The sequence below is a fragment of the Aulonocara sp. 'chitande type north' Nkhata Bay genome, linkage group LG11 (genome assembly GCF_057382095.1).
Source record: "Aulonocara sp. 'chitande type north' Nkhata Bay isolate Kocher_YH1m ecotype deep benthic linkage group LG11, A_spYH_male_GT1.1, whole genome shotgun sequence".
NCBI classification, from domain to species: domain Eukaryota; kingdom Metazoa; phylum Chordata; class Actinopteri; order Cichliformes; family Cichlidae; genus Aulonocara; species Aulonocara sp. 'chitande type north' Nkhata Bay.
The window spans coordinates 34198584-34342762 of NC_141354.1; the positions used below are offsets into that span (position 1 = coordinate 34198584).

The 144179-nt window shown below is 40.7% G+C and overlaps 8 protein-coding genes, 1 long non-coding RNA gene and 1 pseudogene across 10 annotated transcripts; 6 read left to right on the forward strand and 4 right to left on the reverse strand.

The window, feature by feature from the left end:
- Positions 1-19535: 19535 nt before the first annotated feature.
- arl4aa (ADP-ribosylation factor-like 4aa) lies at positions 19536-23327 on the reverse strand. 2 transcript variants are annotated; one of them, XM_086312286.1, is made up of 2 exons: positions 23240-23327; positions 19536-20958 (listed from the first exon to the last, which is right to left on the reverse strand). In XM_086312286.1, the coding sequence occupies exon 2, from the start codon at positions 20854-20856 to the stop codon at positions 20254-20256; it is 603 nt and encodes a 200-aa protein (XP_086168412.1). In that variant the 5' UTR covers positions 20857-20958; positions 23240-23327; the 3' UTR covers positions 19536-20253. The 2 variants fall into 2 exon arrangements, with proteins under 2 accessions (XP_086168412.1, XP_086168411.1); XM_086312285.1 differs by lacking the exon at positions 23240-23327 and adding an exon at positions 22538-22758.
- An 18806-nt stretch (positions 23328-42133) lies between these two features.
- LOC147319582 (uncharacterized) lies at positions 42134-44523 on the forward strand. The gene is made up of 4 exons (XM_086310068.1): positions 42134-42866; positions 43320-43517; positions 43692-43902; positions 44262-44523. The coding sequence occupies exons 1-4, from the start codon at positions 42134-42136 to the stop codon at positions 44521-44523; spliced, it is 1404 nt and encodes a 467-aa protein (XP_086166194.1).
- A 20343-nt stretch (positions 44524-64866) lies between these two features.
- On the forward strand, positions 64867-67943 carry LOC147319583 (uncharacterized). The gene is made up of 4 exons (XM_086310069.1): positions 64867-65599; positions 66106-66303; positions 66477-66687; positions 67682-67943. The coding sequence occupies exons 1-4, from the start codon at positions 64867-64869 to the stop codon at positions 67941-67943; spliced, it is 1404 nt and encodes a 467-aa protein (XP_086166195.1).
- Positions 67944-69982: 2039 nt separating this feature from the next.
- LOC147319584 (uncharacterized) lies at positions 69983-72105 on the reverse strand. Its single transcript, XM_086310070.1, has 7 exons — positions 71933-72105; positions 71744-71814; positions 71395-71571; positions 70783-70844; positions 70644-70706; positions 70500-70559; positions 69983-70417 (listed from the first exon to the last, which is right to left on the reverse strand). Exons 1-7 carry the CDS (start codon positions 72103-72105, stop codon positions 70190-70192), a joined length of 834 nt encoding a protein of 277 aa, XP_086166196.1. The 3' UTR covers positions 69983-70189.
- A 107-nt stretch (positions 72106-72212) lies between these two features.
- LOC147319585 (uncharacterized) lies at positions 72213-74766 on the forward strand. The gene is made up of 3 exons (XM_086312288.1): positions 72213-72531; positions 72641-72922; positions 73415-74766. Exons 1-3 carry the CDS (start codon positions 72315-72317, stop codon positions 74443-74445), a joined length of 1530 nt encoding a protein of 509 aa, XP_086168414.1. The 5' UTR covers positions 72213-72314; the 3' UTR covers positions 74446-74766.
- A 54-nt stretch (positions 74767-74820) lies between these two features.
- LOC147319586 (uncharacterized) lies at positions 74821-79200 on the reverse strand. The gene is made up of 4 exons (XM_086312287.1): positions 78804-79200; positions 78580-78680; positions 75543-75726; positions 74821-75278 (listed from the first exon to the last, which is right to left on the reverse strand). Exons 1-4 carry the CDS (start codon positions 79179-79181, stop codon positions 74964-74966), a joined length of 978 nt encoding a protein of 325 aa, XP_086168413.1. The 5' UTR covers positions 79182-79200; the 3' UTR covers positions 74821-74963.
- Positions 79201-88011: 8811 nt separating this feature from the next.
- Positions 88012-98920, forward strand: LOC147319587 (uncharacterized; annotated as a pseudogene).
- A 1133-nt stretch (positions 98921-100053) lies between these two features.
- Positions 100054-102697, forward strand: LOC147319588 (uncharacterized). The gene is made up of 7 exons (XM_086310071.1): positions 100054-100138; positions 100249-100374; positions 100463-100567; positions 100679-100792; positions 100922-101035; positions 102092-102233; positions 102562-102697. Exons 2-7 carry the CDS (start codon positions 100249-100251, stop codon positions 102573-102575), a joined length of 615 nt encoding a protein of 204 aa, XP_086166197.1. The 5' UTR covers positions 100054-100138; the 3' UTR covers positions 102576-102697.
- Positions 102698-122389: 19692 nt separating this feature from the next.
- LOC147319589 (uncharacterized) lies at positions 122390-125229 on the forward strand. The gene is made up of 4 exons (XM_086310072.1): positions 122390-123205; positions 123689-123886; positions 124062-124272; positions 124540-125229. Exons 1-4 carry the CDS (start codon positions 122473-122475, stop codon positions 124799-124801), a joined length of 1404 nt encoding a protein of 467 aa, XP_086166198.1. The 5' UTR covers positions 122390-122472; the 3' UTR covers positions 124802-125229.
- A 5869-nt stretch (positions 125230-131098) lies between these two features.
- Positions 131099-131618, reverse strand: LOC147319590 (uncharacterized). Its single transcript, XR_015131431.1, has 3 exons — positions 131490-131618; positions 131319-131420; positions 131099-131231 (listed from the first exon to the last, which is right to left on the reverse strand). It is a non-coding gene; the product is annotated as an uncharacterized LOC147319590 (long non-coding RNA).
- Positions 131619-144179: the final 12561 nt, after the last annotated feature.

A 144179-nucleotide genomic window follows, 5' to 3' on the forward strand; every position in this document is an offset into this window, starting at 1 on the left:
GAATAGGATTATTAATATAAAAAACTGCATTTGATTACTTTAAAAATCCTTGGACTTAATACTGTAACTCAATGCTGTTAAATTTGTATCTTTTTTTTCCTTCTATCTTTAACAGGAAGTGAGACTTTTCTCATTTCTTGCAAGACAAATTTATAGTAAATAGTAAACATTAACCCCGTGTTTTAAAAACCCTTTCTGCTCTTTCTCTGTGTTACTAAAGTATAGTAGCTTGGTTAAAACCTACAATACTACACTACCAGATGGGCCGATGGCACGATATGGCAGCCTCGCTTCTGTCAGTCTGCCCCAGGGCAGCTGTGGCTACAACCGTAGCTTGCCTCCACCAGTGTGTGAATGCGAGAGTGAATGAATAGTGGCATTGTAAAGCGCTTTGGGTGCCTTGAAAAAGCGCTATATAAATCCAATCCATTATTATTATTATTATTATTATTATTATTATTATTATTATTATTATTATTACAGTTACCTATTGCTCACATGTTTGCTGACATGTTACCTAGACTGATTTTACAAAGCCTACACTGATAGTCACATCGTCCATATTTTCTTGTAGCCAGCAGGAAGTTAACACTTTCACCTGACGCATGAAAAACTGTACTGAGACTTATGTAGTAACCGGAAGAATTCCATGTCAAGTTTTTGTGGTATGAGTTAACCATACGTGTAGTTTCTCAGGAGGTGCACGTCAGGTTACGTAGAAGGTTGTGGCATAGGGTTAAAATGGGGTTCCATTTATGACGCAAGTTATGATGCAGATGCAGAAGTATAATTCGCAGTAAGATCCTTAGTTTGATGGTGCATTCCTAAGATGAATTTGTGGGTTCACGGGCAGAATTCGAATGTGGAACTATCCCTCAGTTTCCCATTTGGAAAGTCAGAGCAGCCCCAAGAACCCTGAGCTAACAATACAAGATGGTATTGGATGTCAACATCAGTAAAACTGTAAAACCTTTGAACTGTACTGCCACTGTTGTTTATTTGTGGACTACATAAGTCATACACAAACCACCGACAAGGCTCTGTTCATGAATGTGCTGCAGCTGTGTTTTTAAGCCAAAAATATAAGTATTATACTGCATTGCTAATACACCTGAATGGCTCTACCGTGCTAAGAATCAAAAGAAATCCTGTTTTTCTTTTCATTAGATTTCCAAGGTATGTGGAACGCAGCATAAGACTGGGATAAGACAGAAAGCTAGCCTCAAAGGAAAACAAGCTTGTGTACCCATTGTGGTAGGATACTAGGAAGCTAATTGGAGAGTTGTGTCAGGAAGCCCATCCAAGTAACATTCATGCTAAATCAATTATGTGGATCCATCCTCTGTGGGAAACAAAGGGGCAGTTTTTATTTTTATTATGTTTTTATGCTTTTCTGCCCCCTAGTGGCCCAATTTTGTAAAATGCAGCTTTAAGTAGAAATATTAATATTACAATTTTAAAACATAGACCTGGTTTAAAAAAAGCGAAAACATTTAAAGCAAAACTTTAGTAGTTGTATTAGTGCTTAAGATTAAAAATTGAAAAGCTATTCACATACCAGTTGTTATCGGACTTCAATAAAAACATCCTAAATTTTAAATTATAGTCATCTGAAAACTGAATTGACTTTAGAATACACAAAACATCAAAATAAACATGTGTATAAAAGTACTAAAATCGAGGCCTTTGTTATAGAAGTACAACACTGATTAAGGTGGAGACGTAACTAATCATTTACTTGTATGTCTGCCTAAAACATAACCCCCCCCCTCAAACATAGCTATAACTCTACCAAAGGCTATTTATCACACAGATTATGGAGATGTTTATGCGAGAATGGTGACTTCACTTGCTTCGAATGTGACATGTAAACACTTTTCAGACATCAAATAACTGCATGATATTTCACTTGTGATGAATAATAAGTGTAGGGCTTCTCGAAATAGAAATAGAACCTTTACTGTTGAGTAAATTAGCCTACTTGCGTCACTTTCCAAGACTGGAAGGACTTGCAAATATCTAAAGCTAAAAACATACAAGGGATCTAATCTGCAGTGCCTGTTAATTTCCATTGCAGTGCCCTCATTTCCTTGTAGCCATCAGGAAGTGATTTGTTTACATCCTAGAAACGCTTACAGCTCTTATCACCTTTTAACTGTGTTATACTACCTTTTTCTCGCTTCTGCTCTTTTAGTAATGACTGAATTTAGTCCTAAGGTTCCATAAAGTTCATCATATCTCAGGGTGTTTTAGAAAAAGATATGCTCAGCTCTTACATGTGAATGTCTTAATATGCTTCATGCCAAATTTAAAGTAGCCTTATCAGCAGCAGCACCCATCAAAACGAGACAGAAGGAATCAAACAGGAATAGATATTTTGTCACCATTCCCAGACTGGGATTTAAAGCAGCAGATCAGAATGGGAATACAGACCCAACCCTTAAAATGTCACATGCCACAATATGTCACGTGTAATTCTCCAGGCAGTATTGCTAAGGTTAGGGGAAAAAACAGCTATGCAAGTGGTAATAATAGGTGTTGATGGAACGTGCACTTTTAGGTTTTGCTTCCCAGAACTGCTTCTGCTCGTGTGCTTGAGTGTGAGAGAGTGTGCAGGGCCAGTAGTTAAACACTTCCTGAAGAACTAGGATGCACCTGCTCTGCCTGAACAGTTCTTTTCCAACACGTCACAACTGTTCCCTGTAGTCCGAGTCCATTGTATAAAATGCTGCTGAACTTGCAGAACACTACACAGAGGTCACATGCTCTTATGATTTGTTGCAATGTTTACTTTCTGATCTTGCGCAAATCTAAGTTCTTCAGTATAGAGTCCAACTAATGTGGCTGAATTTATATTTATATATGAGTCAGGGTTTATCTAATAAATCATACATTGTATAAACGATGGCTGTGTCCCAATTCAAGGGCTGCATCCTTCGGAGGACCCAGCCTTCGTGGTCTACGTGGGCCGGGTCCACTAAAGACCAAGAAGGCTGGAAGTGTGAATATGTGATATCTTGATAAAACCGAGCAGATATTTGAAATTGACACACCTACATTCTCGCCTCAAAATATGTTGAAAGTTTATTTTGTGACCCAGAAAGAGTAATATTTCAAACTCTTTAGCTGCACTAATTTGCTATTGCTGTGTTTAAAAGTATTTTTATATTATTATACAAATATTATGAATAATAATTTAATTAATAAAGTATTGAAAAGAGTAGTAAGAGTCAAAGTAGAACTAAGTAGCTGCTGCCATTGTTGGAAACTGGAATTGGCTGGGCCACGCTATGAATTCTGGGATAGGTTGGGCCATGAAGAATACACCGAACCTACAAATTCGGGGAAAAGAAGGACGCATTTGTCAGCCACATTTGGAGCAGCCTTTGAATTGAGACAGCCTTCGTCATCTGGCTGTGATGTAATCGGCCTTTAAATGTGGCCTTCGAAGGATGCAGCAACTGAATTGGGACATAGTGAATTTGGAGCCTTTAACCTGCATTTTTGCCAAAGGCCATTAGAGGGCAACTCATGTGGTTGTAAGTGATCTTGATATATGGTCTCAACAAACATGATTATAGTCAGGGTTACAAGTTCCTAATTTTCTCAGTCAGATTCCACTCACGCTCATCATGTTTGGATTCAAAACAGCAAGATGGCTTAGGCCAAAAATGCTCTGTTCAAGGCTTCATAATAGCAGTTTTCTAACCAATGAGTGACATCATGGCGGTGACATCTATACATTATATGCATCATATGGACTGATTCAATGCATTTTGCTCACTGTTGGAACACCAAGTACCTAAAGATAATTCCATTCATTCATCCATCCACCCACCAAGTCCTGCTGCTGGTTCTCCCAGACTATGGTGTTCGCAGGTCATCTGTGACATGTAATCTGTCCAGTGTGTCTTGGCTTTAGAGTGTCCTACAGTTGTACATGCCTAAAATACCTTGCATATTCATGTGCTTGCTATTTTTTGTGAAAGTGAGGCAAAATGACAAGTCATTGCTCCCACTGCAACAGATAGAAGATGTCGCCTTTCTTGCAACCTGCTTTCCTCTGAATATTTTTCCAACAGGTGGAAAAAATGTTGGCTATTACAGCAGACCAAGTGAAACAAAGAAAAGCTGTGTTAACTCCAGGTTTTCCCAAACACGTATAATTGTGATAGACATGCACAGTTTCTACATGGTTTCATACGGCAAATGTCCATATATCGATGGTGCAAAACATAAATACTGCAGCGATAATAGTGCTGTAAAACATATATGTAATCAATGATTTTTTTTTCGTTGAGCATGTTGCTCTCTTTCCTCCTGATTTAACTTCCTCTTTTTTGCGTCATCCACTTTTCCTTCCATTCAAATTTTCCCAAAGTCAACATGCATAACAGACACTGAAACCAACAGCTGGTAGAAAGACAAACTTCCCCTGAAACCCCCACGCTGAAGTCCCCTACTTATTTGACAAACAAATAAAAAGCTTTTAAAATCTAGATGGCCTCCAATCGTCACACATAAAAATATTATTATCTCAATAAACAACTTTGTAGATGTAGATGCTTGAGTTAATCAGGATAGCAGTTTAGGGGAATCACTAAAATGCTCTGATTGGTCCTTATGCTGAACAAGGAGTCATCTGTCTTTTCTAAAGGTGAACACTGGCTACTTTTGAAGTCTCTGCTTTCAGTCCTTGCTGTCTCTCTGAGCTCAGGGGCCCCGCTTCAGCATATCAACCCCTGCCCAAAAACAAAGCCACTTTGTGTGTGTGCGTGTGTGTGGTTTTCCTCAATGCCGCAAAGATAGATTGCTAATGAGGCTCTAGTCTTTAGACTCAGATCTGGCTTTGGGACTCTTGTATCAGATTTCAGCTCCCATTTATAAAAAGGGGGGTACCATTAGTTTACTTTTGTTTCTGAAGATCAAGCAGAGCACAAAGGAATTTTTAAACTTTTGTGTGTGTGTCTTTTTGTGCTTCTTTGGAATAGATTGAAGAAGACAGAATGCATTAGTGTTGACTTAGGTATTGTTTAAATCAGTTGCTTGTTGCACATCACATCAGAAACTTCAGTGAAACAGAAGGGATGTGCAACTACTGTGATAAAGAAACTAAAATAAAACCCTTGCTGGAGTGACCTGTTCTTTAGGTTTGTGACAAAGAACAAAGCACGAGAATTTAATCTGGGATTAAATGTGTCTATGAATGCAGTCAGGTTTGTATGAATGTGATCTGTCTTGTTGGCTTTTTTGACAGAAAAGTAAAACAGTAAATAATAAAGAAGCTAAACTCAATACGGTGAATACATGAAATCAAAACAATACCACTTGTTTTACCCCTAGCAACTATTTTGATTGTGTAGTATATTGATTTAAAGATTTTTACCCACCTGTCACTGGGGTCAGACAGGTGTTTTGCAACGTTTTTTTCAACATCTGTAACTCTCTTAATCCTGAACAATTTGCTCATTTCCAACAGTTCCTGAAAGCAGTGACTCTGTGCTTTTCTGTGATGTTAGGGCCATTATGATACGGTGTCCCAGCAGCCTGCGAATGAGTGAGTGTGATGAAAATTTACAGAAAACAGACATTTGGGCTCTTTTGTTTGGGCTCTCAGCCATACACCATATGGTCGTCTGCTGATCCAGTGAGCTACAGCGGCACCTACATTTGGGCTCTTTTTGCCATGTTTTTTAGTTTTTGCTATGTGCTGTGTTGTTTTCTATGTAATTTACGTATCTCCCCTTCCTGGGATTAGCATAATGACCCTAACATCACTGGAAAAAAAAGCACAAAGTTGACGCTTTTGGAAACCGCTGGAATTTTGCGATTGCGCCAACGGTTTATGAGTTACGGTAATTTGACCTAAAACCAATGCGTCGGTTTTAATGGGCTAATCTAAAGTCTCAGTAAATACTTCCTTACTTACTTTATCACCTAAATCACATCTTAATGTCCAAAATGAACATAATTCAAAGTGTACTTTATACAGCAAGCGTATCTTGCAAATTACAAGTTTATATGAGTGTGCAGTTTTCTTCAGTTTCAGTCAGATCCAGCACTCAATCACAAGCTTTTTGTTAATTGAAACATGACTTGAGATGCCTTGTATAAAAAAGAAAAGAAATGTAAGAAAATTTTTAAATAATTAGTATATGAATATGTGCGGTTTACTCTGCCCATAAAACAAAAACACGTCAATGTTTAACAATGGCAGATATTCAGCTCCAGGTCATATTCTTGAACATTGCTTCCAGTATCCTTCTACATTGGACCACTCCCTAGAACCGCATCTGTTTTGTCATTGACCTCAAGCTTGCATGGAAGTAATCACCATTTTTCTGTGTCAAGGGCAATTCTCGTCATGTCATGGAAAAAATCTCTAACTAACTCGCCCAGCAGGTAGGACATGGTGCTATCATGGTGTGATATCTGTGGAAATGTTTAAATCTAGTAACAATTATTCAGTAACATGAGAACAGGTGACTAGGCGGGAATCTTTAACCAACCAATCATCATCACAAAAGGTTTCATTAGATGGATCCACAGAGCCATTGCTTTTGAATGTAAATCAACTCATTACAGCAGCTTGTGTCAAATGGAGGTGATGACGGATTCTTTGTTGTCACTTAACTCGTAGCTCTGTGCATACTGCTAAGGATTAAGCTGCATGTTGACTGTCACATTTCTAAGAAGATTGCGTTCATTTACAAGAAAGATTGTTCAGCTAAGTCACAGACTAACTTCATGTCATCCCACAGCAAAAAGCTCCAATCTGGCAGGTTATTTAAAATCAAACATCTGAACACATGAAAAAAATGCGACAATATTTGTAGTGTATTCTTGCACAGGTATTCCAAAAATGTACCTTTTTTTTCTGGTGGAAACACAAATTAAACAGAGATGTTACTAACAATTATCTGCAAAAAAATCAGACATGAATAAATGGGAGTTAGGAGTGCTCAGACAAAAGACCACTGTGGGAGTGAAAGTAGTAAGAGGCTTAACATTGACAGTACACGCTATGTACAGTGAATTTACTGCCACTGGAGATGGCGCAGAAAAAGAAAAGGGAGGTGAAGATTGTAGGGGTTGCAAACAGTCCTATATTTTATCCTGATAAGAAATAGGTGATGATAAAAAATGTTTGCAGAGGAATCTCTCACTTGTACAGCTACCAAAGGTATTTGTTTTTACAGGACAAGGCTACTTTTTATTTAAGAATGATATGTATATGTAAAATTTTGAAGTTATGGCATTTCTTTCCATACAAGAATAACAAAAACAGTTTATCTGTAACTGTAAAAATATTTCGATTGATAGCTTTGTAAGCATTGTCTAAGGTTAGATTTGTTGAAGATTTTTGCACGAGAGAAATAAGTCCTCCACAATGACAGATTCAAGTGATAGAATTATTAAGTATTTGTTTGTATATGTAAAATGATTATAAATTATGAAGATCCATATGAAACAGTTTGGTTTTTAAACATATTTGAAAAAGTCTACATTTAAGTCCAACTTTGTTTGTGCTGGTGTTCGTATAAATCTGTGGGTACAGTTTCACAGAGTGAAATGTTTGTCTAAATATGTAAAAAAAAAAAAAAAAAAAGCAAGAAAAAACAAAAAGAGAAAATTTAGTTATGCCGACACATACAGATGTGATCTGATGCAGTTTGCTAACGTTAGTTTATATCTTTGCACCAGCACTAGCACTCCATTCCACATTACAAAAAATGCATGTCACTTTCACACAGTGTCTGCTTTTCAGGCTTGGAAACTTTGACTTTATATACAGTTCATTATTGATGGTCTCATATTTTTGTGATCCACATTTCTTGATTGCTTTGTGTTTCCTGACCATCTGCCTTCCCAGGTCACTATCATCTGTGAGTTTCAGTCCCAGTTTCACTTCGCTCCCTGCTTTATTTTGAAGGTTAGTTTCTCATGTGGGTTTGCTTTTACTTCCCTCCTTTCTGTTAGATTTACATATTGAAAGAAGTGGATACAATTTACACCTACTGACTTCTTTCTATTGCATCAGTTGCATGCTTAAACTTTGCATAAATATGTACAGGATTTTATACCCATACTCATCAGAAACATACTTCTTTCTATTGCCGGATTTTTGATCTGAAAACTCGACAGATGTTTTCAACTAATTTGTTTTTTACTCTTTTTAAATTTACATTATGCTGCTAGGTTCAATATGTCATTGGTTTAAAATGATCTAGTAATAGATTTACAAATACAATTAAGCACAGTCTTGGTTTGGAAAAGTCTTGTTACTGTGGCTACCATATGTGCTGTGGGAGTCTGACTTTAATTTATTTTGATTTATGGCTTTGGGGGCAAGAAGGGTAACCCGCTACACTCCTGCACCCTCTCCCTCCTCCCTACACCGTAGGAGTTGGAAATCTGGTTCTCATAGAAAACCGGCAACCTGGCTTTTTCATTCCACATGACGCCTCTGCCACAACAGCAGGGGACATCCAAATGCTGACTTTTTTTCTTTCTTTTTTTTTTTAGCTATTTTTTTAAGATAAAGACCTAATCTAGGTCTACAGGTGTTGACACCTTTCAGTTGCCAAGACAAAGAGCAGTCTTTCCACCCTCAGAGGTAAGACTGGTGTCCCCAGGCATCCCTGAGACTGGTGTAGATAACAGGGCCTCTCTGTGCATTAACAACCATGAAACTCAGACTCTGCAGAAACCTCAGCAATCCCGTCTTATCTGTTTCTTTGCCACGGCTGTGGGGCAGATGGTTCACATGTGCACCACCCTTCAAAATATCTCTGATCAATGTAACCAGGCATAAAACTTTAGATTCATAAAGCCAGAGGCTCCTGTGGTGAAGGGCCAGCTCTAATTGCCATGGAAATCGGGGCAGATTGAAAAACTCTGGCCAGCGAGTTGGAAGCGTTAATCATTGAGGAACATCAATATAACCGCTCCTCCCTTCCTTGTCCCTACTAAAAAAGGGTCCAGTTCATTATTCAGCTTCTCCTTTCTTTGCAGTTAATGAACTCCTTGCAGAGACTCCTCATGTTGTGGCTGTTTAAATACCTCCATCGGTGCTAATGCCAATATCAGGGGAGTCGTGCTGTTTATACAAACTGGAGGTCGGCAGCAGCCAGCTTCATTACAGGGGAGTGAAGAAAAACAACAAACCAGCTGAGACATCAGTGCCTCTTATTTACTGGTGGAATGAAATGATGTCTGTTAGGTTTCACTGCAGATTTCATTAAAGTCCAATGTGATTCCAATAAGAACAATTAGATTTTGAGAAATTGTGAGTGGCTCATTGAGACCTTCTATATTTAGTCTCAAAAGACATTAAAGAAAAGGTCAAGAAACATATGAATCAATGGCACAGGCTAAAATCCTTCAACTGGTTTGTGAAGTCCTTAATTTTAAACTGACATTTTATGAAGTGACTAAATTAAATCAGAATGTGCTAAATAAGTACAGGTTGGAGAAAGGACCCATGCAGAACATGCAGATTCCACACATACAGGCCCAAGTCAAACCCAGTACCATCTTTCTTGTGTGAGGCAACGTTGCTGATCACTGCACCACTCTCCTGTTGGACAATCAGAAGAAAGTGAATGGATGGATTGTTAAATCTTCTGGGTTTTGGGACTATTGGATTTCTGCCCAAGTCCTAATAAGAAGTTTCCAATTTGCAATCCTCTGTTTTGGTTTGTGATTTCATTGTTGTGTTATTTTGAAGAGTTTCACTGAGTTCATGAAATTGTGGTTACCTGTTTATGTGACAAGCAGTGTTTGGGAATTCATGGTGTTTATGCATCTTCATTTTCTGTATTTAAGTTTGTTATTCGCTTGATTTTAGTTTGTTCTGTGTTTCTTTTCCTAATCACTCATTGCACTGTCTCAAACTAGTTTTCTTTCTTTTTCTTATTGTTTTTACGTCTTTGGCTTCCAGTATTCTTTTGTCTTGGTATTTGTTGATGTCAGTTTATTGTCTCTGTGTTTAGTGTTTCTCTTGTTTATTCTGTATTTTACTTTGAGGTCTTCTTCAACACATTTCCATTTTCCTAATCAGCACTGTGTGAAAACAGCCCTCTATCATTACTCTTTATCCCAGTGTATGTTATCATCTCTGTATCTATTCCCTGTGTGCACCCCTCAGTCTCATGTTTTGGATTTTTATTTGTTCACCTTTTGGGCTTTGATATTTTGGCCTTTCTGTTAATAGCCAGTAATAAAGTCTCACCTTTTGTATTTCAGTTGGCCTCTTTAGACCCAAAGTAAATTCAGACATGGGAGTCTTACACTGAACATATCACAACACATTCCTTTCTTAAGGTAATTTTGTATGTCCTCTCAACATAGTTTCAACATTCTGTACAACACTGTTTTCTCCACATTGTGAAGCTATAATCTTAACCTTACCAACACTGACAAGATGAGGAAAAATTGCAGAGCACTGGCTCAGGCGGTATATCTTGAATATACCAGATCTCATCCAGGCTGGAGAAACTGATCAGGAAGGCTAGCTCTGTGGTCGGCATGAAGCTGGACACTCTGGTGACAGTGGCAGAGAAAAGGACACTAAAGAAACTGATGGACATTATGGACAATGCCAGGCATCCTCTGCACACGGCCATTAACAACCAGAAGAGTCTGTTCAGTGACAGGTTGCTTCTCCCAAAGACAAGAACTAACAGACTTAAAAACTCCTTTGTCCCACACGCCATCAGACTGTTTAACTCCTCTCTGGAGGGGAGAGGGAGGGGAAACAGGAGGACAAAGGAGGGGGGAACAACTAAGCTGTAGTGCCTCTTCACCTCACTGTGCAATACCTTTTGTGCAATACTTTTGTAAATAGTCAACAGTGCAATAGACCTCAATACTTGAAATGTGCAATTCACTTGTATTTTTATTTTTTATTCCTATTTATTCTATTTATCCCCTTCGTATATTTTATTTATATTGTCTCTGTATTTATATATGTGTGTGTGTGTGTGTGTGTGTGTGTGTGTGTGTGTGTGTGTGTGTGTGTGTGTGTGTGTGTGTGTGTGTGTGTGTATATATATATAATATTCTGTAACTCTGTAACTTCTGTCGGTGCTGTGCTTTTTTGGAAATCGAATTTCCCAGAGGAACCCACCCGAGGGATTAATAAAGTTCTATCTTATCTTATCTTATCTACATATGGTCAGAAAGTACAACAAAATGTAGCCTTCCAGTTTATTTACAGTTAGTTAGCTAGCAAATCAAGCAGTAAAGTTACGAAAATTTCTGCATTATCTACCTTGTACATGCAGCATTTTGATGGAGACATATAGAAAAAAGCCTTTCACAAGTTTCTAGAATATGGTAAATAGACTGGTTATTATATGGCACTTTTCTACTCTAAGCACTCAAAGCACTTTACAGAACTTCTCTCATTCACCAATTCACACAAGCACTTTTTTATGCTTTTCCTGTTTAAGTGCTTTCTTTCTAACATTCACACGCATTCATACTCCAACGGATGCATCAAAGAGCAACTTGGGGTTAGGGAATTGGAGATTGGAGCACCACCAGCCTTCTGATTAGTAGGTGACCTGCTCTACCTCCTGAGCTACAGCTACCCCAGTATTTACTCCAGTAGACATAAAAAACATTTACAGAAATACCTTTGTGGTACAATAGACATGCTTAGAATTACATTTACACACTAAAGTCTTGACGGATTTATGCATAGCTGATACAACTCAGTACCCAAATGATGCACTGTATTCCTCTCCCATGCTCAATGTGTGCACTCACCTGATAAAGCAGAGATGCAATTAAAATATCTGCAGAGAGAAGTTATACATATGACCTCTGTGTGAACCAAAAGTCCGCTTGCTTTGGTTTAGGAGTTCCTTTTCATGGCAGACATCATTGGGAAGCGTTAAGATGAATCACTCACAGTAACTGATTTGAATTTCAATTAGGATAAAGAGGGCAGACTGTCTAGACATAACAACAGTTGTCTGTCTATATTCAAAGGTAAAAGGTTTCTAATAAATGAATTAACCTGCAGCAGATGCATTAAAAATATTAGGAGGCAGAAAAAGTAAGTGAGCATTTTAACTAAATCTAAATCTTGCACTTTAGTTTATTAAGCTTTGTTTGTTATTTTAATATAGTGTTGATTTCCCAGATTTGCTTTCAGATTATAACCTTGTTGTAAGATATAGGTTTATGTTACCCCTAACCACCTGGGTTTAATTTAGGTGATACAAATGTTTCCTAAATTGTACTGTTTTATTCTTTTTCCTAAAGTTATCCAATTTGTAGGGACAGCAGTTATGCATTTCGTTATTTTTTGTCATATACAAAGTGTAATATATGATATTCACAAGAATCATGGCAAAAGTTGAAAATTCTTAGATCAGTGTAGGTGCAAGCAGTTAACCTTTGATTTGGAAAGGGCAACAAATCAGAACCACTGTCTTAAAGTAAGGGGAATTAGGTAATCAAGGATTGTTTTGAACTGTGAATCATGCAAAGCTACTAGTAGAGAGCATAACAGGTTCCTGTCAAATGCTGCAAAACTCATAAATAGTAATAGATATTATATTGCAAACTCTGGGGCCTTTCATCTGCGGAACGATGAAATGCTACCAAACAAATCCGAACACAGTGTTCTCCACAGATTTCCCTATCAGTCAGTGTGCAAACATAAAGCACTGGGGACCACAGCCTAAACCCACCCTAATCCCTTATGCCCAAACAAGACCAAAGACAGATTTCACAGGCTTGTGCCTCACAATAGCCAGACTGGAGGGGACACAGCTCTTTGTGGACCAGATTTGTGTGTGGACATGGGTGTTGAGTGAGTGCAACTGGGTATCACAGAGTTCAAGGTCAAAATGAAAGAGAGAATGAAAAAGTAATTTGCCCCTCATCTAACGCACTCACCCACGCACATACAGATTTCCCCAGTTCCCATTCCAGCTGTCGACAGCCATCCTCTTTCAGATGAAGACTGAGAAGTGAAAGAGCAATCATCACCTTGACAAAGAGGCTTTCACACAAACTGAACCGAGGAATGTCATCACATGAAGACTGTCAACAACCCACGGCAGAAAAACACTCCTGAAACACACCAGTAATGCCTACAACAATTAGTTATGCATGTAGTTCTACTATAGTGTGTTTTATTTGCATCACAAATGTCCGGCAACAGATTTTGTTTATACCAGGTTGTGTTTAATTACATATATGTACCCTGAATATAAATCCCAGTAATCCATATTTGTAGGTTTAAGAAAAAGACAAAAAAAAATAAAAGTTTGATTTTATACCTGATGATGGTGCTTGAAAGGTTGCATTTACTGAGTGTAGATTACACTACTCTGTAAGCAGGAATCTGTTTTTTTTCCACAGTACAAATGTCTAACAGGTGTGCGCACTGCATAACACTTAGTTTGATAGAGCAGTACTTAGCTTTTATAAGTTGGGCACTATCAGTAAAAGTCTTCAGAACGGAGGCTAAATTTTCCAGTTTAAAAACCTTAAAGAAAGTGAATGATTCTCTTACACACTCAGCTAAAGCAAGGTTTAAAGATGGGATTCAAGTCCAATGGCCTGTTAACATCCTGTTTGGAAAGATTTGACACAACTGTTTCTGTTCACCAGTTTTAAAGCACACATTATTTTTATATATTCCTAAAAAAAAATAAAATCCTACAATTTGTCCTTTTCTCTGGACTGAATGTGAAATCCATGACGCAAAGACTGTTTTTGGTTTTTTTTGCTGTAATCCCAGCATTTATATAGGTTGTAAAGTAGTGAATTCAGCACAACATTTCTGTCAGTTTGACCTCTGTTCACTTTGGCACAGCTTACCCTCTATGTATCGTAAGAATTAATGAAACCAGTTTTTCGTCTCTGCACCAAAGAAAACAGGAGTACACTTCTGTAGCTCCTCAAACCGTGTCTTCCTCCTCCTCCTCCTCCCCACTTTCCCCTTGCAGGTGGCCCCGTTCGCTACTTTGAGCGAGGCTGCAGGGCTGCAGGAGGAATTCACATGTAAATAGGCCACTAGCTCTCAATAGACTGGGGGGAAGAAAAATGAAACCCGTCATGATAACCTTGCATAATAAGCAGGCTACAAGTACGCATGTACTGCAATCTCCTTTTTAAGTACACAACAGGGTAAATCTCAAAACTCAGCAGAATGAGAGAACCCTCTGGAGGCTGATTTATGGGAAAGTGCAGTGGTGCAGTTTGACACAAACATTACTGTCACAGGCATGCAGCACAAGTATGTGTATTAACTTGTTCCTGCTTTATCTGCAAGCGGTTTCTTTCAGTGCACCAAATGTGTCCACATCCTTATCTCCAAAAAAGCTTTCTTTGTGAAACAGTCTATATTTAAACGCTTGCATTGGAAGGTAAGGAGTATTAACTGTGCAGTCCCAAGTTCAAGGTCAAAAAAGATATTTGCGAAATGTGAGCACATGTGCTCACATTTAAGTTCACTTTCAGTTCATACCTAATTTGACCTTATTTCTCTGTGAATCATTTACGTTTAATATGAAGTTCATACGAGTGCAAGTCCTATCCATACCAGCCTCCAGCTTTTCCTGTCACTGCAATTTCATGTCTCAACATTTTGCAGCAAGGCCAATTTAAAACAGCATATTGTAAGCATAAATAACCACTTGCATACAACATCTGAAAAGCCAAGTATATGTTTATAGTGTTTCTCTGGATAAGACTCGTGGGGATGCAGTAGGTGGTGTGCATGGAAAATCATTCTTGAAACCATTAGGTTTCCCCTCTGCTGTTGGACACATGAACAATAACCACATGATTGTCCCCGCCACTAACATATGACCCTACGCTGTGTAACTGCATCATTTCATGTTTGGCACTGATCACCACCTGCACTCATGTATATATCTTTCTACGTAGCACTCATAATTCTTATTCTCATGTATATATCTCATGTATATCTCATGCACATATCTTTCTTTCTACATAGCACTTTAATTCTTATTGTCTGCACTGAAGCACCGCAGCAATTTCCTAATGTTGTAAACCTCAACATCTGGCAATAAACCCATTCTGATTCTGATTCTGATTCTGATTTAACTTTAGTCATGCTCTCACCCACCCACCCAGCAAACATTTGCGAAAAAACACACTGAAAATTTATTTTGAAAAGACAGTGACTTTGGAGAACATCTAAATGTTGTACATAGTTTTTGTTGCAAACTGAAATATAGAAAAAAAATCATCTTTTAAAGCTTTCAAACATTGCCTAAAAAGATCACCCTTTCTGTTAGTTGAACCGTTAAAGAATTGTTTTCCATTCATCTACAGTACTTATCTACCTAGGGTCTGAGTGCTTATGGGAAATATGTGGGAAATCCACACATTTTGGACACGTACATAAATCATAGTCAAATCAGGCATAGCTGCCCCCCCTCTTTCTGTCATTGTTTGGTTAGAGTTAGGCACCAAAACTAGATGGTTAGGTTTGGATTAAATATAGCCTTTTGCATGGTTAACCACACAATGTAGGAGTTACAACTGGTTGTAAATCACGTACAGAGATATTTTGGTCATTCAGCATTTATGAATTGTCCCACCCAGTTAAAACTTGTTGAAAGTATGACTACTAGATACATACACAACTTTGGGATTAGGTTAAAAAGTGAAATGTTTAAAGCTTTTTTTTCATGTCACTGAAAAGACCCTTTATGTCTAAAATGGTTTGAAAGTAAAGGCCGTCTCTTAATCCTTAACATCTCTTAAAATTCTACAGACTGCCAGCAGATTTAAAGACAGACCCTTTGGACTGTCAAGTAACATTGCTAACCACTTCACCACCCAAACACTCTAGCATATATACTGGTGGTCATTCATTTATGTGACTTTCTGGCCAACTGTAACTCTGAAAGAAGCATTTTAATCAAAACAATCTAGTGAAAGATCAAAATCCTTGACCTATGGTGTGATTTTTTTTACTGTCACCTTTAACAAACAATAATTTACTTCATCTTAGGCATATCTTCTTCTCCATACTATAGCCTCATCCTTCAACAGACCTTATGGCTATTGGTTGTTGCAGTATTTACAATCACCTATGTAAAAATGATGAGGGAGGGAAATATCACAGGAACAAAGCTGACAGTATTAGAAAGGAGGTACAAACCTCTTACAGTTAAAGAGTCTGAGTTTCCACGACAACTTGCATTCCTACGTTGAGGGTGTTTCAAGGGCGTGACTGTGTTTAGCAACACTGAGCATATCATTAAAAGCAAACTTTGACAAGAGAATTTACAGTGTGGAGAAATCCTCCTGAAACCAGCACCTCCTCCCACTTTGCTTCTGTCACTGGTTGTAGAAAAATCTGTTCTCACGTGGAAGAACATTTTGTACCATGTTCAGCTTCATGCCGCCCAAGCTGGAAAACAACTGCCAATCTCAATCATGCCTCAGGCAGTTGATATGGTTCCAGTATAAAAGCAAAAATTAGTGAGAGGTGTTGTATGGATGAGGTATTGCAGTTTGTGTGCTTTTTTTAAATACATTGTGAGTGTTTTTGTGTCAAACACACCATATGAGGTTAAATGCTTAATGGATCATACATGAAGAGAACATCTATTCACCGTAATTCACTTTTCATTGAGGACACAGCACTCTTACAAATAGAGGGTCCATTTCTGACCCTATAGGTATATCCTATCCAGTGAGCGGCAGTTCTGTGGGAAAATGCCTTGTTGATGCTAGAGGTCAGAGGAGAATGACCAAACTGCTTTGAATTTACAGGAAGGCAACAGTAACTCAAATAACCATTAATTACAACCAAGATATGCAGAAGAGCATCTCTGAATGCAGAAGACAATGTACCTTGAAGCATGTAAGTGCTGTTTCAATATAAATTAAGGGTACAAAGGGGTCAATTTGAAATTCTATTTATCTTTCAAAGTTGTTTTAACCCTTTCACGTATAGTTGTCACTACAGTGGACAGCCATTCAAAGGCTGTTTTCTTGTATTTGTTAGTGTTGATGGTATACTTGCACATAAACCACTACATTGGACACTGATGTGTCACTCCATACAGTTGTCCACCTAAATGGACATGTAAAAAAACTCTTTGAAAAGTACATGTGTGAAAAAATGAAGTTCAATTTTTTTTTTTCATGCCTAAAGATGAATACAAATACTTAAGAAAAATAATCCAGATTGAGGTTGTCATAATTCATGCGTGAAAGGGTTAATATCAAACAAGTGTGCAAAACTGATTAAAATAAACATCAGTGTTCAGCCTTGATTCAGTTAAATTTAGGTTGACAGTCCAATGTTGATTTAACATAGTTTCAATGACTGTTTGTTATCTGGGAGATAGGCTACAACAGCAGAAGACCACACAAGAACAGGAAACTGAGGCCACAGTTTGCACAGGCTAAATAACATTGGACAATAGAGGGCTGAAAAATATTTGCCTGGTCAGACGACATTCAAATGACAGGGTCAGAAAATAGTGTAAACAGCATAAAAGCATTGATCCATCCAGTCTTGTATCAACCCTTTTGACTGCTGGGGGTGGTATAATAATTTGGGCCATGTTTTTGTGGCACATTTTGAGCCTCTAAGGCAGGCCGTATTGTTTAAACAATACTTAACAGACACTGAGTGTTGCTGACCATTTCTATCGCTTTATGACCGCAATGTACCAATCTTCTGATGGCTGCTATCAGCAGGATAACAAGTCATATCACAAAGTTCAAATGATCTCAAACTGTTTTCACTTAATAAGTACTGCCTGTGTAGAATGCCATTCACAAGACTTTATACTGATAAAGATACAGTCAGATACTTTTTTGCTGAGTGTACAGGAATAAGAATGGATAAAGAACAGGACAGAGTGAGCCCATTGGAAATACACTAAAAGTATGTATAATTAACTATTGTTTCATCCAAAAAGTATTTAAAAAAATTATGCTTCTATAACCAGCATATTTATCCTTACCAGAATCAACATGTGCTTATGGACATTTAAACTGTGTCCCAAAAACTAATACGCAACTTGGTGTAGAACCAGTAATTATTAGAATTCTCTGGTGAGTGCTTCAGTAGAAATGACCTGAGGAACATAACAAGACAAAACAAGATAGGACACATAAAATTGACTTGCGCACACACAGAAAGCTGACGTGGCTTGCTTGCAGAGAGAGGGAAGTGGAATCAGGAAAAGTGTGAAAATGTCTGTGCCCCTTTGAGTTTCCTTCCTTGGCAAACAAGAGGCACCTGGGCTTCTAAATACAAAAACATGCTTCATCATTTGACAAAAATGAGTCATTCTGGCAACCTGACAACAATGTAACCAAAACACTGTGTACCATTGTAGCATTTATTCCTCCTTGCTGTCTTCCCATTAGTTCCTGTTTCCCTCTGCCTTTAAATACTGAAAGCTACTGAAAGTATTCCTTCATTTACTTCCTGCTGTTGCCTTTCAGTCATACAAATGTGTAAAATCCCACACTAAGGACATAAGCTTATCCTTCTATATGTGACAGGCCCCCTGGGAAACAGCACCAAAATCCCACATTGAGGTTATAATTATGACATTTAATTGGAACAGATATTTATGTGGTGAGGAAACTTGGTGATTTAGTCAGAGCGGAGTGCAAACTACCAATCTGCATCACACAGCTATTTTAGAAAGCCAGCTGCTTCTACACTGGCCTGCTGGGCTTACAGTCATTAATTGTTTCAAAGGAATGAGAGAACAAATGGCATTAATGCAGTGGACAAAATATCCTCGCCAACTCAGTCCAAAAATACTCAGTAATGCCCCTGGCTTCACAGTCTCCTTCCCCAGCCTGTTGTACTGGGTCAGGCCTCCAGACTGCCCTGACAACATTTTCAAGCTCTGAGGACAACATGTCTGAGCAGTAACGCATCAGTGCACTCTTTATCCCACTGCACTGAAGTACGCAAAAGCAAAAACACATTCAAACTTCTTTTTTTTCCACTAAAGAGATTTGGCTTGTGTTTTTGATGACAATTTGGGGCCAAGATGTTAATGCTATTTTACTGTCAGTTTTACAGAAGGTTTGACTTCTGTGTGTTCTTAGCTCATTAGAAAACACTGAAACTGACAATCTGTAGGGAAATACAGGCTATGATAAGACATGTCTGAGTTTCCCGGGACACAATCTTATAAATGGAACTTCAACCTTTGGGTGTGTTCCTGTTCCACACAATTAGTGTGCAGGCTGCGTAAAATGAAACCCAAAAAGAACGTGACAATTAGAGGTCAGGTTGGCTGAGCATGCATTTTGGAAACACTCCTTATCACATGCAAACACTAGACTTGTAACATCAGCTAGTCAGCAGCTCTTGAATGCTTTAATGCCTTGTTGGGAAATTTGTTTAACAAACTGCTAATAATCTTTTTCTGGAGACTCAAACCAGCTCCTTAAAGCTTAGTGTTGCTATTATTTGAATAAATGAGCCTTTATGTGGCTGCTGTTTAAATATTAACTGTTAAATAATAGCCACAATATCGCAGTCAATATTGCTCTACATGTTTTATTCAATAAAACATATTGCATAACCAGTCTAAAGACAATGAGGCCAATGTGGACCAACTACTGTTCAGTAGCATTTGCTGTACATGTTTCTGTAAAATCTGACATAACTTTTATCTTTTTAAAAACTCCATAGGAAGTGATAACCTAAAGTGCTTTGAAAAAAAGAGCGATATAAGACAGCAAGCACACGCATAATAATAATACAATAAAAACATAATACTTTTCTTTCACAAAGTCCAGTGTAAAAAAACCAAAACAAAATCAAAACAACAAAACAAGTCAGAACAACACATGAAATAGTAAAATAAATCATTGTTCAGCCATTCACCAAATAACCCTTCATCTAGGCCAAGTCTTTTCTTAAATTATTTTTGGTTATATTGTTTGGAACAGACATCCTTAAAACAACTTCTATCGCCCTTCCAGACCCCAAACCCTCAATACTTTGCAATCCATATAAATTCTTTATAACATATCCACACATATCTGAAACTTTCTCATCTTCATACTGCATTCCTTTATGTGCATTTCTTGATCAACAGCATAAACATATGACCATAAACATAGACCGGGAATCCTAAAGCTCAGTTTTGACTGATAAAACTCAGCATACTGAATTTAAACCTGAAGCCTAACAGGACAAATTCCTTTTTTTAGGTTTCCTTCATACGAAACAATAGGAACGTCTATCTCATGAAAAGTTTATCTCTTTTTTCTTTGCTGCCGAAGCATTTTTCTCCTTTTCAGTATCATCTCATGGAGTTTGTCCAGGCCATCCCTGAGTCCTTCTCCTATGATGGCACAGGCTGGCTGCAGATGCCAGGGTGTAGCAGGGCCCAGTTCTTTCAAAGCCAGCAGTTTCTCAATTTCAGCCAATCCTAGAGAGTGCCTCAAGTCCTGTTTGTTGGCGACCACGAGCAGGGGAACTCCCTGGTTCTCAGAGCTCTTGGCGATTTTATGGAGCTCTGTTTTGGCCTCTTCCATGCGCTCTGCATCCACAGAGTCCACCACGAATATGATGCCATCTGTGCATCTCGTGTATGACTTCCACAGGGGGCGCAGCTTCTCCTGACCACCCACATCCCAGAAGTGGAAAGTCACAGTCTTGTGGCCTCCCAGTGGCACTCTGACTTTCTCTGCATTGAAACCTTTGGTGGGAACAGTGTTTACAAACTCATTGAACTGCAGTCTATACAAGACAGTGGTCTTTCCAGCAGAGTCTAGTCCAAGGATGGCAATGTGGAAAGACTGGAAGAACGGGATGTTTGAGAGACAGCTAGGTTGTTCCGAAAATCCATTCCCCATCTTTTCTCATGGGGAAAGGCAGGTGAATTTGGAAGGATTGAGCCAACTGTCCAACAGATGTCCAAAGAACTGTTTAGATTCCAAAATGATGGCACCAAGTACCTGAAAGAACATGGATGGGACAAAGATTACATCTAATTTCCAAGGATTCTCAGGTTCAAAGACATTACTGCTCAGTCAGTAATATAACAATCTAGTCACTTAGTAATAAACAAGAGTCAAAAAGTCAACAAACTGAATGGTGTAAGTTACATAACAAATTCTATTTATTGGTTAATTTAAGTCACCTATTACTGATCATATCAAACCAAGTCAGCCTGTTTCAGCAGAACTCCTACACGTACTGAACTAGGCGGGGCGGGGGACAAAGATAGGATTTTATTATAGTAAATTCACTTGGGGTCAACATATGGTGAACTTTGGTTCACGAGTTTGGAGGTACAAAAAATAAATACATTTAAAGCTAAAAAATTAAAATCAAGCAAAAAATCCAACACATCTTTAAACTGGAAAGCACCAAAGTCAGAAGAAGAATACTTTTCCCAAGTTAGACCACTAAGTGAAAAAGAAAAGAAAAAACAAACAAATAAACAAACAAACAAAAACAAACACAATGGCTCAAATGTCCTTAATGGGATAGTTTTCCTGTTCAGGAGGCAAATACTACATAAAAAACCCCACACAAACTGTCTAACCTTAGCTGAGCTTAACTTAAAGCTTATAATTACTTTTTTAGCCAGCAGGTTAAGCACTGGTATACCCGTTTCCAGTTTCAGAATACTGGACAATGCTGAACATAGTGACTTCTAGCAAACAAAACTGGAAAATATTTTGTCAAGGCTAAAACAAAGATAAAAGCTAACGCACTACACTTGTGTATTTGTCAGTTGGACTGACTCCAGCTGATGTCAATGCTGCTCAATGCTTACTGAATGTGCAAAGGTCAGCTAGTGCTTTCAGTTCAGCTGCCCCCAAGTGGCCAAAAAAAACCCCCCAACAAATGACAAATGGAAACAAAAAAAAAACAACAAGCAAAATGCAAACTTTGAATATGAGAATATAAAAGACTATATCATTTGCTTTACATAGTGAGAATGCTACCAAACCTATTAGTATTCAAGCTATCAATAAAAACATTCACAATCAGCATTAAAAAGACTATACTTCATTATTTCTTTTTATTATGGTGACACTGAAACTGTGACCATGCTTAGTCATGGTCTACCAATTTATTTTAACATTAAATACTTTCTTACATAATAAATATGCAAATCCACTTTTTATTTCACCCTCAATATCCATAAGTGCCTACTCACTGAATGACAATGTGGCTTTTAAGATGTATAGATATATGTTTATAATTATTATTACGTTCACTTGCGGTGTATCAGAGTCAAAGCATTATTATGTAAAGTGAATTAAAGATGATAACTTTCAATTACTACATTGCATGCTGGCTGAAGTCCCTCATAATGGAGCTCAAAGGGGTACTTAAGTTCAAATTACTGCAACTCATGTTTCATTACACGGTATTTATGTATTATACTCGATCCCTAATTGCATTTTAATACTTCCATTTATCACGATATGATTCTCCACTAATTTTGCAGTGGTAAGGTCTTTAAATCGAAGGAAAAGAAAATACGTTTTTATTTCTAGTAAAAAAAAATGTGTTACATACCCTTCATATGACGATAAGATAATACAGCTAATCTCTCTGGACAGAAACGCGGTCGTCTTCTGCATCTACAGCGTCTGAAATTCAGCTCACGGTATATTTTCCTCTCTTATTTCCGCAAAGACAGCAGCAAAGCCTTCGCCAGAAACTGACACACCATGTCCGTCTGTCCTCAGTGTCCCGTATGGATCTACCACTGATGACACTGCCGCTGTGTGTGCGCACAGCCTGGAACAACGCCCATACTGACACTGCGGGACCGCGCAATTGGCCCGTGCCCTCATTCCTCTGTCAGCCGATTGGCTAAAACAGCTGTCAATCACATTTCTGCCCGGGAACGCAGATCACCTGTTGCTCTGACTGCCCGTCGCACCATTTTACTCAGGACGTCAGTATTCTTTGATTCTTGATCCGCAGTAAGACGTATTAATTATGCGTCAAGTCAAATTTTCTATTAAAAAAACCGCCGGGGAGGTTATATTTAAAAATAATATACAGAACATGCATACGGCTGGTTATTACATTTAGAAATCTATTCTGTCAAGCAAATGCAGTTCACAAAGAGCTCAAAATACGTTTCTAAGCTCTGTCAAGTCTACAACCCTAAACATTTATCATAATAATTATTGTTAGCGGTATTTTAGCCTTTATAAACAATTAACATGGTTAATTGTTAGTAACCATTGTAAATAAAATTTGAGTTACCTTTGATTCAGCTAATGCAGGCAGTGTACTTTCCCTTTTTGACCGCGCCAGATCTCTGTGTGTGTGCGTGTGTGTGCGCGTGTGTGTGTGCGCGCGCAGAAACTGCACCGCCCCCTTCGGCCGCGTGTTTTTGTTTGAAATGATTGGTCAGAGGGCAGGAAAAGCGCCTCTCTCAGTGCAGGCCATCGCAGAAAGGATAACAAACAGTATTTGGCCCTTAGCCACTGCCTTGCATAAGCAGTCTGTGCTGGACTATTTTAGCGCCTTTGATTTGTTTATTTTCACACAAACCCACAAAGACAGAATAATAGAATACACAGCCTAACACCGGACACAGAATCCGGTAGCACCATATGGTATGTATCCATATAAATAGCTACAATATGCAGCACACCTTCCCAAAAATGGCACAAAATTCAAGCACAACTGCTGGAAGAGGGAAGTATTGATGGAGGATTTTCTTTCAATGAATTGTATTTATAAAAGGCAGCAAATGTGCTGTCATAGTATATTATATAGTATATTATTATATTATTATATAGTACTTTAGTCCTGTTACTGAACACTCAAAGCACTTTCACACCACAAGCCACATTTGCTCATTCATGCAGAGAATCATGCAGTCATTTATTATATTCCTTTCACCAACATTGGGTGCAAGAATCTTGCCAAAGGACACTTTTGCATGTGGACTGCAGGATTTAGGGATCAAACTACTGACCTTGGATTTACTAGGCAATTTACCCAGCCAGTTTAGAGCCATTTTTCTGAGTTGATCTTAATCACGTGCATGCTGAATAGCAAAAATTAATTCAGGGACTAACCTTTTTTCTTCAATTCAAAATTAGATAGTTTGGACATGTGTAAGGGAGGGATAGTGGATGTATCAGACAAAGAAATGGGAAACACAGAGCTTCCAGGCAGGATAAAAAGAAGAGGATCTCAGATGATGTTTAGGGATGCTGTGTAGGAAGACATGCAGGGCCTTAGTGTGACAGAAGAAGATGCTAGGGACTGAGTGAGATGGAGGCAGATTATTTACCTCTATGAAGTTTTTTTTTTCCAAAATGAAATGAGCAATATTTACAATTTTAAGTGTCAAAATAATCTCTTTCATAAGCAGGCATAAATACTTAGGAATAGTATTATTATTTAGTGTTCACAAAAATATGTCAAGAAAGGAGCTGAATTTTTAATGTTTTTAGATTTTATTGCAAGCATTTTTTTTTCATTTTTTATTGTAACTTCTCAATGCAAGGTGGTGAAAGCTTACAGTGCAAAGAAACCTTACTAGAAACAAAAAAGCTACATGCAAGAAATACAACATAAAAGTTAAACTAGGTTAAAGCAACTAGCAAGAAAGAAGGAAAAAGAGGGTGCTTTCTAAAATTATGTTAAAGTAATTTTGAATAATTCCCCTAAACATTCTATAATGTAGGCCCTAAAAACATTACCAAAAATATTGAAATGCTTATTGATGGATTTTATACATGGTAAATTTTTGTTCCACTTTTATTATTCCATTGTTTGCTTTTTAACCACAGTGCTCAGAAACATAATGCCAAATTTAATGCAACAGAAGAACAATGTTCAGGATGCACGCTGTACACGGCAAGTTTAGAGTAAACTTCACTTGTTGTGAAATTTTATGTTATTGGTAACTTTAACTGGCTATATTTGAATTTAAGTATATTTGCTAGCCAGCTTACACTACCTGGCTAACATGAGTTGATTTTTCAGAAAAGTAAACACAAGAGAGAATTTCTTTCTATTTTCATTCTATAATCTACACCAGAAACCAATCATCATACATCTTACTTTATCAGCTTAAATCTACCAAATTGTTAATGTAGAGCACAATTTGCAGTGATTTTATTTAACTGGAGAAAATATTTAACATGGAAAGCATCAATAGATAAAATGTCTTCATGGCTGCACATCTATGAACCATAAAACAATACATGTAAGACCATCTATCTGGTCAACCAACTGTAACTATATCTATCTTTAGTTAATAAACTATAGAGAGCTTTCTGAACTTTTCAAGTGGTTATTCTAATTAAATGTTAACATCCACTATTTGTAATACAGAGTTTGCAAATTTAAAGTTACAGAATGTTCTTTCTTTGCCTCTTACAAAAATAATTTTACTTTTATTGGGGTTTACACACAGTCTCCAGTCAACACTATCTTTCTACTAAATAAGCCTTCTGAAATTCTTTTTGTTATTTTTTTCATTCTGACAATTCTACAGTATCATCTGTGTACAGAAGCACAAAGTCTTACACCTCAACATTGTCATCACTCATTTCTCAGCCAGAAATGATAGCCCGTTATCTCTACTACTAGTATAAGCAAAATCATTTAGAAATTTTTACAGAGCAGAGTTGATAAATTTTCACCCTGTCAAACCCCGATCTTGCAGTCACAACAACACTGATTTCAGGCCATCACACACAACTTGGTATTTTGGTTTAAATTATACACAACTGTAAAAATTCCCCAATTTATGTCTGCAATGTTTAACTTTCTCTATAACAGACACTTTCAACTCATTCCGCAGCTTTTTCATAATCAAATAATCAAAAAATTGTATAATTGTTTCCTATAGTTCAAATATAATTCACATTATGAGAAACAACTATATGATCAGTTGAGGAACCTGCACTAAAACCAGCTTGCTCGTCTTCCAGAAAACCCTCTGCAGTTAAATAAGTAGTCATTAATTACTGAAGTAACACCTTTACCCTTTATTACCCTATAGTCCAATTTATTGGTGTTGAAGACAGGAATTATATCAACTTAATAATTTGGTAACCAATGAAATAAACTCTTCAGGACAAGCAATATTCCTTATTCCCCATTATTTTTGAATTTTTCTTTCTCCTTACTAATTTATCCAAAATACATTGATATAATTCCATATTCATTAGTACCGCTATCATTACGTTTTCTTTCCAGTACCCAGATCTTTCCCAAATTTGCCATTAACTATATGTAAATCAAGTTTTTGGCAAAATTCAATAAGCATTTTACCATTGTTATCGTAATAAAGTTACCTAATGATTTCAACTTGCATTTGGAATTATTTGAACTCCATTCAAATAAGGAAAATCCTAACCTAATAATTATAGTAGTATCCAACTCCAACATCATCTATGAAGCCTGCCCTTGCATTTAAGTCCCAAGTAAAATACAGTTATCACAGTAGAGTGACCGTTCAAGGGGAATGTCCACAGCACCTACTATAAACTCCAAACCTATTACTTGAACATCAATCAACATCCATAGAACATTACATGAACTTTTAACAGCTTTGCACTATTTTGATATCGCGACTTTGAACATCATTGCTAATTCATGTTCCCCTCAAAGAGTACATTCTTCATTACAATAAATACAGGGAGTGCAGAATTACTAGGCAAGTTGTATTTTTGAGGAATAATTTTATTATTGAACAAAGACCATGTTCTCAATGAACCCAAAAAACACATTAATATCAAAGCTGAATGTTTTTGGAAGTAGTTTGTTTTTAGTTTTAGCTATTTTAGGGGGATATCTGTGTGTGCAGGTGACTATTACTGTGCATAATTATTAGGCAACTTAAAAAACAAATATATACCCATTTCAATTATTTATTTTTACCAGTGAAACCAATATAACATCTCCACATTCACAAATATACATTTCTGACATTCAAAAACAAAACAAAAACAAATCAGCGACCAACATAGCCACCTTTCTTTGCAAGGACACTAAAAAGCCTGCCATCCATGGATTCTGTCAGTGTTTTGATCTGTTCACCATCAACATTGCGTGCAGCAGCAACCACAGCCTCCCAGACACTGTTCAGAGAGGTGTACTGTTTTCCCTCCTTGTAAATCTCACATTGGATGATGGACCACAGGTTCTCAATGGGGTTCAGATCAGGTGAACAAGGAGGCCATGTCATTAGTTTTTCTTCTTTTATACCCTTTCTTGCCAGCCACGCTGTGGAGTACTTGGACGCGTGTGATGGAGCATTGTCCTGCATGAAAATCATGTTTTTCTTGAAGGATGCAGACTTCTTCCTGTACCACTGCTTGAAGAAGGTGTCTTCCAGAAACTGGCAGTAGGACTGGGAGTTGAGCTTGACTCCATCCTCAACCCGAAAAGGCCCCACAAGCTCATCTTTGATGGTACCAGCCCAAACCAGTACTCCACCTCCACCTTGCTGGCGTCTGAGTCAGACTGGAGCTCTCTGCCCTTTACCAATCCAGCCACGGGCCCATCCATCTGGCCCATCAAGACTCACTCTCATTTCATCAGTCCATAAAACCTTAGAAAAATCAGTCTTGAGATGTTTCTTGGCCCAGTCTTGACGTTTCAGCTTGTGTGTCTTGTTCAGTGGTGGTCGTCTTTCAGCCTTTCTCACCTTGGCCATGTCTCTGAGTATTGCACACCTTGTGCTTTTGGGCACTCCAGTGATGGTGCAGCTCTGAAATATGGCCAAACTGGTGGCAAGTGGCATCTTGGCAGCTGCACGCTTGACTTTTCTCAGTTCATGGGCAGTTATTTTGCGCCTTGGTTTTTCCACACGCTTCTTGCGACCCTGTTGACTATTTTGAATGAAACGCTTGATTGTTCGATGATCACGCTTCAGACGCTTTGCAATTTTGAGACTGCTGCATCCCTCTGCAAGATATCTCACTATTTTTGACTTTTCTGAGCCTGTCAAGTCCTTCTTTTGACCCATTTTGCCAAAGGAAAGGACGTTGCCGAATAATTATGCACACCTGATATAGGGTGTTGAGGTCATTAGACCACACCCCTTCTCATTACAGAGATGCACATCACCTAATATGCTTAATTGGTAGTAGGCTTTCGAGCCTATACAGCTTGGAGTAAGACAACATGCATGAAGAGGATGATGTGGACAAAATACTCATTTGCCTGTATTAGTTTTAATTTTACTTAAACAAAATCAAACTTTTCAGTATATTCTTGCAAAATGCTACAACTCAGCTTCTTAGAAACTTCAGATATTTAAACCTAAGAATTTAAATGATCTTATTTGGTAAGACTGAACATCATGACTACTGATGTACTGTAGCCTCTTCAGTCCACAGTCTTGCTCTTGATACTCCATCATGCTTGCGGTCTACTTGTGGCCTGCAAGTCATATTTTAGACAGTCCAACCCCCTCTCACCACTGTGAGTCACTTGTTGAATATACTGTCTCTGACTGTTTGTCAATCACTATATCAAGTATGATTAAAGTAATATGGAGTAAAGTTAGATTCTCACGCTTTCTTTTCCTCAGTGCTCTCTTGGATGTTAAGTCCACTTTTGGATGGAGATGAGCCGGGGCATCTCAATCTTTAACAATTTGGATAACAAAAAAGATCCTGGGCATGTTGAGTGAGCTTCATAGTTGTTGTATAGGGCCTTGGCCATTTTACCCTGACCTGACATTTTCTGAACACACTCTAGTTGTGTGGGAAATTCAAAGTAGATCAGCATTTTCTGAAATGCCTAGACCAGCCTGCAGTTGCTGCCACGTGAGTAGCTTTTCTTTTTTTTTCTTTTTTTGCGAAGAGAAGCTAAATAGATGTACCTAATAAAGTGGCTAAGTATTTATTTATCATTCCTTGTTTTCTGAGTGTTATTTATCATATGCACTTGTGAATTACAATTGACATTGTGCAGATCCATTTTTCCCTCCTTGCACTGCATAATGGGACAAATGAGAGAACATTTTAGGGATTTATCATTACACTCAAAGTCCTGTAACTAGGTAGAGACAGTGCGGTCAGGAACCCCGGGACCATGACATGTAACTGAAGTTGCAGTGTGTTTACTTTCTTTAAAAATATATCTGTATAAATACTTTCAGTACAGCAATGCCTTTTTTTTCCAGATGTTTGGTTCTGTAACATTGTTTGGTACTTGAAAGAATATCAAAAGCTTAAACACCTTTGCTCTTGTGGTTTATTGAATGATATCCTTTTCATTTTATATTTAGTCTGAGTTATGCAAAGTCACAGATGACGCATTAGATGCACATGTGCAGCTATTTCAGATATGCTTGGCGTCACATGTTTATAATTCCTCATATAGCGAATGAACAGCTGCCTCTGTACCAGTGGGCATCATGAGATCACAGTACATGCATGCCTTCTGTTAAAAACTAGAAGATGTGTGGATCTTTTTAGACTGTTTACTTGAAGTTATGTTTAGTTTGAGGGTGGGGTTTTACTTGGATGGGTCTTAAAATCTGGAAATGGGTTATATTGTAAAGGGCAAGGAAGTCACTCTGACACAGACTTTAAAAAGTTGGCTTTGCAGGACATGGAAGGATGGAAGGACCACTGGTGGTGGTCAGAGGGCCCAGTGGCGCCAGTGTCCGGCAGCCTCGCCTCAGTCAGTGCGCCCCAGGGTGGCTGTGGCTACAATGTAGCTTGCCATCACCAGTGTGTGAATGGGTGGATGACTGGATATGTAAAGCGCTTTGGGGTCCTTAGGGACTAGTAAAAGCGCTATATAAATACAGGCCATTTACCATTTACCATGTATCCAGCCTGACTAGTATCATCAGATCAAGTGATGGTATAATGGTGTGGGAGATATTTTCTTCAGTTGGACAAGTAATGCTTTACCCAGTCAAAGATCAAACTTGACTGTTTGCTTATGATTAGAGTTAAAGGAAATGATGATTTAGAAATGTACATTACGCAATTAAATTGGCTTAAAATATGAAAAATGTTTACAAAGTTTAAATAAGTGCTTGTTTTGTGTGGCACACAAGTCTGGATTACAAATTATTTACAAATATTTTTCCTCACAAATAAGAGTGTTTTTTTAAGTCCCTGTATTAATTTAAATATTAAATATAAAATTATATATTTTGTATGCCAGTTCAGTTCAGGAAAGATGAATGCAGCACTTAAACAGTGTCGTCAAGAATTATGGGATTTAACTGTTTAAATTGACATGTTTAAACACGCTGATTTTTAAAAAGAAATGCAGCCCAACTACAAACTCCTTAACATGTTGGCATAAATGCAAACTGGAAGGCGCATTTCAAAGATGTGGTTGTGGTAGTGCCAAAAAACAAATGAATGAATCAGTTATTCTGAATAGTTGGGTATGGGAAATTTGGATGTTGGCCCCAGTGCCTTTTGTGTATCCCATGTAGTACTTTAAGTTTCGACTAACTCAAAAGGATAGTCTGAGATGTTTATGATCTAGTGCTGCCATCTGCTGGTACTTGGTGGAATCAGGATGATGCTTTGTAGTGCAGCGTATTTATCAAGGTCTGGTCTGGGGGAGGAAAAAAGAGCTGTCCTCAAGAAACTAACCGGGCGCACATCAATATCTACTCTGTAAGTTGGTAATGATATGCTTAAATACCCATATGACTGAGTTGGTATTATATAGGAATGTCAGTGAGCCAAATGCCCCATGCCACTTGCACTGACTTCATGGAGTATTATAGGTTGCCTTGTAATGCTTTGGCTTCCATGATGCAGTAATTTCCCCAGTTCATTTATATATATTTAACTTTATAAGCAGCTAGTTCAGGGGTTATGAATTTGTAGCTCTTTTGAGTCTCTGGATATATGCAAAAGTTATATTACCGGTAAGTATCATTCCTGCAAGTGACTCTTTAAATTCTTCAGTTGTCTCCTGTTTTTACTGAATTGCAAACCGTTCAAAATCAACTTTTTGTTTCATTGGTCCACAGCAAGATTAAAGTGCATAAACAAAGAGGCATTTAGTTATTACTAGCTATAAATAAAATGTTTAACAGTGTATTATATATTGAAAAAAATCTTTTGGGTTGTCCCTGAATATGCTAGTAGAGCCCGTTGCATTAGAATTATTTCTAAATGGAGTGTACAAATTGTGGCAAAAGTAAAGAAAGGTGTGTGTAGGTTCTCAGTTATCCAGGTCATAGTGGTCTAAGGAGGTTGGAAAAAAGACAGCAACTGGAGTTCTGTAAGTTAAAGAAGTTCTAACCTAATCCTAAACAGTTGATGCAAAACTTTGCATTAAAACACATAAAACTAAAGCTGAAAGTCATCACTCACACTGATTGATTACACCATGGTTCTATTCAGAGGCTAACAGAAAAACTATTTCCAAGAAATTTATAGACCTTACTGTGTCTTAACAGTTTTTGTAATGTAAATTATTTAAATTGTAATCTCCTCAGCATCAGGACTAAAGCTATGTTGTAATGGAGTTATTTGATATTACAATCTTGAATAGTTGACGTTGAGTTCAAGACTTCCCTGGGAAGTTTTGGTCAAAACTAAACAGGTTCTGTATTACAGAGAGCTTAAGTACAGTACTTCGTTGTTTTGTTTCTTTTAGGCTGGATGTGTTACGCTACTGCATCACTGCAGCTGCAGCACCAATCCGATTGTGGATCTCCCACTCCCTTCTCCCATCACTCATGAACAAGACCCCCCAAGGTACTTGAACTCTTCCACTTGGGAGAGAAACTTGTCCTTGACCCGGAGTGGGCACTCCACCCTTTTCAGGCTGAGGACCATGGCCTCAGATTTGGAGGTGCTAATTCTCTTTCCCACTGCTTCACACTCGGCTGCAAACCGTTCCAGTGCAAGCTGGAGGCCATCACCTGATGAAGTCAACAGAAGCCAACAGACTAACCTAGCCCGATAGGACTCCTTCTTCAGCCTGGTGGCTCCCTTCACCTCTGGTGTCTGCCATTTGGTTCGGGGGATGCCACCACGACAGGCACCAACCACCTTGCGGCCACAGCTCAGTGCAGCGGCTTCTCAGTGGAGGTGCAGAACATGGTCCATTCAGACTCAATGTCCCCAGTCTCCCTCGGAATGCTGTTGAAGCTCTGCTGGAGGTATGTATTGAAGATCTTGCAGACTGGGGCCTCTGCCAGGCATTCCCAGCACACCCTCACTATACGTTTTGCTTCAGCCACTACCAAAAAGTGAAAAAAAAAAACCCCACAATATTGGCATTAAAGTTGATTAGTGACCAAACTGTTGAACTGTATGTGGTGCAATATCCTGGTGTTAATTCAAAATATGTTCCACATTATAATGAAACTTTTTAAGCTTGTGAGTTGCAATGTGAGCTGCATTTATTGTCATGTACATGGATTTAACCCCTTTTTGGTTTGGTGTTTTTTTAGGTTTTGTTTTTCTTTCATTGACTTAATCAATCTGACTTTGAACATGAATTTATTTTTGGTCTTTGTAGTTATTGCCCTACTGGGTGAAAACCTTCTTCTTCTTTAAAAAAATTTTTTTTAAGATTTTATCTATACACTATGATCATGACATCCTGGTAAAAGTTGTGGAAAAACAAACTGAGGGTTTAAACCAAAGTAATTTTCTAATATGCATTTGAAGAAACGTTGAGAGAGGAGAGAGGATAAAAAGCCGATGCAGTGTTTAAAAAAAAAAAAAGTTATTACAAGTTTTTGGACTTGTAAAAGCTGAAGTTGTAAAAAATAAATAAATAAATGTAACAAAGAAAATTCTGATAACTCGAGTTCCTGTTTAATTTTTACTGTGGCCTGTTTTTTTTTTAATGATAATAAAAGTAATTTTCAAAATTCCTAAGCACATTGTGTGAGGAACTTTTATTCAATTGTTTAATTATTTTGTAGTACAAATAACCATGGGTGAGATCTAGGATGCTCATGATTATCTGGGCAAAGTGTATATAGAATTGTAAGTACAATCATGCAATACTGTTTTACTTCCTGCTGTGACAAAACAAATTTCCCACGTGTGGGACTAATAAAGGTTATCTTATCTTATCTTATCTTTACTGTTTGACACTTGGACAGCAGGTAAGTAAACATTGTTTATTTTAATTTGTTTTACACTTTAAGTCGCTTCAGTTGTCTGACATATGGTTAAGAATCCCAAGCATCAAATCTCCTCACTTAAGAATGAATAGTTGATTTACTTTTTTTTTTTTTAATGTTTTTAAAGACTCAAATCATGGAAGAATTATTCCATTGAGCATGTGATTTCACAATCCACTCTCTTACTCATCACATCTGGTTAGAAAAAACACCAACATGACAAAAATGCTAATTTCTATGATTCATAATGGAACGTCACAAAACCCTGGAGCATGTCATAATGGTTATAATCCATCTTTTATAGTGTCTACATTCCAAATACAGGGTGCCAGCAAAAATGGGGCTAAAGAATTTTTCTGTGACTTCTCTGAGCAGTTTTCTGATTTACCGTTAGTTATTTAACAGAAGCACTATATTGCTTCTTTATTCCTTTTTTCTTTTTTTTTTCTTTTTTTTAACTGTACAGGAGCCAGGGTACGGAGGAGATTTATTGACAATGGTCTACAGCTGATACAATGTGCTATAAAAAGAAAGAAAGAAAGAAAGAAAGAAAGAAAGAAAGAAAGAAAGAAAGAAAGAAAGAAAGAAAGAAAAGCATGCAAAATTGCACAAACAAAAATTCACGAAACAGCAAGGCTGCGAAAGATGAACCGTGTTATAGCGAGGGACCACTGTACTTCCTTTTTTTTTTTTTTTTTCTGTTTTTGATTACTTTATTATTCTTTAGAAATGTCAAAACACAGTTGGATTAGCATATAAGTAAAGACTGTGACAAATATTGCTACAGAATGGATAAATTATGCAAACCTTAAGCAACCACTGTCTAACAAAATGAATCTGTGATGACTTTTTGTGGTCTGGACTTCTTCTTTGACTGGGTGCGTGGAGTTTAAATTAAGTGGATGAGAAAAACACAGACACTTCATAATCTAGGAAAAGTTGTTTCAAATACCATCATAGCTCAGGAACCTGCCTGACTCTCACTCCTTTAGCTCCTCCCCTTGATGAAACTGCATCCATCAGTTTTTGGGTCCAATGGTCAAGTTTAGCCATGAAGGTAGATTCAAAGCTTACAGTGGTTATTCTCTTGAACTCTTCTTTTATCTGTAGACAACACTGAGCAGGATCAATGTCCACAAGGCTGCAGGCCCTGATGGCATCCCCGGGCGTGTTCTCAGAGCGTGTTCTGGGGAGCTTGCAGGAGTGCTCACAGACATATTCAATCTGTCCTTGGCCCACGCTGTGGTACCGGCCTGCTTCAAATCCACCTCCATCGTCCCGATACCCAAAAACTCCAACCCATCTTGCCTCAATGATTACCGCCCAGTAGCACTCACCCCCATCATCACTAAGTGCTTAGAGCGACTGGTCCTAGCACACTTCAAATCCTGTCTCCCCCCCACCCTGGACCCCCACCAATTCGCATACCGCCGGAACAGGAGCACAGAGGATGCAGTCTCCATCGCAATGCACTCTGTCCTCTCACACCTGGACAACAACAACACCTACGCCAGAATGCTGTTTATAGACTTCAGTTCAGCATTCAATACAATCCACCCCTCACAACTCATCAGGAAACTGACAGACCTGGGTATCAGTTCCCTCATCTGCAAATGGTTACTGGACTTCCTGACCAACCGCCCCCAACATGTCCGGCTGGATAACCGCTGCTCATCTACCATCACAATGAACACCGGTGTACCACAAGGCTGTGTGATGAGCCCTTTCCTCTACTCCCTCTTCACCCACGACTGCAGACCTGCTGATGGTTCCAACACCATCATTAAGTTTGCAGATGACACCACGGTGATTGGCCTCATCAGTGACAACGATGAGGCCGCCTACAGGGAGGAGGTGGATCGTCTGGCTGAGTGGTGCGACAGAAACAACCTGCTGCTTAACACCGAGAAGACCAAGGAGCTCATCGTGGACTACAGGAGGAATGCTGACCCACATCCACCCATCCACATTAAGGGGACGGCTGTGGAGCGTGTGAGCAGCTTCAAGTTCCTGGGAGTCCACATCTCCGAGGATCTCACCTGGACGACCAACTGCTCCAAGCTGGTCAAGAAGGCTCACCAGCGCCTCTTCTTCTTGAGGACTCTGAGGAAGAACCACCTGTCCTCAGACATCCTGGTGAACTTCTATCGCTGCACCATCGAGAGCATCCTGACCAACTGTATAACAGTCTGGTACGGGAACTGCTCTGCCTCGGACCGGAAGGCGTTGCAGAGGGTCGTGAAAACTGCCCAGCGCATCGCCGGAGCACCACTTCCTGCCATAAAAGACATCTACAGGAAGCGGTGTCTGAAAAGGGCTGGGAAAATCATCAAAGACCCCAGTCACCCATCACATGGACTCTTCACCCTCCTGCCCTCTGGGAGGCGCCACAGGAGCCTCCGGACTAAGACCACCAGGTACCGGAACAGCTTCTTCCCCACAGCTGTCAGACTCCTGAACTCTGCCTCCTGACATCTGACCCACGTTAAACTCATGGACTGAACATACACACACCCACAATGGACAACTGTACCCTCAAACACAATAATAACATGGACTGAACCACCACTCACAACCACTAGCACTTTATATAGCCTCTGTAGAAACTATCTACACCCTCACTTATCTTAACTGCACTACTGTATAGCTCTGTGTAAATAATCATTCTGTACATTCGATAATCTTTAATCCTACAACTGTTTACAACTTGCATAGTTCCCATTTCTGTATAGCTGTATATCCCAGATTCTGTAAAGTTATTTATTTCATATTCTGTATAGTTTTTCATATTTATATCCTGTTCATATCCTGTACATAGCTTGTACTCACTACAGCCTGTACATACTTATAGTTATAGAATATTCACAACATACTTCATACCGTGTACATTATAACATACCATAATAGACCCATTTCTGTAATATACTCACATATCTATATTATTGCTAATATATATTGTAATATATCTATATCACTAAAGCACTTCTGGATGGATGCAAACTGCATTTCGTTGCCCTGTACCTGTGCATGTGCAATGACAATAAAGTTGAATTCTATTCTATTCTATTCTATTCTATTCACATACAGAAAAATTGCTGTAAGAAACGTTAACCCTTATTACAAACAAATGTCAGGCTTCACAATTTAAACTTGCTTAAAACTGCAGACAGATAATCCACCACAGTTATAATTTAATATATTTTTAAAAATATTAAATAATGTTTATCTATGCGCAAATTGCTTACGTAAAGTCTTAATGTCCTGGCATTCACATAGTGTATGCCAGGATGCTACTGCCAAAATCATATCAACAATATTTCACAAAACTTGATGTGTTAAAAAAGTAATAATGATACATACAGCTCTTAAGATCAAGAACAATACGTAGCTGTTTCGCAACAGTAACCAAAATCATTTACAATGTAATATCATGTAGCAGGTATCCTTCTCACAGAAATATTCACAGTTTGAAGGCTTCTAACTTTTAAACACACAAACAACAAAAAAGAGTCTGTGACTGAAATTAGATATAATTAAAAAGCAACGTTTTAATCGTGCTTTGCTCTCATAAGTATTATCCACTTCTATGCTAAAGTTCAGAATGACTATATACAATGTTAAATATTAGCATTACTTACATGTGGTATGGTACATTTGTAACATGAGCGTAACATCATAAACAAATCCACTACTGCTCATAACATTGCTTTAGTAGAACTGTTATTTGTAAAACAAATGTTTTTTTGTTTTTCTTCTTTATTCCTGCTAATCTGCATATTTTACATTTTATTGTGCTCACTTCTTGAATACAACCAAACTGTTTTCTGTCCCCTTCCCATTGATTTTACCGTAGTGAACCAGTAAGAGACCACTTCAGCATCACTGAGCTACAACAACTAAAGCAGCTGGAGCTGGGGTGCTTTCACAGAGACTGTCAAGGCCAAGCATGACCAAGTCAATCTTTGCAGAGGCCAATCAGGGAGCTGTCTTAGAACAGCTTCAGGATCAACAATATGATGCAGCAAAGTTACGTTTTTTGAGTATGTGACTGTGTTTGGGGGGAGTAAGGACACAGGACTAAAACAATACTGGGATGTAAACATTTCAATATTTAGAAATATTGTGAGGGGGTAAAATGATTTTTATAACAGGTCAGTTATTTTAAGAATGCCTTTGTTCACAAAAAGGGAATGAGAACAAAGGAAACAAGAAGCTGCTTCCTTGTTTTTGAAGTAAAACATTAGACGTGATTATAATGATGTAATAGAATATCATGGTGTGAATTCGGTGTGCTTATTTTTTAAACATTTGCTCCAGTCGTGTTATGACAATTTTGGGGGGTTGTGCATTTTCATCAAGAGTTGTAAATTTAACAAAATAACAATTGTTTTTAATATTTGGATGAAAAGCCTTGAAACCTCATTGAAAGCATGAGCTACCCTTTATCATTTTGTCTGTGAAGGTCCAGTTTTGCAGCATTTGGCTGAATCTGAGCAGAGAGTACAACCCTGTGGACAATTCGTCCTGTTTCTTATATGAGCAGTCACATCATCACTAAACTAGTAACCTGGTTTCACTTTCAACCATGCATGCTCATGCTATAACATGTCACATAACTCATATCGTATTTGATCATCTGTTTTATTTTCCATTTCAGAAAATAAAGAGCAATTCTCGTGCATCCAGGGAAACACTTTGACTTTTCCAGAAGCTTAAATGAATGCAAATTACTGTCATCTGTTAAACAGCAGGAGTGTGGTCAAAACAGTGACCACAAAATGACAACCTCACCTTTGGAAAATATTTTTCTTATTTCTGCAACGAAAGCTGTAGCACCTGTCCGTTTCTTTTAAACAGTTACAGAAACTAAAAAGGACAGTCCTATATCAGATGTCTTTGTCCAACACAAATGCTCTGTGTAAAAATAATATCATAAATACTAACTAAAAATGAGTTTGGTTGAGCAAATTACACTGGGGAGAAAAGTGCAACTGTAGTTAAAAAACTAATAATACATCGATATTAATAAAGATGTAGCTTGTAGAACTTCAGGTTGTATTGAAAAGAGTTCAGATTATTAACAACTTGTTATTTCTGCAAAACCCAATCAAATCCTCCCCAGACCTAATAAATAAATCATTTAAATTTGCTGGATGCACTCTTTGAGTCCACAGAGAGCTGGAGATTTTCCTCAGTTTCAGCTGTTTCAGTTGGGTTACACTACTGTCAAAAAAATTCAAGGAAATATGTATACACAGATACAGTGTTTTATAATTAGATTTTTTTTTGTCTTATTCACCACTTTTTTTGCTGTTCTCTCACCTCTTTATTCACTTTCTAGCTTGGTCGACCACCACTGCTCACTTTGTACATTTTCTGTGAGCATTAGTGATAAACTGCATGTAAACAAAACAGGCATTTATAGAGGGTTTTTAAGGTAATCAATAGCCATTTTTGGAGTTTTATTTCTCAAAATTAGGCCTCATTATTATTCAAACAAGCCCTTGAGTAACTTTCACCATATGGGTTGCTTCAACCAGGTGAGCTATAGCAGCTACTTTGTACTAAGTGTTATTTTTTGATTATTTGTTCACGTACTTCTACACTTGCTTGATAATGCAAAATTCCTTTCAATATGTTTTTCATGTTTTACATGAAAAAACTTTTTTTTTTTAAACTAAACATGACATTTTGTGCTTTTCCCTCAGTGAAAAACTTTTTTTTTATCTCTTCTTCACAAAAACATTCTAAACTCAAATGTTTCTGTAATTTAGAATGTGTTTAACCAAAACAGTTAAAGGCTTTTTGGGGGGGACTTTAGAAAGTGGGTGCCGCTCTGGCAACAAAGCAACAAACACGTGTTTGCCCATCATCTCTAAACTGGTGCAAAGAAGAGAAACCTCATCAGCTAGTTGCATGTAGAGAGGAATTGCCTCTGCAATCTGCACCTATAACTTCAGATTTCTCATCCATTCATTTATTTCATGCAGCTGTTGTGCACTCTGCATTACCCCGGGGCCTCCAAACATTTGCCTACGCCTGCAGCCTCTGCTGCCAACAACTATTACTTTCCAACCTTCAGCCTTATGTGAATGTGGGTTTGAAGCAGGAAATTGCTGAAATCAAGCATCCATGCCCTGGAGAGCAATTTGAACAGTTTTGAGCTTCTCTGATATGAATTATAAAATGCTAAAAATCTGCAGCCACTAAAATATTTATGATTGGACACTGGAAAAATAACCTATTAGAAAACAGCAAAATCTCGCGGGATGTTCAGCTTAAGGCAGACTTGCGTGAAAAATATTGATTTTAGCCACATCACAAATAACTCAGAGCCTCTTATTGAATTACATTCTATAAGGTTCAGAAATAAAGTCTTTGAAAATAAATCTAAATAGATTGTTGTTGTTCAGATCAATATATTAGCCAGATAATTGTGATCATGATCATTCACATTATTTTACTTAGTTTAGGTTATTCTGTTAGTGTGACACTCTGTTGTTTATGTAAGAAGTCTCTTTGTGTGTCTGTTTCCACTTGTTTTCTTGTGACACTAATGAGAGTGGAGCTGTTGAAGGTGTTAAAGGTTGTTAACGATTGTTTTCAACTTTCACAGTTGTTTTCATCTGTGTCCATTCACTGGTGCATATGGTCTCCACCTTATTGCTTATCTCTGTCTGTTCTCCTTGTGTATGTTTACCCATGTTTTTATTTTTGTTTGTTTTTATTTTTGTTGTTATCAACTCTTTTGTTGATTTTTTTTTCAAGTTACTTTTGTCATTAATCACTTTATTTGCATTGCCTAGGAATTCTTACAACACACAAGAGTCTTTAGAAATACTAATTGAAAAGCAAATCCAAGGGTTGAATTTTCTGGTATTTATGGCCTGTGTTACAGTGGGGTGGGGGGTCGTTCCTGGAACTGTTGGGATGAATAGGTCATGTCAGCTGTTGCTGGTTATCCTTGGACAGACTTTATTGTCTGTACAAAGATTGGCAGATTAAAGTTGGTTTTCTCACATGCACTTCTGTCCTTTAATTTGTAGAACAGTGTGTAGCTTTTTGCAGTCCTCGAGAGCTACACACCTGAATCAAATGCTACCTCGTTATCAAGCCTTTGCCAAACTTGATGGCACGCTGAAGATGTATTCCCATCATCTGATTCAGCTGTGTTGGAGTAGGGATGCGTCTAAAAGCTGCAGGACAGTAGCTCTCGGGGAATCTAGTTGGACACCCCCGCTCTAGCTGCTACAAAAGGATTTGGAAGAAATTTATCATCTAAAGATTAGATCAGTTCTTACTATAATTGGAGTGTTTTTGTAAGGGATCATGGATACAGTTAAAGTGCATAAACAAATAACCTACTGCAGAATAGTCACATGTTTATGTGGCTCCATGCAGATTTTAGACTGCTGAAAAAATAAATTGTGCTAAAAACATATTTTTATTTTTTTTTAATGTTAAAGTTTGCTGGTATCTGAGTTAGCAGATATACAGTGATGGACTGCAGATAAGATCTGTGTAACTATTACAAAACCTTTGGTGCTGTAGAACATTCAGTTAATACAAGCTTGAAATAAACTCTTTTAATTGAAACATTGAAAATATTCTTTACTTTGATTTCTACCCATATGGAAAAGATACATATAAATCTTATACAGCTTGTATCTGTCTATAAGAGTGAAAATATAAGATCCCTTGAAAATTATATAATGAAACTTGTATGTTTTGGATACTTGCTAAAACAATATATGAAAGTAATGAGAAAGTGGCCACTTTCATGAGTAATCACATATAAGTTTTTACTATTTCTTTTCCATATGGGTATTTAGCTAAGAAAAAGGGACAAAATGTGTGGCTCAGTGTGACTGGTGTTGTTTGCTAAGTGTGCTAGTTTAGACGTTTTACACAGGAATTCTGTACGAACATATACAACAGCAATATGTCATGGTGGGTTTTCAGTTACATATGAGAAAGAAAAAGAACATGAAACAGTGAGTGGGGTGTGGAGACATGTAAGTGATGTGATCAAGCAGTCTGGAACACAACAATGGAGTGATGAGCTTCAGCCTCAAGCACGTTTGATTGACCTATCGAGAGTTGTTGAGGTGTAAAAGGAGTCGTTGACACACCCCACTTGACTGATGATGTCAACAGCAGACAAATAGGAGGATATACAGGGATTATTTTATTGACAAAGTCATATGTTAATTAAGTACCAGCAAGCTTTTAAAGGGTCACAGACCAGGGATGGTCACTCTGCTTTGGCCCAGTGTGTGTGCAGGCTGGAAGAGCTTCTTCATCTGCTTCTTACTTTTCAGAAACTCCTGCAAGGTAAGGATTATTCTCTGCCACAAACTATAATTTGCTGTGTAGTTCAAGTTTACCTGTTGTAGCATCTCTGCTGGTTAGATGTACTGCAATGCTGTTTTCGTCAAGTTAAGCATTTAAAGTATGGATAGATCTTTACTGACCTGTTTTAAGTAATTTTGGGAGTGAAAGTGGTTTTTCTGTTAAAACACATCTCAGATTATCCTTCATTTGTTTCTTTTTGGCTGGCTGTAGGGGATTAACGTGTGCATGAAATGCTTTGTGAAAATAATCTAGGATTGTAATAATGACTTTTTATATCTACGTTTCATGAAGCCAGACTGAGTCAGAGATTAATTTATTTGTTTGGAGATGAATACAAGGAGGCCTTGTTTTCAGTGACTCACAGGCACAAGCAAATTTCACCTCAACAAGCTTCTTTAAATTCACATGGCAACCCACAAGGACGTTGGGATAGTTATTTCATATTACAGTCTTGATGGAGGTGTGAGGCTTGCCTGAATAGTTTGGGGCAAAAATAAACACCTTTTACATAAAAAAAGAGCTTAAGTGAGGTCTTGGTCATTTTTTGTTTAGCCTGAGTTGTAAACTGTTGTTGTTCCCTTTCCAGGTGCTCCTACATTTCAGCGAATCAGTGTGATTACTCAGGGACAAAGGACTATTAATTGTAGGTCTGCGGCCTCTGCATTGGTTGAATTTGTGTAAGGAATTGAGGTGCAATGGCTCAAACAGTCAACATGAAGGTCCAGGAGCTACCATATCTGCCACCTGAAGTTTGGGTTTTGGTGTTCGGCTACTTGAACACTGAGGAAAAGCACACAGCCCGCCTCTGCTGCAGACACTTCAGAGATCTCATCGACCACCCGTCCCTGTGGAAGGATTATACAGCAGGACTCTCCAACTTTCCCCGCTACACATCTGGATTCTGGGACACCGTGCAGTGCCGTGGGGTCAGCCGTGCCACAGTGCGACATTTACGACCCAAAGATTGGAAAATCCTCAGCAAGTCCCTCCCATCACTCAACACCATTGTCTGTGTGAGGGAACGGCGATATTACAAGATGAAATACTTAGACAACCTGTGTGAATTCCCCAACCTGACGAGTCTTGGGGTACGAAACGCCACCTGGGTTGGGCCGTTACTGGTGCAGTGTCAGAGTCAGCAACTAGCCGAGCGGTTGACTCACCTCAGCGTCTGCGACATTCAGATGTCCTGCGACGACACTGTGGCGTTCATTAACAGCGTGTCACGCTTGGTTAACCTGGAGTACTTGCTGTTCCACCAGCAGGAAAGTGAAAGGCTTGAGAGGATGAGGCCAGTGCCCTCTTGCATCTTCCACAACCTGCTGCTAAGACTGAAGAAACTCAAACACTTATCCTGGGGAATGAAAGGGGAGCCACCAGTGCCACTGCCCAACAACTACTTCTACCCATTGGACCCAGAAAACCCAGGTAAGCCAGTCTCCTGATTATATTTTACACTTGCAAGCATCAGAACCAATACAGTCACTTTTTACACCTTTGACAAGAGCTTTTCATCAAGAAAATACAATATTTTCTTGACATTATGCCTTAATATTGGAACAAAACCCATCATATTGAAGTCAGTTGAGCTGCACACATGCTGCATTATTATATATATTTCACCTCTGTAATATTCTTGATGTTTATAATTGAGCGATTTGTATATATTAGTGCTATTTCTTGTAATATATTGTATTATTTAATTGGTTTAGTCTATTACTGTTACTATCTTAGACCAACTGTAACCCACATAATTTCCTTAGGAATTATTATTCTGATTAGTATTGTGATCACACAGCCTGTTGTGCAGTATTGTGTGACTATGCTAAACTTAACTGACAGAGACTAAATGTTTAGCTAACCACCTCTTTTATCCTGTAGGAGAGTACGGCGGCCCAGAACTGATCTCTTTGGAGTTGGTCAGTTACACAGAAATCATCCTGTCGGAGGACGCGCTGAGGGGTCTGACTTCACTCAAGTCGCTTGCTGTCCACTACAGGTACCCCTGGGATGGTCTGCAGTGCAACCTCTATTCCTGGCTCAGTCATCTGCAACAGCTGGAATCACTCTCAATCATTGGTGAGTCAAAACATGCATTTAATCTTTGTAATGTGTGTAAGTGTGTGTAGTAAGCAAAAATCTGTTGTCTTGCATGCATCCTTTTTTTTTGTTTGTTTTTTAAGTGAAGCTGTGTGAAGCTCCAGGCCAAAACTGTTTTCTGTAACTTCTGTCCTGTCGTTTCTTTCCTTATAGGAGGGACTTTTCTTCCCTCTTATACGGAAGACCTTCCATCCCAGGTGACCAGTCTGACACTGCGAACATCTATATGCATGTGCCAGATGAGCTCCATTGCATCTCAACTCCAGCGAGTTGAACATCTGGACATAGATCAGAACCGCTATGCTGATAGTCTCTGCAAACAGCTTCCTACACTGTTTCCTCAACTCAAGACTCTCAGGATACGGTATGCCCAGCAGATTTTTATTTATATTACTATTACAAAGTAAAAGTTCCATTTGATGGTTTATGTGTGACCTGCAGCATCAAATCATCTCACTTGAAAAAAGTGTCGTCATTTACATTTTGCTGCAAATGAAGCTTTTCTCTGTCTTGATTTCTTAATGAATGGGTGAATGACTGAATGTAGTGTAAAGCGCTTTGGGGTCCTATGGACTAGAAAAGCGCTATACAAATGCAGGCCATTTACCATTTAAGTACAACTGAAACACTACAGAAAATCGTGTCAACAAGTTCCCATTATGGGTCTATCGTTGCCAACATGCAACTAGAGCTGACGTTTTTTTCCTGTCTTGTCTTCTGTAGCTTCCACCGTGAGGAACCAACAAGAGACCTGCTGTTCCTCAACAAGCTGCGACACCTGGAGCGACTGGAGCTGATCAAGAGACAGACATACATTCTTATAAGTGACGAAAACAAAACTTGGCCGAGTCCATCTGTGGAGGGACTGATCAAGGAGCTGCAGGAGATCTCCAGGAACAGGTTCAGCATCGTGACCACAATGCCCGAAAGGGACGTTTTGCAAGAATGCGACTGCATTTGGGAAAGAGTGGAAACACGATTCTAATCCTGAGGAGTGCAAAGTGAACTATACAAACAAAAATTATATTATACAGTTTTCCTCCAGTGCCTCATGCGACTAACTGACTGGACTTTCATGTAGATGCAGCAGGTCCTCAGTTCTGTAACTGTCAGTAACCCAAGAACTCGCAATGCGTGCAACACTACCTTTAAAATAAATGAAGGTCAGAGCAAGAAGCTGCTGCTTTGTTGCTGCAGAGAACTTTACACATAGTTAAAATGATGTGATGAAATATTCTACTGGTTTTTTTAAAAGGTTTGGTTCAACCATGTTACGATGAGAAATTCTCTGGTTCTGTGAGTGTTTATGTTTTTTTTTCGATCAAGTAAAAACTACTTTTCATGAAGAACTGCATTATTGTTTTTCTGTGAATTTAGTTATTATTTCATTCAACAGCTTTCAAATCAAAATACAGACCTCCAAGTGATTGTATAGAAAGCCTCCCTCCTCAGAAGGACATTATCAGTGTCACGCTCATGTCTAGCTGTGGAAATTTAGTTCACTTCACTTTTTTCAGCAAAAAAGACAGTAATAAAAAGAAACCCAATCACAACGACCCTGTCATGTTCCGGGTGAGTGCTGTTTTTTTCCATTGTACCAGTGTTTCCACCTTGTCTACTTGGATTGGCAACACCTGTGTCTATGGGGATTTAAGACCAGGGGCCTGTTCTTCGTACCTCGCTAAGTAAGTTAGCTGGATTAGATTGTTGACGATTTCGCGTGATCCCGGATCGTTCGGTTCCCCGAAGCTCATACGGGACTTGCTGTCATAGCAACAGAGCCGTAAGCGTAAACCTGCTCGGGAGCAGGTTCACTTTATGTAAACAGGATTAGATCGCGGCCACGCAGGTATGTCCGCTTCATTTATACGAAAGCAACAGCGATATTCCACCACTGTTTCACCATAAATAAATAACATCAATGTAACTAAAGATAATGCAGCACTTGATCCTTTTATTGATGTCACACAGATACATACAGGTCATTTCCTAAAAAAGGGAAATGAACTATTAACATTCTATTACATGTATGTGATTATTACAGATGTAATTCATATTTCAGAGTAGTAATTGTAAATTACTTCGTGTACTCAAGATGAGAGACCACGGCTATAAAAGCGAAGGTGGATTTGGGAAGCCTGTCGCAGCCATGTCCTGTCCGTATACGCGAGCCACCCATTGCGGAAGGTGCAAGATTGATAAGGAGAGTCCTCAGAATTCAGCGTATATTGCGGGATAGACAGGATCCTTTAGCTCAGCGCGACAGTGTGCTCATTGAGAGATATCGATATTCCCGTGAGGGTATTATTTACTTAACCAACTTGTTGACGAGGGGGTGCAGGACCACCACCTGTCTTTTTTTCCTCTGCCCTTTTCTTGGTTGCTGTTATGAACAAACTAACAGAGTATTACAGGCCAGTATTACCTTGCCAAGAGACGAAAAGCAATCTAAGAGATAAATATTACCATTCTGTAGAATACTCCTGTATTCCACTTTTACTTGTTCCCATGTTCTTGTGGGTCCTGTTGTGGCTCTAATGTGAAAGGGGATATAATATAACATATTATAATATAATATAATGCCATATGATATTGGACAATATAGTGTCATATGATAGATCTACCCTACCGCCTACTGGTGTTGGCCAGAGGGGCCGATGGCGCGATATGGCAGCCTGGCTACAACCGTAGCTGCCTCCACCAGTGTGTGAATGTGGGAGTGAATGAATAGTGGTATCGTAAAGCGCTTTGGGTGCCTTGGAAAGCGCTATATGAACCCAATCCATTATTATTAGTATTATTATTAAATTACCTACGAGTTTGATTTGTCAGCAACTTTCTGCCAGCCCTCTCTCCTTGCTTCTGCAGCCTTTGCAGTGTTCTCTTGCGTTTTAATTAAACTCTGAAACTCCTGAAATCCCTCACTCATGAGTTCTTGCTCTGCTGCCGGAAAATACCGAGCACGCCCCTTCGACATTTTCGCCGACCAATCAGCGGGTTGCCGATCAATGTTTCTACTATCGATGCGTAGCCCCTTTTACGACACCCAGTGATGTCACATTACTGCGTCCAGCTGTACTAATCGTCAACAGCAGGCGTGTTCGGGGAACCGGATTAGCGAGCTCACGGTTAGCGCGATGGTTTGGTCTTGGATGTGTCATTTGATCTTGGATGTAGTAAGCGACGTACGAAGAACAGGCCCCAGAGCTCACAGTCTTCAAAAGCTGCAAAGCTGGAAGGAGGCAGTGGTAGTAAACCAGGGAAGGATGATACAAACTCAGGAAATTACAGGCCTATAACTTTAACATCAAATATCTGTAAAGTAATGGAGCAAATGATTAATGAAAGATTAATGTAAAAATAAATCAAAATGAGGTTGTTGTTTTTTTTCTTTTTAAAGGGAAGACAAATACAAGTGAGGACTGGAAAGGCTTACTCTGAGAGGTTTCCAGTCGAAAACGATACACCTCAAGGGAGCGTAGTGTTATGTTCTTAGTTATTTTAATGATAAATGATGTTTTTAATGATATAGAGGGTGGGATAGGGCTTTTGCTTTTTGCTGATGATGGAGCAATATGGAAGAGAGGGAAAATGTAGAGTATATTGTAAAGAAACTGCAGGGAGCAATTGGAAAAGTTGAAGAGTTGTGATATAAGTCTGGTTTTAAATTCTCAGTTGATAAGGACAAGACAATGTTTTTTTTGTTTTTTGTTTTTTGTTTTTTACAAGGAAAAGAGTTGGTGAGGATGTCAAGCTTAAGTTATATGGTCAAGAATTAGAGTGAGTAAATGTAAGTTTGAAGCTGTGGTTTGATGAAAGGGTAACATGGGGTGTACACATTCAGAAAGTGTTGGATAAATGTAAAAAAAGATTTAAAAATAATAAGGTGTTTAGTTGGGAGGGACTGGGGAGCAGATAGGAAGTCTTTGAGGGCCATATACACTGGGTTGGTTAATTTGAACTGGATCAGTTAGACATCGGTCAAAGAGTGCCATTACCAGCAATACCTCTATGTATAATTCCTAAATTCACATTATTGGACAAGAAGAATAAGGATAGGGCATTTATTTTAAACTCTCATACAGTACAGGCTTACATTGATATGTTCAAATATATACAGATGCATCAAAGAATGCAGCCAGTCAAACTGGTGTAGCAGTTGTGATCCCGGAGTTTGTGGTTGAAATGGGGAAAAGGATCAATGATGGACTTTCAGTATACAGGGAGTGCAGAATTATTAATTAATTATTAGGCAACGTCCTTTCCTTTGGCAAAATGGGTCAAAAGAAGGAATTGACAGGCTCAGAAAAGTCAAAAATAGTGAGATATCTTGCAGAGGGATGCAGCAGTCTCAAAATTGCAAAGCTTCTGAAGCGTGATCATCGAACAATCAAGCGTTTCATTCAAAATAGTCAACAGAGTCGCAAGAAGCGTGTGGAAAAACCAAGGCGCAAAATAACTGCCCATGAACTGAGAAAAGTCAAGCGTGCAGCTGCCAAGATGCCACTTGCCACCAGTTTGGCCATATTTCAGAGCTGCACCATCACTGGAGTGCCCAAAAGCACAAGGTGTGCAATACTCAGAGACATGGCCAAGGTAAGAAAGGCTGAAAGACGACCACCACTGAACAAGACACACAAGCTGAAACGTCAAGACTGGGCCAAGAAACATCTCAAGACTGATTTTTCTAAGGTTTTATGGACTGATGAAATGAGAGTGAGTCTTGATGGGCCAGATGGATGGGCCCGTGGCTGGATTGGTAAAGGGCAGAGAGCTCCAGTCCGACTCAGACGCCAGCAAGGTGGAGGTGGAGTACTGGTTTGGGCTGGTATCATCAAAGATGAGCTTGTGGGGCCTTTTCGGGTTGAGGATGGAGTCGAGCTCAACTCCCAGTCCTACTGCCAGTTTCTGGAAGACACCTTCTTCAAGCAGTGGTACAGGAAGAAGTCTGCATCCTTCAAGAAAAACATGATTTTCATGCAGGACAATGCTCCATCACACGCGTCCAAGTACTCCACAGCGTGGCTGGCAAGAAAGGGTATAAAAGAAGAAAAACTAATGACATGGCCACCTTGTTCACCTGATCTGAACCCCATTGAGAACCTGTGGTCCATCATCAAATGTGAGATTTACAAGGAGGGAAAACAGTACACCTCTCTGAACAGTGTCTGGGAGGCTGTGGTTGCTGCTGCACGCAATGTTGATGGTGAACAGATCAAAACACTGACAGGATCCATGGATGGCAGGCTTTTGAGTGTCCTTGCAAAGAAAGGTGGCTATATTGGTCGCTGATTTGTTTTTGTTTTGTTTTTGAATGTCAGAAATGTATATTTGTGAATGTGGAGATGTTATATTGGTTTCACTGGTAAAAATAAATAATTGAAATGGGTATATATTTGTTTTTTGTTAAGTTGCCTAATAATTATGCACAGTAATAGTCACCTGCACACACAGATATCCCCCTAAAATAGCTAAAACTAAAAACTACTTCCAAAAACATTCAGCTTTGATATTAATGTGTTTTTTGGGTTCATTGAGAACATGGTTGTTGTTCAATAATAAAATTATTCCTCAAAAATACAACTTACCTAATAATTCTGCACTCCCTATACACTGCAGAAATGCACACAATACTATTAGCTGTTCAGTGGGTAGAAGACATGAGGCCATTAAAAGCAGTCATTTGTTCAGACTCAAGATCGTCATTGGTCAGTCCTCATCATGGACAGCTCTAAGACTCCCTCATAGGACCCCCCACTTCCCTTTTGTGACTTTGAGCTCGAGCCCTAGCTCATGTGGTGACTCTTGGTGCTTAACCTTTTTCGTTAGTATTGCTAGTAGAAACTCATAGTATTGTTTCTTAATTTATTGTGTCTCCTTAGAAATGTTCACAGCATTTTCGTCAGCACTGCTAATAATAGCTCATAGTATAGTTTTATAGTGTCCTTCCTACAGTCATGTTCATAGTGTTTTCCTTTAGTGCTACTGATAGCATCTCACAGCACAGCCTCATAGATTATAGAGGACTTCTAGTGATTTGGTGGTTCATGAAAAGTTATGTGCTACCTTGAAAATTTGTATTGTCCTCTGAGCCGGTTATTAGGTCAGGGTCAAATTTATTTATATAGCACATTTCCAGACAGACGGAAGTCGGAAAAGCCATTTAATCCTTTAAAGGATTAAATAGAGTCAGAGGCACGAATGGTAGCAGGAAGACTAGGGATGGGTACCGGTATCCGGTGCCATGATGGCACATAAACGGTAGTAACCAGACCGAAAAGCAGCGCACATTTCGGTGCTTTATTTCCGTGCTTTTTTTTTCCTGAGCTGTGATACACTTTAGATTCTAGCCAATCATTTTACGTTTCCGAGGATAGTAGGCGGGTCCAGGTACGTACGTTCTTTTAGAGCAGAGCTACAGATTAAAAATGCCCAAGGCGAAGCGGTCAAAAGTATGGCTGTACTTCACAGCAAAATATACAAACTCAGCAGCCTGCAACAAGTGCTTTAAGCTGATACTGTGATACTGTCAAAGGAGGTAACACCTCAAATCCGATGAAACACCTGCCGACGCATAGCGTTTTTTTTAAAAGCCGAGAAATGCGCCGTATTTGATAGCTTGCTGCGAGACCTCACACCGTGCACATCTACTATGGGTGTGGTGCCTGTTATCGGACCCGGAGTTAGCAACATCCCCCAAAAACCCGAAGAGTAGAATCCTGGCCCCTAGCCCTGCCAGTGTAGCAGAAATGATGACAGATGATGATGGCAGCAGCAGCAGCAGCCGTTCTTCTCTGAGTGAGTAGCTAAATGTTGTTTGTGTGTAATTTACGTTGAGTAGGCTAACCACGTTATTGCATTAATGCATGTAAGGTGAACTAGCAAACATCATCATAGTTACATGCGGCTGTCTTCTTGTTTGATGGCAGATACTCCCTTCACCCTGGCCAAAAAGGCTAAAATGACCAAAGAAAAAGTGGAAAACAGTTAAACATGAGAGGTTTTTGGACAAAATTTGTGTTTTTCCATTGTTTAAGCACTGCTTCCATCCAAGAGTGATACCATATATGCCCCATAGCTGCAGAAAAGGCTAACATTGTTATCTTTTTACAAAAAACCAGCTGAATATGAGGTTTTTGGACTAATTTTGTGTTCTCCATTCTTTAAGCACCGGTTTGAGCACCGTTTAAGCACCGGCACCGTTTCAAAAGTACCGGTTTGGCACCGGTATCGGATAAAACCTAGACGATACCCATCCCTAAGGAAGACTATTCCAGAGGTTTGATGCTACAGAGGCAAAAGCACGATCACCCCTAGTTAGGGCTGGGCAATATGGCCTAAAATTCATATCGCGATATAATTTGAAGCACGTGCGGTAACGATATATATTGCGATATATTCTTTTCTTCTGTATAACATATTTTCCACACTATAAGGCACACTTAAAATCCTTTAATTTTCTCAAAAATCGAGAGTGTGCCTTATGTATGAATTCTGGTTGTGCTTACTGGCACTTCCGAGCCTTTTCCTATCGAACGCCAGATCCATCACCCACAAACTTGACGAATTGGAGCTACAGATAGCCAACACAAGCTTTGCACGTAACTGCAGCATTATTCTTATTACGGAGACGTGGCTTCACCCGCTGATTCCCGACGCTGCAGTCGAGTTAGCAGGCCGCACGCTACACCGGCATGACAGAAACAGCAACTCAGGTAAAAGCAGAGGAGGGGGGCTATGTGTTTACGTGCATAACGAGTGGTGTTGTAACAGCAGGATCATTCACAAACACTGTTCTCCTGATTTGGAGGTTCTGGCAGTCTCGTGCAGACCTTTTTACATCCCGAGGGAGTTTACAGTAGTTATTGTGATAGCTGTTTATATACCGCCGGATGCTAACGTTAGCACGGCTCTCAGCCTCTTGCTCAACACCATAAACAAACAACAGCTTGCCCACCCCGATGGGGTTTTTATTGTCGCCGGCGACTTTAACAAAGCGTGCCTAAAGACTGTGCTTCCTAAATTTGTCCAGTTCGTGGACTTTGCTACGAGAGGAGAACACACTTTGGACCATGTCTATTCAAACATCAGGCATGCTTTCAGAGCGACACCCCTCCCCCACCTGGCTGGATCTGACCACCTCTGCATGTCCCTCACCCCCACCTACACTCCCCTGCTGAGAAAAACAAAGCCCCAGACAAAGACAATAAAAACCTGGCCTGAAGGAGCCCTTTCTCAACTGCAGGACTGCTTCTCAACAACTGTATGGGATTTATTCTCCAGCCACAACCTCCAGGAGTACACGGACACTGTACTCTCGTACATCAGGAACTGTGTTGACAATGTCACCGTCAACAAAAGGGTCAGGGTGTTTCCAAATCAAAAACCCTGGATGAATAGCGAAGTGCAATCCCTCCTAAAAAGCCGCAACACTTCCTTCAAGTCAGGGGACAGGGCTGCGTATAGGGCGGCCAGGGCAGACCTGAGTAGAGGCATCAGGAAAGCTAAGGCTGCCTATAGGAGGAGGATTGAAGATCACTTTGCTGACAACGACCCCAGAAAAATGTGGCAGGGGATCAATCACATTACCAACTACAGAAGCAATAACCAGGCAACATCTAGGACTGATGCCTCACTGGCTGAGGATCTAAACCGTTTCTTCGCCCGCTTTGAGACGACCAAGCCCTCAGCTGCCACACCACTTCCACCCGCCCCCAGCACTGGCACACTAACACTTAGGGAGCACCAAGTGAGGTGTGTTCTAAGGTCAGTGAATCCCAGGAAGGCGGCAGGTCCTGATGGAATACATGGAAAGGTTCTCAGAGCATGTGCTGACGAACTGACTGGAGTCTTCACTAAAATCTTCAACCTTTCCTTGTCATCAAACACCGTCCCGCCCTGCCTCAAAACCTCCACCATCATCCCCATCGCCAAGAAGACAGCTGTGGCCAGCCCAAATGACTACAGGCCTGTTGCACTTACGCCTGTAGTGATGAAGTGCTTTGAGAGACTGGTCTGTGAGCACATCAGGGCCGGTCTGCCTCCCACTCTGGACCCCCACCAATTTGCCTACAGGACAAATCGTTCCACCGAGGACGCTATCACCATAGCGCTCCACACTGCGCTGAGTCACCTGGAGCACCGAGGAAGCTATGTGAGAATGCTCTTTCTGGACTTCAGCTCAGCATTCAATCATATCATCCCGGAGACCCTGGTCCAGAAATTGTCTCACCTGGGACTCTCCACCCCCATCTGCCTCTGGATCAAGGACTTCCTGACAAATAGACCACAGTCTGTCAGACTCGGCCCCCACCGGTCCAGCACCATCACACTCAGCACCGGGTCTCCACAAGGATGTGTTTTGAGTCCCCTCCTGTTTACGCTCTACACATCCGACTGCTCCCCTACCCATCTCTCAAACACCATCATAAAGTTCGCGGATGACACCACAGTGGTTGGACTCATCTCAAGGGGGGATGAGTCGGACTACAGAGATGAGGTCAACAGACTGACTGAGTGGTGTTCAGTTAACAACCTCCAACTGAACACCACGAAAACTAAAGAACTTATCTTGGACTTCAGGAAGGGCAGAGCAGACCCGGCCCCACTTTACATTCACGGGAGCTGTGTGGAGAGGGTACACTCCATGAGGTTTCTGGGCGTGCAGATATCTGATGACCTCTCCTGGACTGCAAATACTACAGCGGTGGTTAAAAAGGCCCAGCAGCGTCTCCACTTTCTGAGAGTGCTCAGGAGGAACAACCTGGAGGAGAGGCTGCTGGTGACATTTTACAGAGCCACCATAGAGAGCATCATAACGTACGGCATAACAACATGGTATGCAGGGTGCTCAGCTGCAGACAGGAAAGTACTGCAGAGGGTCATCAACACAGCCCAGAAGATCACTGGCTGCTCTCTGCCCAGCCTGGAGGTCACTGCAAACTCTCGGTACCTCAGCAGAGCTGGCAATATCATCAAGGACCACTCTCACCCCAGCAACCAACTGTTTGAACTATTACCGTCAGGCCGACGGTACAGGTCACATAAAACCAGGACAAACAGATTCAGGGATAGCTTCTTTCCCAGAGCTATCACCGTAGTAAATAAGCACAAAAACAATTGAACCTATTCCATACCTATTCCATACCGTCACTGTCATTATATTATGCTGCTATTCATACTGTCATTATATTAATGCTGCTATCCTGTATATATTGTACATACTATTGTTTGAGTACTTACGATTGTTTTTTTTTTTTTGTAATTTTTATATTTTACATTTATATTTATTATTGAAACTTGCACCAAGGGAGTGGCACTCCAATTTCGTTGTACTCTGTACAATGACAATAAAGGCTATTCTATTTCTATTTCTACCAGGTGCAGAGGCGGAGCCAGACATTTGAAACACCCGGGGCTTAGCCCTAAAGGGTAGTATGCATGTGGGATTTTTTTTTTTTTTTTTTTTTTTGGGGGGGGGGGGGGGGTTAGAAATGACTGAAAGATTAATAGGCTCTGTTTTGAGTTTTGTTCAAAAAAGAATGACTTCATATAGGGAAAAATACATATCACATATGCAGGACACCTTAAACTAGTTTTTTAATTAAGCAGCAAGACAGAACAAAGTCAGGGCTGCATCAAGACACGAGGACTAAACCCCAATTCAACCAGACCCAGAACTGATCCGGAATTAAAACAGGACTACAACAGTTCAAAATCAGGACTACTGAGGACTTAACCAAGACAGAACCACAATCAGAACTAGATGATAGTAGCACTAAAAATCATCATAGACCTGCACTACACTTATTTTTTTAATTCTACCAAAGTCCACTATTTAGATTGAGAAAAGTTTATATAATTATTTAGCCTTGTTGTGCAAACAAGCCTGCATAACTTAATAAATGTAGAATTTGAAAAATATTAAACCTAAAAAGAAACACTAGGTACGAGATACACGAGTACCTATGATACGGTGATACTTTTGGTAAACAACCATTTGACTAACATGTGTGTCTCACCTGCTCTTGTTCTGTCTCTGTTTTGTCCTCATTCTCCATCTCCCTCTCTGTTCCTCTCTCTCCCTCTTTTTGCTGACAATCATCAAATATACAGTTGAAACCAGATATTTACACACTCTTCAGATCAAAACACACTTTTTTAATTGTAACATCAAATCAGACTAAATGTTTATTTTTTTTTAGATTGATAAATATATTATTTATCAATTGATAAATATAATTGATAAATATATTATTTATCAATAACATATTTGTTAACTTTAAGAGTAAAGAGAGAAACTATCTGTATTTCTTAATTGTAAATGGCACCAAATTGTATTCATAATTGAATATGGAGCTCCACAATTCTTTTTCTGGTGTTTTGGTTGATATCTCTTAATTTTCCCATTTCAAAGAAACAGGCTCTGTGTTTTGCCTTATATGCATCCACAGGTGTGCCACCAATTTACTCACATGGACTCTACTAACCTATCAGAAGCTTCTTCAGCTCAGAATGGAATCGTCTGGAGTTTTTCTTATTAATTAAGAATAAACTTAGTGTATATGTACTCCTAAATTTGATGAAAGTGATAAAAATAGAAGCTCTGTCTCTCTTTATTCTGACATTTAACAAATTCAAAAGATATTTCAATATTTATTTATCCAAAACAAGTTTACTCTAAATTGATGTTGTACAGTAAAAAAAATGTTCTTGTGTTTTCCATAAAGTGTATGTAAATATCTGGTTTCAACTGTGAATATACTGCTGTGTATTGAAGTTCCTCTTGTTTTGCATAGAAATATACTGAACAACATACAAAGCATAATATATAAAATACTACCAGAGCTTTTTTTCTTTGAAAGAAGCCCCTTATGTCCAGTCTTGTATATCAGTGCATTACTGAAACCGATTTATTTAGCCGTGGAGGGTAACAACTGAAAATATGAAATAAACACACATGTAAGCTAAGACTCTCTAAAGAAACAGCATTGTTGTTGTTCGGCTTTTCATTTCGCCATTTGTTGATTCACTTGAAGAGCAAGTAATGTAATATTGGTCAAGTGATCAGTTTGATATCAATCTTTCGTGATACACCGTCATATTTACATTATTTGTACGGTACGAATGATTTGCTTTGGTACCTGGTCAAACTTAAGCTCTCCTTAGTATGGCTGGCTCCGTTTCTCCAACAGCGCACTCACAGGCAGCAGCTGCCCCCGCCCTCTCGCTCAGTCGCTTAGTGCCTGAGCTCGGATCATACCAATATCAGGGGGGATTCACGCACAGTCGTAAATTCCCACAGTGTGCACTATGTGCTTCGAATATTGTGTGTACTTTTAGTTTTATACAGTTGTCAGCCAGACATCTAACTATGAAAAAATTACACTCCAAAAGACCCCGGGCTTCTGACAAAACATCCGGGGCTTAAGCCCAGTAAGCCCCCCCCACGCTCCGCCCCTGACCAGGTGTAACAATTAAGTTTAACATCCAGGCATCCATGAAAACAGAAGTTGTTAAATTTAACAGAGTTAGAAGTTAACAGGAAGTTAGCTCGCTAGTTTCCACCTAAACATGACATACCATGTTCTGACTGAGAGATTTTTGAAACTAATTAAAACGTACAGCTCTGCTACCACTTCCAAAATAATGAAGACAGAAAACTAAACAGCAGTGGCATTTGCAGGGTTACTGAAGTTGGACTACCTGGTATATAATGTTGTGCTACATGATTGCTAGCGACACAGCTATGTTAGCATAACATTAGCACAGTGAAGCTGGAGGATGAACGCCAGCTTTTTTCCACTCGATAAAAGTTAACGTGAGGGATTCTGGTGGTCAGGGACAAATGCAATCACATAGCAGGATGCTATACACGGGCCAAACTTCAGTCAGGAGAACAACTGAGCTCATTCATCCACAATACAAGGTTAGTTATTAATATACTGCAACATAGAGCAGCTGCGAGAGAATTCAACATTAATGAATCAATGTTACGGAAGTGGAGGAAGCGCAGTTTTTGGCTTTCCCCATATTTCAAAAGTGCTTCATCTCTTTGCTATGACTGTCGCCCGGCATAATTTGCAGATGATGATTGTTGTAGCCACTGCGATGCTTTCGACCAAAACAGGCGCAGCTTGATGACATCATCAACATGCGCTATCGCTATAGAGCGGTATAGTCAAAATCTCTATTGTTGGCCAAATTTATATCGTTTCTATCGTATATCGTTTATATCGCCCACCCCTACCCCTAGTCTTCAGATGGTGCCTGCGCTGGGCCAGAAGTAACTGACCAGATGATCATAAAGAACGGCTGGAAGTATAGACACTTTGACCTTGGAAATTTGGCGCAACTGGAAAAGGCCAGATTTAACCATTGAGGAAACCTGTTTATCCAGCTTAAATGAACTATCCAGGCAAACACCTAGATTACTTACAGTATCTGTAAGAAAGCAAGCAAAGGGACCAAATCGTGCAGCTAGCTGGTCTCATGGAGTGTGACTTTCAAACACCATAAGCTCAGCTTTCTTCTCATTTAAAATGAGAGAATTTCAAGCAGTCAGGCTCAATGAAGCTGGCAGGTCATCAGACAATTGGAAACAGATTTGAATGTCGTCAGGATAATTGGACGTTATTGGACTCATCTCGGACGGGGATGAGTCTGCCTACAGGAGGGAGGTTGAACGTCTGGTGTCCTGGTGCAGCCACAACAACCTGGTGCTGAATGCCCAGAAGACAGTGGAGATTATTGTGGACTTCAGGAAGCACACAGCCCCACTCCCCCCCCATCATCCTGACTGACACCCCCATCACCTCTGTGGACTCATTCCGCTTCCTGGGTACCACCATCACCCAGGACCTGAAGTGGGAGCCCACCATCACCTCCGTCATCAAGAAAGCCCAGCAGAGAATGTACTTCCTGAGGCAGCTGAAGAAATTCAACCTGCCAACACGGACGATGATGCAATTCTACACTGCAATCATCGAGTCCATCCTCACCTCCTCCATCACCGTGTGGTACGCTGGAGCCACTATCAGGGACAAACAGAGACTGCAGCGTGTTGTGCGCTCTGCTGAGAAGGTGATTGGCTGCAGACTCCCATCTCTGCAGGACCTGTACACCTCCAGGACACTGGGGCGTGCAGCTCGGATCTCAGCTGACCTTTCTCACCCTGGACACAGTCTGTTTGACCTGCTCCCCCCAGGCAGGAGGCTCCGGTCCATTCGCACCAGAACCTCTCGCCATAAGAACAGTTTCTTCCCCTCTGCTGTTGGACACATGAACAATAACCGTATGACTGTTCCCACCACTAACACATGACCCTACGCTGTGTTCACTGCATCATTCCATGTTTGGCACTGATCACCACCTGCACTCATGTATATATCTATCTACTTAGCACTTTTAATTCTTATTCTTATTTATTTATTTATTTTTTCATGTCTATTTAAGCGTAATTTATGACAGTATGTTTGCACTGAAGCACCGCAGCAATTTCCTAATGTTGTAAACCTGCTCAACATTTGGCAATAAAACCCTTTCTGATTCTGATTCTAACAGTGGTAGGAGATCTGATATTTGTCAAAGATAGAACCCAGGGGTAGCATGTACAAGGCAAACATTAGCGGGCCCAGCACAGACCTCTGTGGTACTCCACAGTAAACTGGGGCAGCGGCGGACGAGTAGCAGCCCATCATGACAGAGAAAGTCCTACCCGAAAGGTAGGATTTAAACCAATTAAGGGCAGAATCCTTGATGCCTATAACATGTTCCAGTCTCTCTGTATGGACATATTGCAAATCAATTTCTCATCGGGGAAAATAAAAGTTACCGTACCATTGACAACATATATTTAGGATTTATATTTGTTGCTGTTAAACTTATTTTGTGTAATGTTGAAATCTCCCAATTCTTTGAATCTTTAGGCTGAAGGAAGGACAATACTCGGTGTATTTATGCTCAATCAACAATCATTTATTTCCATACAATTCAACACTTAAGAGCATAAGGACCATCATGATGGGGAGACATGCCTGAAGAGGGTCACAGCAAGTCTCAAAATGGTGACGGGTTGCTCAGCTTTTTATAGTCTCTAGTGGCCCCCATCTAGTCGTAAAAGCCAAAACATCACATTCTTTCTCTGTTACAGCGCCTAAGTTATGACCTCGGCAGTTGTTTCTCTGCTTTCTGTAAGGTGGGGGTATGGAATGTGGTCTGTCTATCTCCCCTGTCTTAGACACAGAGTCTCCTGCTTACAAGCTTCTCTTCATGATTCAACAATTAAGCATGTAATACATTCACAGCAGATCAAGGATACAGAGTGATGCACACTTATCTAATAAACTAATATGTGAATATGTTCTGTTAACTCAAAAGTATAACGAGAACTAAACTACATACAGCTCACACACTCTATATTAAAGGGTATAATATGATCTACAGCAGTATCATACTTCAACTACTTTGATTACATATATAAGGTAACATATAATAACAGAATAATCTAATAGTAATTAGTAATTTAATAAGTACATTCATGCTTATAGTTGAACTAAAATTATTTTATTGCATTCGTGTTGGCTTGGTTAACTAAAACTGAATCCCTGTGCCTTAAAGGCTCGGTTTACGGTTAAAATCCCAGCATCAGGAATTTATGCAAATGAGTGCATGCGGTGCAGGTGGGGGGAGAGTTTTACTACGGTTTTCCTACCGTAGTAAGTTTACCGTAGGATAAGTTAAACCTGATCACTCCAGTAAGAAGATTTGCAAGCTGTGGAATAAATGGCTTAAAATATGGAAAATGTTTACAATTTTTAAATAAGTGCTTGTTTTGTGTAGCACACAAGTCTGGATTATAAATGATGTATCAATATTTTTCCTCATAAATAAGAGGTTTAAAAAATCCCTTTATTACTTTATAACTTAGCACTTAGTTCCTCCTACGCCGAGCGGCGCATCGGGCAGCTAGTGTTCTCCATCGATGTCGGTCAGCAGTGACTGCTTCAGCTTCGTCCCAGGCAATGTCGACAGTTCTCAGATCGTCCATAAATGTTCGACGCCATGTGGTCTTTGGTCGGCCTTGCTTTCGCTTGCCAGTGCGTGGACGCCATGTCATGGCAATCTTAGCTGGGCGATGAGGGGGTAGGCGTAAAATATGTCCCGCAAACCGAAAGCGCCTTTCTGCAACAACATCGGCTAATGGGCGGGTGCCTGCTCTTCGTAGGACCTCCTCATTTGTTATTCGGTCCCGGTAGGAAATTCTCAGGATTCGCCGCAAGCCACGTTGTTGAAGCACGTTCAGGTGTTGAATAATTGCACTTGTTGAGCGCTAGGTTTCACTAGCGTAAAGTGCAGTACTTTATAAATATTACTTTATTTATTTTTATATGCCAGTTCAATTCATTGCCATAACATAAGTGCTCATTCTTTCAGAAAAGAAAAATTGGGCCAGAAGAACCTCAGACCTGCAGCTGAAGCTCAAACGGTTAACATGAAAGCTCTACCACATCTCCCACCTGAAGTTTTGATGTTGGTGTTGAGTTACCTGAACACAAAAGAAAAACATTTAGTCTGCCTCTGCTTCAACGACCTCAAAAACTCATCGACCAACCATCCCTATGGAAGGACTACACAGTGGTGTTCTTCAGACGGCCAACACCTCCTCCCAGCCCCCCTGCCCCGATGGCCAGCAGAGAACAGGGGTGTGTGAAGACCCCCAAACCTCCCTCCTCTCGCTCATGTGTAGTGTTGCTGCGTGTTGTTCTAAGGTGCATTTAAAACACAGGGGAACATGGTGCTGCTGCCAGAGAGCAGCAGGTGTTAGCATGGCCCCTCCCGAGAACCCTCAATGTCATTTGGCGTTTCTAACCTCAATCAATTTTGTTTGCACGTCACCATTCTTCCAGTCAAAGTATGATTGGAAATATTTTCCCCGTTCCATGGTTACTTGAGTCTGAGAAATGCTTTTATTGTTATTATTATTATCATTATATTTATTTTTAGCAACACACTAGTGTAATCCATGGATCTGTAGCTATTGTGATGCTTCATAGTATGAAATGTCAGTGCACCTTCTGCTGCAGAACAACAGCATCCTCGTTTTTCCCAGGTGTAACAAAGAACTCAGTCAACTTACTAGATGAATTTTTGCCTTGCACAACCTTTTATGTTTTTCTGTGTCCATGTAAGCAACAAGATCTCCGGCACCTTTGTTAGACACGCAAACGTTATGTGCCAGCTGTGCACACAGTGCACTACGCCTCCCATTTATTCCGACCGGGATGGTACGAGGGAAATTTCTTTTGCAGTTTGTCTGAAAAGATGCACTTGCGCTTTGGCATCGTTTCAGTGCGCCGTTCCGCGCTCTGTCCCGTGTGTGAACGCGGAACAACCACTTTGGGGATGACGTTGCACATATGGGTCCTCTGTAGGCCTGTAGGAAAACCCGGACATTTTCATCCATCTCGAAAATCCCCCCGGACAGAACGTGAAAAGTGGACATGTCCAGCGAAAAGAGGACGGTTGGTCACCCTAGACTAGGAGTTTATTTCAGTGCCCAAGATGACTACTTCAGTGTACTAAAATGTAACACGAGGAAATGGCAGAAAATCCTCTTGAGGTCAAGTGCACTGGTATATTGTGTGGATCTCTGTAATGGTTTATATTGACATCAGCAAATAAGACATTTTAGGCGCTCTTAACCTGTTATCACATTAATGTTGCTCTGACGGAATATTTATGGGGCATAGATATGCCCCCTCCTATGCAAACTTATACATGAGTCAGTGGGAACATGAGGCCCTTGCAAAATGCCCTCAGAAACTAATATTCTACTTTTTTTGGATGACATCATAGGGGCTTGGTCTCACGGTGAGGAAAAGTTTTCTGAATTTATTGACATCCTAAATAACCATCACTCCTCTATCAAGGTCAAATATGAGTTGCATCCTGCACAGGTGAACTTTCTGGACACAGTGTTTTTGGAACAACTGGATCCAAATTTGAAAAAGGTTTCTACTAAGGTTTATTTTAAACCCACAGATTCTCATGCCCTTTTACATAGAAGTAGTTATCATCCAAAACTCACTTTTAAAGGTATCATAAAATCGCAAATTATTAGATTCTACAGAATCTCCTCAAAGGATTCAGACCTTCAGGATTCAATCGGTACATTATTTCGGAGTCTGAGAAACAGGGGTTATTCCAGAAGGTTTCTTGGAGCAATTAAAAGCAGTACTCTTGCAGGGCTTAACTCTAACACGACGAATGCAGGTGGAGCCTTAGATGATTCAGGGGAAAACTTGACTCAGAATCAGGCCCAATTGGGGGAACCGAGCAGATTCATGCCATTGGTAACTACTTATTCATGCCCCTATTTACCGTTACACCATCAATTTAAAACAAACTTTAATTACAGGGTAATTTCAGCTCATAGGAGAAACAAGAACCTAAGGGACATGCTTGTTAGAGCTAAATTACCGGAACAGATAGGGAGAATAGGATCAGTGAAATCTGACCATTGGGCCTTCAAACCAAGACAGTTTATGTACAATCCTCATGGACAGACAGGGGCACCCATTCTGCAGAGAACGACCTTGAACATGAAAAACATCATTTACTGTATCTCGTGTGAAAAATGCCATCATCTCTATGTGGCTCCATGCAGATTTTGGGCTGCTGAAAATAACTTGTGCTAAAAACAGATTTTTAAAGTTTAAAGTTTGCAGGCCTCTGAGTTAGCAGATATACAGTGATGGACTGCAGATAAGATCTGTGTAACTCTGATGAGATTACAAACCCTTTGGTGCTGTAGAATATTCAGTTATTACAAGCTTGAAATAAACTCTTTTAAATGAAACTTTTAGTGTTAACTTTTTAGGGTATGAGTCTTCCTCTGCCACTTTTCAGTCTGGGGTCCCGCAGGGCTCAATTTTAGGGCCTCTGCTTTTTTCATTATATTTACAGCCCCTGGGAACCATCCTCAGAAGGCATGGAATATCCTTCCACTGCTATGCTGACGACTGTCAGATCTATCTGCCTCTGAAGCAGAACGATGCCTTCTCTATTAAGCCACTTTTAGCATGTCTAGAAGACATTAAATCTTGGATGTCCCTAAACTTTCTAAGATGCAATTCCAGCAAAACTGAGGTCATTCTGTTTGGTCCTAGTGGACCTTGTGAACCCTCCGCTATTGATTTGGGACCCCTGGCAGAGTATTTTAAATCTGTTGTTACAAACCTGGGTTTTAAGATGGACAGTGATTTTAAATTAGATAGTCAAATTAGGGGTACTGTCAAGTCCAGTTTTTATCATCTAAGGCGCTTGGCAAAGATAAGACCTATTTTATCTCAGCCGCATCTTGAAACGGTAATCCATGCTTTTATTTCATGTCGTTTAGATTACTGTAATGCACTATATTGTGGAGTTAGTCAGCATCTTCTCTCTCGTCTGCAGCTGGTCCAAAATTCAGCTGCACGACTTTTAACCAGAACTCGTAAAAGAGAGCACATAACTCCCGTCCTGGCTTCACTCCATTGGCTGCCTGTATATCTTAGAGTTCACTTTAAAATTCTCATGTTTGTGTTTAAATGTTTAAATGGTCTTGCCCCAACTTACCTCTCTGAGCTTCTGCATCCTTACTCACCCCCCAGGTCTCTCAGGTCAGCTGACAAGCTGCTCCTGGAGGTACCCAGGTCCAAGAGGAAGCTCAGAGGGGACAGGGCCTTCTCTATTGCTGCTCCTAATCTGTGGAACAATCTTTCCCAGCACATTAGAGAGGCCCCTTCACTGTCCACTTTTAAAACACGTCTTAAAACTCATTTTTACTCTTTGGCTTATGACACAGTCTGACCCTGATTTTATTGTTTTAATCTAATGTGCTGATTTTATTGTTTTAAATGTGTTTATATATATATTACTTATCTTATATTATTATTACTATTTTTCTCATTTTTTTTAACATGCTCAATGTATCATGTTTGGCATGTCAAGTGTACAGCACTTTGTGTTCAGCTCGTGGCTGATCTGAAAGCGCTATATAAATAAATTGCTTGCTTGCTTGCTTGAAACATTGAAAATATTCTTTACTTTGATTTCTATTTAGCTAAGAAAAATTGACAAAAATGGCTGGCTCAGTGTGACTGGTGTTGTTTACTAAGTCTGTTTAGTCGTTTTACACAGGAATTCTTCATGAACACAGTGGACATATTGCAGCAAAAGCAATATGTCATGGTGGACTTTCAGATGCAGCCAACAGTTACGTATAAGAAAGAGAAAGGACATGAAACAGTGAGTGGGGTGTGGAGACATGTAAGTGATGTGATCAAGCAGTCTGGAACACAACAATGGAGTGATGAGCTTCAGCTTCAACTTCATCGACAGTTGTTGACACACCCCACTTGACTGATGATGTCAACAGCAGACAAATAAGAGGATATACAGGGATTATTTTATTGACAAAGTCATATGTTAATTAAGTACCAGCAAGCTTTTAAAGGGTCACAGACCAGGGATGGTCACTTTGCTTTGGCCCTGTGTGTGTGCAGGCTGGAAGAGCTTCTTCATCTGCTTCTTACTGGATTTGAACTTTTCAGAAACTCCTGCAAGGTAAGGATTATTCTCTGCCACAAACTATAATTTGCTGTGTAGTTCAAGTTTACCTGTTGTAGCATCTCTGCTGGTTAGATGTACTGCAATGCTGTTTTCGTCAAGTTAAGCATTTAAAGTATGGATAGATCTTTACTGACCTGTTTTAAGTAATTTTGGGAGTGAAAGTGGTTTTTCTGTTAAAACACATCTCAGATTATCCTTCATTTGTTTCTTTTTGGCTGGCTGTAGGGAATTAATGTGTGCATGAAATGCTTTGTGAAAATAATCTAGGATTGTAATAATAATATGACTTTTTATATCCACGTTTCATGAAGCCAGACTGAGTCAGAGATTAATTTATTTGTTTGGAGATGAATACAAGGAGGCCTTGTTTTCAGTGACTCACAGGCACAAGCAAATTTCACCTCAACAAGCTTCTTTAAATTCACATGGCAACCCACAAGGACGTTGGGATAGTTATTTCATATTACAGTCTTGATGGAGGTGTGAGGCTTGCCTGAATAGTTTGGGGCAAAAATAAACACCTTTTACATAAAAAAAGAGCTTAAGTGAGGTCTTGGTCGTTTTTTGTTTAGTCTGGATTGTAAATTGTTGTTGTTCCCTTTCCAGGTGCTCCTACATTTCAGCGAATCAGTGTGATTACTCAGGGACAAAGGACTATTAATTGTAGGTCTGCGGCCTCTGCATTGGTTGAATTTGTGTAAGGAATTGAAGTGCAATGGCTCAAACAGTCAACATGAAGGTCCAGGAGCTACCATATCTGCCACCTGAAGTTTGGGTTTTGGTGTTCGGCTACTTGAACACTGAGGAAAAGCACACAGCCCGCCTCTGCTGCAGACACTTCAGAGATCTCATCGACCACCCGTCCCTGTGGAAGGATTATACAGCAGGACTCTCCAACTTTCCCCGCTACACATCTGGATTCTGGGACACCGTGCAGTGCCGTGGGGTCAGCCGTGCCACAGTGCGACATTTAGGATCCAAAGATTGGAAAATCCTCAGCAAGTCCCTCCCATCACTCAACACCATTGTCTGTGTGAGGGAACGGCGATATTACAAGATGAAATACTTAGACAACCTGTGTGAATTCCCCAACCTGACGAGTCTTGGGGTACGAAACGCCACCTGGGTTGAGCCGTTACTGGTGCAGTGTCAGAGTCAGCAACTAGTCGAGCGGTTGACTCACCTCAGCGTCTGCAACATTCAGATGTCCTGCGACGACAGTGTGGCGTTCATCAATTGCGTGTCACGCTTGGTTAACCTGGAGTACTTGCTGTTCCACCAGCAGGAAAGTGAAAGGCTTGAGAGGATGATGCCAGTGCCCTCTTGCATCTTCCACAACCTGCTGCTAAGCCTGAAGAAACTCAAACACTTATCCTGGGGAATGAAAGGGGAGCCACCAGTGCCACTGCCCAACAACTACTTCTACCCACTGGACCCAGAAAACCCAGGTAAGCCAGTCTCCTGATTATATTTTACACTTGCAAGCATCAGAACCAATACAGTCACTTTTTACACCTTTGACAAGAGCTTTTCATCAAGAAAATACAATATTTTCTTGACATTATGCCTTAATATTGGAACAAAACCCATCATATTGAAGTCAGTTGAGCTGCACACATGCTGAATTATTATATATATTTCACCTCTGTAATATTCTTGATGTTTATAATTGAGCGATTTGTATATATTAGTGCTATTTCTTAAATTTTGGAAACTGTACTGTACTTGTAATATATTGTATTATTTAATTAGTTTAGTCTATTACTGTTACTATCTTGGACCAACTGTAACCCACATAATTTCCTTAGGAATTATTATTCTGATTACATTCATAAATACATATTATTCTGATTAGTATTGTGAGCACACAGCCTGTTGTGCAGTATTGTGTGACTATGCTAAACTTAACTGACAGAGACTAAATGTTTAGCTAACCACTTCTTTTATCCTGTAGGAGAGTACGGCGGCCCAGAACTGATCTCTTTGGAGTTAGTCAATTACACAGAAATCATCCTGTCGGAGGACGCGCTGTGGGGTCTGACTTCACTCAAGTCGCTTGCTGTCCACTACAGGTACCCCTGGGATGGTCTGCAGTGCAACCTCTATTCCTGGCTCAGTTATCTGCAACAGCTGGAATCACTCTCAATCATTGGTGAGTCAAAACATGCATTTAATCTTTGTAATGTGTGTAAGTGTGTGTAGTAAGCAAAAATCTGTTGTCTTGCATGCATCCTTTTGTTTGTTTGTTTTTTAAGTGAAGCTGTGTGAAGCTCCAGGCCAAAACTGTTTTCTGTAACTTCTGTCCTGTCGTTTCTTTCCTTATAGGAGGGACTTTTCTTTCCTCTTATACGGAAGACCTTCCACGCCAGATGACCAGTCTGACACTGCGAACATCCACATGCATGTGCCAGATGAGCTCCATTGCATCTCAACTCCAGCGAGTTGAACATCTGGACATAGATCAGAACCGCTATGATGATTGTCTCTGCAAACAGCTTCCTACACTGTTTCCTCAACTCAAGACTCTCAGGATACGGTATGCCCAGCAGATTTTTATTTATATTACTATTACAAAGTAAAAGTTCCATTTCAAATTCAAATTTTATTTGTCACACACACACACACACAACCATACACAGTATGACATGGGGGTGAAATGCTTGTAGCTGTACAATGCCTGACCATTAAATGACAGAAAAAAGTTTTACAGTATTTACAATTTACAGGTTACTACAAAATTTACAAATTAACTTAGAAATTTACAGTAAAAAATGTGCAAATAGCAGAGGAGATTATAAAGATTATAAATTATAGGAAATGTGTGGTGGTGCGTGTTGTGATGTGTGTGAGAGTCCAGTCTTATAGCGATGTGTGTGGGAGAGTCCAGTCCGACACCTGGTTCAGGGCCCGAATAGCCTGGGGGAAGAAGCTCCTCCTCATTCTCTCTGTTTTGGCCTTAAGGGAGCGGAAGCGCTTCCCAGACCTCAACAGTGAGAAGAGTCCATTGTTGGGATGGGAGAGGTCCATCATAATCTTCCTAGCTTTGGTCTTGCACCGCTTGGTGTAGATGGACAGCAGGTCAGGGAGCTCTGATTGAATGATGCGTTCGGCTGAGCGCACCACTCTTTGCAGATCTCGTCTGTCCTGCTTGGTGCTGTTCCCAAACCAGGTGCAGATGTTTGCCGTCAGGACGCTCTCGATGGTGCAGGAGTAAAAGTTCTTGAGCACCCTCAGTGGCAGATGGAAGTCTTTAAGTCTTTTGAGGAAGAAGAGACGCTGACGGGCTTTCTTAACCAGGGTGTTGACATAAACCATTTGATGGTTTATGTGTGACCTGCAGCATCAAATCATCTCACTTGAGAAACTGACATAATTTACATTTTGCTGCAAATGAAGCTTTTCTCTGTCTTGATTTCTTAAGTACAACTGAAACACTACAGAAAATCGTCTCAACAATTTCCCATTATGGACCTATCGTTGCCAACACGCAACTAGAGCTGACGTTTTTTTCCCTGTCTTGTCTTCTGTAGCTTCCACCGTGAGGAACCAACAAGAGACCTATTGTTCCTCAACAAGCTGCGACACCTGGAGCGACTGGAGCTGATCAAGAGACAGACATACATTCTTATAAGTGACGAAAACAAAACTTGGCCGAGTCCATCTGTGGAGGGACTGATCAAGGAGCTGCAGGAGATCTCCAGGAACAGGTTCAGCATCATGACCACAATGCCCGAAAGGGACGTTTTGCAAGAATGCGACTGCATTTGGGAAAGAGTGGAAACACGATTCTAATCCTGAGGAGTGCAAAGTGAACAATACAAACAAAAATTATATTATTATACAGTTTTCCTCCAGTGCCTCATGTGACTAACTGACTGGACTTTCATGTAGATGCAGCAGGTCCTCAGTTCTGTAACTGTCAGTAACCCAAGGACTCACAATGCGTGCAACACTACCTGTCACTACCAAATAAATGAAGGTCAGAGCAAGAAGCTGCTGCTTTGTTGCTGCAGAGAACTTTACACATAGTTAAAATGATGTGATGAAATATTCTACTGGTTTTTTTTAAAAGGTTTGGTTCAACCATGTTACGATGAGAAATTCTCTGGTTCTGTGAGTGTTTATGATGTTTTTTTTCGATCAAATAAAAACTACTTTTCATGAAGAACTGTATTATTGTTTTTCTGTGAATTTAGTTATTATTTCATTCAACAGCTTTCAAATCAAAATACAGACCTCCAAGTGATTGTATAGAAAGCCTCCCTCCTCAGAAGGACATTATCAGTGCCACGCTCATGGCTAGCTGTGGAAATTCAGTTCACTTCACTTTTTTCAGCAAAAAAGACAGTAATAAAAAGAAACCCAATCACAACGACCCTGTCATGGTCCGGGTGAGTGCTGGTTTTTCCATTGTACCAGTGTTTCCACCTTGTCTACTTGGATTGGCAACACCTGTGTCTATGGGGATTTAAGACCAGGGCCCTATTTCAGGAAGCCGGTTTAGTGCAAACTCTGAGTAAGTATACCCTGAGTTAACGAAAACTCTGGGTTTTCGGTTTCACAAAGCGAGTTTAGATTAATTCTGAGTGAGTTACTATGACGACACACTCCGTGAAGCTAACCTGCCCCCTAGCAGGTTTACTACAACTAACCCTGACTGACCCCGCCTCTTTGTCGGAAACCTGACAGTAGGAAGTGTCAGACATGGCGTGTCCCTTCCTTGAAGAGCCAGTAGATCTTGAAGCCCAAATACTCCGCAGAGCTCTCCGCCGGGAGAGAGTGATCAGAGCGCGTATGGACATTTTATCATTACCTGATGATTTCCTGTGCGAACGTTACCGTTTCTCAGCACAATCAATAAGTTATTTGGATAATATCCTCAGGCCATATATTGCGCATGTGACACATCGCTCAGTCCATTACATATTCTTTGTACCGCACTCCGTTTCTTTGCAAACGGGAGCTTTCTGTACAATATTGGTGACGCTGAGCACGTTTCCAAGGCTACCGTCTGTCGGGCAGTCAGGAATGTTACAGTAGCACTGAAACGTCTCCTGCACTCGTTTGTGGTGTTCCCCGGTCACAGACCCACAAGATTCATCAAAGAGGGATTCCACAAAATTGCAGGTATCAGGATGAACAAAACTCAATGCATGATGTGGTGATACGTGAACTACCACTCAAATGGTACATAAATTTCCAGGGTTCCCAGGCGTGATTGGCTGTATAGATGGCACCCACATTCCAATCATTGCACCCTCAGCAAATGAAGGAGACTATGTGAACAGGAAGTCCTTCCACAGCATCAATGTACAGGTACATAATTCCCTGTAGCATTTCACACCAACAAGTGATGGCATCATGGTAATGGATGCTAATATGTGTTCTCTGCACTGGGTAGATCATATGTGATGCTGCCAACATCATCACAAATGTGGAAGCCAAGTGGCCAGGCTCTGTACATGACTCACGAATCTTCCGGGAATGTACACTGAGCACCAAATTTGGACATGGTGGGTCGAAGTAACTGTGAAATATACAGAGACCAATTGCCACAGGGACGTTTGCACTGACATGTATTCTTCTGTCCTAGGAGAGTTCACTGGCCACCTGCTTGGTGATAGGGGGTACCCATGTCTACCCTATTTGCTCACCCCTTACCCTGCCCCTGAACCGGGCCCACAGCAGCGTTATAATCTGGCCCATTGCAGGACACGGGCCAGAGTTGAAATGACCATCGGAATGCTCAAGGCCCGGTTCCAGTGCCTTCGTAGACTCAGGGTCACCCCAGAAAGGGCATGTGACATCATTGTGGCATGTGTGATCCTACACAACATTGCCACGATTAGAGGTGAACACTGTCCAGCTGAACCAGACATCAGCAGTGATCCACACGATGAACATCCTGACCCACCCACGAACGTACAGGATGGAAGAGCAGTCAGAGACACCATATGCCACAACCATTTCCTGTGACCCGTCACCCCAACATGTTACATGACAAATACACAGATACTGTGGTCAACTGGCTTTATTGGTCACCCTGTATGTCCTGTACACAAAGTATAAATGCGTATATTAGTATGTTGTACAAACACTGACATGATTCGTCCATCTATGATCACTCCACCCACCCTTAACTGTTGTTCCAGCAGTACAATCTCCAGCTTCGACTTTTGGATCTGCAGCTGGAGGTGCACCATTTCCATGTCGCACTTCTGTATCTTCCTGGCCAGATATGTCTTATACAGCTGCTTTACAGGGAGCTATTGCAACAAAGGACATAGCATTGGCATCCATAGTACATGCCTACTTAGGTTGGTTGTAAATCAGTGCTGGACAACCCACTGTGGTAAGGTTTGTTGTAGGAGTGGCTGGACCCTCTTCCTCTTCATTTCCAGCATCACTCTGCCAGGGACATAGTAAGTCCATGGTGTCATCATAGTACCACATTGTAGTCAGTTGTTATATTTTCCACTGTACGCTGTATACCTCATAGTGTGGCTCTGTTGCGGCCTCCTCTGTAGCAGCTGTCACTGTTTCGTCATCATGTGCCTGTGGTGGAGACATTTAACAACATTGCTGTTCTACTGTTGACACATGTAGTCTGTGGAGTATTACGAGTACTCACGACTGCATGTCGGTCTGGCTCAACAGGGGGCTGCACCAGATGCAGTACACCATCACCATCAACTGGAAGTATATGGGGTTCATACAGGTCACTCATGACTTATGTGGGCGCAAATGGCAATTACCAGACATACCAATCACCATACACCTCATTGTCAGTATGCTCTCAGAGACAACCGACACTGAGGGAAGGCAAAATCAGTAGGTGTCAGGGTGGAAACGCTTTTATGGGCTTTATGTTGCATTAAGGTTCATATGTTACTCTTATTGGGAAAAGTACGAAATGTACTACTCGCTCTGTCTCTGGGAACAGGGAGCTCACCCTGTGAGAGGTTAACACACACACACACATGTATGCAAAATTAAAGGACACTGCTATGCTCATAATAAAGACGTACCACTGCAGCTCGGTGTGTGTGAGTCTCTCCCTGGGCCCTCACCCGTGCAGCACGTTAACAGTTTCCAAGTGTCTCAGTGTTGTTTATTCACCTGACTGTTTGATAACTGTCATTCTCTGACAGTAGGACAATAACTTCACTACGACATAGTTCATTTTGGTCAAGGTGACTGTGCAGAATGGATGTATGCACGCCATGTATTGTTTTGGATTTACCCCTTATGTAGGCACTTGTGTCTTGTGGGGTTATTGCCACAGAGGATGTCCCCGCAGAGATGCCTTCAGCCACAGGGCGCCCACTGTTTTGGCTGAGGGCCAACTGCTCAGCCTCTGTGAGTGGTGGTGGTGGAGGACCCCCACCTGTTTGTCGGGCCTCCGCTTTTTTTCTGTTGGCTGTGACGGCACACATTTGGGCATACAGAGTAGGCAAATGTGTACTTGTGATGTGCTCAGATAATTTCAATATGTGCTTACAGGAGGTATATTACTGTAGCCTCTAACTGCAATTGATTTACATTGGACACACAGACCAAGCACTATGGCTCATAATACAATTGCACCTTACCTGTTTGGACTATGTTTTTATACTTCATTTTTACTTGCTGCCAGGAACGTTTGGGGCCTGTTGGGTTGCACCTGCGCTCACATCACATCACAACATAAAATGTATGACATAGGCAATGAAATGACATATACTGAGATGACGTGTTAAATGGGTGGTGATCCCTAGATCAATGTTTAGATTAACACTCACGCATTGACTCTGTTGGTTATGTTTTGCCATGCATGCTCCCTTTCCTTTGCAGCTGCGGCTGTGTTACTTTTTTTCTGCATGATGTGCATGCTGTCGGCATATGCTGCCATCAGAATTTCCGCCTCAAGCGCTGTGAAATACGTCGACCGCGCCTTCTTTCCCTCCGTCTCCATGGTGACTCGCTTAATCTGTGCTCCACTAATCGGGGCTTTATGTATCCTCGTGCGCGCGCTTGACTTGGGGTTGTAGCAACTCCGCGTTGATTGAACTAATAGCTAGGTTTCATTTGACGTAGACGTGACGTCGACGTAAAGCGCGAAATTTGACTGGCGGTCGGAAGTGAAAAAGATAAGCGCAAAATCACAGACAGACAGTACGCAAAATGCCTATGTCCTGTTGTGTTTACGGATGCTCCAGTAGGTCGACCAGAGAAACTGATAAACGGTATTTTAGGGTACCAAAAATAGCCCAACGAAGAGGAGAAAAATGGAAAATTCTAACCGAAAAACGTAGGAAAAAATGGATTTTAAATTTACGTTTACAGTCGGGAGGAGCAGAGTCTGCCAATGCCCGTATCTGCAGCGACCACTTCGTCAGAGGTAATGTTATGTTTGCAAACGAACTTATTAGCATTAGGTTGTCGTTAAATTCTCGTTTACTTAGTGCTTTTAAGTTAGTAGTCTAATATTGACTTGATTGGGACTATAGGCTGCCCAAGTGCTTTGGATGACGAAGAGTCGGAGGACTGGGCTCCGACGGTCAATCTCGGCTACGAACGAAAACCCAGATCGGAATCAGTTCTCAAACGAGAGAAAAGAATGAAGCTTAAGGCAGAACAGCATCGATGTGCAGAGGCGATTTTGGATATGCAACAGACGGCTGAGAGCCCGGATTTGAGCCTAGTGACAGTGGAGAACCCCGAACTGCAGCTTCCAGCTGAGAATCCACAACCAGAAGACTTCAGTGTGAATGAGACATTCACTTATCCAGGTAAGATATTGTGCTGAGATGTAAAACAAACAAGAATCATGTCAAAGAGAAAAAGATGCCATTATCTGTAATGATTATGGTCCAAGTTACATATTACATGTTTGTGATTTTTTAATCACAGAGTAAATCCATACCATTTTATTCAGAAAAAAAGAAAAAGTGGCACTTATTACCGTCAGGCACACACCACAGGTTTTTGTACACTGCTATGGTTCTTATATTGCCAGATTCCAGACAGTCTCCTTTCACAGATAAGTAAAGATATCCGTAATGTAAGGTTTCTGTGGTGAGAAACATATAAATATATTTTTTGTTTAGACGCAACATGTTTTTTTGTTGATTAAAAAAAATAATTACATTAAATTAACATAGTGAATTAAACACATTACACCAGATTCTAATAGCCCACTAAAAAACTCCTACAGTGAAAATGAGTAAAAATTGAGGTTGCCTCTATTATGCTGATTATGCTCCCCCACTGTTATATTGCAGGCTGTGCGGATGCTGGATGCCAGACAGAGCTGACGATGGATGACATCGAGAAGATGGAGGATGTTTTGAGACAGAACACAGCAGAGCTGGTTGATCTTCGGAGCAAGGCTCTGGACACACAGTTCAGCCAGGAGGCTTTTGAAAAAAATGAAGACAAGACAAAGTTCTACACAGGGCTCCCCAACTTCTTAGTTTTAATTCAGATTTTTGAACTGTGCGAGCCCTATATCACCTCGGGACCTATGTCTTTGTTGTCCAAATTTGAACAATTCATACTAGTTTTGCTGAGGCTGAGACTAAATCTGCCCCTGAAAGATTTAGCTTTCAGGTTCAATATTTCTCTGTCCACTGCTTCTAGAGTTTGGCATAAAGTAATTGACATACTTCATAAAAGGTTAGAGTTCCTAATTGAGTGGCCAGAGCGACATGTTCTTCAAGCTACGATGCCACTGAGTTTCAGACAGGCATTTGGATGTAAAGTGGCTGTGATTGTTGATTGCTTTGAAGTCTTTATTGAGAGACCATCTAATCTTCTTGCACAAGCTCAAACTTGGTCCAACTACAAGCACCATCACACTGTAAAATTTTTGATTGGTGTTGCCCCCCAAGGCTACGTCACTTACATATCTTCTGCCTGGGGAGGGAGAGTTAGCGATAAGCAGATCACAATAGAGAGTGGCCTCCTAAAGAACTTGTTACCTGGAGATATTGTCCTTGCAGATCGTGGGTTCAATATTGGCGATAATGTGGGGTTTTGCTGTGCTTCACTACAGACACCGGCATTCACTAAAGGGAGAAAACAGCTGTCAGCCTATGAAGTGGCAGAGACAAGGAAAATAGCCAATTTGCGTATCCATGTTGAGCGAGTCATAGATTTAGTCAGGAGGAAATATCAAATTCTGCAGAGCAGGGCTATGCCAATAGAGAACATGTCCACAAAGCCAGGTGAGACACATGCATTGATCGACAAGATTGGGGTAATTTGTTGTGCCTTATCAAATCTCTCCGAGTCTGTTGTCCCACTGGAGTAAGGGGGGTGGGTGGTAATCAATCAGTTAAAAAAAATTAAATGTCTTGTCACTGTCACGGCTCACAGAAGGGGGTGGAGAGGAAGAGTAGTGTCCAGTATCTGCTGCTTGGCTCTGGTGATAAGTAGAACAGGGTAGAGTAATAGTAGTACCTAAGTCCTGACTCCTGATTAGTCTGTAAATGTTTTCAAATGAAATATTTTTCTCCAACTGTCATATTGTGCTGGCAGTTTGTACAGTATTATACTGTGAGATGGATTGCAATCTATTTTGTTTATTTGTTTAAAAGTCTAATCTTGTAAATAAACCACCAATGTATTATTATGCTGCCTCAATAGCATTTAATCATTGTGTAGTGTTACACAACACTTAAATGACACAATTAAATGTACAATAAAATTAAATGACAATTTGTGCTCTAATGCTACGTCAGAGCAAATACAATAGCCAGAACTCATAATGACTACCATCAGGTCATAACAATATTCAAAATGTCATTATGTTGTCGTCCTTTTATCACATTACACATGTATGTTTGTAACTTGCTGTCCCAGTATTTCTGGGAGTATACTGTTTCTAAAAAAACACTCAACTTTAGGAATCGCATCATCCCAAAACTCAAGGTCAGGCAAAATCCTTTCAACAAATATGTCATTGCGGTTCCACACAACAAAGTCACAGTACTCTGCATTTGCAATGTGAAGCTGTGCCTGAATTTGGTAATAGTAGTCATGAGTTGGGTCCAGTGTGACATTATCCCCGTCACTGATGAGGCAGAAGCCCTTCTCCCCAGCACGCATGCGCAGGTTGACCGCATCTTTCTGAGAGTGTGGGCACTAAAATCACAGTGATGAGAACAACAATCAAGATTTATCTGATGAAACAGTGAAGAAGCAAAGATGATGGGTGTGGTCTGTGTTATCATAATCTCTCATTGCCCAAAACAAATGTCTATTTGACACAGACAATAAAGCCTCATCTTATCTTAATTGAACAATAGATTAGAAATTAGAAAAGGTATTTCCTGCATTTTTACTCAGTTCACTGATTCTTATGGAAAGATGTCACACCTATGGCCTTGACTACAACAGAGTCAATACCTTAAGCTCGCAGATGCCAGTTCCATGACAGTCACAAGTGACTATCCCATCAGGGGAGGACCCCATGTATGGCCACTTGGGGTTCAGCCAGAGACCGCTGTCCATACATGAGAAGCCTGCATGCTCCTGGCTCATAAGCTTCTCATATGCTCCTCTGGCTTGTGCTTCATGTTTGCATCCATAACTATAAACAGTACACATGCCAAACATGAAAAGGAAATTATTACTTAGTATTGGATGTGTAAAACAGTAAAGTGATGTATTATACAATATGCCATTACCCTAAACTATACTTAGTTCTTACCCTGTATAACCCTAGCCGTATAAGCCTATAACTAACCTCCATCTTCATAACACTTTTTTAGTTACAGTTATGGACAGTTTCATACCCCAAATCTTAACTCTGCCTTACCCTACATCAAACCCTAAATACCTTGTAGCAGCTGTGGTGAACCTATATGCCTCTGGATAGCATATGGCCTTGATCAAGCTCTTTGATGGTTGCTGGGGGTTGGTCTTAAGAACTTGAGCTGCAGTGTCTCTGGTGTTCTGTACTCAGGCACAGTTTTAGGAAGCATGCTAGACTGGGGGACAAATTCTTTGTGGTAAGGTTCCCTAGACATCAGTGCTGCACTCCTTGGACAGTTTTTGCTTAAACTCTCAAAAAACCTACAGTATGTCTCTGAATCTCTCTGCACTCTTGGGCATGGAAGTGATTTCCCAACCTTTTGTGTACTTGTGCAGCCATCAATGGAACACTCAAGCTTTCGTTTTTTTGACTTTGCTGAAGAGAAGTCAATCAGAGTTACTGGTGTGGAGCAGGGAAATTAGATGACCAATTAGATGACATGAGGTTGTCTGAGCGAGGACACAATGTATTGCGACCTCTGGTGTTCCAGAGGTCGAGAGAGGGAGTGTGGAGCAGGGAAATTATTTTACTGCTATTGTTAAATAATCATCATTATTACCATTGCATTAATAATATAATCTGCAGTATGATCATTGCTTTAACAATGTAACAGATAGCTTTAAGATGGCCTTAAGATGTTTATGATGATGTTAATTTTGTATTTCAGATGCAGTTATAACTATTGTGTACACAATGCATATCTGTGCTTATTTGAGTTGATGTTCAGGTTCTTTAAAGGTCTTAAGCTTCACTGACGTGACTGTTCAGGTGATACATGCTGAGGGAAAACTAGAACATAGAAGGAATTGCAATACATGCTTACAAAACACTTATATATCAGGTCATTTCATATTAAGGTTTTAGTAGAGGTTCTTGGTTAAAACATTTATTTAGTAGAAGACATACACATAGTCTCAGTGAGCCTCTGGTCTAGTGAAAGGTCAGAAGTGCAACAGGTGAAGAGGTGACACAGAGAGCATGTGAGGTCGTGACACACACACATGAGTTAGATTTATTTAGAGGAGAGAGAGATTAGTCATGTCTCGGTAAAAGAGGAACCGTCCTTGTCTTCTCGGCAAGAAAGAGGAACTGAAAGGTTGACCGGAGGAATCGGCCATGAAAATAGAAGATGATCTTCTGGGTTAAAAGTCATTGTGGTGTTGATCTGATCTATGTATAAAATGTATCTGTGACGCATGAAGGGGCGTCAGTAAATCAAACCCTGATGCTATAAAATATCTGTTTATGCTTTGATTAAGTCGAAGATCAATTGCTGTCTGCGTACAGAGTTGTCTTCCCACACGTGTGTATTCATTAAAAATCATTGTTTGACCAAGAGCTTCTGGACCATGGGTGGTTTGTACTCTCCTTCCTCAATTTTGAACCTTAACATTGGGCAAGCAGGAATCTGGAAAAATTAAGCCAAAGAAGATCATTAAAATTTAAAAAGCTCTTTTCCAAAACGCTATATATTCGTTTTCAAAAATATTCGAAATTGAACAGTGATGGCAGTGGAGTGAGTATGTGTGTTTTAGGCTGGGTATAGTGGTTGGTTGGCAGTGAAGTGTGTGTGTGTGTGTATGTTGGGTGGGGATGGAGGTGCCATGTGCTGGGTATAAAAGGAGTGGAAAGTAAGCAGTTCCATGTTGATGAAAATGTGGTGTGAGGAGTTGTGAGTATTGAGGAATGCATGAGAAATGTGAATATATAAAGTGCTGCAGTCAGGTGTGTGTGTGCGCAGAAAACAAGTGCTAGGGTGTTGAGGCATGCATGAGAAGGGTGTGATATACAGTATACGGTTCTGCAGTCATGGTTATGTTAGTCATGAAAAAGGAAATGGCTTTTAAATGCTGTTATAGCGTTTTGGAATAGAACTCTTCATTTATTAAAGTACTGCTTTTTGTCTGACCCCTCACCTGCAACCTGCCCGGCTTGATTAGATCTACCAGGAGCTTGAAGCCCCCGGCGGTATAGCCTACAGGGTCATTGAGGCACTCAAGCTTCCCCACCACGACAAGGTAGCAGTATAGGGGAAGATATTTTATCCTACTGTCACATGAAGTCCCAATATAACATTCTTTATCCTACATTTTGCTTTTTGGCTTACCTTTTTAACATGAGATGGCATCAGCCACTTGCACTGCTCTGATGTGCATGTCGCTCTCATTTTCACCCCAGCTTCAACTGCAAAAAGAACAGCTCCAACATGCGAGCATGATTCTGATAGTCTGGAAATAGAGCACATAATCTTTTTAACATGAAATGCAATATTTACAGTACATTTTGATGATGCATAGCTTACTAATACTAATGTGCAATGGCACTTTATTTGAAGTAACATGTTTATTCATTAACTCTTTCTCAACAGCCTATAGAGAAATCATTATCTAGGTGATGACATGACTGAATAGTTCTACCCTCTATCTGAAAAATGCATCTGAGTGTCATGAGGGATCTAAGGCAATCACACAAATTCTTAGCTGATGAATTCTTAGCTAAAAGAAAACACTCTCTCCCCACTACTACTGAAGTACACCTGCAAAATGCTAGCAGTGCCCTATGCGTATATGTGTGTGTGTGTGTGTGTGTTCTCATTGCAATAACATCCTACTTAATTAGGCTACTAACCCTGCCATACAATTGCAATGAGCTGCAATCACTTCTCCATCCTCCTTTGCAATTACCCAAGTCTTCAGAGGTGTCTCGTTAGACCGCTGAGAATGGTTTACCTTGAAACAAACAACTGTCACTCTAACGAAGTCCTAAGGATGTGGCATGTTTGTTGACGTTAAAGCCACTACCGCTAACTGTTAGCGTGTTTAAGATAAAGCAATATAAGAACAAACACTCACCCTTGCAAACACCAAACTGTATCCATCACGGAGACGTTTTGTTCCAAGGTTGTGGACCCACCCGCTGACAAAAAAATTGTACGCCTCCAGACTCTTGAAAGCTTTCATTTGCTGCCTAGTGTAGTAAGAAGTCTGGAGGACCAAGTAGTTGGTGATATCCACAGCCTCGATAGTAGGCAAATCCTTTACTTCTGTGGTGTATTCGGACATTTTCAAAGAATACGGATCACGTCCGATATATTTTTTAACTATCTGTTTATATCTCTCCCGAGAAACGGGGTCTAAAGTTGCACAATAGCTGCTCTCCTGACTCTCCACAGTGTCCTCCATGTTTACTTCCGCCCTCCACTCAAAAATCGCGCTGCCTCCGCACGTCATCAGAACCACGTGACCGCAACCCAACTATTGTTATCAGCCTTTCTGAAACCGAATATTCCGAGTTGGACAGTTCGGGGTTACTCAACCGTGAGTATCGTTTTTCACTCGGGGTTTTCTAAACCGGCTTCCTGAAATAGGGCCCAGGGGTCTGTTTCAGAAAGCGGGTTTAGAAAACTCAGAGTTTTCGTTAACTCAGGGTATACTTACTCAGAGTTTGCACTAAACCGGCTTTCTGAAATAGGGCCCAGGCCTCAAGTGCCGGTGTCCTGCAGGTTTCAGATGTGTGTTGATCCAACACAGCTGATTTAAATGGCTAAATCACCACCTCAACATGTCCTGATGTCCTCCAGATGCCTGGTAATGAACTAATCATTTGATTCAGGTGTGTTGACCCAGGGTGATATCTAAAACCTGCAGGGCACCAGCACCTGAGGCCTGGAGTTGCCTACCCCCGTTCTAATGTCATATAAGCAAAACAGTCTTATATACCAATGATAAACCCTTCAATGTATATTAAGCTTTTTAAGCTTAGTGTTTGCTTTTTCTATTGTGTGTGTGTGTGTGTGTGTGTGTGTGTGTGTGTGTGTGCACGCATGCGCGCGCCAAGGTGGTTTGTAAGGACATTTTGCAAGAAGACATCAGCCGATGTCCTCAAATTCATGGAAAGAAAAATTGATTGGAGGGTGCTTATACTTATATAGTTGTCAAAAGCCTAAATTCTAAGTTTCAGTGAAAACAAAAAAAAGTCCTTACTATTCACAATTACTCAACTTTTGTGTATAATCTGTGTAGGATTAGGTACCCATTGTTATAGTTTTTGTTAAAAATTGTGTGTTTCACAACATGACCATAGATAAATCCTTACAACTCCTTAAAACACCACTTTCAGTGATACTAAGATGACTAAACTACTTGATCAAGCACTTAATAGATACTGTAGTTATGGTTTATTCACTCTTGACTGTTTGATGGTTAATTTTTAAACATTTATTTTATAATATTTTGCTCTTAGAATCCTTTATATTATAAACATTGTCGTGATTGTGTGTTTTTGTGTACTGTTTGATTATCTCCACTCTCTGGAGAGCATTCCTTTGTTAAAGAGGCAGTCTAAATTATTATAACTCATGGAACAATGCACCTGTGATTAATCTATTCATCAGTGAGGACTTCTTAAGAGTTGGCTTCCTCCTCTCTGGTACCAGAATGTCTTCTTAGACTGCAATATTTCACAACCGCATGTTTAGTTTCTCATAAGTGTAGAATAATAAGTATCTAGTATTACTTAGATGCTCTTTGCTTTAGCGTGTAGCTTGCAGCCTTCCTCTTCATGTGCTAGAAACATATTTGCCCCTCTATCCAGTGCTCCCTTGTGACCTTTCCCAATGCCTCCCATGCTATCCCATATGGAAAAGAAATAGAAAAAACTTATAAAAGACTTGCATCAGATGTGGCCTACTTCATATAGTGAATCATATAAGGCTTATATGATTTACCCATGAAAGTGGCCACTTTCATATATTGTTTTAGTAAGTATCCAAAACATACAAGTTTCATTTATATAATTTTTCAAGGGATCTTATATCTGTTTTCACTCTTGTATGCTTTTCATACAAGTTTCACACAAGACAGATACAAGCTGTATAAGATTTATATATATCTTTTCCATATGGGATGGCTTTTTGACACTGTTTTACTCACAGGAGATTACAGTCATGTGAAAGAGAAAATAGAAAGTGAGCCATTGGAGTCACTATCCATGGTGTAAGTACAAAGATCCATCTGTCATGGCCCTGGGTCTTTTGACCTAATGTTTTGGGTTTTGTGCGTTTTTGGCATTCTGTATTATGCTACGTCCACCTGTTATTCCAAAGGTTTATTCTATGGTCCCTGGGTTATTCTGTTTAGTTTTGTTTATTGGATTCTGTATAGCCGTGAGACCAGTTTTCCCGTGCTTCACTCGTGTACATTAGTTTGAAGAGGAAAAAGAACTCCACGGGACTCCGATGTTAGAAGATGTAACAAAAAATTTATTCCACAGTTTGCTGATCTTACAGGAGTGGTCAGGTTTAACTTATCCTCAACAAAAAAAAACCTACTACGGTAGGAAAACCTCTTTTTCTCTCTCTCCCCCCACCCACACGCGCTCATTTGCATAAATCTGTGATGCCCGGATTTTAACTATAAACACAAGCCTTTAAGGCACATGTATTCACGGTACTACATAACCAAGCCAACACAGCAATAAAATAATTTTAGTTCCACCATAAACATGCATTTACTTGTTAAATTGTTATTTACACAAACAAGTTTAACAACAGCAAATATAAATACTAAAATATATGAACTATATTAACTCTGCTCCCACAGATTCCCTTCTTGGGTCTTGGCTCTTCCCCATGTCTGCTCTCTCCCTTGTGTTGCCTCGCTCCCTCTCATCCGTCTCTCCTCCACTCCCTTATCATGTTTCCTGTTTTATTGTGAAGGTCCTGTGTTTCCATGTTCATTCTGTTCAGTTTTGCTCCGCCTGTCTCGCTATGGTTATTCGTGTCAACTGTGTTCTAGTGATGGGTCGGTCGCGAACGAAATGGCTCTTAGAGCCGGTTCTTTGAAGTGAACGATGCGTTCTTATTGACAAAACAAAGGCAGAGTGTAGAGTCTACAAGAAAAGGATATCATATAGAGCCGGCTCCACAAACAGCATGCACAGGCACCTAAGAACTGTCCCCTCTTAACCCTTTAGAGCCGATCGGAGCGGGAACGCTCTGTTATGCGTAACTATTTTTAAATCCCAGTAGCACTGCAACCACGTAAGCTAGCGCAAAAATTTTTTTTGCATATGAAACCGGAGGAGTTGTACTTACATCTGATGCCATCAGCTTGTCCTAGGTCACGGTTTCCTTCCACATATAGCTTTGCAAAAACTGCATAAAAAGCGCTTGCAGGAACAAAAACATAATATTCCAGAAACACGCTTTACCGATCCGATCAGCTGTCCATAACACTTCCTACGTTGGAATAGACGTCAGCGCGAACTTTTGCATTTCCGCCATTACCTGGCCGAAACCGGAAGTGACGTCATTTTCGCGGAAATGTAGTCTTTTTTGCGATCAGGGCCTCAGGGCCTATACTGCTCTTTTTAAAAGTTATCTTTGACTTTATGACTTTGTGTCGTTTCTGGGATGCTTAGGACTCATATTGCACTGCTGGAAATAGTTTATTTTGATGCATATGCTGCTTTTTTGCAAATTTGCAGTATAATATTTATTTTCGTTTTTCCTGCAGTGTATAAAAATTGGTGTATTTCAAAAATAAAACTATGAAGACACTCAAAATAAATTTCCTGTGGTGGAAAAATATTTTGTGCAACTTTTTTGTATTTACAGTTTTGAGGGATAAGCCTCTTAAATTTCTCTAACTACAAATATATGTTAAAAAAATCAAAAACGATTTTCAATTTTTTTTTGTAGTTTATTGCACTTTTTTGCAATTTATGTAATTACTATGCACTTAATGAATACATATTATTAAAATCTGGGTTGTATTGATGTATAGCAACTTGAAATGCTCCCAAAAATGGCTCCACAGCATGTAAAAATATAATATAAGCTCTGGCGGACTTGGTTCTATGGTAGGTCTTAAAGGGTTAAGTGCAATGGGAAGATAAAACGCAGTCAGTTGAGTGTGATATGAATATTTCTAAATTCCAACCTTTACCTTAATTAAAGATCTGGGCGTTCTTTTCCCCCCCTTTTTTTCCCCATATTTTATTGTGCTGTGATTTGCAGTGTTTTGTGTTGTTTCACTTTAAATTTGTTTAAAAGGAAAAAGCTGAAAATTTAAAAGTTGAAATGTATGAAATGTGAACAGTTGGTTTTTGTATTTTATAATTTATGTATTACATTTTATGTGGAGTGAATAAATAAAACTATATTTACAGTGGCCCCTAGAGACAAAGCACGTACAAACTCCAAAACACAACGGAAGTGCTCCAGGATGCTAGGGGCCGTGTTGGCTTTTGTTACCTAGTGGCTACACAAGCCAGGAAGGACCAACAATCGGGTTGGGTGTGTGGTAGTAGGTAGTAACAGGTAAATTAATTTTATATATATATATATATATATATATATATATATATATATATATATATAAAATCCTCCTGAGACCCAGGAAAAAAAAGTATTTTGATTTTTTTTAATATAAATCAAGTATTGGTTTGGTAAAAAAAAAAAAAAAAAAAAAAAAAAAAAAAAAAAAAACACATTGCAAAAACAATTTTGTTTTTAACAGATTTTATTTAAATTTTACAACATGTGCACTCCAGTGCACGAGGGGAGTTCATTGATCACGAATGTGAAACTAACAAAATTCAAGAGCTGATTAAAAAAAATTAAATGCTGCACTGAAATCTTTGTAAGCAGGATTTTAAAACATATTTACATAAAAACATCACAAAACAGTAGATCATGGGTCAACTCAGAAGTCACTGACATTTCACTGGCTGTAGGCCATTCGTCTAGGAACAACTGATTGCACTGGTTTTTTGTTTTTTTTTAATTTCACAAACGTCCATTCATTTATGATATCTAAGAAAGCACTGTGATTTTTTGGATACACAGAGGAACATTTGGTACTTCACACATCTCACATATGTTTTACTGTTGCACCCAAGCATTCTGCACCTGAAAGGCCTTGGGCTGTTAACCATTTCAGGCAAGTGGAGTGCACCATATTTTCTTACACTCTCATCTGGTTGGGGCTTCCTTTTCTTGATTTCTGGAGAGAACTCTTCATCACTGGTATTATCCAGGTCTTGTTCCCATGTTTGTCCCTTGTTTATCAGTTCTTCGGCCAAGAGGAGCTTGAACTCCAGGTACTGTGTATTCTTTTCAGCTTGTTCCATGGCCTTGCTGTCTTGTCGATATTGAAGCCATGAGTTGGTGATGGCCAGATCAATGAAATGAAGTATGGTGCGAACAGTCCACTTCTTGGTCCGGCTAGATCTTCTGTAGAACCTGAGCATGCGATCACATAGGTCAACCCCTCCCATGTTGATATTATATTCTGCAACCACTGCAGGTCTTGGGACTTGGATTTGTCTCTGTTCTTTCTTTGACCATCTGGAACAGGTATCCTGGGGCTCAATTCCATGAGCAGTTGATGCCATGACAACAGGCTTGTTGTCCATCCACTTGGTGACTGCTATTTCATCAGGTCTCCGTACAATCATTTCTGACGAACCTCTTGGTTTTGAGCTCAGGATGTTGTCAGCAGTGAAGTGGCACTCTTTTGGGATTCGATTCTTTTGAATTGTTCCTGTACCTAGAAGGCCCCTTTCTTTAAGAGCATCCAGAAGACTGATGGTGGTAAAATACCGGTCAAAGTAGACTAGTGATCCTCTAGGAAGTGTCTCTGTTAAACGCAGGACTGCATTTCCACTTATCCCCATCTGTTGGACTTGAGTGAAGGTGTTCTTTCCCATGTAGGTTTCAAAATCAAGCACTAAACCACCTGGACTTGCAAGAACAAACACTTTTAACCCTGTTGGATTTGGCTTCCCAGGTACAAACTGACGAACTGGACAACGGCCAGTGAATGGAACGATCAGTTCATCAATACAGACCTTTGTTGGCCTGGGCAGATTGAGGCAACCTTGGAGGACCCTCTTTAGAACTGGTCTGACTTTCCACAGGGGATCCTTTTTCTTTTCGCTTTCTGGCACACTGAGATCGTCAACCACTTTCAGCGAGGACCTGATCTTGTAGAAACGATCACGTGTCATGGAATCAGCTATAATTGCGACTCTTGTTTTGGCAGCCCAGTACATTCTAATTCTCGGATATCCAAGGCATGCCATGTACACAGAGATTCCTAAAAAGGTATTGATCTCCTCTGGTGTTGTGTTTAAACTACACCCTGAATCCCGTACCATACGCTGGTTGGTGAAGAAGGACAAGTCCTGAATTAGTTTTTTATCAATGTACTGCTGGAAATACTGCTGTGGGCTCCAATCATTACGTGTCATTAGTGTGCCATCATCTCGAATTCTGCATTCTTCCAACACAGGCATGAACCTAAGATAAAGAAAAATTACTTAGCAAAACAAAAGTCAGAAAAATTATTTATACTCAAATATCCGATATAGTTCACTTAAAACACTTTTACACTATCTTTACAAGTTAAATTAATTTACTGTAAAGCATTTCTGTATGTTACTGGTACTTTTGTACTCAAAATCAAAAATTCCAGATTCTCCTACATGTTGGTTTTGGACCAGATAGGACGACGGCAGATTTCAGCTGGCCCTGTGTCTTTCTCCATTACATCTGGCCCTGCATCTTGGTCATCTTTGTCTGGTCCCTCATCTGCGTTCTCACCCTCTCCTGTCTGGCTCACATGACTCTCATCTTCTGAAAGATCTATGTCTGAATTTCCCTCAATGATTCTGTTAAGAATTCTCTCTGCCTCTGTCAAAGAGCTGTCTACTAGAAAAATGTGAAATAAATATAAGTACAAAGTCCCGACGTGCACTAGAGTACACATTAATAAATTAGTCATTTGCTCTGTGAAATTAAATAAGCTTAGTTCTGAAAACTTCCTCAAATTACTTACTAGATGTTTATTTTTGGAAATTTATAAAAATATGAGTTGCAAAAATACTTTAAATGTAAATATCATGCTTACCTTTCCTTCTTCCATAAAATGTGCTTGTAGGGATGCCAGCCATTTTGAAAAGGAGGGAAAAGGATAGTTGGCAAGGCCACACCCCCACACATGTGACATCATTTTAAAGGTACACTTGTCCTCTCTAAGAAACAACAGGACTTAGCAGAGTGGCATGTAGAGTATGAGAGATACAAGCCAAAACTAAATGTGTACTACAGTGCACAAAAATGAACTGCTGGGTCTCAGGAGGATATATATATATACACACACACACACACACACACACACACACACACACACACATACACAGCCCCGTCCACCAGGGCATGAAGCAGGTATGGAGGAGATCAAAACTCCAGACATCCAGAGGCCCTCAGAACATAAGAGACCAAGGAAGACCAACAGAGGGGCAGCCGCGCCACTATCCCAGAAAGAGCTGACGAGAGTCCCAGATGAGGGGTCACTCAGCAGCCGCGGAGCAGAAGCCAGGGGGAGTTGCAGTGATGTGCCCATGAGCATCGCCGGCAGCCAGCTGTGCCAGAGTGACCGAAGTGGCCCGAGCGAGCTCCAGGCTCCGATAAGCAGCCACCAAGGAGTGAGCCGGTGTGTACCTGGACGCCCAACCCCGGACACAAAGAACCGCACTGAGGGCGTCTGCCACTGGTAGGGGAAGTGGTGGGGGAGATAGGCCTCCATACCTTGGAGGACCTGGGATGTTCCCAGAGAGGTGGCGTCTGATACCCGACCTGACATATGGACACAGACAAACAGGCACACACATATACAAACATCCATTCCCACCCTCATGCTCTCATATGCAATTACTCAACACTCACCCAACGTGGAGACAGACATAGAGAGACACTGTACACACAATCACACTCCCCAAGCGTGCTCTAAGCCCCGGGTCTAGGTATCCTTGCCCCTGGAGGGGGAAACTGCACCCAGACCCAGGTGGTGTTACCCTTTTCCCTGGGGTGGGGAGAAACAGACCTCCCCGACTCCACAGCAGCAGGGAGGCCCCACATTCCAGATCCCAGTCGGACGGCCAACTTCTTCTTCTAGCCCCCCCGCTCTGCCCCTCTTGTTAAATCATCAATTAACAGTTTCTGTAAAGCTGAGTTCAGTTTCACTAGCCACACTCAGACCTGATTATTACAGACCTGCTGAATGAAGAAATCCCTTAAACAGAACCTGTCTGACAAAGTGAAGTAGGCTAAAAAATTTCAAAAAGCCAACGCATTACTTCACAATCTAAAGAAACAATATGAGAAACAAAGTCATTGACATCTGTCCATTTGGGAAAGGTTACAAAGACATTTCCATTGCTTTGGGACTGCAGAGAGTCATTATCCACAAATGGAGAAGACTTAAAACAGTGCTGAACCTTCCCAGGAGCAGCCTGCCTACCAAAATTACTCTGAGAGCGCACTGCAGACTCATCCAGGAGGTCACAAGAGATGCAGCCAGAACAGCATCTAAAGAACTGCAGGCCTCACTTGTCTCAGTTAAGATCAGAGTTCATGATTCAACAATAAGAAAAAGACTGGGCAAAAATGGCATCCATGGGAGAGGTCCAAGGAAAAAACTACTATTGACCAAAAAGCACACATTTGCCAAAAAACATCTTAATGATCCCGAAGACTTTTGGGAAAATATTCTGTTGACTGACAAGACAAAAGATGAACATTTTGGAAGGTTTGAATCCAGTTAATCCAGTTACATCTGGTATCAAACTAACACAACATTTCATAAAAAGAACATTATAGCAACAGTCACACATGGTGGTGGTATGTGATGATCTGGAACTGCTTTGCTTCACGACGCCTTGCTGTAATTGATGACTTCTGCTCTCTACCAGAAAATCCTGAAGGAGAATGGCCGGCAATCAGTTCATGAACTGAACATGAACTCATGAAGTTCAAGAGCACTTGGGTTATACAACAGGATAATGATCTGAAACACATCAGCAAGTCCACCTTTGACTGGTTAAAAACCCTCAAAATGAAACCAAAATAAAGGTTTTGGATGGGCAGGTGACACTACCATCATTCATTGCATTTCAGATGGAGACGAGTCTGCTTACAGAGCAGAGGTGAGAGCCCTGACATGGTGTCAGGAAAACAACCTACTGCTCAATATCTTCAAGACCAAAAAGCTCATCATGGACTACAGAAGACTGCAGAATGGAGGGCACACCCCTATTCACATTGAGGGGACAGAGGTGGAGAGAGTATGTTGCTTCAGGTTCCTCGGGATCAACATCAGTGATCTGAACTGGTCAACCGCGTGCATGTGACATTAGCTCTTCATTCCTTAGTGGCTGAGGAAGTTCAGCATGGACTCTAGAATACTCACCAACTTCTACCAATGAACTATCAAGAGTATTCTGTCTGGCTGTATCACAACCTGATATGGCAGTTGTAATGCTCTTGACTGCAAAGCTCTAAAGAGAGTGGTCAGATCAATCACAAGATATTGCCATGTCTTAACTGCAACCATCCAGGACCTCTACAGACAGCACTGTAGATCAACAGGTCCCCTCTGATCCCAGCTATACACTCTTCATGCTTCTGCCGTTGAATAGGCAGTACAGGAGCATTCAGACTCACATGAGCAGATTCAGTGTCAGTTTCTACCCGCAAGCCATCAGGCTACGAGTAAGTGCAGTTTTCCTCACTGTCCTCTACTTCAGATTCCTGCATGGCAGATAATGAAGATGCTGCAGATGCACCTAAATGTTCTTGGTTGAGCCTCCGGTTAGTTGTCACCAGCTACAGGTCAACAGCTGGCTTTGGGTCAAATGTCTCTGTGGTCTACCTTGACAGATGAATGTGCATCATGGTTGAGAGTTGAGCATTTGTCAGACGAGATCTGTGTGCAAATGTGCACAAGGGAGTCTGACTGGAGCAAGTTGCCGGACTTTTGGTACAACGCCATTGTACATAACCACGTTGGCAGCAACCCCGTCTGTGCACACAGTGACCAACTTTGTTGTCCAGTCATCCAGTCCTGTGTTCTCGAAAAGCCTCACAAGTCTGTCTGTTATGGCCTGCGCAGTTCGGTCAGCACCCAGTTCAATCAGTCCAAGAAAGTCCGATGTAAACTCTCTGTTGCTAGACACAGAAACAATGTAAACAATTTCCTGCTTAGCTTTTGTGATGCCCTCAGATCCATCAAAAAGCATCCCCCAAAATTCGGCAGACTGTACTTTGGCTCGTAACTCCCCACTGGTGGTGTGAGCGATGCTCTGCATGATCTGTGTGCCCCCTTCATGTGAATTAGACGCACATCCGACATTTACTCCTAGCCGCTTCAATAATGGAGTATCCTCGGAATATGAAGACATAGGGCGTGCATGCTTAGCTTTATGGAAGGTGAGGAGAAAAATATTAAACAGAGCTTGCCGCTGTTCTTCTTTTTTTTTCTTGTCTTGCTGTCTGTTAAGTGGGCGACTGGACATTTCTTCACAGCTAGCTTGTTTATTAGCAATGACTTGTGCCACATTCACATGTTCCTTATGTCATGGCGAATGGGGTGTGGAGGAATTAAATGAGGATCCAAGCACAGGCACTTGTAGATGTGAAGGAGGTTTATTGAAAAAATAAAGCACAAGGTGGAAATGGCAAAATGGAATCAAAACTAATCTATATTGGGACCAACTAAACTACTGAACAGCAAACATAAACACGAACATGAAGGAAGGTGAGCAGATGAACCTGAAGGCAGCTGGGCGGCAGACTGAACTGCGGAGATGATTGTGGTGGAGGTGTAACAGGTGGTGGAGTGGCTGACCGAACAGAGGGTTGTGACGGAAAAATAAGTTCAGAAACAACTGTTTCAGTGAGGTTTCCCTCTTTCCCTGAATGAACCAATGCAGGGGAAGAAACAGGCAACAGAGTGAACACAATTGCTAACACTTAGTGTGGGCTCAGAAGTGACAGTCTTTGAGGCGATGGTCATGGGTGATGCAGAAAATCCATCATTATTCTTAGTGGAAACATAAAAAAATAGCCCCAGAATTAACAATTACAGAGCCAGAAGAAACAGAAAATGTGTCCTTTTCACTCACCACAGCTGGCTGCTTTAACATCCTCAAATCTGGCTGTGGGGTGACGCGAACGTCGCTTCCTCCTTGGAGATGGCTCCGACGGGCCGGTTAACTCCACGTCCCGCAGTTCAGACCGCACATCCTCCTTTGAGGCAAGCGGTAGCGGCGGGGGGTGGAGAAGATGAAGTTCGTGGAGAATGAAATCCTGAACGAGCGGGTGCAGTGAGTCCAATAGTCAGGAGTGACTGGAAATGAGTTGCTGTAGCCTGGCTTCCACAGCGCTGAGAAATCCCTCTCCCTCATGCTCCAGCCATAGGTTGACCAACCGTGAAGCAGAGTCAATTATGACCTCCTGAAGCTCCTTGGGTGGGGCGAATGCTGCTGGATCCATAATGTGGCTGGTCTGTACTGTCATGGCGAATGGGATGAGACATGTGGAGGAATTAAATGATCCAAGCGCAGGCACTCGTAGATGTGAAGGAGGTTTATTGAAAAAAAATAAAGCACAAGGTGGAAATGGCAAAACGGAACCAAAACGAAACTATACTGTTAGCATGGTGATTGAGGACTCCCAACCATTTAGCATTGTGGAGGACAAAGGATTCAAAAGATTTGTTAAATCATTCAATCCTAGCTATGTTCTCCCCACTAAAAAGGTCATAAAAGCAGTGAAAATTTAGTTTTTACAGTATAAAATGTGAACAGGCAGGACTGTGTAGCTACCCTACACACTGCTTCACAGCCACGTCGTACTTTTAAACAAAATATTTTTTCTTACCTTTAGGCCCTGAAAGTCATGGTGGAGGCCAGGTACCAGAAGATGAAGGAGAAAGCTAAGGCTGGCATTGAGAAGGCAGCAGCTGTGAGTCTGACATCAGATATGTGGACCTCCATCAACACAGAGGCCTATCTTGCAGTCACCTGCCATTTTGTTGATGAGTCCAACACATTAAACACCGTTGTTTTAGGAGTGCAATATTTTCCTAATGCACACACTGCAGAAAATATTGCACAAGTGAAAGGCTCACTCATGACAGAATGGGCAATTACTGACAAAGTTACATGCCTAGTAACAGATGGGGCTGCCAATATGGGGGCTTGTGCAAGGGAGCTACGACTCAAACATGCCATATGCATAGCTCACACCCTGAACTTAGTGGTGAAGAAGGCCCTTGACCAGACCCCTGAGCTCTCTGACATCTGAGCCAAGTCCAGGAAGATCGTGGGATATTTCAGGAGCAGTACCACTGCAAAGGTAAGTTCTTAAGTGGCTTAATTACAGTTTCTTTAATGCTACTCAAGTGTATAGTTCTGCTCCCTTGACAATCTAATGTATGCTTTTTTAATTGTATTTTGTAAGGAGAGGCTTTCAGTGGTGCAGGAACAACTAAGGAAGCCTCAACTCAAACTAATACAGGAGGTGGAAACCCGCTGGAACAGCACTTGTAATATGCTGCAAAGACTGTTCGAGCAAAGGGAGCCAGTGGGTGCTGCTTTGGCAAGTCTCACAACAGACATCCCACCTATTTCATCTGAGGAATTTGGTATAATTTCAGAGTGAATAGAATAATGAATGAATATGAATATTCTTTATTGTCATTGTCACAGGTACAATGAAATTGAAAGATGTCCTTTAATTGTCCCACAAGGGGAGATTTGGGTATAACAGCAGCAAGAAAACACATATACAAACAAACAGTACACAAGACACAGAACATACACAATTTTTACATATTTACATGAAGGACAATGGTTACCAAAAACTGAGTACCATACTGTTGTTAAATTAAATAAAATTAAATACAGATAAGAGGCAACCCTGGTTATAGTGTGAATCGGTTGATAAAATAGTGCAAGATACAGCGCTGATGTAAACATCTATGTTTGTTGGGAGCAGTTCTGATTGTACAGTCTGACAGCTGCAGGGAGGTAGGACCTGCGGAAACGCGTGTCTGGTTGTCCTAGCACCATTTAACGATGCAACCACTGAGCTCTCTCAGGAAAAAAAAAAAAAAGAGTGTCTGGGTCAAAGGTCATACCTTTACTCACTATGCTTGTTCATTGCCTCAATGAACAAATGGAGAAATCACCATCCATTGGGTCTTCTCTGGCTCAGAAGCTGAGGATGCTATTGAGAGAGAAGCTGGATAAAATACAAACCATGAGCATTATGTTCCTTGCAACACCGCTGGACCCAAGGTTCAGAAAACTCAGCCCTGCAAGAGCTAGCGAAGCAGAAAAAAGACTGAAAGCCGAATGTTCTTCCGTAATGAGGGCCTCCACCACCTCCTCTTCCTCCGCACTACCACCACAGCCATCAACGTCACAAACTGTTGAGGCTGTTTCCCACGGTACTATTGTTATTGCATTTGAGTTGCATTTATATAAACTGATTGTTGGGTTTTCCTCTGTATCTATTATTGTACGATCTACTGTACAATATAAAGCGCCTTGAGGCTACTGCTGTTGTGATTTGGCGCTATATAAATAACAATTAATTGAAAATTGAATTGTTAGTATCACATAAAAACTCTCCTTATTGTTTAGGTAACAACCTGTGCCGTCGCCTGGATGAAAGTGTCAGGCAGACACAGACACAAAATGTAACAGCAGATGCGAATATTGAGGTCCAACGGTACATGATGGAGCCAAATATTGGAAGGCTGGAGGACCCCTTAAATACTGGGAGAGACAAAAATATGTCTATCCTCACTTATATAAGTTAGCACTGACATACCTGTGTACCCCTGCCTCATCTGTGCCCTGTGAGCAAATGTTTTCAAAAGCAGGGGAAATATTGTCCAAAAAAAAGAAATCGCCTACAACCTGCCACAGTGGATAAATTGTTGTTTTTAAATAAAAACCAATGATGTGTCCCCTAAACACTAATCACTGTCAATACCTCAACGTTACAAAAGCACAACCACTGTCCATACCTCAACCACACCTCACAGTAAATGATCATTTCCATTTTAAGCATTTCCAAATAATCATTTTCCATACTGCCAGTATAAATATACACAGTATACTGCCATCACTACAATATACATGTTTACACACTCCTTTTGTTGTTGACATTTACAGGCTGTGTGCAAAATGCCACACTCTTTAAATTCATGCCAACTAATATTTTTACGTCCAGTAGATGTCCTACTAGAGCAAATGAAGCTTCAAGACGCTTTGCGCTGGGGTGAACCAGTTGGATGAAAAGCTTCAGTGCTTCATGAAGCTTCATCTGCCCATCACTACTGAACAGCAAACATGAACACAAACATGAAGGAAGGTGAGCAGATGAACCTGCAGGGTGAACACACGGTTGAAACACAGACAGACCAGCAACCTGCACACGAGAGGACACGACTTAAATACACGCAGAAGAACACCTGGAGATTACACACAGGTGGGGAACACAGCTGGAAGTAATTGACGAGATGAGACAAGAGAAGCTAAACTGAATACACTCACATAAGACACGGACCTTCACAATAAAACAGGAAACAAGAAGCATCTACACAAAGACCCAGACTAGACACTATACTAAACCTACAGGAATCACGAGGGCACCAGAACAAAACCTACATTAAACATGAGACACAAAACCTAAAAACAAATCCCTTAACAAGAATAAACAGAAACAAAGAATTCTACTAATAATCAACAAAGCACAAGAATCAGAATACAATCCAAAATGAAACCAAAACATAAGAACTCAAAATGCTGGGTCAAAATGACCCAGAACCGTGACACCTTACTTTTTTCATGTTTGTCAAATAAAGGATGGTTAAAATTCTTTGAGCCTTTAAAAAACACACCTGCTAGATGTGGATGGGTGTGGCAAATCTTGCACCACATTTCAGTGTGCTCATTGTTAGCTTCAAGCCACGGCACATCTTGGAGCCACTTTTCTCTGGCTCCAGTTGGTGTTTCTTAGCTAGTGGCGGCACACCAAAGAAGCTGCTTAATGTCTGTTGTTTTTTAGACATTTAGCTGGTGACAAGCAACACATGTAAGGTTAAATGAGACAGTCAAGTACGCAAAGTGTCACTACGCATTCCTAATTTTTGTCACGCATGCGTACCTGCGTACCAGTCATATGCACCCCTGTCTATAACACACAGCCAAACAACTACTCACTCAATAACCACTATCAAATTATCATATCTATTCAACCTAACATACATGGTTTAGGTCATTGGGAGGAAGCTGGAGTACCTGGAGAAAACACACACATGCGCAGTTAACCCTTGTGTGGTGTTTGTATTTTTGTTACTCAGCCAGTGTTCATGGGTCTGGTGGACCCGCTAGAGTTTTGGCTTTCCAAATTAACACTATCAAACAATTTTATGTTAAATTACTCAACAGATGTTTACTTCATCCCAATTACAAGACATATGAACAGCAAACATGGTTAATTTTTTCCCTTTACCTTTGTTAGATCACATTTATGAATTAATGTGCTTCTCGTTTTTCTTTTATATAAAATGTTATAAATAAATCAGTTATAATCAAGTGGAGTGGAAAGACACAACACATTTACACGTGAAAAAATAATTAATTGTTTAATTTTTCTTTTGAAAAAAACTGAACACGGGTCTCACAGACCCGAACACCATACAAGGGTTAAAAATGCAAACTCAGCCAAGGCTTTAAACCAGAACCCTTCTGGCTGTGAGACAACAGTTCAAACCACCACACTACTGTGCCACCCATGGTAACTCATATTATAATTGATAATATAGGGACAGAAGTATGTCCTGGAATACAAAAAACATATTCCACAATCTGTACTTACTTACCTAATTCTCTCCCTAACAATCAACAATACAAATTCTCCCAGCCCCCAGAAAAACTGGGTTATCATTTCCACACTGGTTAGCATTTACTCTGCCAAGTTTGTCGTTATAACTAATAACTATCCATCCATCCCATCCATCCAAGTTTGTACAGTTCTATACTGTAAACAGAGCCAATTTTACACTGTATAATTTCCATAGGATTTATTAGTTTCAGATTTTTTTAGTCATATCATATGATCTGATTTATTCTGTACTGCTAAACGAAACAATGTTTGGTTTCTCAAACTGTCCATAATTGCTAGTGATAAATTCATTGGTTTCAGGATGCACCTTCTGCATCTTCAAACAAAAAATCAGAACAAAAGTATAATAATTAAATACATTTTTCAGAAGAAAGCTACATCTTGATACATGCTTGATTACCGGCCAGTTGCACTGACCTCGGTAGTAATGAAGGTGTTTGAGAGGCTGCTGAAGAACATCATCTCCTCCTCCATCCCAGACACCACAGATCCGCTGCAGTTCGCCTACAGATCCAACAGATCTACACACCACTCTCAGCCATGTGGACAAGAAACAGGGTAACTATGTGCGAATGCTGTTTGTTGATTACAGTTCAGCGTTTAACACAATAGTGCCCTGCAGACTGTTCACAAAGCTGAGGGATCTGGGACTTAACAGCCGTCTGTGTGCATGGGTGTTGGACTTCCTCACTGGCAGAACTCAGGTGGTGAGGGTGGGCAGGTGCTTCTCCAACAGCATCACCATCAACACAGGAGCACCTCAGGGATGTGTCCTCTCGCCACTGCTCTACTCCCTCTACACTTCAGACTGTGTGGCCACCCATGGCTCCAACACCATTGTGAAGTTTGCTGACGACACAGTGGTGTTGGGTGCCATCTCCAACAACGATGAGGCGGCCTACATGGATGAAGTGAAGAATCTGGCATCGTGGTGCCAGGACAACCACCTCCAGCTGAACGTCAGCAAGACCAAGGAGCTGGTGGTGGACTTCAGAAGGGGTCAGCACAGAGACTACAAGCCCATTATCATCAATGGAGCTCCAGTGGAGAGGGTGCAGTCCTTCAAGTATCTTGGTGTCCACATCTCCTCAGACCTGACATGGGCTGCCCACATTCAGGTCCAGACCAAAAAGGCTAGGTAGCGCCTGTATCACCTACGACAACTGAGGAAGTTCAGGGTCTCTCCAAAGATCCTCAGGATTTTCTATACAGGCACTGTGGAGAGCATCCTCACACAGAACATGACATCGTGGTTTGGGAACAGCTGTGTGAAGGACCATAAAGCTCTCCAGAGAGTGATCCGTACAGCAGAACGCTGCTGCAGGATTGCTCTCCCCCCGCTTCAGGACACCTACACCAGGAGATGCCGGACTAGAGCAGCGCAGATACTGAAGGACCCGTCCCATCCAGGCAACAAACTGTTCCAACTTCTGCAATCTGGTAGAAGGTTCCGCATCTTCCGGGCAAGGACAGAGAGACTCAAGAGGAGCTTCTATCCCCAAGCCATCCGGGCCCTAAACACACACACCCGCCCTCTCACATCATCTATAATTGACTGAGTCAGGACTCTTCCAGACACTAAACCAAGGCACAATGTACATTTCAATTCCTTTAATTTTAAATATGTTTATATTGTCTATCCTGTAAAATAGTCAGATGTCTATTCATATTAATGTACAGAATTCACCTGCTTGCTGCTACTACTGCACATTCACCCAATATATATATATATATATATATATATATATATATATATATATATATATATATATATATATATATATATATATATATATATATATATATATATAATGTTTTTCCTCTACACCCCCCCCCCCAATTTTTTTGCACATGTCGAGGAGCGTGTCAGGCTACATTTCACTGTGTGTTATACTTGTATAACTATGCATGTGACAAATAAAGAAACTTGAAACTTGAAATGCTGGTTTAACATAAGGATCTAAAATATGTCACACTATGTTGTTGGTTGAATCTCAGATTTGTTTAACCTATGCAGATGTAAGTGTAAAACCATTGCTTCAGTGGTGGACCTTGGCTGGTGGTGTGTGAGGAAACATGTTTTGCCTTATAGTGTACCTTTTCTTCAAATAAATAACTAAATACTTTTTAAAAGAGGAATTTCCTATAAACAAACAAATGTAATAAAACTCAGTCCTTCGTCACTGTAAATGTTTCACTGAAATTCCATCAAAAAAAGTCTGAACTCTCATCACCTGACCACTTTTTATCCAATGAGCTGTTTTTCACCCCTCCCCCCTCACTTCGTGACTTCGAGTTGAGGAGTAGCAACACTTTGCTGGTGTGGAGAAGCCAACAGGTAGCTTTAAACTTTCAAATTTTGCCAGCTTTGTAGCCCAGCAACCAGTCAGATTTAGTTTTCTTGAGGTTTTTCTTTGGTGTATATTCCTTGATTAAGTTTTGTATTTCAGTGTAATTCTCATGCTAAAGCTAGCCTTTTTTGATGACACGTGTATTTAATTAGTCAAGGTTAAATACCTAGTCTAACGCACACCTTTTTAGTTAAACTGTAACATTTGAAAATACTCAGATGTTATTATTTATTCATCCCACTGTCTCCAGATTTTAAGCAATGCTGAAATATAGGTGACACGTTATTAATGAGACATTTCAGATAAGATAAGCTAACATTTAACTCTCTGGAGTGCAGATTATATGGCCAATTTACGGTGTATCAGAAACATGCGTATATAATAGTCTTTTAAAATATGTTGATAGGCCAAGTAAAACCAGAGTTATGATACATAATTTAAGCTTTTTCCTGAAAACTGTTTTTACGTTTAGTGCAGGAAAATATAAAAACGGTATTTTCTATACATTATTGCCTCTCCTTTCCTATTGTGGTGGATAAATGAACATGAGCCGATCAAACAATTAAATCAAAAGTAGTCAAAAACAGCCAATTATACCCTTGGCTCCAGAGGGTTAAGAACACCTGTACGAGATCAGTTTTCACTGTAAACTATTTTCCTGAAATATTACATAAATTGTACTTTTTTTTTCTTTTTCTGAGACAGTGAATTGCAATGCAGCCCCCGAGAGCAAAAAGTAAACCGAAAGATGAAGCAGTAAAATTTGCATCTTTGGGGCAGGACAAAGATGGATTTGAAGTGAAATGCATAAATTCAGTAAAAGGTGAGGTACTAGGATACTTGTTGAGGATTTTTGGCACAGTCATAAGTTTAACCATTGCAGTAGACCAATGTTGAAATTTTCTATTTTCTTTGTAAGGTTGAGGAGTGTTTACTAGGTGCAACTATAACAAAGGAGACGTTGTAACCCAGAAGGAATATGAAAACAGAACAAGATTGTACCATGACGCCTTAAAGGTTTTTCTTTTTGAATTCCGGTACAATGGAAAACAATTATGGTATGTAAATTAGAATAATTAATTTTTCAGCCTACTTTTTGCAAAAAGTTATGACGACCACATTAAGACAAACTGCTAGTTTGTTACAAATCCATATAATTAAAAATGTAATCAAATTGTTCAGCCTTTTTTATAAAGCTTGTGTAATTTTGTGTCTTACATTTTTTGTTGTTTCAGCATTGATGCAGCCAGAGGGGATGGCTCCTTGGGCAGACTGGTGAATGACGATCACGTGAGTCCAAACAGCAAAATGAGGACAATCACAGTAAATGGAGAGCCTCATCTATGTTTATTTGCCATAAAGGACATCAAGCTGGGGGAAGAAACAACATACAACTACAGTGACTCTGACTGGCCATGGAGAGTAAAGGTACATATTTATATTTACATTTATCGTAGTGTAGCTACGTAACTGTATTGTATAGTCTCAACGTATCTGTGTTGAATGGATGTTAATGTACTTTTGTGTTTGCTTGCACAAGGTTTCAGAGCACCCTGACTGTCCTCAAGCTGATGTGCCCATGGCATCGTCGTCCCTTAAAGATGATGAGCAGGTGACTAATTTTCTGCTGTTGTTATTATTGCAACAAGAACACAGCAGAGTTGTTTGGATGTTGAGTGAGGGTGTTAGACACAAGTCCTATAGTGTTGGTTAATGTAAGATACCTACATTATGAGGACTGTGTGTGTTTTGGATGTGTAAGTCTACTGAAAGATGATCTCTTCCACAAAATTTTCCTGATGTTTTCCTTTTTTTTCTTCTTTTTTTTCTGTAGAGGAGGCAAGGGGCGTGAGACTTTTATCTCTTTCTATCTTCTATCTTAAGACACATTACAGGGTTTTGTAATTGGAAACTGGGTTTTTTGTATGGTTGGTCTGGAAATTTTGTTTGATACTTTGTGGTGCTTGCATGGTCCTTGAGACATGGTGCTTGTAAAGTCCCTCTATAATCTGCACAAGGGACTGGAAATGTAAATGCAGTGTATGTGTTAGCATAGCATATTAATACATGTAGTGTTCTCTTTGTGTTTTTACAGATGACCTCGAGAAGCAACCCCAGAGCAGAACAATATTGAAATTGTTTTTTGGACTGTTGGGCGGATATATTATTGCCATAACTGGTCACCGAAAGGGAGTGATCATCAACATGACTACTGAGGAGGTTGAAATGGCAGAAAAAACTAAGCAGGGTGCCCGCATCATCCGTGTATGTACTAAAACTATATAAATCTAAGTATACATAGACATTTTTTTATTCAGTTGAATAAACATGTCTTTTCATGTATTAAGTTAAACAGCACAAAACTCAAAGATACCATGGGCAAGCAGCTGTCCCCCTGTACAAGAATGAGTATACCTGGTTGCAGCATTACAATCATATCAGAGAGTATGTTGAAGGCTGTTCAGAGGAACCGACTTTTTTCCACAGTTCTAGTGGAGGTGTTCTTCATAGACTACCGGTATTTTTCAAGGCAGCCTGGGAGATGATGAATCTGGGGATTGCCCCCCACCTTCAACATGCTACGTTCCTCCACTTACGTGAGAAAACCTTTCATTTTTATTTTTTGACACCCAATGAAGTAGGTTAAAGTGTCATGGGTTTTATTCATGTGGTTTCTTTTTAAAACATTATTCTTTCAGGCCAAGCGACAGTTGGGACGTAAATTTTACGACAGAGTGGCAACATTTATGTGCCATGATGCCATCACAGCCAAAAGATTTTATCAAGGTTATTTAAATAAGCTAAAGTGAAGTCATATATTTATCTATACACTTACATTTATTCATATTTAGTAATATTGCTTTGCACAGCTGAGGACCCTGCAGAGGACACACTCCAGAGCCGAGCACTGACCACCAATGCAATTGCAACATATGCAGCAAGGAAAAGGAGAGAGGACAGAGGATCTGTGCAGGACGAGGACAGTGAAGGATCTGAAAAGGAAGAGCAGCAGTCATCAGGAACAGAGGAGCTTTTAGACAGAACGCTCTTCCAGTGTAGCAGTAACAAGGTATGTGTGCCCTGATTCCCTTGGTAAGAGTTTTGATTGGTTGCACTTCTTTCATATATAATCATTTACTCCATCATGAACAAAACATATTTAATTTGTACCATAAACAGATGGTGAGCCCAGGTCAGGGTGAGGGTGCCGGTAGTGCCGGAGCCACAATAAACGAAACTAAACAGGATTTGAAAAAGGGGGTGGAGCATCTACAAAAAGTGACATACCAGTTGCGCAAGAGAAAAGTATGTAATGTATGTTCTTGTACTTGTTTTTAGTGTTTTCACTGATTACTAATCTTTTAGCTTTTTACTTTTACTTTTCTAAAATCAGATGGTGGTCTTTTACAAAAATGATAGGACAGATGTGGGGAAACTCACACAAGAAGACAATCCAGAAGAGGAGGAGGAGGATGAAGCGAGGGAATGGGTTCCTAAGGTGGGCAGGAAAAATCCAGCAGAGTTTCTTCTCCTGCAGTTAAAGATGTAAGTGTTTTGTTTCCAAACATCCATGAAAATGAGTAAAATATATATTTTTCTGCTCTAAAAGCAGTCTGTTAGCTCATCTGAAGATGATGGGACAGATGACTGGAAACCCACACAGGATGAATCTGAAGGCTATTCAGAAGAGGAGGAAGAACAAGAACGTAAAAGGATTCCTAAGGTAGCCATGAAAAACAAAACTGGGTGTCCTGTGCCACAAAGAGAGGTGAAATTCATCCTCAGTTTCGGTGCTTCCACAATCAATCCATCAAAAATGAGCCAAACATATTGTTGTCTTCTCTGAAAACAGATGGCGGCAGCATCTGAAGAGGATGGGACACATGATAGCAGACCCACACAGGATGAATCTAAAGATGAAGCAGAACATTTGGGACAAATGATTCACAAAGTGGCCATGGAAAAGGTAAAAATTGTCCTCTGTTTCAATGCATTCAACAAAATATGTCTTTGTATTCTTTGACGTCAGATGGTCAGCTCATATGAAATATGCAAGGAGTAAAGGTATTGAAGGTACATGAGTTTAAATACCTGGAGTCAAGCATCCAAAGCAACAAGCAGTGCAAAAGGCCAGGCAGGGGATGGCAGGGCTCAAGATGCTAAGATTTTGTTTGGGAGTGACCAGAATGGAGAAGATTAGAAATGAGTGCATCAGAGAAACAGCTCATGTTGTATGGTTTGGACACAAAGTTAGAGAGGCAAAGCTGACATGATTTGGACATATGTAGAATAGGCATAGTGAATATATTGTTCCATATGGAGCTGCCAGGCAGGAGGGAAAGAGCAAGCCCTTAGAGGGAGTTCAAGGATATAGTGATGGAGGATATAGATAGGGTTGGTATGAACGAGGAGGCGGCTATGGATAGGATAAGATGGAGGCAGATGATCCACTGTAGTGACCCCTAAAGGGAGGAACCAGAAGAAGAAGAACTCAGCTTATTCGAAGAGGATGGAACATGATGGGAAACCTTCACCAGATAAACTCAAAGACAATTCAGAAAAGATGTGTTTGAGGAAGAGGTGAGTTAGCTGCAGTCCATTTTTAGTGAGGTCATGAGGAGGAGTAGAAAGCTGCAGTAAATCTAATGATCGTGCTGGTGTATGTACAATACCAGCAGTGAGTTCTGAGGACTTGGACGGTCCAAAAACTATTTGCTAACAAATCAGCACAGGCACTTATAGTGGTGCACTATTACAAAATGATTTTACTCACAAATAGGGGGCTAAAGTTCATTCCTTGCAGTTTGATTTGTTTCTAAAACCATCAATACCAACATGAAACTGGTTTATAATTTTTTTCTTCTTCTTGCATTTCTGTGTGTTATATGTACAGGACAGGGAAACGGCGATGAGCTCATTACGATTACAACACCAAATTCCAGTTGTTACATAACAAATCTGAACATTACATCTAGATGAGCTAAAGTAACCTTGTTTTTCTTTGTCGATCATCATTTTTCAGATGCAGCAGGCCTATGTAAGCCAAGACACAGCAATGACTGTGAATAAGAGTTCAGAAAGAAGGGTGATTCACCAAACCAGATGCTTGAAGAGGCTCACTTTTCATCAGTCAACTCTCTTTGAAGACACGATACCAAGATCTGGTAACTGGAAACCAGCAGCTGTAGTAAAAATACACATTTCCTGATGTTTTCCAATGTTTTAAATGAACAGCTAAGCCACTTGATTTGAATTTAACTGAGACTGCAACTTAAAGTCAATGAGCAGTGGTTACACAGATGCTCTTTTACTCAAAAAGTATAGTCAGCCTATCAGAAAATATGCTTAAATCATGATGGGGAAACCCTGAAATGTTGGATCTTACTGTATGTATTCATGTCACATGGTCGCAGCAAATGAGTGAAGTTTCTGCATGGCATCAAAGAATTGAAAATGAATGGTATAAACTCAAGGAACTTTGTTTTTCAACAGAACTGCAAACATGATGTGGTGTATTCGTCAGAGAAGATGTTGAAAAAATGTGCCTTTTGTAATGCACATTTTCCTGCTTTCAAGTTGATTTGCGTGAAATGTAAAGGTGAGTATTCTTGTCCTTTTATTTTAGATGATTGTCAAGATATTACTCTATTAACAAGAGGAAGTTATTACCTGTAATATTTAATTTATTGTTTCTGCTGGCACATTATTTATTCACTTATCTTATGTTTTTTAAGTTACTGGCTCTGCTCTACACTACACACCAGCTTTCTTACATTTGTCTGTTTTAATTCTGTCATCTGCCAGTGTATAATAACTTGGGGTACGGTGTGTGAATTCTGCTTAACAGAATGTGAACACATTCATGAGCAAAACATTGTCAGGCTGGCAGCTTTCTAATTCTTATGGAAATATTCAACTCATTTCAATTTTAATCTGATTCTTGTGTCAAATATTAATGACACAAGTTATTCAGTAACCAGTGAAGACATACAAACAGGTTTTAGAAGTAAACTTTTAAGTTCTGCTTTCCTGACTACATCAAGCAGCATTCTGCTTTTAGTATTACCAGCTATTACAGGCCTTTTAATGGAGTAATACCAGTTTGCCAAACTACGGCAAAATAAAACTCCATCTAACCTTCAGTCATTGACTAAAAAAAATGCAACGTGGTCATTATTAGTGGACCATTAAAATCAATTTATGTAAAATAAATATTGTGACACCATTTGTTCCACTACTTTGATACTTTAGTACCAACTCGTCTCGAACATGTACAAGTTAATTACCAATTCTCAAAAACCATCCCTAAACAAATGTCTTTTGTATGATATGTAATTTTTGCTTTTGTTCTGGGAACCTAAAATCATTAAGCTGCATGGAAGTACTGGAATATCTTTTGTAATGTAAATACATAAACACGTTCTGTTTTTCATCTGTCTCGTGTAATCTTGTATCTGGCACAAGTCCTGTTACATCAAAAGCACAAGGTTTGGACTTGAACTGGTAGGTTATTGTAAGATTTTATATTGTTAAATTTTAGTACTTAAAATACATGATGTAGACTTATTTTTCCTCATTAAACGACTGGCGACCTGTAGCCTTGACCCCCATCGTAAGCAAATGCTTCGAGAAGCTTGTCAGGGACTTCATCTGCTCTGCACTACCCAACTCACTGGACCCTCTACAGTTCGCATACCGCCACAACAGGTCCACTGATGGTGCCATAGCCCTGATACTACATACTGCCCTGTCACACCTGCAACTCAACACCTCAAAGACTAAGGAACTGGTTGTGGACTTCGGGAGGTCCAGAGAAGGTCCACTGCCGGTTCAGATAGAGGGGGAGGAGGTGGAGGTGGTCAACAAGTACAAGTACCTCGGGCTGTGGGTGGACAATAAACTGGACTGGTCATGCAACACAGAGCACCTGTATAAAAAAGCCCAAAGCCGACTGTACTTCCTCAGGAGGCTGAGGTCTTTTAACATCTGCAGGAAGCTCCTGAGGATGTTTTACCAGTCAGTGGTTGCTGGAGTACTTTTCTATGCTGTGGTGTGCTGGGGGAGCAGCACAGCAAAGAAGGACTCATGCAGGCTAGAGAAACTGATCAGGAAGGCTAGCTCTGTGGTCGGCATGAAGCTGGACACTCTGGTGACAGTGGCAGAGAAAAGGACACTAAAAAAGCTGCTGGACATTATGAACAATGCTGGGCATCCTCTGCACACGGCCATTAACAACCAGAAGAGTCTGTTCAGTGACAGGTTGCTTCTGCCCAAGACAAGAACTAACAGACTTAAAAACTCCTTTGTCCCACACGCCATCAGACTGTTTAACTCCTCTCTGGAGGGGAGAGGGAGGGGAAACAGGAGGACAAAGGAGGGGGGAACAACTAAGCTGTAGTGCCTCTTCACCTCACTGTACAATACCTTGTGCAATACTTTTTTGTAAATAGTCAATGGTGCAATAGACCTCAATACTTGAAATGTGCAATTCACTTGTATTTCTATTTTTTATTCCTATTTATCCCCTTTGTATATTTTATTTATATTTGTCTCTGTATTTATGTGTGTGTGTGTGTGTGTGTGTGTGTGTGTGTGTATATATATAATATTCTGTAACTGTAACTTCTGTCGGTGCTGTGCTTTTTGGAAATCGAATTTCCCAGAGGAACCCACCCGAGGGATTAATAAAGTTCTATCTTATCTTATCTTATATATTGTACATATATTTATTAGTCTCAGGTTTAGCCATTCTCATATTTTGCTTGTTTTACGTTATTTTATTTTTGCACAACTCTTTTGCTTGTGAAGCTCGTACACAAGAATTTCACTCACATGTACTGTACCAGTATACCTGCACATGTGATGTGACAATAAAAGTGATTTGATTTGAATTATTAGGGAGACATTCAAAAGGGCTGTTGGGGGGGGGTAAATACATTTTACAGGGTTTATTTATCGGATAAAATACGTTAAATGTCACCGTTATTATTGGCCGGCCTGGAAACAGCGGGGGTGTCCAAATTCAGAGGCTGCTTCCACCTGAGGACCCGGCCTTCACGGTCTAAAGAAAGCTGGGTAGTACGTCACGAGCTCCCTTGGTGGAGTGAAACTCTGCTGTCTGCTCCTTGCTATCTAAAATATAACCGGGCACTGACGTAAACTCTTCTGTTTAATCATTTTCTGTTTGACGTTTATTCAGCTGTGTGAAAACCCCAGAGGAACCCTCCCGAGGGATTAATAAAGATAAATTTAATTTAATCTAATCTAATAACTTTAATCTGAGCCAAGCCGATTTACTCACGAACAAATAAAACACTGAAAAAGCCAAACAATAAAAATTTTAAGTTATCAAAGTGACTTATACATGATGTTTAACCCGAGTAGCGAAAGACCGCGGGGGTTTGAAAACGATGTGTCGGTCGGCTCAGATATTTGAAGTTTACACAGCTACATTCTCACCTAAAAATATGTTAAAAGTTTTTTTGCGACCCAGAAAGAGAAATAAGAGTAATATTAAAACTAAGTCGCTACCGCCATTGTTGGAAACTGGAATTGGCTGGAAACTCGCAGAAACTGGAATTCTGCGATATGGTTTTTCAATTTTGTTGTCCAGGTGGAAAATCGGGAGAAATTCGGGAGAATGGTGGCTCCGGGAGATTTTCGGGAGGGGCACTAAAATTCAGGATTCTCCCAGAAAAATCGGGAGGGTTGGCATGTATGGTTGTGGCAATATCACTAACCTTGTCAAACACCTTAGAGTAAATCATATCACAGAATATGACGAGTGTATGTTGAGGCGAACTGAAGAGGAGGAGAGGGACAGGTGCTGCTAGGGCGAAACAGACATCTCTCACGGAGTCCTTTAGTGCTGCTGGCAGGCAAGGTGTTCAAATAGCGCACAGTTTTTTTATTTCTATATGATGAACCCTACATTATTAAGTGATAAGAACAAGTAATCTGATGTCCTGTAATCATTATGATGCTATGATTTGAGATACAATGAATAAAATAACTTTTTGTACAAAGTATCGGTATCGGATCAGTATCGTCGATACCACCCTGAATATTACTTGGTATCGGATTGGAAAGAAAATCAGTGGCATCGCACATCACTAATGTGCACTGCATGTATTGTCAAGGAATGTACCTTCGGAGAGACCTCGTAAATGTCTCTCAAAACGATGGAGGCTGATGAAAAGGCAGGAAGAAAAAGTCTTGTCCTTGTCCATGATGGTGGACTCAACACTGTGTCAACAAATATCCCAAGGTGTATGGAAGCTTTTAACTGTGATGAAAGATGATGAAGTTTCTGCTGCTGTGCGAAGTGACTTTTACATTCTTCTCAAGGAAGATTCGATATACAACCTTGAGGATGGGATCAGACCTGCAAATTTTCATAAACTTATCCAAGCTGTCAAGGAGGTGGCTGGGTTTGATGAAGACTAGTGATGGGATTTCCGGCTCTTTTTAGAGATCCGGCTCTTTTGGTTCGGCTCACTAAAATGAGCCGGCTCTTTCGGCTCCGAACCGGCTCTTCAGGTTGTTTTGTTGCTTTAATTAATTTATTATTCACAATAATATAAAATTATGCACAAAAGGAATTACTAACGTAAAAAAAGTGGTTTTATTTATATATGTTTATATATAAATATATGCGGTGGCCCCTAGAGACAAAACACGTACAAACTCCAAAACACATTTCTAGCATGAACTGAACTTCCAAAGCAGAGCTACTAGATCACTTAAATTACACAATTGAAAGCATGTGTGTATTGTTTGTGTATTTATACACAGGCACTCAAATATATTCAAATAATTTTAAAAAAAGTTCATCTACCTGTTACTATCACACACCAAATCCGGTCGTTGGTACTTGCTGGCTTGTGTAGCCACAAGATAACAAAAGCTCAACACTGCGCCCAGCATCCTGGAGCACTTCTGTTGTCTTTTGTACGTGTTTTGAGTTTTTATGTGCTTCTGAGTTTTTACGTGCTTCGGAGTTTGTACGTGTTTTGGAGTTTTTTCGTGTTTTGGAGTTTGTACGTGTTTTTACGTGTTTTGGAGTTTGTATGTGCTTTGTCTCTAGGGACCACTGTAAATATACTTTTATTTATTCACGCCACATAAAATGTAATAAATAAATCATATAATACAAAAATCAACTATTCACATTTCAACTTTTAACTATTTAAATTTTCAGCTGTTTCCTTTTACAAATTTAAAGTGAAAACAACACAAAACACTGCAAACCACAACGCAATTAAATATAAATTAAAATATGAAAACAAAAAGAAGATGCACATTCTCTGTCATATGGGCCCGCATGAATCCGCACTTTCTGAATCCTTTATCATCTGCAACCGAAAATAGTTGTGGATGATTACTATACCTTTCTAATGTGACGTTGTTGTCCCTGGCTCTCTTTCTCTCTCTCTGGCTCTGTTCCTGTGCTACTGAGTGTAACTACCGCCCCTCCCCCCTCTGCCCAGCGTAAAGCACAAGGCTCGCGTGCAGAGTGAAGCGGAAAAAAAGTGCGAGAGAGAGGCTGAGAGAAAGAAAAAAAAAAAACCCATGTGACGGCTCGCGATAAGGAGCCGGCTCTAGTCGTTCACGTCAAAGAACCGGCTCTAAGAGCCATTTCGTTCGCGAACGACCCATCACTAATGAAGACAGGGTCTCCTATACAACTCCAAGTCTTGCTCTAAAGTTGGGTCACTCATTGCACAAGATATTTAACATCATACAGTGTAGGGCTCTGACAGCAGAAGACAATGAGCTGGAAAAGTCAACCCAGACTTTAAAAAAAACTGTACGCATCAAAATGGTCTGAGCTTATCCTTCACAGAGCTTTAACAACTCTGAGTGACAAGCACTTTAACAAGCCATCCACACTCCCTTTCACTGAGGATGTGCAGCGTCTTCACCAATAGCTTGAAAAGATGGCAAATTCAGCATCAGAGAAATTGAAAAATAATCCATCACCACAAGCCTATGGGGAACTTTGCAGAATAACTCTGTCAAAAATTATTTTATTCAATCGAAGAAGAGGAGGAGAGGTTTCAAAGATGCAGCTGGAAGCGTTTCTTCAAAGGGACACAGCTGCCCTACATAAGGATGTTGCAGTTGGCCTCTCTAAGTTTGAGCAACAACTGTGTGCACATTTCAATCGTGTTGAAATTAAGGGTAAAAGAGGCCGAAAGGTTGCTGTACTGTTATCACCAGACATGTTTGAAGCCCTAACGCAGCTCATAAGCAGAAGACTAGAGTGTGGAGTCCCGGAAGAAAACCCCTTCCTCTTTGCAAGACCCAACTGTTTGACTCCTTACAGAGGACAGGACTGTCTCAGGATTTATGCAAATGACTGTGGTGCACAAAGTCCTGAACTCCTTAGGTCAACACAGCTACGCAAACATGTTGCAACTTTGTCTGTGTCCGAATTCAGGGGAAGGATGCTTAAAATGCCATATTTGGATGCAATGAGGTCACAGCGACTTGGCGAAAGCTGTCCGAATTCAAAGAGCACTCAAAATGTGGCGACAAATGCGTCCTACCTCTCTGCGAATTTGAAGGTTAGTCGTGTCTGAAACCAGGGAAAGGATACGCCAATGCCACATTTGGAGGCAATGACGTCACAGCGACGTGACGAAGGCTGTCCGAATCCAAAGAGTACTCAAAATGTGGCGACAAATGCGTCCTACTTTGCCCTGAATTCTAAGGATGGGTCCGATGTATCCTTCATTTCCTACTATATCCCAGGAGTCATTGCGGGCCACCTGCCGCATAAATTCCGAACCAGTAGAAGGATTTTGGATCGGAACAATGGCGGGCGAACCGGGCGTGACAGTGGGAGAGGAATCCGCATTCAAATGTAAGTACTTGAAAATCTGGTGTTACAAAAGTGAAAACCCCATAGCGGTTCTGTTGGTAGTCTCTGGGCATATGCCTGTGTTTAGCTTATAATCCATAGAATCCCCGTGATAGATTACACGTGAACTAGGTATGGTGGCCCCAGCAGTTTGTCATGCATTGCCACTCACATACAGCTACGTTATATCTTGCTAATTAATCGGTCTGTGATACGTTGCAGGGAACAAAGAGCAAACAACTCTCCTCATCAGATTGCGACCACCTCTTCACTGGGGTGAAGAATACTGCCACTGTTGCATGGAGGTACAAGAACAAATCAATTCACACCCATATATGAGTGTAGTTTCATGAACCCTCATGCTGCACAGAACCTGTGATGTCCATTCGGTATCACTCTGGCGTGCTGATGTGCAAACATTCGGATGTGGGGATCAACATAGTTGCAAAGGTTTCTGTCTGCTCTTATTTTTCAGGTGTGATCAGGACTATACTGGAGAAGATGGGCTTGCAGGGGACAGTCACCCCCTTGCAGGCAAGGAAAAAGTGGGATAACCTCAAGACAAAATACAAAGTATGTTCTTCTCAAGCAGATAAGTCACGAGGACACAAGTTAGTAAATGTACACCTGCTAAGAAGTGTTGTGGTGTTATCATGTGTTAACTGTCGTGTTTTTATTTCCCCTGCCTTTAGGACTGCAAGTATCCAGGGTCAGGCGAGGGTGTAAGTGGGAAGCCCACTGCTGCCACTTGGCCCTGGTATGCGCTCATGGACGAAGTAATAGGATAGAGGCCGTCCATCAGGCCCCCTTTCCTACTGTCCACTCTCCCTGAGGACACTCCAGGGCCAAGTTCAGCAGTGGGTGACCAGAACGTAGCAGAATCTGACACTGATGAGGGAGACAGTCAGCCACGGACAACAGCAAGGAAGAGGAAATGGGATCGGGATGACGAGCTGCTCTACCTCATCAGGGAGGACATGCAGCAACAAAGGGAGGCAGAGGAGAGAAGGGCGCAGGAGAGCAAGGAGCGAAGGGACAGACTTTTTTCAATCCTGGAACGTCTGATACCAAAATGACTGCTGCGCCCCTCTAATTTTCTTTGACAGTTCTGTGACATTTGTGTGTTGAGATGATTTTCCAGGCACCAGACACCTTCTATTTCCTGCATTGCAGACATTTTCCTTTAAATCATTTGGTGACATTGTGCCCTTTGTGTTGGACGTTACAAGTCTTATTTTCGCAATAAATGGAATCAAACAGTAATAGTCACTGAATCCATTTAATCAACAGGTATTGACATGATGCCAAGTCATAATTACAAATAAAGAGAGTACATATCAGCAACAACAAAAACAACAACAACAACAACAAAAACAAATGTGCAAATGCATAAGCAGCATTTGAAGACTACAATGTTTGCAGCTATGTACATGTGTCCACACGAGATTAACCTGAGTATCCTGTTCCCGGACCATTTCTGTCACAACTCCAATACATGCCAGGAAGTCCCTGGCAGTGTTGCTGGATCTGCTGAAGATAGATCAGACATGGATGGGGTGCTGCAACTGTGTCCTGCGGTTTGTCTCATCTAGTCGGCAAGTGGAGAATCACATAGGGTGGTCTGCAAAGAGAGCTTAAGGATGCATCCTCCCACTGTCCACTGCAACGTCCATCCACAGGTTTGCAGGGCTGGCTCTATCGACGGCTGCTGCACCACTAAGATGTCAGAGATATGCAAGCAGGAGTGCCATGAAGTGTACTTCATAAACACTGAAAGGTGGTGGATTGGCCAGATGCTGGGAGGTGTGTAAAAATAACTCAATTGCTTGCTAATGTTACTGAATCCAGAGATTCAGTAACATTAGCAAGTGGTGGAGGCCAGCAGATGTAACACGCTGGCAGGTGGATGACGGAAAGGCAGGAGGAGCAGAGACCCGAGGCGGTGAACTGAACTTCAGGTAAGAAGTTATGACCTGCAGTCTATCTGGGTCAGATATAAACCAAGTTTAGGTGGAGTTTATTTTCATTATGCTGACTTTTTACAGTCAGTTACAATAACTCGTACTGTGTACTAGCTAGCATGACGGAGTTTCTTTTTTTTTTTTCTCTCTCTTTTTTTTTCCTTCATTTTATTCTAATTCCATTCTTTTTATTGAAATTCCGTTGTTTTCATTCAAATGATTTTGTTTTCATTCTAATTCTACTCTTTTTATTCAAATTCTGTTGTTTTCGTTCAAATTCAGTTGTTTTCATTCAAATTCCGTTGTTTTCATTCTAATTCCATTGTTTTGATTCAAATTCTGTTCAGTTCATTCTAATTCCATTGTTTTCATTCAAACTCTGTTCTGTACATTCTAATTATGTTGTTTTCATTCTAATTCTGTTGTTTGTTTTAAACTTCCATTGTTTTCATTCAAATTCTGTTGCTTTCGTTCAACTTCCATTGTTTTCATTCATATTCTGTTCTGTTCATTCTAATTCCGTTGTTTTCATTCAAATTATTTTCATTTCATTCTTTTTTTCTTTCTTTTTTTTTTTTGGCCTGTCCCGTTTGGCTCTTTTGCCATCAGAATTGTTGTCTAAAGGCAAAGAAAGATGCCCAACGGATTTACTTTACCAAATTGACCATCCCAGCCTTGCCGTAATGGTCCATTTGATTTACCTTTTATTGTTTATTTTATTTTCACTTACTGAATACAGGACAGACTTGACTGGGGGAAAGAAGGGGAGAAAGAAAGAGGGAAAGAGAAACAGCTGAGAAGAGGGACGGGGGAGAAGGGCAAAAGACAAAAACCAACAGAACGGGCAGAGAAAAACAAAAAAGAAGAAAAATGCATATATCGATCACCTGGATCACCTGTTGAGAAAGAAAAAAGAAAACAAGCAGAAGAGAACAAGAGTAATAGAATAAACAACATCACAATGATATATGGGAATATGACAGTAAATACTAAATATTAAACATTATTGTGCAGCACATAAGATCAACAGCACACAGTGTGCTTTGAGGTAGGAGCCAAAAAGGGTGTAGTTTGTGGGTGTGATCACCCGTGTGTACACCTGTGAGCATGGACGTGCTTGTTTTTTTAAAAGGTTCCTTCATGTAATGATCTGCTAGAGGGGGGGGGGGGCCACAGCCCCGTCCTCCAGGGCATGAAGCAGGTATGGAGGAGATCAAAACTCCAGACATCCAGAGGCCCCCAGAACACAAGAGACCAAGGAAGACTAACAGAGGGGCAGCCGCGCCACTGTCCCAGAAAGAGCTGAGGAGAGTCCCAGATGAGGGCTCACTCAGCAGCCGCGGAGCAGAAGCCAGGGGGAGTTGCAGTGACGTGCCCATGGGCTCCGCCGGCAGCCAGCTGTGCCTGAGTGACCGAGCCCCAGGCCGAGAGGCCGGGGGCACCCCACCTCCGAATTTTTTTTCTTCATTTCATTCTAATTCCATTCTTTTTATTGAAATTCCGTTGTTTTCATTCAAATGATTTTGTTTTCATTCTAATTCTACTCTTTTTATTCAAATTCTGTTGTTTTCGTTCAAATTCAGTTGTTTTCATTCAAATTCCGTTGTTTTCATTCTAATTCCATTGTTTTGATTCAAATTCTGTTCAGTTCATTCTAATTCCATTGTTTTCATTCAAACTCTGTTCTGTACATTCTAATTATGTTGTTTTCATTCTAATTCTGTTGTTTGTTTTAAACTTCCATTGTTTTCATTCAAATTCTGTTGCTTTCGTTCAACTTCCATTGCCAGGGGGAGTTGCAGTGACGTGCCCATGGGCTCCGCCGGCAGCCAGCTGTGCCTGAGTGACCGAGCCCCAGGCCGAGAGGCCGGGGGCACCCCACCTCCGAATGACGGAGCATGACGGAGTTTCTATATTGCTGGGCGGGTGCTATGATATTATTGATGTTGAACTTGTTTTATCTTATTTTATTTGTAAGGTTAGTTATTAGAGTTTCCAACCATCCGGTAAAAAAGGGACTCGTCTCGTATTCAGAGAAAATATTGCGCATTTTGTATTGAGGTGAAAAGGAACGCAGTTTGTCCCGGACTTCAGCTACAATGAAAAAGACAAAGTTGGAGTTATTCTGTCTTTGCTGCACAGCTGCCTCTTCTTCTCTCATTCTCTCCCCCTCCCTCCTGTTTCTACTTCAATCATGAAACTGAGCAATGATCAGCTGATCGGCTTTTCTCTCTTGTTTGTTTATCAGCGGAGAAAACTCAGAGTGAAAAACGATACTCAGGGTTGAGTAACCCCGAACTGTCCAACTCGGAATATTCGGTTTCAGAAAGGCTGATAACAATTAGTTCAATCAACGCGGAGTTGCTTTAACCCCAAATTAAGCGCGCGCACGAGGATACATAAAGGATACATGGAGACGGAGGGAAAAAAGGCGCGGTCAATGTATTTTACAGCGCTTGAGGCCGAAATTCTGATGGCAGCATATGCCGATAACATGCAAATTTTGCGGAAAAAAAAGCCTCAGCTGCAAAAGAAAGGGAGCATGCATGGCAAAACATAGCCGACAGAGTCAATGCGTGAATGTTAATTTAAACATTGATCTAGGGATTTCCACCCATTTAACACGTTATTTTATTATATTTTATTTTGTTTTGTATTTTATACATTTTATTTTGTGATGTGATGTGAGCGCAGGTGCAACCCAACAGGCCCCAAACGTTCCTGGCAGCAAGTAAAAATGAAATATAAAAATATAGTCCAAACAGGTAAGGTGTAATTGTATTATGAGCCATAGTGCTTGGTCTGTTTGTCCGATGTAAATCAATTGCAGTTAGAGGCTACATTAATTCCCCCTCTGTAAGCACTTATTGAAATTATCTGAGCACATTACAAGTACATATTTGCTTACTCTGTATGCTCAAATGTGACCCGTTATAGCCAACAGAAAAAAAAGCGGAGGCCCGAAAAACAGGTGGGGGTCCTCCACCACCACCACTCACAGAGGCTGAGCAGTTGGCTTCCACATTTGTGATAATGTTGGCAGCATCACATATGATCTTCACAGTGCAGAGAACACAAATTAGCATCCATTACTATAATGAAATGATTTGTTAGTTTGAAATGCTACAGGGAACTATGTACCTGTACATGAATGCTGTGGAAAGACTTCCTGTTCACATAGTGTCAGAGTATTTTTGTTTTTAAAGGTTTTATTATTCATATAATAATCAACTAAGAGTGTTTATATTTCTCTTCTGTACTCAACCAGCTGTATATTTTAATTGCTGGCTCCCTACTTTATAACGGAAACTGTTTGCTTTCACATAATCACTCTTTTGCCTTCACATTGTCACTGTTTGCCTTCACACTAGCAGGAAACCGCCACCCACGAGTAAGAAACAACCTTGTAGAAAACACAAAGTTTTTGAGAAACCACACCTGCGTTCTTGACAAGATAAGGATGATATTTCCTTTTTTGTATGCTTCATGATGTGTATAAATAAAGCCAGACTGCACCAAGGAGGTGTGTGAGTCTCTCCCTGAGTCTCTCACCCGTGCACGTTTAAAACTGCTCTAAGTGTCTGAGTGATATTTCATTGCATCTGAGTACTTGTTAAAATAGAATATCTTTAACACATATTCTCCTTCATTTACTGAAGGAGCAATGATTGGAATGTGAGTGCCATCTATACAGACAATCACGCCTGGGAACCGTGAACATAAATGTAAAATTTAAGTAGTAGTTCAAATATCACCACATCATGAATTAAGTTTCGTTCATCCTGATACTTGCAATTTTGTGGCATCCCTCTTTGATGAATCTTGTGGGTCTATGACCGGGGAACACCACAAACGAGTACAGGAGACGTTTCAGTGCAACTGTAACATTCCTGACTGCCCGACAGACGGAAACAGCCTTGGAAACGTGCTCAGCGTCACCAATATTATACAGAAAGCTCCCGTTTGCAAAAAACCGAAGTGCGATACAAATAATATGTACAGAACTGAGAGAATGTCCGCGATGTGTCACATGAGCAGTATTAGGCCTGAGGATGTTATTCAAATAAATTATAGATTGTGCTGAAAAACGGTAACGTTCACACAGGAAATCATCAGGAAATGATAAAATGTCCGAACGCGCTCTAATCACTCTCTCCCGGCAGAGAGCTCTGCGGAGAATTTGGGCTTCAACATCTACTGGCTCTTCAAGGAAGGGGCAGGCCATGTCTGACACTTCCTACAGTCAGGTTTCCGACAAAGAGGCGGAGAAGGTCAGGGTTAGTTGAAGTAAACCTGCTAGGGGGCAGGTTAGCTTCACGGAGTGTGTCGTCATAGTAACTCACTCAGAATTAATCTAAACTCGCTTTGTGAAACCGAAAACCCAGAGTTTTCGTTAACTCAGGGTATACTTACTCAGAGTTTGCACTAAACCGGCTTCCTGAAATAGGGCCCAGGAGATGTCCTTACTGAATCATCAGAGCTGAACAGGTGATGGAGAAACAGGTTTACCTTTTAGGTGACATGAATGAGTTGAAGGGAAGTTATTAACTGTTTCTGAGAGAGAAATAACACCAGGATCCTTTTCTAAGTAGCTGACAGCTGGTAACTGTGCAGGGGCAGATCTAGCAAAGTTTTGCCAGGGGGGCAGGTAGGGCATTAACAGGGAGAGGGGAACACAAAGATATACTTTTCTTTCTTATTCTCATGTCTCGCTTTTAACAAATAGTTATCTGAATCTTACAGCAAACGTTTTCATCTGATGTAAAATGTATAGAAATCCATTACTGTACATAGTAATTTTTTTTAGGGTCCCATCATATTTTCTTCAGAAGTAGCTAAGTACTGTATATGATGCCAGTATTTTCCCACATTTTCTAGATACTGTACCAGTACTGTGTGTAAAATGCCATCAAAAAGTCAATTAAGTTTTATTCTTTCTCACCTGTCTTTCTGTCTCCTTTCACTTTTTAAAGGTTGCCATGTTAGAAAAAATATTTTGCCCTGCCATACTGTTTATTGATGTGGCAAATGAATGGTTTATGAAAATATATCTAAATCTGTCATCAGTAATGATCACGTCTCACCTCTAGTCTTCTCTGTCTTAATTTCAGGTTTTCACCCTGTGTTGTAGATAGTTCAGGAGGTTAACTCGACCAAGCAGTCTACTTTCGGGTACTGTTTAGTACTGTTTAGGATGGTGTAGGTTTAAGTTTATTAGATTGATACATATATACCAACAAGACAGTGTACATCACTGTGACAACAGCGTTTGTTTTCATTCAAAGGCTTTATGGTTTTTCCTATAGTACCTGGTGGGCTGGTCTCTAGTCTAAATGCCCGGGCCGATTTTTGGCCCAGTCCAGCCCTGAATACATCTAACTTAGAACATGAATTTATTTTAGGTCTTTGTAGTTATTGGCCTACTTGGTGAAAACCCTGCACAATACTTTATTATTATTATTATTATTATTATTATTATTATTATTATTATTATTATTATTATTATTATTATTTAATTTGAAGATTTATCTGACCTATTCACCATGGTCATGAAGTCCTGTTAACTTGTGGAAAAACAAACTGAGCATTTAAACCGAACTGATTTTCTAATATATATTGGAAGAAAATTGGAGAGGGATAAATATGCCCCAGCACTGATAAGTGAAATTTCAATAGCAAGTTGTTGTTGTTGTTTATGAAAAGGAGAGAGAGAGAGAGCGAGAAAGGATAAAAAGCCGTTCAGGGTGCTGGATAGTTTCTGACCTCCAGGCATTTTTATGACAAGCCTGATAAAGATATTAATTGCTCTGACAACGTATGTGCAACATTTTCTTTAGATTGGTTCATTTGGTCTTTATCTCACCGTTCTTGACTTGCCCAACCTAACGTAACGTAATATAATGATTGGACACTGGGAAAATAACCTGTTAGAAAACAGCGGAATCTTGCAGGATGTTAAACTTAAAGCAGACTTGCATGTAAAACATTGATTTTAGACACATCACAAAAAACTCAAAGCCTGTTATTGCATTACATTCTGTTAGGTTCAGAAATTAAATCTAAAAAAAAAAACTGTTAGTGTGACACTCTGTTGTTTATGTAAGAAGTCTCTGTGTGTCTGTTTCCTTTGTTTCCCTCTTTTATGGTTTTTCTGCTCCACCCTCATTAGTGTGACAACTACAGGTGACACTAATGAGGGTCGAGCTGTTGAAGGTGTTAAAGGTTGTTAACGATTGTTTTCACCTTTCACGGTTGTTTTCATGTGTCCAATCACTGGTGCATATGGTCTCCACCTTATCATTTATCACTCTGTTCTCCTTGTGCATGTTTACCCATGTTTTTATTTTTATCAACTCTTTGCATTTTGTATATTTTTTCAAGTTACTTTCGTCACTAAATACTTTATTTGCATTGCTTAGGAATTCTTACAATACACAAGAATGAAAGTTTTTAGGAGTCTTTAGAAAAACTAATTGGAAAGGAAATCGAAGAGTTGCATTTTCTGGTATTTATGTGTCCATTGCAGAGAGTAAGTCCACATAATGACCAGCTTTTCTCTCCTGGCTTGTCTCACAGCTGATTCACATTCTAAAAATCAGCAGTGTCTACTCTCATGTTGATGTACAGTAACACAGTGATATGAGGACAGCTTACCTCACTGTTACGCTTCTTGGCCAGCTTCACTTCTTCAGCTTAAAATAGATCCGACGGAGCTCAGCTGCACTCAAACAAAATGAATAAAAATGACCAAACTAGAGTTAAAGTGTTGATTTTTGATTATGCTGATGCAAACTGCTCATCACTTCTTTGATAAAACAACAAAAAACAAAGTTTTTACAAACATTACATATTCACTTTTAAAAAGTTGATATGACTTATCATCAATGATTGATTCAACATTATGCACGAGTTTATTCTTTGTGTTTCAAAGTCTTTGGGCATCTTCATGTGACAAATCTATTTTGGTGCATTGAGCCAGTAGAGATTTGAATTAAGCTAAATTTATGCTGTAAGATTTTTTCATATAGAATATATTTTTTGTTGCCCCCAAAAACATTTTAACAAACTGACTGTGATTAAGATTTTAATAATAAAAGATAATATTACAATTATTTTAACCATTTTGTTTCATTTAAACTAAAATTTGTTTTCAGGTATTTTTTCAGGTAACTGATTAATTTTCTAGTAGACCGATCATTCACGCTTAAGAGGATAGAATTGCCCATAAATACTGATTCTGAGCCACAAGTGATTTTTATTAAATAACACTTAAATACATTTGATTTTTTTCTGACTCTGGTGCTGCTTCTTTAATAGTTTCCTTTAAGTGGCACCTATGTTTTCCCATAGTTTTTCCCACTCTCACATGCACTTCTGTCCTTTAATGTGTAGAACAGTGTGTAGCTTTTTTGCATGTCTGAAAACGGCTGACTGGTTTAGACCAGACATGAACTTTAACCCCTCTTTTGAGGTCTTTAGCTACAGAGAGCTGTTGAGACTTGTTGACCCAGCCAGCCCTGAGACGAATACATGTAGATTGCAAACAGCAGATAAAGGTTATGCAGGTTTTGTTTAATTCACAGTTGTACGACGCCCTCTCGTCCCTGCTTTCTCTGTTTCTTTGTTATGCTAGTGCATCATTAAAAAGATGTTTGCAGTGGTTTTGGTGGGAGAAAGTGGTCGATACTTCTGTTATAGTGATGGGTCGTTCGCGAACGAAATGGCTCTTAGAGCCGGCTCTTTGACGTGAACGACGCGAGCCGGCTCCTTATCGCGAGCCGTCACGTGGGTTTTTTTTTTTTTTTCTTTCTCTCAGCCTCTCTCTCGCACTTTTTTTCCGTTTCACTCTGCACGCGAGCCTTGTGCTTTACGCTGGGCAGAGGGGGGAGGGGCGGTAGTTACACTCAGTAGCACAGGAACAGAGCCAGAGAGAGAGAAAGAGAGCCAGGGACAACAACATTAGAAAGGTATAGTAATCATCCACAACTATTTTCAGTTGCAGATGATAAAGGATTGAGAAAGTTTATTCATGCAGGTCCATATGACAGAGAATATGCATGTTCTTTTAGTTTTCATATTATAATTTATATTTAATTGTGTTGTGGTTTGCAGTGTTTTGTGTTCTTTTCACTTTAAATTTGTGAAAGGAAAAAGCTGAAAATTTAAATAGTTAAAAGTTGAAATGTGAATAGTTGATTTTTGTATTATATGATTTATTTATTACATTTTATGTGGAGTGAATAAATAAAAGTATATTTACGGTGGCCCCTAGAGACAAAGCACATACAAACTTCAAATCACGTACGAACTCTGAAGCATGTACAAACTCTAAAACACGTAAAAACACGTACAAACTCCAAAACACGTAAAAACTCCAAAACACGTAAAAACACGTACAAACTCCGAAGCACATAAAAACTCAGAAGCATATAAAAACTCAAAACACGTACAAAAGACAACAGAAGTGCTCCAGGATGCTGGGCGCAGTGTTGAGCCTTTGTTATCTTGTGGCTACACAAGCCAGCAAGTACCAACGACCGGATTTGGTGTGTGGTAATAACAGGTAAATGAACTTTTTTTTAAATTATTTGAATATATATATGAGTGCCTGTGTATAAATACACAAACAATACACACATGCTTTCAATTGTGTAATTTAAGTGATCTAGTAGCTCTGCTTTGGAAGTTCAGTTCATGCTAGAAATGTGTTTTGGAGTTTGTACGTGTTTTGTCTCTAGGGGCCACCGCATATATTTATATATAAACATATATAAATAAAACCACTTGTTTTTACGTTAGTAATTCCTTTTGTGCATAATTTTATATTATTGTTAATAATAAATTAATTAAAGCAACAAAACAACCTGAAGAGCCGGTTCGGAGCCGAAAGAGCCGGCTCTTTTTAGTGAGCCAAACCGAAAGAGCCGGATCTCTAAAAAGAGCCGGAAATCCCATCGCTATTCTGTTAAAACCATCTCACATTCTCCCGTCATTTACTTTTTTCTAACTGGCTCTGCGGGGGAGAATCAGTTTTCAGTTAGATGTGTGTTATAATGTTAAACTGTTATTTTGTTATTATCTTATTTGTAATACTTTTGTATGGTTTCATGGGGGAAATTAATTAGAGAGCATTAAGCTTGTTATCGTATTTCTATTTAGAACTTTTATTCACTGTTGAATGAAAATCCTCCAGACCTGTACAAAATGATCACAGAGTCCCCTCAGCTGAAATTTACTGACATACTCTACATAAAATATTTGGCACAAATTTTATGCATGTATTAACTGTGATAGGAAACGTGAAGATCTTTATTGCCATTCTTCAGTCTGTAGAAACGATCCTCTAGCTCTGTAGTAGGTTATTTGTTTATGCACTTTAACTGTATCAAAAACAGTCAAATCAAAGTAAGAACTGATCTAATCTTTAGATGATGATGATGATAAATTTCTTCCAAATCCATTTGTAGCAGCTAGAGCGGGGATGTTCAACTAGATTCCCCGAGAGCTACTGTCCTGCAGCTTTTAGACGCATCCCTACTCCAACACAGCTGAATCAGATGTGCTTCAGCGTGCCATCAAGTTTGGCAAAGGCTTGATAACGAGGTAGCATTTGATTCAGGTGTGTAGCTCTCGAGGACTGGAGTTGAACACCCCCGCTCTAGCTGCTCCAAAAGGATTTGGAAGAAATTAATCATCATCTAAAGATTAGATCAGTTCTTACTTTAATTGGACTGTTTTTGTAAGTGATCATGGATAAAGTTAAAGTGCATAAAAAAAATAACCTACTACAGAGTAGTCACACGTTTATGTGGCTCCATGCAGATTTTGGGCTGCTGAAAATAACATGCTAAAAACAGATTTTTGCTGGCCTCTGAGTTAGCTGATATACAGTGATGGACTGCAGATAAGATCTGTGTAACTCTGATGTGATTACAAAACCTTTGGTGCTGTAGAACATTCAGTTATTACAAGCTTGAAATAAACTCTTTTAAATGAAACATTGAAAATATTCTTTACTTTGATTTACATTTAGCTAAGAAAAAGGGACAAAAATGGGTGGCGCAGTGTGACTGGTGTTGTTTTCTAAGTGTGCAAGTTTAGACGTTTTACACAGGAATTCTGCATGAACACATGCAACAGCAATATGTCATGGTGAGCTTTCAGATGCATATGAGAAAGAGAAGGGACATGAAATTAGTGGGTGTAAGTGATGTGATCAAGCAGTCTGGAACACAACAATGGAGTGATGAGCTTCAGCCTCAAGTAAATGGTAAATGGCCTGCATTTGTATAGCGCTTTTCTAGTCCTTAAGGACCCCAAAGCGCTTTACACTACATTCAGTCATTCACCCATTCACACACACATTCACACACTGGCGATAGCAAGCTACATTGTAGCCACAGCTGTCCTGAGGCGCACTGACAGAGGCGAGGCTGCTGGACACAGGCGCCACCGGGCCCTCTGACCACCACCAGTGGTCTGTATCAAAAACATGGGGTTAGTATCTTGCCCAAGGATATTTGGCATGCAGCCAGGAGGCAGCCTGGGATCGAACAACCGACCTTCTGATTAGTGGCTGACCTGCTCTGCCACCTGAGCTCAAGCACCTTTGATTGACCTATCGAGAGTTTTTGAGGTGTAAAAGGAGTCGTTGACACACCCCACTTGACTGATGTCAACAGCAGACAAATAGGAGGATATACAGGGATTATTTTATTGACAAAGTCATATGTTAATTAAGTACCAGCAAGCTTTTTAAGGGTCACAGACCAGGGATGGTCACTCTGCTTTGGCCCAGTGTGTGTGCAGGCTGGAAGAGCTTCTTCATCACTTTTCAGAAACTCCTGCAAGGTAAGGATTATTCTCTGCCACAAACTATAATTTGCTGTGTAGTTCAAGTTTACCTGTTGTAGCATCTCTGCTGGTTAGATGTACTGCAATGCTGTTTTCGTCAAGTTAAGCATTTAAAGTATGGATAGATCTTTATTAACCTGTTTTAAGTAATTTTGGGAGTGAAAGTGGTTTTTCTGTTAAAACACATCTCAGATTATCCTTCATTTGTTTCTTTTTGGCTGGCTGTAGGGAATTAACGTGTGCATGAAATGCTTTGTGAAAATAATCTAGGATTGTAATAATAATATGACTTTTTATATCCACGTTTCATGAAGCCAGACTGAGTCAGAGATTAATTTATTTGTTTGGAGATGAATACAAGGAAGCCTTGTTTTCAGTGACTCACAGGCACAAGCAAATTTCACCTCAACAAGCTTCTTTAAATTCACATGGCAACCCACAAGGACGTTGGGATAGTTATTTCATATTACAGTCTTGATGGAGGTGTGAGGCTTGCCTGAATAGTTTGGGGCAAAAATAAACACCTTTTACATAAAAAAAAAAAAGAGCTTAAGTGAGGTCTTGGTCATTTTTTGTTTAGCCTGAGTTGTAAACTGTTGTTGTTCCCTTTCCAGGTGCTCCTACATTTCAGCGAATCAGTGTGATTACTCAGGGACAAAGGACTATTAATTGTAGGTCTGCTGCCTCTGCATTGGTTGAATTTGTGTAAGGAATTGAAGTGCAATGGCTCAAACAGTCAACATGAAGGTCCAGGAGCTACCATATCTGCCACCTGAAGTTTGGGTTTTGGTGTTCGGCTACTTGAACACTGAGGAAAAGCACACAGCCCGCCTCTGCTGCAGACACTTCAGAGATCTCATCGACCACCCGTCCCTGTGGAAGGATTATACAGCAGGACTCTCCAACTTTCCCCGCTACACATCTGGATTCTGGGACACCGTGCAGTGCCGTGGGGTCAGCCGTGCCACAGTGCGACATTTACGACCCAAAGATTGGAAAATCCTCAGCAAGTCCCTCCCATCGCTCAACACCATTGTCTGTGTGAGGGAACGGCGATATTACAAGATGAAATACTTAGACAACCTGTGTGAATTCCCCAACCTGACGAGTCTTGGGGTACGAAACGCCACCTGGGTTGGGCCGTTCGTGGTGCAGTGTCAGAGTCAGCAACTAGTCGAGCGGTTGACTCACCTCAGCATCTGCAACATTCAGATGTCCTGCGACGACACTGTGGCGTTCATCAATAGCGTGTCACACTTGGTCAACCTGGAGTACTTGCTGTTCCACCAGCAGGAAAGTGAAGGGCTTGAGAGGATGAGGCCAGTGCCCTCCTGCATCTTCCACAACCTGCTGCTAAGCCTGAAGAAACTCAAACACTTATCCTGGGGAATGAAAGGGGAGCCACCAGTGCCACTGCCCAGCAACTACTTCTACCCACTGGACCCAGAAAACCCAGGTAAGCCAGTCTCCTGATTATATTTTACACTTGCAAGCATCAGAACCAATACAGTCACTTTTTACACCTTTGACAAGAGCTTTTCATCAAGAAAATACAATATTTTCTTGACATTATGCCTTAATATTGGAACAAAACCCATCATATTGAAGTCAGTTGAGCTGCACACATGCTGCATTATTATATATATTTCACCTCTGTAATATTCTTGATGTTTATAATTGAGCGATTTGTATATATTAGTGCTATTTCTTGTAATATATTGTATTATTTAATTAGTTTAGTCTATTACTGTTACTATCTTGGACCAACTGTCTAAGCCACATAATTTCCTTAGGAATTATTATTCTGATTACATTCATAAATACATATTATTCTGATTAGTATTGTGATCACACAGCCTGTTGTGCAGTATTGTGTGACTATGCTAAACTTAACTGACAGAGACTAAATGTTTAGCTAACCACCTCTTTTATCCTGTAGGAGAGTACGGCGGCCCAGAACTGATCTCTTTGGAGTTGGTCAATTACACAGAAATCATCCTGTCGGAGGACGCGCTGAGGGGTCTGACTTCACTCAAGTCGCTTGCTGTCCACTACAGGTACCCCTGGGATGGTCTCCAGTGCAACCTCTATTCCTGGCTCAGTCATCTGCAACAGCTGGAATCACTCTCAATCATTGGTGAGTCAAAACATGCATTTAATCTTTGTATTGTGTGTGTAAGTGTGTGTAGTAAGCAAAAATATGTTGTCTTGCATGCATCCTTTTGTTTGTTTGTTTTTTAAGTGAAGCTGTGTGAAGCTCCAGGCCAAAACTGTTTTCTGTAACTTCTGTCCTGTCGTTTCTTTCCTTATAGGAGGGAATTTTCTTCCCTCTTATACGGAAGACCTTCCATCCCAGGTGACCAGTCTGACACTGCGAACATCCATATGCGCATGCCAGATGAGCTCCATTGCATCTCAACTCCAGCGACTTGAGCATCTGGACATAGATAAGAACCGCTTTGCTGACAGTCTCTGCAAACGGCTTCCTACACTGTTTCCTCAACTCAAGACTCTTAGGATACGGTATGCCCAGCAGATTTTTATTTTTTATTACTATTACAAAGTAAAAGTTCCATTTGATGGTTTATGTGTGACCTGCAGCATCAAATCATCTCACTTGAAAAAAGTGTCGTCATTTACATTTTGCTGCAAATGAAGCTTTTCTCTGTCTTGATTTCTTAAGTACAACTGAAACACTACAGAAAATCGTGTCAACAATTTCCCATTATGGGTCTATCGTTGCCAACACGCAACTAGAGCTGACGTTTTTTCCTGTCTTGTCTTCTGTAGCTTCCACCGTGAGGAACCAACAAGAGACCTGCTGTTCCTCAACAAGCTGCGACACCTGGAGCGACTGGAGCTGATCAAGAGACAGACATACATTCTTATAAGTGACGAAAACAAAACTTGGCCGAGTCCATCTGTGGAGGGACTGATCAAGGAGCTGCAGGAGATCTCCAGGAACAGGTTCAGCATCATGACCACAATGCCCGAAAGGGACGTTTTGCAAGAATGCGACTGCATTTGGGAAAGAGTGGAAACACGATTCTAACCCTGAGCAGTGCAAAGTGAACTATACAAACAAAAATTATATTATTATACAGTTTTCCTCCAGTGCCTCATGTGACTTTCATGTAGATGCAGCAGGTCCTCAGTTCTGTAACTGTCAGTAACCCAAGGACTCACAATGCATGCAACACCACCTTTAAAATAAATGAAGGTCAGAGCAAGAAGTTTTGTTGCTGCAGAGAACTTTACACATAGTTAAAATGATGTGATGAAATAATCTACTGTTTTGTTTTGTTTTTTAAAGGTTTGGTTCAACAATATTACGATGAGAAATTCTCTGGTTCTTTATGATTGTTTGAGTGTTTATGTTTGGTTTTTTTCGATCAAATAAACTAGTTTTCATAAAGAACTGTATTATTGTTTTTCTGTGAATTTAGTTTATTATTTCATTTAACAGCTTTCAAATCAAATACAGACCTTCAACTGATTGTATAGAAAGCCTCCCTTCTAAGAAGGATATTATCAGTGTCACGCTCATGTCTAGCTGTGGAAATTCAGTTCAGTTCAAAAAATTTTTTTTTCAGCAAAAAAAGACAGTAATACAGAGAAACCCAATCACAACAACCCTGTCATGTTCCAGGTGAGTGCTGTTTTTTTCCATTGTACCAGTGTTTCCACCTTGGGAAGAAGGCGTGTTGTCTACTCGGATTGGCAACACCTGTGTGTAATCAATGTCTACAGGGATTTAAGACCAGAGCTCACTTGAACACTTCATAAGGTGGAAAGAGGCAGTGGCGGGCAACAGGGGAAGGTTGATACAAACCAAGGAAATTACAGACCTATAGCTTTAACATCGAGTATCTGTAAAATGATGGAGCAAATGATAAATCAAAGTGGGTTCAGAAGAGGGAGAAATTCAAGGGATCCGGTGTTGTGTTTGGAACACAAAGTCGGGAAAGCACAAATAAAGAGGGTCGTGGCAGTTTTTTTTTTTTGGTTTTTTTTGTTTGTTTTTTTTTTGTTTTGTTTTTTGATATAGAAAAAGCCTATGACATGATGTGGAGAGAAGGCCTACTAATTAAAATCAGTTAATTGAGTGTGATGGGGTCAGGCAGAGATAAAGAGTATGTTCTCCCTGTCACAGTTTGATTTAGTTCTCTTTCGTTAAAGTTTTTATTGCACGGTCCTAGGGGCCGCTGGATCATCCAGATTTCTTCTTTGAGACTCCTGTTCAACTTCTCTGCTCCTCTTCTCCTTCCCTCGATGGTCCTCTTTGGAATATACTGTAGTCGATCCCTTATGACTGACTGGTTCTTGTATTAAATGATTGTGAAAATATTCAGCTTCTGAGCTAACGGGAAGAGTGGTAGATATAATAAAATATAAATTCTAATAAATTAACTAAAAACACTATATTAAAACAAGAAAGGCAGACAGATTCCTGCATTAAATTGTGGAGGGGATTTAGCCTCCACAAGACACTGAGTGCTTTTGTTTAGTAATCAACATAACCACACAATTCTTTGTTAGTTTGTAAACAAATTGTGTTTTATAAAATCTCTAAAGTGTACATGCAATATCAGTGCCAGAGGAAACTGTCTAGTCCATCTGATATCAATATTTCTTATTTTTATTAGAGAGAGGGAGAGAGAGACTCTGTACCCACTTCTGGTGGTGAAAAAAATTGTTTTCCTTGGTCTCTGGACTTAGGTTCAGAGAGCGGTGGCACCTTTGCCTTAATAAGAAAATCACCCAGGTTCCTGTTCCTCCTAAAGGCTGTGATTATTCTGTGGTCAGTCAAGATTTGGTTTCTTTGAAGAAGATTTTGAAAATGGGTCCTAATCGTTCCAACCAATTTGCACGACGCAGGGGAATATGTCACCCATACTGGGAGCATGGGGGGGGACACATCAATTGGTTTGGTTATTAGAAATGATTTAAGGCACTTTCTTAAGAAAGAGCGACTATACCCTCTAGTGGCGAGTGCCGCAAATAGGATTCTGGTGGCCTGTTTAAAATCACATTGCTGCGTGCAGATTCTGTGAAAACGGAGTAATTGTGATTTAATAAGCCCAGCAAATGTATGTTTTGGGTGAAAACTGGTTTTAAACAGTAGGGCATGTGTATCCGTGGGTTTAAAGAACACTTTTACATCCAATCTGTGGTCAGTTAGAAAATTTGGGCCCTTGAATGTTGTCGTGTCCAGAAAATCAATCTTGGTTTTATGAAATGTGGATTTAAGCTTTGAGCCATTATGGCCATTTAGGGTATTCAGGAACCCTTCAAAATCTTGCTCAGAGTGATGCCATATTCCCCAAATGTCGTCCAGGAACCTGTAATAATATAGTGGCTTTTTAACACACTTGCTTAAGGCTTCAGACTCCCATTCAGCCATGAAAATATTGGCGTAAGCTGGAGCGAATTTTTTACCCATGGCTGTACCCTTTACCTGTAAATAGAAATCCCCGTTGAATTCGAAATCATTTCTTGTAAGGTTGATTTCTAACAATTGTATTAATTCTTTGTCCGGTCTCTTTTTTTGTCCAGATATTTTTGGAAAATTCGTCTGAGTTAATTCCTTCCTGGATGTCAATGTTTGTGTACAGACTGTCAATATCAATAGAAAACAAGAAGGCTTCATCAGGGATTTCTATTTGTAACTTATTCAAAGACGGAGGATAAATGTCATTTGATACATTCTTAAGATGATGGATCGCTTTAATGAGTCTGTGAATTATACGGACCTTGGCAGAAAAATCTGGGTCGTCTGATTGTATTCTATCTTCAGGCGGCCCAGCTCGCTCCGAACGAGTGGGTTTTAAATAGCGATTATCTTGGGTTGGTCTCTGCTGAAAGTTCCCTCGGGTCGGGTCACAAAGTGATTCACAGCCGGCCGTTCCCTTCTCGAATTTCGGTCCCGTGTTTGGAAAGGGCGATAATCATTGTTTTGTCCCCGTCCTCTAACAACTGACGCGTAGGTCCTCGGGCTGTTGCGGCTGGGGTAGCTGGTGTGTCGGGCCGTCCTTTGTCTACTCATATCGGCCGACCAGTAGCGATCCTCATTCCGGCCTCTTCTCCGGCGAAACACGGTCCAGTTGTCCTCTGTCTCCCATGTGGACATGATTGGAACAATGCCTCTAAACTTTGTTTAGCTGCGTTGCTGCTAAAATTCAAAACAAGCAGCGTCAAGCCGTTCTCTTCTAATGGATGAGACAAACTGCGACTGAGTAGATAACTGAGTGCTTTATTTTAGCGTAACTCAAAATTACAAAAGTCAAATATACTTGCAAGCCAAAACGCGACGTTTCGGTTACAATGAACCTTCTTCAGGCTGGCTTGCAAAAAAAAAATAAAGTCCGGTACAGCAATCATGATGTCCGTACGTGATCCGTACAAATGAACAAGATACATGGTTAGACACCATGTATCTATGTGCCAAATGGCACAACAACTTTTCTGGAGGTGTTCTAACCCTACCTTCTAGTTTCGCCCTCACCAAAATGTCCCCAAGACTGGGATTCTTCCTGGGAGCTCTAATTACCCGCGCCTGACTGGGTACCTCCCAGCCCGGTTGCATTACTCTAAAATGCTCTTGTATGCCACTTAAAAACGGTGTAATCCCGATGGAAGGTACAGACAAAAGGGAGGAGTAACTTCTCTTCCACCATATCCTCTGCCCCTAATTCTGTAGGAGGTCGGGTCTCAGTCTCAAACAGCCGCTGCCCTATCCCCACGTTCGATCGACTCATACCTTTAGTTTGGGAAAGGCGAGTGGGAGAAGGGAGGAGAGAAGCTAATGTCTCCCTGCGTACTCTCCTTAAAAAGGAGCGCAAGTAACCCCGCCTCCTCAGGCTCCTAAATAGTACTGTTATCACCTCATGCAAGTCTGTTTCTTTTCAATAAATCTGGTGAAATCTGAGGATTTGGGATTTTAATTATGCCACGAAATGTATGAGGCGGGTGGTAACTGGTACGATGCATGAGTACGTGCGTATCCGTGGGTTTGAAATACACCTTCGTTCTCATTCTTTTCTGACCATTCACTGTTTCAAAAAACACTGTCTAGGAAATTAATTTGTGAATGATTTGTCTCATGTTTGAATGATGGTGTGTATTCAAGACCTGCACAAACACTTTAAAACTCTCCTCTCCATGGGCCCACGCGCCTATAATATCATCCAAAACCCGGAGATAGAATATGGGTTGCAGTGCGCATTTGGCCAACGCTTCCCTCTCCCACTCGCTCATATAAATAGTAGCATATGACGGTGCATATCTCTGCCCCATGGCCGTGCCCTCAACCTGTAAGTAATAATTATTGTCAAATTGAAAATCGTTATTGGTAAGACAGTTTCAGCAGTTGGAGAATCTCCGTATCTGGGCGCTTAGCGTCCGGGTATCTCAGAAAGATGTTTTTTACTGCCGCTAGACCCATCTGTGTATTGATATTAGTATGTAAACTATCAATGTCTATAGTGAATAGAAAGGCTTGTTCAGGCACGACCATGGGACGTATCGTCTGCAAAAAGTGATAAGTGTCCTTAAGATAACTGGGGTGCCAGTTGGAGAGAGGTCCCAAAAAGAGGTCTGTGTATTGCGATATGTTGTAGGTGGAGCTACTGCAGTCAGAAACAATCGGTCTCCCAGGTGGAATCTCATAAGGGACCATCCAAGTGTCTGGTTGTTTATGTATTTTTGGTAACAAATAAAACTGCCTAGGCCTTTGATCATCGCACGTCCGACCCTACGGCTCGTAGAACTGAGCATACCTAAAGTCAATGTCCAGCAAGAGACTCTTTATTGGCTCAAGCTTTTGCTCCAGATTTTGCAGCTTGATCAGCTCCTGACACTAGCGGTACTATTATCACCGCTGTTATGTTCATTCAGGTCCAGGTTACAGTTAAAATTAGGATGGAGGGGATCAGAGCGGGCAAGCGAGACTCTACTCCTCTTTATCGCTTTTTCCCCGTTGTCCTATCGTCATTTCCCCCACCTCCTTTTTACGTGTGTTTTATATATATATATATATATATATATATATATATATATATATATATATATATATATATATATATATATATATATATATATATATATATATATATATATATATATATATATATATATAAAATTTTTTTTTTTTTTTTTAATTAAATTCGGAGCTGGTTAGCTGCAGGCCGGTAAAGCTCGCTAGGTGGACGCCGGGAGCGCGGAGGGGCTGAATGAGGCGTCGTCAATATAGGAGGCGCCGGTGACCGGGCGAAATCCACCCCTGCCCCTGAGTGTGCCAAAAAGGAAGCAGAGGGAGATGCAGGTAACTCCTCAATCCCTGTATTCAAATCTACAGCCACATTAGAGCAAACCATCTTATTGGGATGAATCAGACCCTCCCTCCCCACTGTCCTCCTCCCTCCCTCCTTAGCCTTCAACTTCGCCTTAAAACTAAACACGGAGAGTTACAGAGATTTTTTTTTTTGTTACCGGAACAGTTGGTCGCACCTGTGCGACCAAATATTTATTTTTAGTCGCACCACTGAAAAATTTGGTCGCATTTGCGACCAAATTGGTCGCACTCTAGAGCCCTGGGAGTCCATAATCAATGCAGCGTGTTGTCGCCCCACCAGTGTCAAATAGGCATTTATGATCTAGGAGCACAAACGGTACATTGTCATTTCCTTCCAATGAGGCGACCACTCATGTGGAAAACATTTACATACCTCACTTTCCAACTCTTTCCCAGGGGCCAAATCGGCAATGTTTTCCGAAAATAGCTTGTAAGGCCCAATTTTGGACCACAGCACCTTTCCCCTCGCATGGAGGAGGTGACACCGGTGGCGCCGATGGCCCCTCGCAGGAAGCAGACAAGTTCTTCAGTTTTGCTGGGACCCTCTCCTCAGGCTGGAAGTAGTGTGTCAGTTGGTCGATGTTGACCTTCAGAGTCCTCTTGCCCTTCTCTGACACCAAGTCAGCACTTTTGCCGTCCAGCATCACAATCTTCAAGGGTCCCAGCATATCAGCATCCAGTTTGCCACCTTTTCTCTGTTCTTGCCTCACATTTTTGCAAAAAAAACCAGAAAGCCATCTTCCTCTCCCCTTTTTGTCTTTCCCCTGCGGATTTTGTCTTGGGTGGTTTTAACATTTTTGGTTACTTCAGCATATACCACCTCCTGGGATTGTAGGCCCTCACACACGTCTTCATTTGAAATGATTTTAGTGACCATGTCTTCTGTGATCTGCCAAAATAGAATGACTGAGTAACTGGATTAGGATTGAGACATTTTCTTTCTTGTAAATTACATCATTTTACCCTGTATTCCTTTGGGATCTCCGATGGATACCTTGCCTCTCTGCCGAACATGAGGAAATATGGGCTGTATTTTGTCGTCAGCTGCTTTTTTGTCCTCAGTCCAAACATGGTGGACTGCAGAAATTTGTCCCAGTTCTTGGGCTTGTCACTCACCAGTTTGAGGGATCTGAAAGGTGAATGCATAAGAACAATATACTTAATAGCCAGCGTTGTGACATAGTTACAGCACAAAACATAAATTACAGTATTGTACCTCTGGATTGTGCCATTTAATCTCTCCACCATTGGTTTGGGGATGGTATGGTGAGCAGAGGCTTCTTTGGATGCCCAGGGTTTTACACAAGCCATAGTTGACCTTGAAAAGGGGATCACATTAGTCATCCAAGCTTACATTACATATTTGCTTGAGCTATTAATACCTTACCTTGTTGCAGAACTCTGAGCCCTGGTTAGCAGTCTTTTAGGTGCACCAAATTTGTAGAAAAAATCCAGAATACAACTGGTGACCTCATCTGCAGTTTTGTTTTTCAGTGGGTAGGCCTCTGCCCATTTGGTGAAATAGTCAACCATTACACAAATGTACTGATTACCACCATCCGTTAAGGTCAGTTTACCCACAAGACCCATTCTAACGAGCTCAAAGGGCTCTGTGACCTGTGAGGGGGGGAAGAACATGTTACATTTGATGTATTTGGACAGTATCAAATATTCTGTCTGTGTTACTGTACCTTGATTGGAATGTATCCTTTCTCTTCCTTAATATTGGCCCGCTTACACTGGCATTGTGGGCACTGAGCAACCTATTGACAAATGAAGTAACGTTACATGCTAATAATCAGCAAAATGCCTTAGAGCTGTAGGTGATATGGGTTAGTCAGGAGCAACAAAGTACAAACAAAAGACAAAAACAAACAACAGAAAAACAAACAAGGGGGGGGGGGGGGGGGGAGTTTTGGGGTTTTCAAAATGAGTTTGAGGCTCATTCAGACAAAATGTGCTCACCCATTTTTTTTTTTAATGTTCCCCTCCATGCCAGGCCAGTAATAGCGTGCCATGATAGCACTGTGGGTCTTCTCCCATCCACAGTGTCCGCCAAAGTGGCTGGAATGAAATTCCTCAAAAATGTCATTTGCCTCTTTGGCAGAGCAGACCACTTTTGCCAGGTTCTCAGTTTTGTTCTTCTTCTGCCTGCATACATAATACAGGTCTCCAGCTACATTAAGCATGTAAGGCAAGACAAGAACAAACAGAAAAAAAAAGAAATGGTCACATTACAGCACAATACTACACTCTGATGGTTTACATGACATTATCCATTGTACTCACCATTTATCCTGAAGGTCTCCGCTCTTCTCTTGATTGTATATCTTTCCCTGCTGGTTGATCCTTCAGGATAGCGATTGTGGAGTTTGAACTCCAGAAGCTCCCTCACAATTTTGGGATCCATTTCCCTCACCTACACCTGTCCACCTATCTACCCACTCCACTGTACCACAAACACAGACTCAAAGACACACCACACAAACCTACTAGCACACCTCAGTCACTCACTTTCAGAAGTCTACTCTCCCACAAGATCTTCTCAACCACACTGGCTATAGTTGCCTTCTAATCACTGTCTAACTGCTGTAAATTCACTAACTGCTATCGCCTCACAAAACCCGCAAATGTTGGTTGTACTCACTATGCTTATATAGACTGCATATAACTACCAATTCTCTCCAGCTGTGCTGCTTAATTACCTATATTGGCTACCAGTGTTCCTAGCAAACACCACATGATTGCACAATTGAAAGATACAAAATCACAGTAAAGAAATAGGCAGACTACTCTGACAAGGTGTGTTGTGAGCACACTAATGACATATTTCTGTAATCTATGTGTGAAGTACATATTTTTGTTGTGTAAGAACATAAACAAAAGGAGTTGTGATGTCTAAAACTTCATGTATATGATGAGATGTAAATGGATACACAATTGTGTTTCATGTGGTTGCATGGTTTATGGGACAGAAAAGACAACATTGACAATCACAAATGTATTGTGATACCGATACCGGTGCCAAATCGGTACTTTTGAAACGGTGCCAGTGCTCAAACCGGTGCTTAAAGAATGAAGAACACAAAATTGGTCCAAAAATCTCTCATGTTCAGCTGTTTTTTTGTAAAAAGATAACAATGTTAGCCTTTTCTGCAGCTATGGGGCATATATGGTATCACTCTTGGCTGGAAGCAGTGCTTAAACAATGGAAAAAACACAAACTCTGTCCAAAACCTCTCATGTTTAACTGTTTTCCACTTTTTCTTTGGTCATTTTAGCCTTTTTGGCCAGGGTGAAGGGAGTATCTGCCATCAAACAAGAGGACAGCCGCATGTAGCTATGATAATGTTTGCTAGTTCACCTTACATGCATTAATTTAATAACGTGGTTAGCCTACTCAACATAAATTACACACGAACAACATTAAGCTACTCACGCAGAGAAGAACGGCTGCTGCTGCCATCATCATCTGTCATCATTTCTGCTACACTGGCAGGGCTAGGGGCCAGGACTCTCCTCTTCGTGTTTTGGGGGATGTTGCTAACTCCGGGTCCGATAACAGGCACCACACCCGCAGTAGATGTGCTCGGTGTGAGGTCTCGCAGCAAGCTATCAAATACGGTGCATTTCTCGGCTTTTTAAAAAAACCCGCTATGCGTCGCCAGGTGTTTCATCGGATTCGAGGTGTTACCTCCTTTGACAGTATCACAGTATCAGCTTAAAGCACTTGTTGCAGGCTGCTGAGTTTGCATATTTTGCTGTGAAGTACAGCCAGACTTTTGACCGCTTCGCCTTGGACATTTTTAATCTGTAGCTCTGCTCTAAAAGAACGTACGTACCTGGACCCGCCTACTATCCTCGGAAACGTAAAATGATTGGCTAGAAGTGTATCACAGCTCAGGAAAAAAAAGCACCGAAATGTGCGCTGCTTTTCGGTCTGGTTACTACCGTTTATGTCAGAACACACCGGTACCCATCCCTAGTCACAAGTTAATCTAGTAGTAGGCTATGGTACTTGGCCACAGGTGGCAGCAGGGGACTGACCTGCATTGGAGACTGGTCCAGCTGCTATGTGGTAGTCAGTAGATGGGTTCCAAATTGAGGATTATATCCAAGTTTTGGAGACTGTTTATTACTGATCACTGTGTAACTGCTGTACATTCAGCGTACCTGCCATCTCCTTATGGATTGTTATTAGATTGACCACACCTATACAGACTGTATATAACAAGCAACTCTAAAATGTTCATTTGCAGAGAAAAGACACACGCAGACTATGCTAACGACATGTGAAATTACAACACTGGTGAAATATTAGTGTGTCATATATTTGTTCACGACATTTTTCTTATGGGCAAAAGTATTGATATCATGATGAACAAGGGTGGTGATTCTTATGACTTTGTGTACATAATTTGGCATTTTGTACAAATGTAGGCTGATATTACATACATGATATCATTTCATTCATTTCAAAGGTTTATTTGCATGATGCACAGACAGACACAATTGAAAGGTGCAAATGTATTGTGCATGAAACGAATTCAAGCGTGGTGCAGATTTGTGTCACAAGTTGATCTGGCTGTAGGTTGTGGCACTTGGCCAGAGGTGGCGCTGGTTGATTCAAGTACATGTTAGTGCACAAAGTAAACTGCACGCTGTAGTTGTGCAGCAAAAACGCTGAAACCGGAGAAATAAAACGTGCGAGGGGGGATGATAACGATGACAAGAGTCTCCCGATCATTGAGGATATCACCAGGTAAACTCGCGACATTTTTAAACATTTTGTTGTTCAACAGCATCAAGACTGACGGAGTGTGTTTGAGATAACCTTACAAGTGTCACAGACTGGTTTGTCGGTAGCAGCTCCTGAAACGCAAGTCTGCCACACATCTGTTCGACCAACGCCAGTAGATCTAAACGCCAGTAGATCTGGAACACTGGCCGCACAGGAAAAAACGGTCCAGAGCAATCCAGAGAATTGCGAGAGAATTTGTAAGTTTGTCTGATGTTGACTTACTAATTTTGGTCCTGAAGCCAGTCATTTCATCAAGTTTGGGCTCCCGACACTTTTTGTTGGTACTCGAACTGCTAGCGCTAACAGCTCCCACAGTTTCTGCGCTCACTGCAACATGTTTTACATTTAGATGGTACTGTAAGGTTCAAGTGCTTCAGTGGTATGTAAACTCCTTTTTGCACAATTTGCACAAAACAATGCTTTTATCAAGGCTTCCGTTGGGTAGTCTTTTGAAATAAAATTTGCCTCCGATTAGTCCTAGCAACGTGCTTTCTTCTGATTCTTTGTAAAGTGAAAGGTGTTCATCAGTGCAATCGGTAAACCAGGAAATCGTGCATTGACAAACGTTCCCCTTTACTTTGAATGCAAAGTGAGACAGGGCTCTAGAGTGTGACCAAATTTTTCAGTGGTACGACTAAAAAAAAAAAAATTTGGTTGCACCTGTGCGACCAAATGTTCGGGTAGCAAAAAAAAAAAAAAAAATCTGCAACCTTCCCTGTGGTCAACAACAGACACGCATTTTGCCCCTATCGTGGACTAAACCAATCAGAGATAGTCAGGGGCGGGACCTCTCTGATTGGCCGTGGTCCAGTTGAAAGTGCAGGTGGAAGTGGGAGGTGAGTAGCTTGAATAAAGCGATATCAATTCATTAAATCCTGAATCAACTTTTAAATATAACTGTTTTGCCAGAAACGCCAGATTCTCAGATTAAAGCTCACAAAACCATTTCAACAACAACCAAACAGCAAATGAGAGCAGGTACACGGATTCCACACAAACACGTAAACACAGAGCGGACCGACGCATCAGAATCAACTTTCTTTCTCGGCTTTCTCACCCGACGGCCCGTAGACGGACATGCTGTCGGAGCTTAGGGATTCTGATGCGTCCAGTACGCGTTGTGTTTACATCTTTTTGCGCTGATTCTGAGCTGCAGGTTTTGTCTCTCTCCAACCAAAATTCACCGAGCCAGCAGCAAAAGAAGCAGCAAACTGCGCTTCACATTTGATCAATGTCGTTATGAATTTTGCTGTTTTGCTTCCACAACTATTAAAATCACACTTCATGCACAGCTAGCTCTCTCTCTATCTCTCTCTGTACTTCAAGAACAGTTTCCCGTCTCCAATCTCTGTTTTCTGTATTATTCATTCGCTTATTACCCACCAGTCTACTGTTGTTTACAGCGCTGTCGGCTGCTGTCTTTTTCTTTTCTTTTTGTCACTTAAATGACCTCGGACAAGAGAGCCTATTTTTTTCTGTTGTTCAATACTGAAGAAATTCAAACTTTATATGCAGAACATTGTAGAATATTTTTAAGGTTATCTGCTATAAAAAGCCAGACCAGGAAAATCTCCTTCATGTTTTTCTGTTTTATTCTCAGTTACTTTCACACAAAGGCATCTGCTGTGATGTTCACAATTCTGATGAAGTCACTGATAAATGATGAGAATTATAATATTTCTGACTGTCTGAGGCTAAGTTGAATCGAATCCGGACTTTGAAAACCGGAATCGAATGGATTATAGAAATCAGTGATGATACCCAGCCCTAGTGAGCAGCCTAGGCATGACAGAAGTGGATGTAGCTGTAATAGGAAAAGAACTATTGCTAACTTTTCTGTTAAGGCCTGATCCTTCAGAAATTCATAGCCAGTGCTCTGACACGGTGTCATCAATCTTTGAATGCTGAAAAAGCACAGTGTATCCAGAAAAACACATTATATTATATAAATTATTATAAAATTTGTGTGCGCCTAACTTTTATGCCGGGGTACCCCACCCTCAGTAGAGACAGGTGAATGAGGAGGCTGAAGAGCCGCATGCGGCTCCGGAGCTGCAGGTTGCCGACCCCTGGCGTAGATGTACATGAAGAAATTACTCAAAAATAAATTATCAGCATTTATTAAATAATCATGCTCCATAAATAAAAGAAAACAATGTTTTTGTGCATAACAAAAAGCACAATTGTGCAGTCAAAATGTAAACTAAAAGACGCTGAGCATAATAACAAAGAGACAGATTTCACAGCTGCTCTATTCCCAAGTGCGTCATCTACTGCGTGACTGACAGCCTTGAGTTTGAAATCCTCTTTGTAACCATGTCTCTGAACAGGTGCCATTTATGGCCCTTATACACACACAATATGGTAATATTACATTGAAGCACAGTATGTATCGCTCCAGACTACGGTAGCCGTAATGCTCCGACAGTCCATCAAGCGGTGCAGCCCAGTAGCCTACCAAAGTTGTACTAAAACATTTTTTGACAGATTGCTGAGCGCCGTGTACCACATAAAATCGGTTCGCGGTCAGTAAGCACAACCAGAATTCATACAAAAGGCGCACTGTCAATTTTTGAGAAAATCAAAGGATTTTAGACCGTGCAGCCCCTGTGGGCTGCATGTTGTTAGCGCGGTTAGCTCGTTAGCGCGGTTAGCTCGCTAACGTGTTGCCGCCGTGCAGCCCCACGCACGGGGCGATCCGCGGTAACTCGCTAACGGAGATTTGCCGCGTTCATCTTGTCATTGCCTGCAGGTGAAGCTATGGGGGAGGAGGAGTTGTGTTCAGTGAAGGAGAGCCAAGGCCGAGTAACGTTGCGTAGAGACAAAAGTGGACGAAAGAGAGGCAAACCTGCGGCTCCACAAGTATAATTATAACGTAACATATACTATATCGATATAAACGATATTGTATCTTATATCTCGTATGAAAATATATCGATATTTTTTTTTTAAAAAAAACCTCGATATATCGCCCAGCCCTATGAAGACATTTTATGTAAAAATGTATTGATAAAAAAACAAAATTCTTAGTACAAAGACTACGCCTACAAAATTATGAACATGGTAATAAATCCGGTCAATTTCTAGCAAACCAGCTAAAAATAAATAAAGAAAAAACAACTATATGTGCTGTTCAAGATTCATCTGGGAACACAATATATGATCCGATACAAATAAACAACATTTTCAGGGATTTCTATAAAACGTTGTATTCACCACAAATAAACCCATCTAAAAAAGAAATTGATCAGTTTTTGGACAACATAACTCTTCCAAAATTATTGGACACTCAAGCAATGGCACTGGATTCACCAGTGACACCAGGTGAACTCCAGGAAGCTCTGATAAGTATGCCCAATAATAAGGCTCCAGGTCCAGACGGCTTTCCTGCAGAATTCTACAAAGAATTCTGGTCGATTCTAGCACCAGTTTTCTACAGAACGTTGTTGGAAATTAAAGAAAAGGGCAGACTTCCATCAAATATGAATTCTGCAAACATTAATCTCCTGCTAAAACCAGGCAAAGACCCTGTATATCCCTCAAGCTATCGTCCAATATCCCTTATAAACGTAGACCTTAAAATAATCTGCAAAGCTCTCTCAAAGAGACTGGAGAAAATAACCCCCCTCTTAATTCATCCTGACCAAACTGGTTTCATAAAAGGTAGGCACTCATCAACAAATACACGGAGATTACTTAATTTGATAGACTACTCATACAGTAAAAACCTAGAAACTACAATATTCTCTTTAGACGCAGAAAAAGCATTCGACAGAGTTAACTGGAAATTTCTATTTGCAACTTTACACAAATTTGGTTTTGGATTCTCTTTCATAAACTGGTTAAAAATATTATATAATTCCCCAACAGCTTGTGTTAGAACAAATGACCAGACATCCTCCAGCTTCTGTCTCTTGAGGGGCACCAGGCAGGGATGCCCACTCTCCCCTTCACTGCTTGCAATTTTTATTGAACCACTAGCAGCAGCAATTAGACAGAATTCAGTAATTAAGGGCATAAAATGCAAGAACGTGGAACATAAAATCAGCCTTTATGCGGATGATGTGTTACTCTTTCTCCAAAATTCACAAACCAATATCTCTGGGGTGACTGAATTGATAAACTCTTTTGCAAGAATATCAGATTACTCAATTAACTGGTCAAAATCTACAGTTCTACCGATTAATTGCTCCCTCCATAATTCCTCTTCTACACCACTGCAATCGGGAAATATAAAATATTTAGGTATTAATGTTTCTCCCAAGCTTGCAGATCTAACTAAATTAAACCATATCCCACTTTTAAAGAAGGTAGAAGATGATCTGGCTAGATGGAAATATCTACCCATATCACTCATGGGAAGGGTTGCCGCTATAAAAATGATGGTCTTACCAAAAATAAATTATTTATTCTCAATGATCCCAACTAAACCGCCACAAGATTGGTTCAGATCTCTAGATTCATGTATGTCCAAATTCCTTTGGAAAAATAAACCCCCACGTATAAGCTTAAAAACACTACAAAAGACCAAGGATAAAGGAGGACTAGAACTGCCTAACTTTCAGCACTACTTCTTAGCCAACAGGCCTCAGTTTATCTCAGGATGGCTAAAACATACCCTCTTAGATGAACCTTGGCTAGATGTAGAACAAGCACTTTGCAATAATCTAGAGATCTCAGACCTACCATTTATCAGCTCAAACATCCAACGACATGAATGCTTTAAAAGCATCAACATCAGCGCTTCTCTGACAGCATGGTGGGAGTTTCTAAAATTGACAGCGTCTTCATTAATCCCATGCAAACGTACACCTATCTGGAACAACCCTGACATATTACAAAACAATAATATGATAAACTTTTCAGATTGGAGTGGTAAAGGAATCAAATATTTAGAACATATACTAGAAGGAACAGAATTTATTTCATTTGACAGACTAGTTACACAATATGGGATCAACAAGAAAAGATTTTTAGAATATCAACAAATTAAATCCATAGTAAAAAAGAAATTTAAACCGGGTCAAGTTGAACTACAAACACCACCAAGTGTGGTTCAATTTCTTACTCTTAAAACCCCCAAATTACTATCCAAAATATACAGAATGCTTTCTAAAACAGATGAATCAATATCACTTCCTATTGCAAAATGGGAAGCGGATTTATCAGTTAACTTAGACCTAAACTTCTGGTCTCAGATTTGCTTAAAAACCTTTCATCTAATTAGAAATCCCAGTCTTCAATTAATTCAATACAAAATATTACATAGAGTGCACTATACAGGTCATCGGATGTTCAAGATGGGCTTTACGTCTACCAACAACTGCTCACACTGCCAAACCAATTCACCGGACAATTATATCCACGCTCTTTGGTTCTGTCCACCAGTTCAGAAGTTTTGGCGCGAGATATGTGAAGACTTATCGAAGTGTCTGAAATGTAACATTCCAACTTCCCCCTTAGTGTGTTTGTTGGGCAGCTTAGATAATGTCACTTCAGAAAAGAATATCGCCCATATGGTCTTCACTGCCCTATGCATAGCCAAGAAAACAGTCATGAACTGGAAAAATAAAAATAATCTTAATTCTAACCAATATAGAAATTATCTATTAGATTACATTAGTCTTGATACAGCCTCTGCCACCACATCAGATCAATTGCTCTGGACTGCTTTGATCAGCTCCATCACCTAGTGGGGGTGGGGGGTCATAGTTTGGTCCCGCCTTCACTGTTGTGATTGGTGTGGGGGTAGGGACAGGCTTAGGGCGTCGGGGGGTTCCCCGGAGGCATTTTCCTTTGGGGGCTCAACCCGGGGTAGCGGTCATGTCCGGTTAGGGGCTCTGTTGGCTCTCAGGTGACTGTTTCCTCGCGGCTGCGTGCAGCGGGACTAGGGGAGGGTCTGTGCTGACGGACGTGGGTTACTGACCTGGTAGCCTGGCTGCCCCTGGGTGGGTCCGGGATGGGCGTGAGGTTCTGGGGGCGCTCCGTCTCTGGGCTGGGCCCAGGCCGGGCCTCGGGGGCTTGGGTCCTGGTTGATGTGTTGCCGGGGTTGTGGGCGGGTGGGTGCATGGGGGCCCAGCCCTGGAGCAGTGTGCCGCCGGTGCATCGAGCCACCTGGGGGGCTCTTCAACTGGTGGGGAAGATTGTCACATCTTGCAGGAGCTTTCCTCTCCTCAGGGGCTCTCTCTACAGGAGGGGGAGATACAGGAGAGGTGGAGGAAGATCTCAGCCTGGGTGTTTATTGTCTTATGTAGCCTGGAAGAAGAGTGGATGGTGGGGTGGGTGCAGTTTTCTCTGTGGTGGGGTTGGGTGGACTGTCCTGGGCTCTGTGGGGCCGGGAGGCGCTGCTGCGCTGGGCCCCGGTCTGGATGGACCTGGGCCCCCTTTCCCTGGTGGGTCGCGGAGTGTGGGGGTGCCTACTGGGGTCAGCGGGGGAGCTGGCCCCAGGGAGGGGTCACTTGCCCCAGGGAGGGGTCACTTGCCCCTCCCTTCCATCTCCAGCTGCCTCCCTCTTCCCGCTCCACCACAACCACCCACACATGCAGGACCTTGGAGTAGGGGTATGTCACCAGGGTGCAGAGGAGGCCACCCCCCCCCCCCGGTCCCCTTCCGGCTGCCTCTGCCTCAATTTTATCCCACAACTTAGACATTCACATTACTCACACTCTCATTACACATACATATAGGATCTTGGGGGTGGGCACGATACACGGAATCCAAAGTACCATCAGGGTGTACCCCCCACCCCTGGCGTCATTGCCCACTTCTCAATGTTAAATACACGTAGACATTGAGGGCCAGCAGGAGGGACCATGCGCTTACCTGCTGCTCTCTGGCAGGTAGCTCCATGCCCTCCTGGGTTTTAAATGCACCTTAGAACACACATGCATCAACACTACAATGAGCGGGTGGAGGGAGGTTTGGAGTCTTCTCTCACCCCCATTCTCTGCGACCTGCTGGAGCGGGGGGGGGGGGGCTAGGAGGAGGAGTTGGCCGTCCGACTGCGGTCTGGAGTGTGGGGCCTCCCTGCTGCTGCGGAGTCGGGGCGGTCTGCCTCCCCCCCACCGCAGGGAAAAAGGGTAACACCACCTGGGTCTGGGTGCAGTTCCCCCCCTCCAGGGGCAAGGGTACCTAGACCCGGGGCTTAGAGTACGCTTGGGGAGTGTGATCGTGTGTACAGCGTCTCTTTATGTCTGTCTCCACGTTGGTTGAGTGTGGAGTAAGTGTATATGAGAGCATGAGGGTGGGAATGGATGTTTGTATATGTGTGTGCCTGTATTTCTGTGTCTATATGTCAGGTTGGGTGTCAGGCGCCACCTCTCTGGGGACATCTTAGGCCCTCCAAGGTATGGAGGCCTATCTCCCCCTACCACCACTTCCCCTGCCAGTGGCGGACTCCCTCAGACATCGGTGCGTTGGTGGTTCTTTGTGTCCGGGGATGGGCGTCCAGGTACACACCGGCTCACTCCTTGGCGGCCGCTTATCGGGGCCTGGAGCCTGGGGCTTGCTCGGGCCACTTCGGAGGTGGGGTGCCCCCGGCCTCTCGGCCTGGGGCTCGGTCACTCAGGCACGGCTGGCTGCCGGCGGAGCTCACGGGCGCGTCACTGCAACTCCCCCTGGCTTCTGCTCCGCGGCTGCTGAGTGAGCCCTCATCTGGGACTCTCCTCAGCTCTTTCTGGGACAGTGGCGCGGCTGCCCCTCTGTTGGTCTTCCTTGGTCTCTTGTGTTCTGGGGGCCTCTGGATGTCTGGAGTTTTGATCTCCTCCATACCTGCTTCATGCCCTGGAGGACGGGGCTGTGGCCCCCCCACACCCTCTAGCAGATCATTACATGAAGGTACCTTTTAAAAAACAAACGCATCCATGCTCACAGGTGTACACACGGGTGATCACACCCACAAACTACACCCTTTTTGGCTCCTACCTCAAAGCACACTGTGTTCTGTTGATCTTATGTGCTGCACAATAATGTTTAATATTTAGTATTTACTGTCATATTCCCATATATCATTGTGATGTTGCTTATTCTATTACTCTTGTTCTCTTCTGCTTGTTTTCTTTTTTCTTTCTCAGCAGGTGACCCAGGTGATTGATATATGCATTTTTTTTTCTTTTCTTCTTTTTTTTCTTTTTCTGCTCATTCTGTTGGTTTTTGGTTTTTGCCCTTCTCCCCCGTCCCTCTTCTCAGCTGTTTCTCTTTCCCTCTTTCTTTCTCCCCTTCTTTCCCCCAGTCAAGTCTGTCCCATATTCAGTAAGTGAAAATAAAATAAACAATAAAAGGTGAATCAAATGGGGAAAAAAAAAAAAGACATTTTATGTAATGCTAGAATCATGAACTCATATGATGTAGAGATGATTTGAAAAAGGCAGCTGTACTCACATAGACCCATTGTTCCACTCAGGGTGAGGAACTGTGTTGGACTGTGTCTTAAACAGAAGTGTGAGCATCAGCTGTTATTTCCTGGATAATGAAACTGAATGGGCGTCACTGGGTCTGTGAAGTAAATAAACGTCCTTTTATTTACGTTAGGTTTTTGGGTGTTTTACCCCTTTTTGTGATTTTTAAGTTTCCCCCTTTGGCTCGTTTAGTGAGGTCAGTTTGTTTGAGGTATCAGTATTGGTTGCTGTTAACTTTGAGTAGAGTTCTGTTATTTTGACCTCTTTTATGGGCCCAAGATTTTGATTTTTTTGTATAATTTAACCAACTATGTTGTTGGGTTAAATAAAAAACAACTTTTTTTGGGACTGCACTGCGGTGGCCCTGAGAGGCTAAACGGACTGCAACTTAAGAAAACACCAGCAATAAGAAAAGCCCTACAAAAGCACACAAAACACAACGGAAATAGGAAAAATGACAACAGAAATAGGAGAAACAAAGCAGAAATAGGAAAAAACATTTCCAAAAGCACAAGGGAAGTGTTTCTGGGGAGACAATAATCCGACGGACCAGTTGCAGGAACCAAAATATGCTAAGAATTGCGCTGGTAGACACTTAAAAGAAGTGGAGGATCTATCAGTTTTGGAAAGAAACAGAGGAGAGGTAAGTGTGTTAGCCTAACTATTAGCCTAAAAATCCGTCATCATATGAATGATGATAAAACACGCCTACCATCATCATCATTAAAATACTGAAACCATCATAACATTTTGACTTTGTAGTAACAAAAACATTTAATAAAGACACCTGCTTACCGGTTCCACTTGCATTTTAGCTACAACCAGCTGATTTCAGGCACCAGGGGAGGAAAATGGTAGTGCAGTATACAGCCTGGATATT

Bases quoted from the DNA above. Each gene is read 5' to 3' on its own strand.
- arl4aa (XM_086312286.1), bottom strand. From the start codon at position 20,856: ATGGGGAATGGATTTTCGGAACAACCTAGCTGTCTCTCAAACATCCCG.
- LOC147319582 (XM_086310068.1), top strand. From the start codon at position 42,134: ATGGCTCAAACAGTCAACATGAAGGTCCAGGAGCTACCATATCTGCCA. The intron at 43,518-43,691 runs GTGAGTCAAAAC...CTTTCCTTATAG, and splicing joins GGAATCACTCTCAATCATTG to GAGGGACTTTTCTTCCCTCT. The intron at 43,903-44,261 runs GTATGCCCAGCA...TGTCTTCTGTAG, and splicing joins CTCAAGACTCTCAGGATACG to CTTCCACCGTGAGGAACCAA.
- LOC147319583 (XM_086310069.1), top strand. From the start codon at position 64,867: ATGGCTCAAACAGTCAACATGAAGGTCCAGGAGCTACCATATCTGCCA. The intron at 65,600-66,105 runs GTAAGCCAGTCT...TTTATCCTGTAG, and splicing joins ACTGGACCCAGAAAACCCAG to GAGAGTACGGCGGCCCAGAA. The intron at 66,688-67,681 runs GTATGCCCAGCA...TGTCTTCTGTAG, and splicing joins CTCAAGACTCTCAGGATACG to CTTCCACCGTGAGGAACCAA.
- LOC147319584 (XM_086310070.1), bottom strand. From the start codon at position 72,105: ATGGAGACGGAGGGAAAGAAGGCGCGGTCGACGTATTTCACAGCGCTT. The intron at 70,707-70,782 runs GTGAGTACTCGT...TCTCCACCACAG, and splicing joins AGCCAGACCGACATGCAGTC to GCACATGATGACGAAACAGT. The intron at 70,418-70,499 runs GTGGGTTGTCCA...TTGTTGCAATAG, and splicing joins CTACAACAAACCTTACCACA to CTCCCTGTAAAGCAGCTGTA.
- LOC147319585 (XM_086312288.1), top strand. From the start codon at position 72,315: ATGCCTATGTCCTGTTGTGTTTACGGATGCTCCAGTAGGTCGACCAGA. The intron at 72,532-72,640 runs GTAATGTTATGT...TTGGGACTATAG, and splicing joins CAGCGACCACTTCGTCAGAG to GCTGCCCAAGTGCTTTGGAT. The intron at 72,923-73,414 runs GTAAGATATTGT...GTTATATTGCAG, and splicing joins TGAGACATTCACTTATCCAG to GCTGTGCGGATGCTGGATGC.
- LOC147319586 (XM_086312287.1), bottom strand. From the start codon at position 79,181: ATGACGTGCGGAGGCAGCGCGATTTTTGAGTGGAGGGCGGAAGTAAAC. The intron at 78,681-78,803 runs GTGAGTGTTTGT...GTTTGTTTCAAG, and splicing joins ACAGTTTGGTGTTTGCAAGG to GTAAACCATTCTCAGCGGTC. The intron at 75,279-75,542 runs GTATTGACTCTG...CTGTGATTTTAG, and splicing joins CTGGCATCTGCGAGCTTAAG to TGCCCACACTCTCAGAAAGA.
- LOC147319588 (XM_086310071.1), top strand. From the start codon at position 100,249: ATGGTGAGCCCAGGTCAGGGTGAGGGTGCCGGTAGTGCCGGAGCCACA. The intron at 100,568-100,678 runs GTGGGCAGGAAA...CTGCTCTAAAAG, and splicing joins CGAGGGAATGGGTTCCTAAG to CAGTCTGTTAGCTCATCTGA. The intron at 100,793-100,921 runs GTAGCCATGAAA...CTCTGAAAACAG, and splicing joins AACGTAAAAGGATTCCTAAG to ATGGCGGCAGCATCTGAAGA.
- LOC147319589 (XM_086310072.1), top strand. From the start codon at position 122,473: ATGGCTCAAACAGTCAACATGAAGGTCCAGGAGCTACCATATCTGCCA. The intron at 123,887-124,061 runs GTGAGTCAAAAC...CTTTCCTTATAG, and splicing joins GGAATCACTCTCAATCATTG to GAGGGAATTTTCTTCCCTCT. The intron at 124,273-124,539 runs GTATGCCCAGCA...TGTCTTCTGTAG, and splicing joins CTCAAGACTCTTAGGATACG to CTTCCACCGTGAGGAACCAA.